The following is a 144,179-nucleotide window of genomic DNA, read 5'->3' as shown; positions in this document are numbered from 1 at the left end:
TTTTTATCAGTGTCTGCTCTGATTTCCACAGACTGGAAATGCCATTGCTTTTCTTTTTCTTTCTTTTTTGTCTTTGGCACAGGTACACAAAGCCCTTGCTGTGTGTTCATATTATACACATACCCATTTCTCAGGCTTATAATGTTCCCCTCCAGTCCCCCTTGGTTTGATCAAACGAGAGCGTCATTACAGTCATTTGGCAAAAGAGAGCTGGACAATTACTGAATCTTTGTACTCACCATCATAAGCCTCAGTCCCATACTTTCAGACCAATTATAGAAATTCAAGTGCTGACGTATTGCCAAGGTATAAAGTGATAAAAGCATTCCTATGTTTGAGGGTAGGAGAGAGAGCAATAAGTGTGTGCACGTCAAATCAAATCAAGCCCGACAGGATGCTCTCAATTGTGCATCTGTAAAAGGGTTTTAGGTGACAAGCCATATTGGACTGGGTCTAGGGTATCAGGTAGGGTGGAGGTGATATGATCCTTCACTAGTCTCTCAGAGCACTTCATGGTGACAGAAGTGAGTGCTACGGGGAGATAGTCATTTAGCTCAGTTTCCTTAGCTTTCTTGGGAACAGCAACAAAAGTGGCTTTCTTGAAGCATGTGGGGACAGCAGACTGGGATAGGGATTGATTGAATATGTCCGTAAACACACCATCCAGCTGGTCTGCGGATGCTCAAAGGACGTGGCTAGGGTTGCCGTCTGGGCTGGCAGCCTTGCGAGGATTAACACGTTTAAATGTTTTACTCACATCAGCCACGGAGAAGGAGAGCCCACAATCTTTGGTAGCGCGACGTGTCGGTGGCACTGTATTGTCCTCAATGTGTGCAAAGAAGTTTAATTTGTTTGGGAGCAATACGTCGATGTTTGCAACGGGGCTGGTTTTATTTTTGTAGTCCGTGGTTGTCTGTAGACCCTGCCACATACATCTCATGTTTGAGCCATTGAATTGCAACTCTACTTTGTCTCTATACTGATGCTTTGCTTGTTTTATTGGATTTAATAGTCACGGTGGGAACAATATCTCCAATGCACTTCCTAATAAACTCACTCACAGAGTCAGCGTCTACGTCTATGTTATTGTCTGAGGCTACCCGGAACATATCCCAGTCCACGTGATCAAAGCAATCTTGAAGCGTGGAATCCGATTGGACAGACCAGCGTCGGATAGACTTAAGCACGGGCACTTCCTGATTCAGTTTCTGCCTATAGTATGGGAGCATGGTCAAATGGTCATAGTCAGATTTGCTGAAGGAAGGGCGGTGGCGGGCCTTGTATGCATCGCGGAAGTTAGATTACCAGTGGTCTGGTGTTTTGCTCGAGGGGGTACAACTATCAATGTGCTGGTAGAATTTAGGTAGCCTTGTTCTCAAATTAGCTTTGTTAAAATCTCCAGCTACAATAAATGCAGCCTCAGGATATATGGTTTCCAGTTTGCATAGAGTCCAGTGAAGTTCTTTCAGCGCCGTTGAGGTATCTGCTTGGGGGGATGGGGATATACACGGCTGTGACTACAATCGAAGAGAATTCTCTTGGGAGATAATGCAGTCGGCATTTGATTGCAAGGAATTCTAGCTGAACAAAAGGACTTGAGTTCCTGTATGTTGTTATGATTACACCATGAGTTAATCATGAGGCATACACCCGCGTCCTTCTTCTTACCAGAGAGATGTTTGTTTCTGTCGGCGCGACGCATGAAGAAACCCGGTGGCTGAACCGACTGACAACATTTCCCGAGTGAGCCATGTTTCCGTGAAACAGAGAATGTTACGATCTCTGATGTCTCTCTGGAAGGCAACTCGTGCCCTAATTTCATCCACCTTGTTGTGTAGTGACTGGACATTAGCGAGTAATATGCTCAGAAGCAGTGGATGGTGTGCTCACCTTCTAAGTCTGACCAGGAGGCCACTCTGTCTGCCTCTCCTGCAGCGACGACGTTGTTTTGGGTCGGCCTCGGGGATTAGATACAATGTCTAGGGTGGAGGTCCGAACAATGGATCCGCTTCGGGAAAGTCGTATTCCTGGTCGTAATGTTGGTACGTTGACGTCGCTCTTATATCCAATAGTTCTTCCCGGCTGTATGCAATAACACAAGATTTTCTGTTCTAACAATGTAAGAAATAATACATTAAAAAAACAAATAACTGCATTGTTTCCACATCAACGCGTGCATGTGTGTATGTGAGAGGAAAGGAGAATAATTCAGCCTTGGTGCTTGCAAGGCGTCTTGTATACTAACCGAACGCAAGTATACACATCAAGTCACGATCAGCGCATCTCGTTTCTCACCTCTTACCCAGAATCAACAGCAGAGGGAAAGGCAAGAGGGAAAAGGATGGAAATGTTACGCTGGTGAATGAGGACCCAAACGCGACTTAACGAAACAGAGTCTTTATTCCAGTATAAGACAAAAGTAATAATCCTGGAAATATCAAGGATAAAACAAAACAGGAAAAACGTAAATCCACTCGTAGTAGCGAGGACAGACTGGAGACTCGACCATAGACTGCAGGTTGCTTCGGGAAGGCACCGACCGTAGCAGACTAAAACACCTGCTCACACGCAGCATCTGAAGAAGACAAAACACGACAGGGCGAGACAAGGACACAGAACAGCGAACATCATACAAGGATCCGACAAGGACAGAAGCGGAAAACAGAGGGAGAAATAGTGGCTCTAATCAGAGGGCAAAATAGGGGACAGGTGTGAAAAGAGTAAATGAGGCAGTTAGGAGAATGAGGAACAGCTGGGAGCAGGAACGGAACGAAAGGGAGAGAGAGCGAGAGAGGGAGGGGAAGAGAAGGATAGAAAGAGGGAAGGAACCTAATAAGACCAGCAGAGGGAAACGAAGAGAAGGGAAGCACAGAGACAAGACATGATAACCAATGACAAAACATGACAGTACCCCCCCACTCACCGAGCGCCTCCTGGCGCACTCGAGGAGGAACCCTGGCGGCAACGGAGGAAATCATCAATCAGCGAACGGTCCAGCATGTCCCGAGATGGAACCCAACTCCTCTCCTCAGGACCGTAACCCTCCCAATCCACTAAGTACTGGTGACCACGTCCCCGAGAACGCATGTCCATGATCTTTCGTACCTTGTAAATAGGTGCACCCTCGACAAGGACGGGGGGGAGACGAACGGGGCGCGAAGAAAGGGCTTGACACAGGAGACATGGAAGACAGGGTGGACGCGACGAAGATGTCGCGGAAGAAGCAGTCGCACAGCGACAGGATTGACGACCTGGGAGACACGGAACGGACCAATGAACCGCGGAGTCAACTTACGAGAAGCTGTCGTAAGGGGAAGGTTACGAGTGGAAAGCCACACTCTCTGGCCGCGACAATACCTAGGACTCTTAATCCTACGTTTATTGGCGGCTCTCACAGTCTGCGCCCTGTAACGGCAAAGTGCAGACCTCACCCTCCTCCAGGTGCGCTCACAACGTTGGACAAACGCCTGAGCGGGGGGAACGCTGGACTCGGCGAGCTGGGACGAGAACAGAGGAGGCTGGTACCCCAGACTACTCTGAAACGGAGATAGCCCGGTAGCAGACGAAGGAAGCGAGTTGTGAGCGTATTCTGCCCAGGGGAGCTGTTCTGCCCAAGACGCAGGGTTTCTAAAAGAAAGGCTGCGTAATATGCGACCAATCGTCTGATTGGCCCTTTCTGCTTGACCGTTAGACTGGGGATGAAATCCGGAAGAGAGACTGACGGAAGCACCAATCAAACGACAGAACTCCCTCAAAAACTGTGACGTGAATTGCGGGCCTCTGTCTGAAACGGCGTCTAACGGGAGACCATGAATTCTGAACACATTCTCAATGATGATTTGTGCCGTCTCCTTAGCGGAAGGAAGCTTAGCGAGGGGAATGAAATGTGCCGCCTTAGAGAACCTATCGACTACCGTACGAATCACAGTCTTCCCCGCAGACGAAGGCAGACCGGTAATGAAGTCTAAGGCGATGTGAGACCATGGTCGAGAAGGAATGGGAAGCGGTCTGAGACGACCGGCAGGAGGAGAGTTACCTGACTTAGTCTGCGCGCAGTCCGAACAAGCAGCCACGAAACGGCGCGTGTCACGCTCCTGAGTAGGCCACCAAAACCGCTGGCGGATAGAAGCAAGTGTGCCCCGAACGCCGGGGTGGCCAGCTAACTTGGCAGAGTGAGCCCACTGAAGAACAGCCAGACGAGTAGAAACAGGAACGAAAAGAAGGTTACTAGAACAAGCGCGCGGCGACGCAGTGTGAGTGAGTGCCTGCTTAACCTGTCTCTCAATTCCCCAGACAGTCAACCCGACAACACGCCCATAAGGAAGAATCCCCTCGGGATCGGTAGAAGCCACAGAAGAACTAAAGAGACGGGATAAGGCATCAGGCTTGGTGTTCTTATTACCCGGGCGATAAGAAATCACGAACTCGAAACGAGCGAAAAACAACGCCCAACAAGCTTGACGTGCATTAAGTCGTTTGGCAGAACGGATGTACTCAAGGTTCTTATGGTCAGTCCAAACGACAAAAGGAACGGTCGCCCCCTCCAACCACTGTTGCCATTCGCCTAGGGCTAAGCGGATGGCGAGCAGTTCGCGGTTACCCACATCATAGTTGCGTTCCGATGGCGACAGGCGATGAGAAAAATAAGCGCAAGGATGGACCTCATCGTCAGACTGGAAGCGCTGGGATAGAATGGCTCCCACGCCCACCTCTGAAGCGTCAACCTCGACAATGAATTGTTTAGTGACGTCAGGAGTAACAAGGATAGGACCGGACGTAAAACGCTTCTTGAGGAGATCAAAAGCTCCCTGGGCGGAACCGGACCACTTAAAGCACGTCTTGACAGAAGTAAGAGCTGTGAGAGGGGCAGCAACTTGACCGAAATTACGAATGAAACGCCGATAGAAATTAGCGAAACCTAGAAAGCGCTGCAACTCGACACGTGACCTAGGAACGGGCCAATCACTGACAGCCTGGACCTTAGCGGGATCCATCTGAATGCCTTCAGCGGAAATAACAGAACCGAGAAATGTGACAGAGGAGACATGAAAGGCGCACTTCTCAGCCTTAACGTAGAGACAATTCTCGAAAAGGCGTTGGAGTACACGTCGAACGTGCTGAACATGAATCTCGAGTGACGGTGAAAAAATCAGGATATCGTCAAGGTAGACAAAAACAAAGATGTTCAGCATGTCTCTCAGTACATCATTAACTAATGCCTGAAAAACAGCTGGAGCATTAGCGAGACCGAACGGCAGAACCCGGTACTCAAAATGCCCTAACGGAGTGTTAAACGCCGTTTTCCACTCGTCCCCCTCTCTGATGCGCACGAGATGGTAAGCGTTACGAAGGTCCAACTTAGTAAAGAACCTGGCTCCCTGCAGAATCTCGAAGGCTGACGACATAAGGGGAAGCGGATAACGATTCTTAACCGTTATGTCATTCAGCCCTCGATAATCCACGCAGGGGCGCAGAGTACCGTCCTTCTTCTTAACAAAAAAAAACCCCGCTCCGGCGGGAGAGGAAGAAGGCACTACGGTGCCGGCGTCGAGAGAAACAGACAAATAATCCTCGAGAGCCTTACGTTCGGGAGCCGACAGAGAGTATAGTCTACCCCGAGGGGGAGTGGTCCCCGGAAGGAGATCAATACTACAATCATACGACCGGTGAGGAGGAAGGGAGTTGGCTCTGGACCGACTGAAGACCGTGCGCAGATCATGATATTCCTCCGGCACTCCTGTCAAATCACCAGGTTCCTCCTGAGAAGAGGGGACAGAAGAAACAGGAGGGATAGCAGACATTAAACACTTCACATGACAAGAAACGTTCCAGGATAGGATAGAATTACTAGACCAATTAATAGAAGGATTATGACATACTAGCCAGGGATGACCCAAAACAACAGGTGTAAAAGGTGAACGAAAAATCAAAAAGGAAATGGTCTCACTGTGGTTACCAGATACTGTGAGGGTTAAAGGTAGTGTCTCATATCTGATACTGGGGAGAATACTACCATCTAAGGCGAACATGGGCGTGGGCTTCCCTAACTGTCTGAGAGGAATGTCATGTTTCCGAGCCCAAGCTTCGTCCATAAAACAACCCTCTGCTCCAGAGCCTATCAAGGCACTGCATGAAGCAGCCGAACCGGTCCAGCGTAGATGGACCGACATGGTAGTACAGGATCTTGATGGAGAGACCTGAGTAGTAGCGCTCACCAGTAGCCCTCCGCTTACTGATGAGCTCTGGCTTTTACTGGACATGAATTGACAAAATGTCCAGCAGAACCGCAATAGAGGCAAAGGCGGTTGGTGATCCTCCGTTCCCTCTCCTTAGTCGAGATGCGAATACCTCCCAGCTGCATGGGCTCAGTCTCTGAGCCGGAGGAAGGAGATGGTTGCGATGCGGAGAGGGGGAACACCGTTAACGCGAGCTCTCTTCCACGAGCTCGGTGACGAAGATCTACCCGTCGTTCTATGCGGATGGCGAGTGCAATCAAAGAGTCCACACTGGAAGGAACCTCCCGGGAGAGAATCTCATCCTTAACCTCAGCGTGGAGTCCCTCCAGAAAACAAGCGAGCAACGCCGGCTCGTTCCAGTCACTAGAGGCAGCAAGAGTGCGAAACTGTATAGAGTAATCCGTTATGGATCGATCACCTTCACATAGGGAAGCCAGGGCCCTAGAAGCCTCCCTACCAAAAACTGAACGATCAAAAACCCGTATCATCTCCTCTTTAAAGTTCAGATAATTGTTAGAACACTCAGCCCTTGCCTCCCAGATAGCTGTGCCCCACTCTCGAGCCCGACCAGTAAGGAGTGAAATGACGTAAGCAATCCGAGCTCTCTCTCTTGAGTATGTGTTGGGTTGGAGAGAGAACACAATATCACACTGGGTGAGAAAGGAGCGGCACTCAGTGGGCTGCCCAGAGTAACATGGTGGGTTATTAACCCTAGGTTCCGGAGACTCGGAAGACCAGGAAGTAGCTGGTGGCACGAGACAAAGACTCTGAAACTGTCCTGAGAGGTCGGAAACCTGAGCGGCCAGGGTCTCAACGGCATGACGAGCAGCAGACAATTCCTGCTCGTGTCTGCCGAGCATTGCTCCCTGGATCTCGACGGCAGTGTTACGAGAATCCGTAGTCGCTGGGTCCATTCTTGGTCGGATCCTTCTGTTACGCTGGTGAATGAGGACCCAAACGCGACTTAACGAAACAGAGTCTTTATTCCAGTATAAGACAAAAGTAATAATCCTGGAAATATCAAGGATAAAACAAAACAGGAAAAACGTAAATCCACTCGTAGTAGCGAGGACAGACTGGAGACTCGACCATAGACTGCAGGTTGCTTCGGGAAGGCACCGACCGTAGCAGACTAAAACACCTGCTCACACGCAGCATCTGAAGAAGACAAAACACGACAGGGCGAGACAAGGACACAGAACAGCGAACATCATACAAGGATCCGACAAGGACAGAAGCGGAAAACAGAGGGAGAAATAGTGGCTCTAATCAGAGGGCAAAATAGGGGACAGGTGTGAAAAGAGTAAATGAGGCAGTTAGGAGAATGAGGAACAGCTGGGAGCAGGAACGGAACGACAGGGAGAGAGAGAGAGACGGAGGGGAAGAGAAGGATAGAAAGAGGGAAGGAACCTAATAAGACCAGCAGAGGGAAACGAAGAGAAGGGAAGCACAGAGACAAGACATGATAACCAATGACAAAACATGACAGGAAATGTGAGAGAAGTGTAGATGGTTAGAGTCTTAGTTGTTTATTTATATCCAAAAGGAGTAGGCAAGAGAATGGTCGTGGACAGACAAAAAACATTCAAGGGTCAAAACCGGGAAGACTAGTAAAAATTGAATATAAAAGGAGCATGGGAAAAACACGCTGGTTGACTTGAAAACATACAAGACGAACTGGCACAGGCAGACAGGAAACACAGGGATAAATACACTTGGGGAAATTAAGCGACACCTGGAGGAGGTGGAGACATTCACAAGAACGGGTGAAACAGGTCAAGGCGTGACAAATATGGGGAAACAGCATTCCAGAGTATGGGACACCTAGCAAATCAAAATGACTTACGGGTCGATCAACACTCGAAAATCACTTCCTCTGTATCTCTCACCAGGGCCCCATCCAATGACCAGTGCAGGAGTAAATTGAATGAGCCCCTGACGACAGGACTGGGTTCCTGCCCAAGTTCTCTCACTCCCTGCTGAAGGTGGGAAAAGTCATGTAAAATAATGTTCCGTCTCAACACCAGCGGTGATGATGATTTAGGGAGAAGGGGGAAAATTTAAACGCATATTTCAATGCAAATGTCTGCATGCGGAACCATGGTTTATTTGCATTGTCTTTGACCTCAAATGTAACGCCTGAGCACCTTCATCTCACCTGTGCAGAGAACAGAGAAGTGACAGTGTGATGCATTTCATTAAACCCTCCATAATCCGCACATTAGTCACAACAGAAAGCATGCAATCAAAAGCTTATCTAGCTGTGTGGGAGCGATGTTGAGAGGCAGAGATTCTTCTATTAACGAGGTAACCTTATGTTTGAATTGTGCCACGTGAGGTGAGAGTCGAGCGAGGCTGCCTGGACTGGCCGGGCTCATGCTGTCAGGTCTCCCTGTGATTAAGTGTGTCGTTATTAAGAGCCATTACTGATAGAAAGTGCACTATACAGACATTGAAATGCACGGCATATGGATCCCCCAGTAGCTTTAGGCTCCCTGACCACCTGTGTTTAATATCTTAGCTGTATGTGTGCATAGTGAGGTACAGATACAACTCTATAGATTAAGATTATTTGAAGATAGCTGTGTATTCTGATTCATCCACATATGAATCTCCCACCAAAACCTGTGCACGATACACCCTTAGTAAAAAGGGTTCCAAAAGGGTTCTTCGGCTGTCCCCGTAGGATAACCTTTTTGGTTCCAGGTAGAACCCTTTTTGGTTCCATGTACAACTATTTTGTGTTCCATGTAGAACCCTCTGAGGAAAGGGTCCTACCTGGAACCAAAAAGGGTTCTTCAAAGGGTTCTCCTACGGGAGCAGCCGAAGAACCCTTTCAGGTTCTAGATAGCACTTTTTTCCCCTAAGAGTGTAGGAAAGGACAATGAGAACCGGGTCCAACATTAAGCCCATCCACACCTGTACCTCCAGTTACAAAATCCCAATATAAATCAAGCTAACAATCCATCAATAGACTGGTAAGATCTGCATCGCGACTGAATCATCATCAAAATGACAACCACACTTCCATATTGCTGTGTTTGTAGGATAAATTAAACCTTGTCTTTTGCAGTCAACATTTTCCTATTATAAAAACTATACCAGTTATGCAAAACATGCCACCCTGTTTTCCCTCAGTCTCAACGTTCATTATTTGATCTATTTCAGACAGGAACTCTGAGCACCATTCAGCATATTAAGAGGGTGAACATCCTGTTTTCTTTGCATGTTACCATATATTCCAATCAGGGGAAGAGCCCTTATCTACGAGACAGACACACAATATAGATGGGACCAAACACAAACACACACACAAACGCAGTCAAACACAGTCATGAACATTTTGTTTTTGTTGTTTTGCAATAATGTCTTTCAAATACTTTATCTAGTTCCAACATTGCCTCCTAGTGGCAACACTATTGCCAGTGTGTTTTTCTAAGACGCAGTCAACCTGTTTGGAACCGCAGTTTTTGGTTTTTGGTGGAAATGTATTGGATGAAAGAGACTCCAAGGTTAATTATGCCTTTGAAGTGGCAGTGGGGAATGGATTGATTGATTTGATTTGATGTAAGTGTTTTGACAGGATTAATTGAATTCAAGTTAAAGTTGAGATACATTAAGTGCATTTATAACATTTGTGTTTACCCAGGATAAAATAGGAAATAGAAAATCTGAAAAACATAATATAAGATAAGCACACAGTCCTAACAAGGGATGAGATGGCATCATACTGCTACGGAGGGATACTGGTAGATTTCAGCACCTTGGACAGCACTACCCTCCTTTCCTGACAATTGCATGATTCATGAGCACATTTGTCTAAAGGCTTGATATATTTCACCGTGTAGTTAAATGTTACCCCGATGGACTATTTTAACATAACAGGTGCAAACTTTGCACCAATGCAAAATCGCTCAATAAATGTGGGCCATATCATGTAAACAAAGCTAACGATTAAAATCACACATTGGTCCATACATCTTGGTTTGTAATACAGGCTTTCCTGTGGATAATCCTTGTCAGCTGCCTCAGCACTAGGAGGAAGGAGGAATAAGCAGAGACAGAAAGGGGGAATAGTGGCCACACTTTATTAAGTAATATAATGGGTAATGTGCCAGCCTCACAGTTATACAGAGGGCTGCAGTAAGCCCTGTGTCACAGACTTTAAATTCCTCCTCTGAAATAGCAATACAATCTTCTTTTGAGCATTTAGCCATATTGGAGGACAGAGAGCGTGTCTTTGCTGTACAATATTACAGCAATTGCCAAGGCTTTTTCCTGATGAAAAAAAAATAAATGAAATCGCTGGAGTTAGCCGCCAACAAAGGCAGATAGGCCTATTACACAGCACATGGCCGTGAATGTGAGCTAGATTTAACTGTGGGCCAGTGTGTTGGGTTATCGGTTTCACTCACACAGAAATAGGTCCAGTGCTTTATCTGGTCAGAAGTGCTTCATCTTGGATCTCTCAGAGAGTGTAGGTTCTGGCTGCACTGTACTGGAGCCATGTCAGAGATGGGACAGCTCAATCAGCCTGAGAAACCTGGCAGGAACCTGGAGGGTTCCGTTTCACCTTATTTGGATGCTGTGTGGAAGTCATGCTTTTCTCACTACTGATAAGCTCATTTGGGTAGTGATGGTCAAGGAAGGATCAAAGTTACACAATGTACAACATGGCCCAATGCACAATCTCTGCAAACTGTGAGAGTGTGTGCATTCATGTGTCATGTTTCACTCCCACATGCTTAAAAGCCAATGAATGTGAGATCAAACAGGGACATGAGGTTGGAAGTTTGCATCCTTCACATCCTTATGCCAATATGTACATGAATATGTATTCCAACTTTAGAATAACATAATGACAGATGGTCCGACTCATTAAGTTGAATAAAATGGGAAAACTCAATATGACAGAGATATTTTCAACTCAGTGTATAGAGATCGAGAAGTTCCCAGTCATTCCCTAGGGGATGTGACTTTTCTCAAGTGTTAGAGAGACATGTCACAGTGAAAGTGAAATCAATTCCCCAGTGTCAAAAACAAAACGGTCTCTTTCTATGGGGCTATTTGCAAATGGCTGCCTCTACTCAGCTCCTCTCCCATATCCCTCATTCATCCATTAGCATACAGGCTTTATGTTACATCTCTTCCCAGCGGCTGAAACTCAGCAACCAATGTCATCAGTGTTAAAAAAAAGTCTGTGAGACGGCGGGGACAAGGCAGGGAGACAGAAAAAAGGAATGTTCCCTTGGTGTGCCATGCACACTCAGACACCTCCAGGTCCAATTAAGGTGAGCAGAAGATCACAGCTCTGTCTTGTTCACGCTGTCTGTGTACTGCTGCACAGTGGAGGCTGGGATCATGGGGTCAACTGCACGTCTGCGTCTGCCACCGCCCGACTGTGCCGCCTGCCATGAGCAATGCATCAGGCAGGACTGTGATCTGGATGAACACGGCAATTAAAAGGCAAAAGGTAAAGCGGTTGGAGCGCTTACTAACGGACCTAAGGTGCCCTTGAGCGGCCCGGCGTGGTACTGTCTCCATGAGGACAGGCTTAGGTCGAGCCCCATTAGATAGACAGGACCCATGCAGATCTTGGCGATAAAGGATCTGACAGATAGGGCCCTCGCTGGCGCAGTGATAAATAAACATGATCTTCCCATTGTTTAGCGTGGCTGGCAGGAGTGTTTCTCCATGCGAATCCTACAAGGAACACAAGCCTCATGAATAAGCCACGAGAGCCGGGGTGACGTCTCCACAGCAGGGAGAAGTAAACATGTCTCAGTACAGCAGGGAAACACCCAGACTACACCAGGATAGTGGATGGCAGAGACAGACTCTGAACTCTAGACTCTACAGAGCATATCTTAAACCTATCATTCAGAGGATGACAGACAGGCAAACAATACATTCCGTGTTATACCCAGGCCAGTAGTATGTCTGTTAGAGGGATGGACAACCATGGAACTACACTACATGACCAAAAGTATGTGGACACCTATTTTTGTAAATGTAGTGTGTGTTGGTGCTCAGGTGTAGGTGAGTGAGCATGCATGAAGGGGTGCATTATGGCATAGCTCAGTTAAATCCCTTAACTGACTGAGATAGAGATACAAAGAGATAGAGGACCAACCCCAAATGACATCAAATCCGATCAAAGAGTTTGTGTTTGTCCCAGCAGGAGAGCTAAGTTTAGGTGCACTTTACCCTCCTTATCCGACTGTGTGGCACCAACCGACCGACACATCCTCTGGCACCCAGTGGCCCAGCAGCATGAGGAGAGTGATACCCTCTCCTGCTAACACACCTTGTCCTTGAGCTCCCACGCGGCGCTGCGCGGCGTCACACTCCAGCGAAGATAACAGTGTCAAAGTCAGCCTCTCAATAAGGTTGATTCAATTTGTCTGTTTGGCTCAAGGGAAAAGGCAGGGGGTTAAAAGCTACAGGAGAAATAGACAGGGGGGAGAGAGATTAGATTTAGGGAGTGTGTGTGTGGGTGGAAGAGAGAAGAGGATAAGGAGTTAAACAAGCACTCATCGGCTGAGATAGGAGGAAAGAGGAGGTTGAGGAGGGAAGATAAATAGTAGGGTTGAGAAAAAGGAGGACATCGATGGGGGTCCATCCTCCTCACATGGTAGAGACTTCCTTCACACCATGGGGCACTTAGACATATGGTAATGGCCTCGCTGGGGTGTAAAGCATCAGAGTATGGACAAGAGAAGCAGGGTCATAGAGCAGGGAACTCTAGTGACCTTGTGTAAAGGAGCTCTTTGTTTGCCCTGTATAGGGTTGCAAAGGAAGGGTATATTACTGGACTCTTTTGAAGTTTACCAGTAAACTACCAGAATTATTGAAACTTTCAAGGATTTTTATGTAATGTATTACAAGACTGTAACGGTTCTGTAATGACAGAAGCTGGGAGACGAGAAGCAAGTACAAGGTGTGGATTTATTAATAAATAGACATGAAACAAACAAGAACAGCGTCTGGGCAGGAGAAACATAACATCAATGCTGACTCAGGAATGAAACTGAGGAAGTGACAGATATAGGGGAGGTAAATGACGTGATGGAGTCCAGATGAGTCCCATAATTAAGCGCAGGTGAGCGTAATGATGGTGGCAGGTGTGTGTAATGATGAGTGAACTGGTGACCTCGAGCACCGGAGAGGTGGACGAGAGCAGACGTGACAGTACCCCCCCTCTAGGGGCGCCACCTGGCGTCCTGCCTGGGCGAGCCTGATGGGCCAGCTGAGGCATGGGAGCCTGACGAGCCAGCTGAGTCATCCCCGATTGCTTTGGCAGCAGCACTTGGACCCGACGTTACCAAAAAATACTAATACAAATACTCCCTGATATTTCCAATTGTAGAGTCAGCATTCTGTAACGGTTCTGTAATGACAGATGCTGGGAGACGAGAAGCAAGTACAGGGTGTGGATTTAATAATAAATATACATGAAACAAAACAAGAACAGCGTCTGGACAGGAGAAACATAACATCAATGCTGACTCAGGAATTAAAATGAGGAATTGGCAGATATAGGGGAGGTAAATGACGTGATGGAGTCCAGGTGAGTCCCATAATTAAGCGCAGGTGAACGTAATGATGGTGGCAGGTGTGCGTAATGATGAGTGAACTGGTGACCTCGGGTTCTTTTGGGTACTTCAGATTATTAAAGGTGTCTGTAATTATCTCTTATATAAAATAATCAAATAAGATGATTTCAAAAATGAAAATAGAATGACGAAGCTGTAAAACATTATCCTAAATATAAACCATCAACTAGGTGAATATCATTGGTGTTTTTAATTTGAGTGTTTGAGCATGAAATATCCATTATATATTTTTTTACACACTATTTATTTTGTTCTAAATGTTTTGGGGACAAATTGGTGGCAGTTGTGAAAATGTTTTGGGGCCAAATTGGTGGCCATTGTTGATTAGATGGTTTTTTCCTTAATTAGGCCATTTAATCTGTAGCCTTTTGGTTTATCCACTAGAAACTCATGGACAATAATATATAGTGTACTATTTTTAGTTTTGTTATTCAAGTATAAATTACCAAATATACCATAGATTGCAATAGATTACCTGTTCATTTGCAAAATTACAGAAGATTTTGGTCAAATTAATGGTAGTTTTGCAATCCTAAACTATGCTCTAGGGTTGTTGCCAACACATTTCCGGTCTTTACTCTAACTTTTGAGCGGTTTGAAAGCTAAAGGGAAACAATGGAGCTCACAGGGAGACACCATTCATTCAATTAAGCATTGTGAGTACTGCAGAGATAACTCAACACAACAGTTTTAAGATTTAAGCACAAAATGTAACCATCATCAATCTTATGCTGTATCTAACAGATTTTTTCCCCTTGATAACCCCCCCCCCCATGCTAGTAGAATGCAGTGAGCTATTTTATGGTGTCAGTGATAGAAAGTGTATATCAGTTATATGATCATAGATAGATACTGTGAAATAAAAGACAGAGAAGGGCGATGGAGCTTTTAAAAACAACAGGACCAAATCCTAGAAAATTGTAACTGATTGGAGAGCTGAATGCTTTTCCCAGCCAGCACATAACATTCAGAGAACCACATGTTTCTTGGAGCTTGGTAAGAGCATGGTTTTCCTATGGTTATTTTGCATTCAACCTTCCCACAACTTTCTGGGAATGATGCAGGATAGTTGCTTGGTTTTGGAACATTCTCAGCACATTTAAGGAACTTGGCAAAATAAAATTATTTTCTTGGTATTTCATTACTTGAAAAGAAAGTTTCCTAAAAGTTTAACCATGGTTACATTTCGTTAAGAAACAACTTTCTTCTGTGGGAATCTCAGTACTTCAGCATTAAACTTCCTCATGGTCCTATTTAAAGTCATGTTCTCAAATTGTTCTGAGAATGTTAAGGAACGTGCCATAAAAACCACAAGAAAAAGTTCAGAGAACGTTCTAAGAATGTTATTTAAAAACACATAAAGTCAGTTCTCAGCGTCAACAAAACTCTACATATCCTCTATCTTGTTAAGTGTGAACAGATGTGTTGGTCACACCAGATCTAATTGGCCACACCTGATCTTAATGAGTGCTTGTTTCCTTTGAAATGTGGTTTGTTTGAATAGACCAAAATGAACAGCTTTGTATGTGTAAAAAACATTGCATGGTAGCTTCATTATGGTGGCGCAGTGGACTAATTCCATGGTAAGACAACAGAAGATTATAGGTTTGAATCTTTCCGTGTCACAATAAAAAAATACATGTGTTTGCCTGATTAATGCCTAAGGAAAGGCATTTCCAAGTGTCAAATCTGTACCTGGAGTTTAAAAAGTTAAACCAAAATAAGCTAGCAGTGTTATTAAATGTCTTCTTCAAAAATTCAGTGAAAGTTTTCAGGAAGTTATTCAAAAATATCCAAATAACCTTTCATTTCAATTCTCAGATAGTTAATAAAACCTCCCAGGAAAAATGGCAAGGAACCAGAGTAAAACGTTCTCAGAACCTTGCTGCAACCTAAAAATAAACATTCCAAGAACAAGTGAATTGTTCACTTTTCAAAAGTTTCAGTTTTACTGGACGGGAAACGTATTGCTTCGTTCCTAGAACCAATGGGAAACTAAAAACGTACATTCCCACAACTTCAGAGGAACCAAATGTGCTAGCTGGGTGGTGTGTTGGTGTGTCTGTAGGGGGAGTTGTTGGGTGAAGTATTGGGGTCCTTATTAGTAAACTACCTCCGACGCAGATAAGAAGATATTTGGGTAGACTGCAGCATCCACCGAGAGGCTCTTGCTGCCAAGGGATTGCCTGACAGCTTGAAAGACGTTTTGGACACGAGAGTGAAAATGGTTCACTTTGTTAAAGCAAGGACCCTGAACTCTCATGTATTTTCATGTATTTTCTGCACTATGCAATGATATGGGCAGCAACCACGATACGCTTTTACAACATATAGAAGTGCACTGCTTATCAAGGGGCAAAGAATTTACACGTTGTTTGTAATTGAGAGACAAGCCTAAAGTTTTCTTGACTGACCATAATTTCCACTGACCGCTTGCATGATGACGAGTTTCTCACACGACTGGCCTATCTGCGTGATGTTTTTTCTCGCCTGAATGATCTGAATCTAGGATTACAGGGACTCTCCGCAACTATATTTAATGTGCGGGACAAAATTGAGGCCATGATTAAGAAGTTGGAGCTCTTCTCTGTGTGCATCAACAAGGACGACACATAGGTCTTTTTGTGTGCAAATGAACTCAAGCTTACGGACAATGTCAAATGTGATTCGCGAAGCACCTGAATGAGTTGGGTGCGCAATTACACAGCTACTTTCCCAAATGTATGAAACAAACAACTGGATTCATTATTCCATTCATGCCCTGCCTGCCAGATTTCTGGATTGGTTTGCGTTCAGAGTATCCTGCCTTGGCAAATCGCACTGTTAAGACACTGATGCCCTTTGCAACCACGTACCTGTGTGAGAGTGGATTCTCGGCCCTCACTAACATGAAAACTAAATACAGACACAGACTGTATGTGGAAAATGATTTAAGACTGATACTCTCCCCAATACAACCCAACATTGCAGAGTTATGTGCATCCTTTCAAGCACACCCTTCTCATTAACCTATGGTGAGTTATTCACAATTTTCAATGAACAAATAAGGTTTGCTAAAGGTTGGTTAAATAAAGAGCAAAATGATTGATTATTATTACTATATTATTATTTGTGCCCTGGTCCTATAAGAGCTCTTTATCTCTTCCCACGAACTGGGTTGTGACAAAAACTCACACTCATTCTCGTGTTTAATAAATGTATCATATAGTGTGTGTGTGTGGCAGGCTTACAATGATGGCAAATAACAACATTTGAGAGTGCGCTGACCCTGGTGCTGGAGGGGGTACGCAGCAGGAGGTTGAATGTTTGAAGGGGCACGGGACTATAAAAAGTTTGGGAACCACTGCCCTAGCACAACAAGTCACCTTTAATGAGTGCTCATTTCTGGTACAAACACTGGGTAGCCCACGCACCCACACATTCCTACCAACCCCCTCAGATTATAGCCATGTGGTGGAAAGCATGGGGTAGTGGAGACAGACTGCAATGATGAGTGGAACCACTGACTGACTGATTGATTGTATACCTGACTTTGTTGCGACAAGAGTTCTATCGTCTCACCTCCTCATCCTGTTTGAGAGACACCTTTCTGATCTGTCTGTATGTCTGTCTCTTTCTCTCTTTTTCTCTCTCTCGCTCTCTCTCTAGGAGAGAGGGAAAGAGAGTCAGGAACTGGGTTGAAAGAGAGAAAAGAAGAGGGAATAGATAGAGAGAGGAGGGGGCATCTGACAATATGTGCTCTCAGTGACCACATCCCTTCTCACCCCACAACCTATGGTAGATAGAAGACTTTCAGAAATGGCATCAAGTATTAACAAACTCCCACAGCAAAATAAAGTCCCAAATGCCACTTGGATGAGCCCATACCTCTCAATCCCATCCCTCCCACTACACTTTCCAATGCATGCTATTAGGAGGTCAACAGGTATCTATGGGACTGTGCTTTCACTCAGGCACCCCACCGGTTCCGCCATCTACGTGATAATGGCTCCAACAAGAGCAACAGGGCCAAACATGACCTACACATCACTGTCTCTGACCCAACTCACATTGCAATTAAAGCAATTTCCCCCTGCAAATGCACTCAGAGAAAATAAATTCATAGCTAATAGCTTAGCTTTGTCCTATATTTATATATATATATATATATATATATATATATATATATATATATATATATATATATATATATATATATATATATATATATATATATAATTTCTTTTTTTAATCCCAGCCCCCGTCCCCGCAGGAGGCCTTTTGCCTTTTGGTAGGCCGTCATCGTGAATAAGACTTTGTTTTTAACTGACATTGCCTAGTTAAATAAAGTGAACTAAAAAGTTACAAAAATAAATAATAATAATTAGCATTGCCACACTAGTGTGCCAAAGAATTCATTACGGACCTCTCGATCAAGACTTAATACCTTCTTCTCCATGTGTCTGAACTGCTTCATTTTCTTGACACAGATCAGACAGCTTATGTGCACAGAGCCAGTAGGGGGGAGTTTAATCTAGCAAGTATGTCTTTTTACTTGACTTCAGAGGCAGATTAACACTTGTAAAATGAACAGGGTTTATGATGCCTCCTGCTATGGTGATGGGGCCCTAAGGATAGACACTGTCTGCATGACGTTAAAATTAGTTTAATCTTGCATCTTTAACAACTTGCTTTATGTGCCACACCGCTTCCTGAGTTAATTGTTAATTTATTCACCTTATTATGACTGGTTGTTAGTTCCACAGGCAGAAAACAGTGTGTCTGCGTCTCTAAAACAGTATGAATAGTCATTTCGAAAGACTGTCAGGCATTGCCTACACTTTTGGAAAAAAAGGGTTCCAAAAAGGCTATTCAGCTGTCACCATAGGAGAACCCTTTTTGGTTCCATGTAAAAACCCTCTGTGGAACCGAAAAGGGTTCTACCTGGGACCAAAAGGGTTCTACCTGGAACCAACATTATTCTTCAAAAGGTTCTCCTATGGGAACAGCTTAAGAACCCTCTTAGGTTCTAGATAGCACCTTTTTTTCTAAGAGTGTACCACAGTTGCACACCCTAAGCAAAATGTATCCTGATTCATCAAAGACAAATAATGAAACTTAAGAGATACCTGTGGGTATTAAATATCCAATAATTCATGCAATTTGATTGAATTACAACCAACATTAAGATGACAAGGACTATTTCCCTCCCACCAGTGTAATTCTTGAAAATATTTTTTTTACATATCAATGTCAACCAAGATATATGAAGTATCAAGAGTTTGTGTTTTGAAAAACAAAGAAATACAAGAAAAGTGAACTTTGACATCATTGCATGCACAACCTAGTTTTACATGTAGGTATATGTCAGAAGTCATTTTGATATTACGCTGTTATAAAAGCTAACATTTTACTATGAGGCCTTTGATGCTTCCAAGAGGAGAGATATGGTATGGGTGCATCCCATCACGGAACACATAGAAAGAAGACCTGGGGTGGATTTGAAGCTACAGTGAGGCAACCTTCAGGCTGAATCAATGGGGTGTCTCAAGGGTAGATGGAAAAGTTTGAGTGAAGGCTTACAAGTCAATCTGAGATAGAGTGTTTCACACAAGAGACTGCTGTGAACCTTTTAAGCCGCAATACATACAGTGCCTTCAGAAAGTATTCATACCCCTTGACTTATTACACATTTTGTTGTATTAGAGCCTGAATTCAAAATGGATTAAATATTTATTTTTTTATTCACAACCATCTACACACAATACCCCATAATGACAAAGTGAAAACATGTTTTAGAATTTCATTGCAAATTTATTGAAAATAAAATACAGAAATATCTCATTTACATAAGTATTCACATCCCTGAGTCAATACCTCGTTGCATTGATTACAGCTGTGAATATTTCTAGGAGCTTTCCACACCTGGATTGTGCAACATCTCCCATTATTATTTTCTAAATTCTTCAAGCGCTGTCAAATTGGTTGTTGATCATTTCTAGCCAACTATTTTCAGGTCTTGCCAGAGATTTTCAAGTAGATTGTAACGGCGTTCTTCGTTTGTCGAAAGAAAGTCAGACCGAAATGCAGCGTGGTGGTTACTCATGTCTTTAATGAATAAAAAGCGATACATGAAATAACTAACAAATACAAAACAACAAACGGAACGTGAATCCTAATTACAGCCTATCTGGTGAACACTACACAGAGACAGGAACAATCACCCACGAAATACAAAGTGAAACCCAGGCTACCTAAATACGGTTCCCCATCAGAGACAACAAGAATCACCTGACTCTGATTGAGAACCGCCTCAGGCAGCCAAGCCTATACTAGACACACCCCTAATCAACCACAATCCCAATGCCTACAAAAAAACCAATACGACAATACAATAACCCCATGTCACACCCTGGCCTGAACAAATAATTAAAGAAAACACAAAATACTAAGACCAAGGCGTGACATAGATATAAGTTAAAACTATAACTCGGCCACTCAGGAACATTCACTGTCTTCTTGGTTGGCGACTCCAGTGTAGATTTGGCCATGTTTTTTCGGGTATCGCCCTGCTAAAAGGTAAATTAATCTCCCAGTGTCTGGTGGAAAGCAGCTTGAACCAGATTTTCCTCTAGGATTTGGCCTGTGCTTAGCTCCATTCATTTATTTTTTATCCGGAAAAGCTCGCTTGATGATTACAAACATACCCATAACATAACAGCCACCACAAATGCTTAAAAACATGGAGAGAGGTACTCAGTAATGTGTTGTATTGGATTTCCCCCAGACATAACACTTTGTATTCAGAAAAAACGTTAATTGATTTGCCACATTATTTGCAGTATTACTTTAGTGCCTTGTTGCAAACAGGATACATGTTTTGTAATATTTGTATTCTGTTCAAGCTTACTTCTTTTTACTCTGTCAATTAGGTTAGTATTGCGGAGGAACTACAATATTGTTGATCTATCCTCAGTTTTCTCCATTCACAACCATTAAACTGTTTTACTGTAACTGTTTTAAATTCACCATTGGTCTCATGGTGAAATCCCTGAGTGGTTTCCTTCCTCTCCGGCAACTGAGTTAGAAAGGACGCCTGTAGTGACTGGGTGTATTGATAAACTAGCCACATTGTAACTAAACAGTACTTGCAAAACATCAGTCTCAACGTCGACAGTGAAGAGGTGACTCTGGGATGAGAGTTGCAAAGAAAAAGCCATATCTCAGACTAGCCAATAAAAAGATAAGATTAAGATGGGCAAAAGAACACAGACACTGGACAGAGGAACTCTGTCTAGAAGGCCAGCATCCCAGAGTCGCCTCTTCACTGTTGACGCTGAAACGGGTGTTTTGCGGGTACTATTTAATGAAGCTGCCAGTTGAGAACTTGTGAGGCGTATGTTTCTCAAACTAGACACTAATGTACCTGTCCTCTTGCTCAGTTGTGCACCGGGGCCTCCCACTCCTCTTTCTATTCTGGTTAAAGCCAGTTTGCGCTGTTCTGTGAAGGGATTAGTACACAGCGTTGTGCAAGATCTTCAGTTTCTTGGCAATTTCTCGCATGGAATAGCCTTCAATTATCACAATAATAATAGACTCATGAGTTTCAGGAGAAAGTTCTTTGTTTCTGGACATTTTGAGCCTGTAATCGAACCCACAAATGCTGATGCTCCAGATACTCAACTAGTCTAAAGGCCAGTTTTATTTATTCTTTAATCAGCACCACAGTTTTCAGCTGTGCTAACATAATTGCAAAAGGGATGTCTAATGATCCATTTTAAAATTATAAACTTGCATTAGCTACCACAACGTGCCATTGGAACACAGGAGTGATGGTTGCCTCTGTATGACTATGTACTGTAGATATTCCATAGAAAATCTGCCATTTCCAGCTACAATAGTCATTTACAACATTAACAATGTCTACACTGTATTTTTGATCAATTTTATGTTATTTTAATGGACAAAAAATGTGTTTTTCTTTCAAAAACAAGGACATTTCTAAGTGACCCCAAACTTTTGAACAGTAGTCTATATATAATAATCCACGTTGACATTATGGAGTATTGTGAGAAGAATTCTCTAATTAATAAATCAATTCTGGCTATAACACAACAAAATGTGGAAAAAGTCAAGGGGTGTGAATACTTTCTGAAGGCACTGGAAGAATAATTGTGTCTTCAAATCTTATCCATCATTATGGGATCAATGGAATGGACGTGGGGCTGAACGATTTTAGGAGGAACATGACAACATGACCCTATCCTCTCTTGGGGAGAGGACCCATTCAAATGAATTTACAACTCTTCAAGGGAAAGTGTCCTTGTAGTTATTGAAAACAATGAATCCGCCATATACTCCCGTCATTGATATACAAGAGGGAAGCAAATGAAGATACCTACAGTTAGGATACCGCATGAAGATGGACTTTGAAGGCTCTTCAATGCTCGAAGACACTCAAAGCTGACTCTGTTCTGATATCAGAACAAATGTTACTACAAAAAACGAAATCAGACTGTGAGAGTAGACACTGATCATTGAATGACAGGAACAGAAGGAAGACATCTAGTCTGATGAGATCTAGTGATCTAGTGTTATGAAGTTCAAAAAGCTCAGTTAAGTGGTATGTTCACCTGAAATACCACTCAATTTATTAAAACTGAATATTATTGCACTTCCTGTTCTATTTGCACAACCCTTAAAGAGTTTCAGGCTAGGCCATGTATGTTATCTGTGGTGGGTAATTGTCTTGACAGCCAGCCGGCCTCCAAACCTCCTCAGTCCAAACTGCAGGGTTTTGCCTGAGACACTCAGCAGGACCCAGAATTCACAGGAATGAGTTCTGTTCCCCCTCCTACATTATTCATCCACCATGCTCACACTGCAATGTCATATACTACAAAATGGAAGAATTTATTTTGTTGATGCAGTACTACAATTATGTACCCTTTCTTCCTAGAATATGAAAGAATGCTTATTGTTACCACAGAGTCTTGATACAGAACTGGATTTTTTTGTGTTTTGAATTGAAGTCAATGTTCAATTATGGAGCAAACACAGGCTGGTGAAAGGAAAGCACTGGGCACAGACATCAATTCAACATCTATTCCACGTTGGTTCAGCATAATATAATTGAAATGACGTTGATTCAACGTATCTCATTTACTTCCGGCGCCGACTGAGATGGCCGCCTCGCTTCGCGTTCCTAGGAAACTATGCAGTTTTTTGTTTTTTTACGTGTTATTTCTTACATTAGTACCCCAGGTCATCTTAGGTTTCATTACATACAGTCGAGAAGAACTACTGAATATAAGATCAGCGTCAACTCACCATCAGTACGACCAAGAATATGTTTTCCGCGACGCGGATCCTGTGTTTTGCCTTACAAACAGGACAACGGAATGGATCGCATGCAGCGACCCAAGGAAACGACTCCGAAAAAGAGGGAAACGCGGCGGTGTTCTGGTCAGACTCCGAAAAAGGGCACATCGCGCACCACTTCCCAGTATTCTTCTTGCCAATGTCCAGTCTCTCGACAACAAGGTTGATGAAATCCGAGCAAGGGTGGCATTCCAGAGGGACATCAGAGACTGCAACGTTCTTTGCTTTACGGAGACATGGCTTACTGGGAAAACGCTATCCAGGGCGGTGCAGCCAACGGGTTTCTCCACGCATCGCGCGGACAGAAACAAACATCTCTCTGGTAAGAAGAGTGGGGGGCGTATGCCTCATGACTAACGGGACATGGTGTGATGAAGGAAACATACAGGAACTCAGATCCTTCTGTTCACCTGATTTAGAATTCCTCACAATCAAATGTAGACCGCATTATCTTCCAAGAGAATTCTCTTAGATTATAATCACAGCCGTATATATCCCCCCCAAGCAGACACATCGATGGCTCTGAACGAACTTTATTTAACTCTTTGCAAACTGGAAAACATTTATCCGGAGGCTGCATTCATTGTAGCTGGGGATTTTAACAAAGCCAATCTGAAAACAAGACTCCCTAAATTTTATCAGCATATCGATTGCGCAACCAGGGGTGGTAAAACCTTGGATCATTGTTACTCTAACTTCCCCGCCCCCCTTTCGGGAAAGCTGACCACGACTCCATTTTGCTGATCCCTGCCTACAGGCAGAAATTAAAACAAGAGGCTCCCACGCTGAGGTCTGTCCAACGCTGGTCAGACCAAGCTGACTCTACACTCCAAGACTGCTTCCATCACGTGGACTGGGACATGTTTCGTATTGCGTCAGATGGGAATATTGACGAATACGCTGATTCGGTGTGCGAGTTCATTAGAACGTGCGTCGAAGATGTCGTTCCCATAGCAACGATAAAAACATTCCCTAACCAGAAACCGTGGATTGATGGCAGCATTCGCGTGAAACTGAAAGCGCGAACCACTGCTTTTAATCAGGGCAAGGTGTCTGGCAACATGACTGAATACAAACAGTGCAGCTATTCCCTCCGTAAGGCTATTAAACAAGCTAAGCGTCAGTACAGAGACAAAGTGGAATCTCAATTCAATGGCTCAGACACAAGAGGCATGTGGCAGGGTCTACAGTCAATCACGGACTACAAGATGAAATCCAGCCCAGTCACGGACCAGGATGTCTTGCTCCCAGGCAGACTAAATAACTTTTTGCCCGCTTTGAGGACAATACAGTGCCACTGACACGGCCTGCAACGGAAACATGCGGTCTCTCCTTCACTGCAGCCGAGGTGAGTAAGACATTTAAACGTGTTAACCCTCGCAAGGCTGCAGGCCCAGACGGCATCCCCAGCCGCGCCCTCAGAGCATGCGCAGACCAGCTGGCCGGTGTGTTTACGGACATATTCAATCAATCCCTATACCAGTCTGCTGTTCCCACATGCTTCAAGAGGGCCACCATTGTTCCTGTTCCCAAGAAAACTAAGGTAACTGAGCTAAACGACTACCGCCCCCGTAGCACTCACTTCCGTCATCATGAAGTGCTTTGAGAGACTAGTCAAGGACCATATCACCTCCACCCTACCTGACACCTAGACCCACTCCAATTTGCTTACCGCCCAAATAGGTCCACAGACGATGCAATCTCAACCACACTGCACACTGCCCTAACCCACCTGGACAAGAGAAATACCTATGTGAGAATGCTGTTCATCGACTACAGCTCGGCATTCAACACCATAGTACCCTCCAAGCTCGTCATCAAGCTCGAGACCCTGGGTCTCGACCCCGCCCTGTGCAACTGGGTACTGGACTTCCTGACGGGCCGCCCCAGGTGGTGAGGGTAGGCAACAACATCTCCTCCCCGCTGATCCTCAACACGGGGGCCCCACAAGGGTGCGTTCTGAGCCCTCTCCTGTACTCCCTGTTCACCCACGACTGCGTGGCCACGCACGCCTCCAACTCAATCATCAAGTTTGCGGACGACACAACAGTGGTAGGCTTGATTACCAACAACGACGAGACGGCCTACAGGGAGGAGGTGAGGGCCCTCGGAGTGTGGTGTCAGGAAAATAACCTCACACTCAACGTCAACAAAACTAAGGAGATGATTGTGGACTTCAGGAAACAGCAGAGGGAACACCCCCTATCCACATCGATGGAACAGTAGTGGAGAGGGTAGCTAGTTTTAAGTTCCTCGGCATACACATCACAGACAAACTGAATTGGTCCACTCACACTGACAGCGTCGTGAAGAAGGCGCAGCAGCGCCTATTCAACCTCAGGAGGCTGAAGAAATTCGGCTTGTCACCAAAAGCACTCACATACTTCTACAGATGCACAATCGAGAGCATCCTGGCGGGCTGTATCACCGCCTGGTACGGCAACTGCTCCGCCCTCAACCGTAAGGCTCTCCAGAGGGTAGTGAGGACTGCACAACGCATCACCGGGGGCAAACTACCTGCCCTCCAGGACACCTACACCACCCGTTGTTACAGGAAGGCCATAAAGATCATCAAGGACATCAACCACCGAACCACTGCCTGTTCACCCCGCTATCATCCAGAAGGCGAGGTCAGTACAGGTGCATCAAAGCTGGGACCGAGAGACTGAAAAACAGCTTCTATCTCAAGGCCATCAGACTGTTAAACAGCCACCACTAACACTGAGTGGCTGCTGCCAACACACTGTCATTGACACTGACCCAACTCCAGCCATAATAATGGGAATTGATGGGAAATGATGTAAATATATCACTAGCCACTTTAAACAATGCTACCTTATATAATGTTACTTACCCTACATTATTAATCTCATATGCATATGTATATACTGTACTCTACATCATCGACTGCATCCTTATGTAACACATGTATCACTAGCCACTTTAACTATGCCACTTTGTTTACTTCGTCTACACACTCATCTCATATGTATATACTGTACTCGATACCATCTACTGTATGCTGCTCTGTACCATCACTCATTCATATATCCTTATGTACATGTTCCTTATCCCCTTACACTGTGTATAAGACAGTAGTTTTGGAATTGTTAGTTAGATTACTTGTTGGTTATCACTGCATTGTCGGAACTAGAAGCACAAGCATTTCGCTACACTCGCATTAACATCTGCTAACCATGTGTATGTGACAAATAAAATTTGATTTGATTTGATTTTTTGTGTGCCCAGTGGGAACGCAGCTGGATTGCCACATTTGCCAAGTGGAGCAAACCCCTAGACATGTATCTATGACTGAGTGTTTTAGCAGAAACCATCAATCCTCAAATCCACATTGAATATCCTGTTTTATATTTGCATAATGTACGAACCCCACAACCCATAGAGCTATCCAAATGTGGTTTTGTTATGTGTAAGAGGCAGTAGGATACGACAATATCTGTCAGAGAGTCTGTCTATAAACTGAGAATTGTAGGACATTATCGGTTAGGACAGATGGCTAGGTTTCATTGCACATAACAGTGGTGGTTCTCTTTCAGTGCAGACAAATGTACAGTACCAGGCAAGAGTTTTGGACAAACATACTCATTGCAGACCGTGCAAAGCTGTCATCAAGGCAAAACGTGGCTACTTTGAAGAATCTCAAATATAAAATAAATGTTGATTTGTTTAACACTTTTTTGGTTACTACATGATTCCATATGTTATTTCATAGTTTTGATGTCTTCACTATTATTTTACAATGTAGAAAATAGTGAAAATAAAGAAAAACCCTTAAATTAGTAGGTGTGTCCAAACTTTTGACTGGTACTGTATACTGTATGTCACAGGTTGGTGAAACTATTGAATAAACTGTCCCCAGGCTGCAGTACAACAATTACAGTACAACAATCCAACAGCAAGATTATCCATTGTACCAATCTGCTATACTTTTACCACACCTTACAAAAGACGGTGTCAAGGAATGGACGATTAGAATGATACTTTCTTTTCCAACACTTTGTTTTTGCATTATTTAAACCAAATTGAAAATTTTTCATTATTTATTTTAGGCTAAATTGATTTTATTGATGTATTATATTAAGTTAAAATAAGTGTTAATTCAGTATTGTTGTAATTGCCATTATTACAAATCATTTTAAAAATCGTCCTGATTAATCGGTATCGGCTTTTTTTTGGTCCTCCAATAATCGGTATCAGTATCGGCGTTGAAAAATCAATCGGTCGACCTCTAATTCCTATTAATGTATCTACACTTTTACTCAAGTATGACAATTGGGTACTTTTTCCACTACTGCTCAAACCAAGGGGGCAAAAAGTGAGGGTTAAGGGCATGACAAAGCCAACACCACTCCGTGTTGAGTATTGAAAGGGCCCTTATTGGCCCGTATAGTGTGGGGGCGTTGAGTTGACTCATCTAGGTCTCAATGGGGATTACCCAGAGTTTAGTGTAACTAAGCCTCTGTAATATTGATTTGAGTGTGTTTGTGCTCTGGTCTACTTCTCTGCGAGAACCCGTAAATCAATCCACTCCAGCCGCTAGCCACACCCACCGTCCTGTTGAGCTTCATCGTTCTGGTCGCCATTAGTTGCAACACACAACTCATCAATATTCGACACACACCTCAATACAGAGCAGCAGTCATACATGTAATTTATCCATGTGGCAACCAGCAATCTCAGTTTTCTGCAAAGAAAAGTGAATACATTCAGTTAATGCATTTCTATCGTCACCGTAACAATGACCTCTTTTCTCTGTCAGGTGGTTAGAATTCTGTGGTAGCCATGCTGGTTAATAGAACCAGCCAGGTCAGAGAAGTTGCTGCAGGTTGCTGCCAGCTTTGTGCCCTCTTGTAGGATCTGGTTGTGTGATAAACACTCCATTCTCAAATGTCTGCTGATTCATAAGCAGAGAAGCTTTTCCGTCCGTTTTTTAAGATCTTAGAGTTTGCTCCACTTAGGAGGACCTTTCACCATATTGCCTAGAACTGCTGCGTTCCCCCAGGTCTGCAAAAACTGAAACGGTAGGGGCTACAACTCGGAGAAGGTCCTTGCGGGAATTTTTTTGTAACCAAGCCTGTTTTTTTGTTTTTGTGCTTAACGCTGTTCCATCAACAGACCAGAGTTGTTAGTCATTAGAATTACCGTGTGTAAGCCCTCAGGTAATATCCCTACCAGTGTAATAGCAGTGCCAGCAGTGCATGTCTTTATCCACAGACTACTCTGTTGAAAGATGTTTGACTCTTCTCTTCCATCTCCTACTGGCAATAGAAAGAAAAAAAAGATCCTCCCTGTAACACTTCCAGCTTTCTCCGCCCATCACATGGGACCATTCATGTGGCAGCCTTATTCCTATGTATAATTCTTGGAGATGAAAATGTTATGGCTGGGGAACTTCATCTGTGTAACAACAACTCAAGCCAGCTGTTTCGGTGCATCTGGCAGAGCGGAATGGGTCACCGAGGCCCACAGATGGCAGCTTGTTTATGCATCTTCACGCTCTGGGTCTGCAGCTTCTATTTTGGGTAATTCAGAGTGCACTTTTCTGAGCATTCAGAGTGCTCCGCACTCTGTGCCTCTGAGATATTCTGTAAAAGGTTGTGTTGCCAAACCCTAGCACAGAAGAGCAGCCTCCCCTCTCCCTGCCTGTTTATGTTCCACGTTGAGGAGGGAACTTAGGGAGTTATTCCCTCTTTATCAGGTTTGTTGCTCAACACTGCAGCAGCAGTAGCCTAACCATCCATCTGTAATTTGTGAGGGGCCGCCTCTCGTGACAAAAGGGATGAATGCACTGTAATTGTTATGAATGGGCGGAATCAGAAAGGAAAACAAAGAGCGTTGGGAGAAAACAAACCCAATATGCTACATGACTAGGTTGAATTAATCTGAGGCACTTTAAAGAGCCACTAGCGCCACTGCAACCAGGAGTCACTGAGGGTCTGATTTAATGGCTAACTGTCCGTATTGCATAATCATTAGGATAGGACCGAGGGGCCCTGACGGACCCCCGTCAAATGGACAGAGCCTGTTCAACAGGTGTAAAGCCTTGTCCAACCCCTCCATTAGGAACAGCATCATGAATGGAGGAAACCTCCACAGGGAACGTGTGTCCTCCTCAGCGTAGCTGCAAAGGAGCCATGTTGTGTTGGAGATGGCTGGATGAGCAAGAGCACACGGAGCCTCTGGTGTCCTGAGCACATTCCCAGAGGAGAACGAGTGGAAGAACAGATGGAGGCGTGTAGAGATGCCATCTTTCACTACGAGAGTTTAGTGGCTGAGAGGAGAGGGCTGGGATGGGCGAGTGTAGGGGCCAGGATAGCTACATAAATTCTGAACTCCCCTGCCCACGGAAGGAGCTGGACAACCTGGTCCCTGTCTGGATTTGAATGTGTAAATCAGACTGAAAATTGGGAGTCAGTCCATGAAAAGCAACACCTGTTCACTTCTTAACTCGATTTTTCATCTTAATGTGGCTTATTTCTTTACTTTTGAACTTTCTAAAAATGCATGTCTAACAACTACTGTAGATTGCCCAAATTGAGATGCCTCGAAGTAGAGTTTCTTACGGTATTATTTGCACGTCTCTACCTAACACTAAACATTCATCAGTTAAAGCCGCCTTGTTAGATCATTATTCTCTCACATATATATCATTGTATCATGTGGCTGTGGCAACACTTGGATGAAACAGAATTCACACAATTAGTTTAACTTCCTTAAATAAAACTGAATAGACTCCCTGAGACCAAATATTTTTTGGAAACAAAATAACTGTGGCAGAGACAATTAAAGTGGGCTTTTAATTCTAACATACTTGGCTCGTAATGCGGGCTCCCGAGTCCCATAAGGCAGCACACAATTGGCCCAGCGTCATCCGGGTTTGGTCGGGGTAGGCCGTCATTGTGAATAAGAATTTGTTCTTAACCGACTTGCCTAGTTAAATAAAGGTTACATTTTTTACATTTATTTATCAAATGAAATAATGAAGGACAGACTGATTTATAGGTATGCTCATACAAAGTTACATTAAATGTGAATCTTATATACAGTACACAGTGCTTTGAACTCATACATCTTAGCTCATCCCCCTCACCATGGGGCTTGAATAACTGACTTTGCTGAAAATAGACTTCTGGAGAAATAAGAATTTGAAGCAGAGCAAACCAACAGCCACCCCAGTCACTGTCTTTTCACAGTACCTATTTGTCTCACTTGAATGCATTGTGAATGGCTGGGTACTGTTCATGCTGACTCTGAAAGATATTTCATTACTTAAATGTCCATTGTAAATGGGACATATGGAAGTTTGTTCTGGGGATAGAAAACCCTTAGATTGGTTATTTTCTATTGATATATGCAGGATGACACATCCACTTCTGATTTCTATGAATAACAAGGCTTTTTGGACTATGGGAATAACCTCAGAAGGTTCAAATGAAACACTTTGATTTATCATATGACTGATACAGGTCATATGCCCCTGAAATAAGAATAAATATGCCATGTGCAATGGCTTTGATGATCAACAAACACTGTGGGTGTGTAGAGGAGTTGACTGCATTATAAAGAGTAGGCTACATGCCCACGTTCACCTACAGATGTAGGATCTTAAATTGAGCCAGATTGCTAAAGCCACAACAACAAGATTCCTGCAGCAACGTTAAATGTGAATTATTACGTGGATTATTATTAAATTTAAATTTTTGTAAGGGTTGCTACATTTTTCATAAGGGAAAATCAAGCCTCAAATTTCAAAGTGGAAATTACAAACTTCAGAAGCCTTTTCAAACCTGAAATACACTGCAAGTTTTAAATTTCCTGCTTTGCAGTAAAATTCTGTCACGTTCTGACCTTTATTTCCTTTGTTTTGTATTTACTTAGTATGGTCAGGGCATGAGTTGGGTGGGCAGTCTATGTTTGTTTTTCTATGATTTGGGGATTTGTATGTTTCGGCCTAGTATGGTTCTCAATCAGAGGCAGGTGTCATTAGTTGTGTCTGATTGAGAATCATACTTAGGTAGCCTGGGTTGCACTGTTTGTTTGTGGGTGATTGTCTATGTTGATCGCTTGTGTCATCACAGTTCTCATTTAGCTTCACGGTCGTCATTTGGTTATTGTTTTTGTATTCAGTGTTCAGTACTTTCTGTAATTAAATAACAAGATGAACACAAACCACGCCGCGTTTTGATCCGCCTTTCCTTCAACAGAAGAATCCTGTGACAGAATCACCCACCACAACAGGACCAAGCGGCGTGGTGAAAGGCAGCGGAAGCAGGAGCAACGAAGTCTGGATTATACGACTTGGGAGGAAATAGACAGGTGGGCGGTCGACCCAGGGAGAGTGCCGGAGCCCGCCTGGGATTCGCTGGAGCAGTGCGAGGAAGGTTATAGGAGAATGGAGTTGGAGAGACGAACACGGCGGCGCGGATGGAAGCCCGAGAGTCAGCCCCAAAAAATTATTGGGAAGGGCACAGGGAGAGTGTGGCAGAGTCAGGAGTCAGACCTGAGCCAACTCCCCCTGTTTATCGTAAGGAGCCAATGAGGAAACCAGAACCAGAGCCGGTGTTGGAGGTGAGCGAAGCAGAGACTGTGAAGGAGTTAATGGGGAAATTGGAGGAGAGAGTTATGAGGGAGTTGCTGTGTTGGTGCATGAGGCACGGAATTCATCCGACGGAGCGTGTCGGGGATTTGATGGCACCTGGGTCAGCTCTCCATACTCGTCCTGAGGTGCGTGATACTCGGCTGGTGAAGATTGTGCCAGCCTCATGCCACCAGGCCTCCTGTGCACCTCCCTAGCCTTGCACGTCCTGTGCCAGCTCAGCGCTACAGTGCGCATAGCAGTGCTAACCGTGGTCGGCGTGGTACTGGTTAGGCACCGTGTTATGTGGTGGAATGCACGGTGTCCCCAGTACGCGTGCTTAGCCCGGTACGCTACATCTCAGCTCCTCACATCTGCCGGGCTAGGGTGAAGATCCAGCCAGGGCGGTTGGTGCCAGCCCTGCTCTAAAGATCTCCAGTACGCCTTCACGGTCCGGTCCATCCTGTGCCACCTCCACACACCAGCCCTCTGGTGGCAGCTCCCCGCACCAGGCTTCCTGTGCGTGTCCTCAGCCCAGTACCACCAGTGCCAGCACCATGCATCAGGCCTATAGTGCGTCCCGCCGGTCCAGCGCTGCTAGAGCCTTCCTCCTCTCCAGCGCAGCCGGAGTCTCCCGCCTTTTCGGTGCTGCCAGAGCTCCCGCCCCTCAGTCCAGAGGCGCCAGTGCCCCTCATTCCAGCGCTGCCAGAGCCTTCCTCTCCAGCATTGCCGGAACTTCCCGTCTGCCCAGCGCCATCTGAGCTACCCGTCTGCCCAGCGCCATAAGAGTCGCCAGTCTGCCCAGCGCCGCCTGAGCCACCCATCTGCCCAGTGCCGCCAGTCTGCCCAGCGCCGCCTGAGCCACCCGTCTGCCCAGCGCCGCCAGTGCCGCCAGTCTGCCCAGCACCGCCAGTCTGCAAGGAGCCGCCAGTGCCGCCAGTCTGCAAGGAGCCGCCAGTGCCGCCAGTCTGCAAGGTGCCACCAGTCTGCAAGGAGCCGCCAGTGCCGCCAGTCAGCCAGGAGCCACCAGTGTCGCCAGTCAGCAAGGAGCCACCAGTGCCACCAGTCAGCCAGGAGCCACCAGTGTCGCCAGTCAGCAAGGAGCCGCCAGTCAGCCAAGATCTGCCAGAGCCGCCAGTCAGCCCAGTGGCGCCAGAGCCCCTCTGTTCAGAGCTTCCGCCCCTCTGTCCAGAGCTTCCGCCCCTCTGTCCAGAGCTTCCGTCCCTCTGTTCCGAGCAGCCCCTCTGTCCAGTGGGGTCATTTAGAAGGGTCGCCATGGTTAGGAAGCCACGGAGGTGGACAATGAGGTGGACCAAGACTATGGTGAAGTGGGGTCCACGTCCCGCGCCAGAGCCGCCACCGCGGACAGACGACCACCCAGACCCTCCCCTATAGGTTAAGGTTTTGCGGCCGTAGTCCGCACCTTTGGGGGGGAAGGGGGTCTGACCTTTATTTCCTTTGTTTTGTATTTATTTAGTATTGTCAGGGCGTGAGTTGGGTGGGCAGTCTATGTTTGTTTTTCTATGATTTGGGGATTTGTATGTTTCGGCCTAGTATGGTTCTCAATCAGAGGCAGGTGTCATTAGTTGTCTCTGAGAATCATACTTAGGTAGCCTGGGTTGCACTGTTTGTTTGTGGGTGATTGTCTATGTTGATTGCTTGTGTCATCACAGTTCTCATTTAGCTTCACGGTCGTCATTTGTTTATTGTTTTTGTATTCAGTGTTCAGTACTTTTCTGTAATTAAATAACAAGATGAACACAAACCACGCCACGTTTTGGTCCGCCTTTCCTTCAACAGAAGAATCCCGTGACAAATTCTCCTGCAACAGGGTGACCAAATTAAGATCCCACTTCTGTAGACCATCAGGAAACAACACACTTTCTTCTCAATCTAGATTTAAACACAACCTGGTGAGTCTCTCTCTCCCCTGTAATTCCCATTAACATCCCAGTGAGTAATGAGTCTTAGCTGATTAAACATCTTTATCCCTCTCACACACTGAGTATCTAAGCCAGAGAGGGATATGCTATCTTCAGGAGGGATGAGAAACAATCACTACTAACATGCACACACACGGACATGCACATACCCGCGCGCACACACACACACACACACTCACACACACACACACACACACACACACACACACACACACACACACACACACACACACACACACACACACACACACACACACACACACACACACACACACACACACACACACACACACACACACACATACACACACACACACATACACACATACACACACACCACACAGATGGGATCATTCCCACAAGTCTTCCAAGTCTAAATCCTAAGCTAGATGAAGGATGGTGAAGGGGTTCTGGGAGGGGCTGACAGTGAAGTTTCACAAAGTCCTCAGAGGAGTTGTTCAATGCCTGCGGTATTTAATGAATTAATTAACAACATAGTCCTTTGTAAATGAAATACTATGTTCAGTGAGATCTAAAGACTTTAAACTTCGAGGACAGCAAAAACAATTGCTCTATTTTATTACGCATTCATATTTTTTCCCCCTTTCTTCTTGTCCTAAGGGCAAATCTGTTCCAATATTGTTTGTGCCAAGAAAGCCAGCACTGTCAATTTAGATTTGGCTGTGATTAAATAGCCTACAAAGTTAAATTCAATGTGACATTGCCCCTGCTGTTAAGAAGCCTAAAATTATTTTTATTTGATGGAGAAAGGAGAGAGAAGAAGAAGATAAAGTTGGGAGAGGGAGAAAATTGCCCTCACAAAAATGTTCCATAAACCAAGGCTCTTGATCATGAAGTCAGCGCTTTGCCCGATTAATAAAAACCTCCCTAATATAAATGAGTTGTTAACTTGACTGGGGTTACCATCTGTATGGACCAGTTAGGACATCTAGATGTCAGCCTTTATAAAGTATCCAACCCCTCTGCTGTCTTTTTCTTATCCTTACTGGTTTAACCACTACTTCTCATCCTCAGTCTCACACAGTATCCCCTGTTCTCTTTTTCTTCCCTTCCATTCTACATTTTCTTGGTCTAATATTCTCGCTGTTTATCTTTCCCCTCCTCTCCTCGCAGTGTTCACGGAGGAAATCTAGCAGCTCTGTTGGGGTTCTCTAGCTTGCGTAGGGAGCCTGCTGTTCCACCAGCCCTCTGCTTTACACCAGTGGAGGAGATGCACATCAAACAGCAGAAAGACAGAGCCACGGGCTGTGAGAAGATGGAAGAGGACGTGGAGGAACTGCACGACTCAACCTCTCTCCTCACCACCGGCACCAGCCTGTTTCCCAATTATCCCGCCACCTCTGCTTTGCTACGCCATATTCAGCAGATGCGGATAGAGACGTATTCAAAGGTAACCCTTTTATTATGACATTTACAGGAGACCATTGAGAAGAGAGAGGGGACTTGAGTGGCTGTTACGTTTTCCTATAGCTGTTGACATGTTGAGGTTGAGGTCGAGGATGCGGTTGAAACCCAAGTGTTTGATGTCTTAACGCGTACTTTGCACAGAGAGAAAGAAAAATAAACGAAGCCATATATTCAGGATATATTTTTCCTGGAAAGGCCAGATTGTGCAGAGGTCATGATGGGGGCAGTGTTAAGGGGATAGGGTGGTAACCAGCGGCAACAGAGGGTCAGACAAAAGTCTGTATCAAGGTGGACATGCATGCTTTGAGGGTAATGAATGTAAATGTTCAGAGTCAGACACACACAAACAGTCACACAGGGAGCCGATCATCACTGACCCTATAATAAACTCTGCGGGACAAGAGGCACCACGCACAGCTTAACTGGAGGCCAGGAGAGACAGGTGGAATGGTTAAGTAGGTGTCAGGCATGGGTCTACCTTGTTTTGTTCAGAAAATAGGGGATAAAGGTGATTTTAGTGTGTGTGTGTGTGTGTGTGTGTGTGTGTGTGTGTGTGTGTGTGTGTGTGTGTGTGTGTGTGTGTGTGTGTGTGTGTGTGTGTGTGTGTGTGTGTGTGTGTGTGTGTGTGTGTGTGTGTGTGTGTGTGTGTGTGTGTGTGTGTGTGTGTGTGTGTGTGTGTGTGTGTGTGTGTGTGTGTGTGTGTGTGTGTGTGTGCTTGGAGCCCTTAAGATTTCCAGAGCCAGCACTGTTGAACTAGGGACATCAGCAGAAAGAGAGGGGCCTTTCACACAAGGATGCTTATGAGGGTTATCCTATTTGTTCATTATTTGTTTTCCTCGTGGTACATTTCTTTGATACACAACCAATATCACAGACTGCATAAGGGAGTGAGGGGGTTGAATGGCAGATTTTCTGGGTACTCTGACTAGACAGTTTCCCAGCTCGTTTTGTAGTGAGCCTGCTGTATATAAGTCTCCTCCTGCCGTCCACGGGATGCATAAACCCATCCTCCGTCAACAGTAATAAGACTCCGAGGGGAGAGCTACACACGGAGTCATTCAAATCCCCTCTGCAAGAAGAAGTCAGCACACTCATGCAAGCAATTAGCAAACAAAAAAAACTACGCACTATTTGTCAAATGATCCATCTGAAGCCCGTAATTGCCTCAACCGGATTTACATACTGAAGGATAATAAGTACAAAATGTATTCTAATGTGACAATGAGGGACCTGACATGGGGATGAATAGGGATGAGTATTAGCGTTGTCGGGGAGAGTATTTGCATTCAGCTCAAGGCGCGTTTATAGATGTACAGCAATCAATGCTATGATGGAGACCAGAGTCCTTTTATAGAAAAGCTGCCCTCACGTCCTTACTATGGCAATAATACGGCCAGTTTATCCCTCACTTGTGACGACAATTGGCATTGCTTTTGGCAGTACTGCTGGGCAGTAGAGTTGAACGGAGAGAGCCACGTCAACTTACAAGATCGTGGTGGTTTTATGACCCTTAAATAAGGAAGTGGTAGGAGACCTAACCAATACCCACTGTAGGGCTGCCTGACACTTGAAAACAGCAGATTGGCTTGTACTCATCACAGCCTGGTGAGAGAGAAAAAAGGGAGATATAACAGTAGGAAGAGATTTTCATGCAGAGCAACAATCTGTAACAATCAGAGATGGAGAGAAATGCCGTGTTGGAGTACTATCTACAACAGTGTCTATTTTTTCTTTTGCATATACATCAGTATCTATACATATCTGGTTATTTTTTTGTCCCTGTTTTTTTTTAGTGGCATATCTGTGTATGTTTTCTCTGTAGATGGACTAACCCATTTCTTTCCTCTACACCATGGAGCTATGGTGCATCTCTAAGTTGATGTATGAGCCGGTTTTCTGCAGCATTCCTCTCCTGCGTACAGCGTGAGAAACATTCAGCACCGCAGGAGCAAGGGAATCATTACTCTTGATATCCACTGATGTGTCTTGACCTGGTTTCCGTAAATGGGTTACACACACAGTCTTTGTTTTCTCTTCAATTTGTTCACTGTTACTCTTTTAGACCAAAAAAAATACAAAAGCCTCTGCTGGAATCTCTTGTATGAGGGATTCCATCTGTGTTTGCGTGTTGCTAAGATACCAGGTTTAATTCCTTTTTTTCAAACTGTTGCTATCCATAAAGACAAGTAGCATATACAATACTAATGTTTGGGTTGGGGATTATAACTTTGTCCACTATTTTACTCCAACACCAAATATGAAAAATTCAATGTCTACTGTTATGCCATGTACTGTAGGCCCAAGTAAAATTCTCACAATGATAATGAAACTGACAAAGAACCTGAAAGATAAGCCAATAGAGACCATCAACATTTCTTGGTAAAAACAATAGCTGGTGGGGGGGGGAGTATGAGGAAGTTCACTCCTTTGGTGTTGTTAAAGAGAACTTAAACTTTCAAACAGTCTCTTGATATTAGCTTTAAGCCATCGGTGCGAGAAAAGAGATGATGCCTGCCCTATCAGTGGTATCAGAAATAGACTGGCAAGGGGCACCGTGGCAAGAGCTGACAATTACCCGTCTTTAATCCAGCCCAATTGAGTGGGACCCCCCACCTGGGCCTGTTGGGGATGACAGATGGTATGAGATATTGCAGTCATTAAAGCAAGAAAACTGTGGCAGATGACCCACCAAGACTCCATCGATCTGGGCTCCGCAGCAGGGTCTGGGTTCGACACACTGATTCTGCCCCCCCCTGACTCCCAACAAAAGTAGAACAAGGGGGCAACAAAATGAGATGAAGCAAGTGAACGTATATGGATGAAAGCTTTTGGTGTTAGCAGTAATTCTCTAGCCTGTAGCCTTACGCTTGTCTGAGGTGAGGGACTTTATGGTTCACAATTAACTGCTGCATCTAACCAGCTAAATATCTAACTTAGTTACACGGTCATGGATTTTCTGTAAAGATCCTGTCGACTTCATGTTTTAAAAGAATTCATTAGCGCTCTGCGATCGGAGGTGGTCTATTCTTGAGAGTGACAATAATAGCCTGTTTCCGATAAAGGATTTCAAATAAAGCTTTCTACACAGAACTTTTAAAGGGCTCAATCCATCCATTTTGGCCTACGGATAATTGTCTGCCATCTGTGACAGATCTAACATACTTCTCTCTCTCCTCAAACGGAGCTGTCTCCAAACACATTGGCTCTCCTTTTTTTACTGATCAGGTAAAGAAAGGCATGTGTGATGGCAAATGAATAAGCTTACATGAATAGCTTACACGCATTTTTGTTCTCAGTCAAATCTACCTCTCACGTACGTCAAAGCCATTGGCCCCATTTCATGCTAGCTGTTGTGCCATGCCAAATGTGAAGTTTAGCTGAAGCCAATCGCTCCACAGATGGTGGCTGGTAGATCAGTTGAGGACAAACTTTATTCGGTAAAACAAAGCTTTTGGTCCTAGTTTGTCCATTGATTGTGTTCTGAGCACATAGTGGTAATTGTATGCCAAGAGCTTGACTGCCAGAGAACGGAAACATATTTTGAGTCCTTGTCAGTTGTGATTTCGTTTGTAGCTTTAGCTATGGGCGCTAGGCTAGACTTTGTCCGTCAGCAACATGTGAAACATAAGAGATGAAATGGTACTACAGATATTTGTCTGCAGCACAGACATTTACTTTCCATGTTGTAGCTGCCCTGTAGCACAACAACCACATAAGAGCACACTCTCACTCCCAACAGAGTACCTCATGATTATCATTGCCAGGCTGTCAGCATACAGTCACTGATGTATCAATTCCCAAAAATTCAATGTCACTATGTATTGATCGGAAATAGTCTGGTTATAGTCTGCTGACACTGGAGAAAAATAATGGAAATAGATGAAAATCAGTCCTCCTACACGCCTCCTCAACTCCCTTTTATTTACTTCACAGGGACCTCAGCTAAAACCCCATATGTCCATTGTGCTGATGGCAGGGTATTTTAAACAATCTTCACTCATACAGTTGCAATTAGCAGCTCCAAAGGATTTCATGTTCGACCCACTGGTTGCCCTAAGTAGGCACATTCCCAACTGATCAAAACTGTCTAAAACAGCACTAAAGCTGTTTGGCCAAGATGATTTCCAAATTTAACATGCGTGTGAATGTAAACAAGCAATCACATATGCGCGTACACACACAGGGCTTGTTCGACATTGCAGCTGACATTGTAGGCGACTGCGGACTGACTGATCTATCAAACCTTGCATCGTATAGCTACTCATTATTATCTGTAAATCAGTCAGTCAGCTACAATTTACCCACAATGCATCACATATTTGAACACACACCCAAGCACAAGAGCGCATTCAGACTCACCACATACGTTTGTCTGCCATCTTCAAGTCATGCAAGGACAAGAGACAAAAACCAAGACAGCAGACACAATTATTTGTTCTACAGTATTCTATATCAGAAGTCAGACTCTCCCCACAGAAATACGTTTTCCCCTTTCTTTTCCCTTTGCTTTATCTGAACAGCCTCATTTTTTAAAACTGCCTTCCCTCAGATTACTTTCTGTGCCCTTCAATACCCCTGGCCAGCCTCAATGTTCAGAACAGATTTAGGCGCCATGGGTTGTGAGCAAATATTTCCATTTTCTGTCACAAATCCATTTGAGGTCCCGTTTCCTTCTCAGTAAAATTCCACGTGACCATTGAGTCACAGTAATCTCCTCTTATGCACTCTGGACATGCGTTGGTAGTACCCGACTCGCTAACAACCATCAGTTGGCTAATGTCCTGGTACTCAGGGCTCTATTGTCCTTCAAACCACTCTGACATCAATGCAAATGAAATCAAGAATCACATCAAACCATTCAAACACATCAAAACAGTATGTGCTTTTAAATCTCACCTAAATGTATTTGATCAATTTGAAAAGAAGTTCAGCAGTTTGCAACTGAGTGGAAAACATGGTAGTTGTGGATGTTGTTTCATAGCCTAACACAACGAAATGAACAGCGCTTTTTAAGGTGACAATTCATTCAAAACACCCATAAGCATATTAGAGCTTATGCATTTGCATAGGCCTATATATGAGACCAAGCACACCATATAGGCCAAGGCTATACTGTTGGTTCATTGATTGTGCAGAGCAGCTTACAGTGTTAGCCTACAATTATATTGAATTTGTATATGATTTTGAATAGCTTAGTAAATAGGGCTTTTTTTCTCATAATTAATTGGTTGGCATTACCTTTTGCTACAGAATATCTCACACATGCATGCACACACAAATCAAATCAAATTGTATTTGTCACATACACCTGGTTAGCAGATGTTAATGCGAGTGTAGCGATATGCTTGTGCTTCTAGTTCCGACAATGCAGTAATAACCAACGAGTGATCTAACCTAACAATCCCACAGCTACTAACTTATACACACAAGTGTAAAGGGGTAAAGAATATGTACATAAAGATATATGAATGAGTGATGGTACAGAATGGCATAGGCAAGATGTAGTAGATGGTATTGAGTACAGTATATACAGATGAGATGAGTAATGTAGGGTATGTAAACATAAAAGTGGCATTCTTTAAAGTGGCTAGTGATACATGTATTACATAAAAATGGAAAGATGCAGTAGATGATATAGAGTACAGTATATACATATACATATGAGATGAGTAATGTAGGGTATGTAAACATTATATTAAGTGGCATTGTTTAAAGTGGCTAGTGATACATTTTTTACATACATTTCCATTATTAAAGTGGCTGGAGTTGAGTCAGTATGTTGGCAGCAGCCACTCAATGTTAGTGGTGGCTGTTTAACAGTCTGATGGCCTTGAGATAGAAGCTGTTTTCCAGTCTCTCGGTCCCTGCTTTGATGCACCTGTACTGACCTCGCCTACTGGATGATAGCGGGGTGAACAGGCAGTGGCTCGGCGGGTGGTTGTTGTCCTTGATGATCTTTATGGCCTTCCTGTGACATCGGGTGGTGTAGGTGTCCTGGAGGGCAGGTAGTTTGCCCCCGGTGATGCGTTGTGCAGACCTCACTACCCTCTGGAGAGCCTTACGGTTGTGGGCGGAGCAGTTGCCGTACCAGGCGGTGATACAGCCCGACAGGATGCTCTCGATTGTGCATCTGTTGAAGTTTGTGAGTGCTTTTGGTGACAAGTCAAATTTCTTCAGCCTCCTGAGGTTGAAGAGGCGCTGCTGCGCCTTCTTCACGATGCTGTCTGTGTGGGTGGACCAATTCAGTTTGTTGTGTACACCGAGGAACTTAAAACTTACTACCCTCTCCACTACTGTCCCGTCGATGTGGATAAGAGGGTGCTCCCTCTGCTGTTTCCTGAAGTCCACAATCATCTCCTTTGTTTTGTTGATGTTGAGTGTGAGGTTCCTGACACCACACTCCGAGGGCCCTCACCTCCTCCCTGTAGGAGGTAATCAAGCCTACCACTGTAGTGTCGTCCGCAAACTTGATGATTGAGTTGGTGGCGTGCATGGCCACGCAGTCGTGGGTGAACAGGGAGTACAGGAGAGGGCTCAGAACGCACCCTTGTGGAGCCCCAGTGTTGAGGATCAGCGGGGTGGAGATGTTGTTACCTACCATCACCACATGGGGGCGGCCCTTCAGGAAGATCAGTAACCAGTTGCACAGGGCGGGGTCGAGACCCAGAGCTTGATGATGATTTTGGAGGGTACTATGGTGTTAAATGCTGAGCTGTAGTCGATGAACAGCATTCTCACATAGGGATTCCTCTTGTCTGGATGGGTTAGGGCAGTGTGGTTGCGATTGCGTCGTCTGTGGACCTATTGGGGAGGTAAGCAAATTGGAGTGGGTCTAGGGTGTCAGGTAGGGTGGAAGTGATATGGTCCTTGACTAGTCTCTCAAAGCACTTCATGATGACAGAAGTGAGTGCTACGGGGCGGTAGTCATTTAGTGTATGATAGTGTATAACAGTGTATGATTAACGTTTCCCTTCCTTACAATATATTCCATAGAAATGGCAATGTGAGGGACACCAGGAGAATTGCAGGCTTGACAAAGTAATGGGGAGAGTTGGAAATTGCCTGACACAGCTAATTAACAGCCAACCTGAGGTAATTCTTATTTTAAAATAATATGAATTCTCATAGCAAATTTAAAAAATTCTAATAGGAAGACAAAGGAGTCTCAAACTTCTCATTTAAAGAGTAGAAGAGTATTCATTAACTCAAACAAATTCAGATATTTTTGTCACTAATTGTTTTTTTGATCAATCAGATCAGCTATTTAGGCCTATCAAATAATTCATAATGGTCTGTTGTCAGAAAGTGTCATGGCATAAAATGTAATTTTAGCTTAAAAGCTAAGAGGGAGGGGAGCTACAAAAGTTGAGAGAAATAGTCTAAAAGCCAGCCTGTCAGCTATCTCCCCTCATATGACAAAGTAGTTAGAGGACAACAGACAGGCCTTTCGCTCTCCCCCAGAACGACGGCCACTGCTCGTTCCTGTAGACACTCAATATTTATAAAAAGGACACCACTTCAAACAGCACTTTCTACTGTCCTCCATCACCCAGAGCTCTTGTTTTTGTCATCCTAGAATTCTTCTATTGAAGATAAAACGTTTGCCAAAAAGCCCTGCAGTTTCTTTCTCCACCCGTTCTATTTGACATCTATGGGACGTCACTGAAACGTTGAGGAAAATCTATAATAATCGCCTGTAGTTTCTCAACACAAAACCACACGTTTCCTGAGCGGTCCTAGCAATAATTGGTTCCTCAGATGACAGAATGAAAACCCACCTCGATCCTGTTCATAGATTCTTTCCAATACCCGGACAGTGTTCAGACCTATAAGTTATTTTTATTTTTTATTCCTATTGCTTACATTTTTTTAAACAAAAAATATTTGTTTTATTGTCACATACACAGGAGCAAATGAGGGTTATGTGCCATGTTCCCAGGTAGAGACAGATTGTTCCCCTTGTCGGCTCGGGTATTTGAACCAGGGAACTTTCGCTTAATGCAGAAATTACAAATATGCTATGATAGGGTCAAGTCATTCACTAGCAACAAGTCCTACTGGGAATAAGCAGAGGGGGGGAGTAACGCCTTGACACGACACATCCCTTTAAAGCCCCCCCCATACACAAAACACTATGAAATGATCGATCCCTAGGTTGTTAGTGGGTCCATTAAATGTGTATGTAAAAACATGAAATTTAACAAAACCATTTCACATCCAATCAGTCCATTCTCCCAGTCAAATGCTGAACTAAATATGGACTTTTGTCAGTTTGTACTCATCACCAGATACATTTTTGTTCTCCATCATTGGGCAGATGCTTTCACTGACATAATGATTACCGGCACCATTTAATTCAGTTTTGAATTTGTGGAATAAATTGCTCTATTGAGGTCAGCCTGGGACACCTCATAAGAGGCAGTACAATGTGTTGTATTTCACAGGGGCATGCTGGATTAGGTAATTAATCAAACTGTCTGTGGTGTAATGAGGTTTTACCAGCCCTTTAATCCCCAGAAAATTAATCAACTGGAATTCAACAATTGTGAGCATCTTATAAAAGGTGAAGCCTTAAGCCCAGAAAACCAATGAGCACCCTTCCAGATTTCACCCCTCTCATATGACCTGTTTCCAATTGTAAAAAAAAAACACACAAAAAAACATCTCAAAACATATATAAGTACTAATTTTAATTGGCCCATGATTAAGAATGTTTACAGAGTGTTTTCAGCAACATTTGATAAACAAATGACCAGAACTACAGGTGAGGGTGAGACACTAACTCAAAATAAGGCAACGTGATTTCTCCCAACAACAAAAGCATTTCAAACAGTGGCATCTTAACAATATATCCATTACAAGAAATCATACAACATCCACCCCCAAAAAAGTGAAAAAACATTTGAAGGACATTTGAGTCTCATCATTAGTCATAGTGAAAATAATTGTGTTTATTAGACTCGGGTCTCTGCGATATCAGTATACTAAAATGAGAATTGTATTAAAAAGCCACGATAAAAAGCGTATAAAAGTACACATACCCACTCACTAGTCAGTGCAGCAAAATTTAGCAAAGAGGTTAGAATAAATCAAGTAAAAGTGTGATTGTGCATGTATGGAAAACAGAGCAGGAAGATGGGTCAGTTAGTCTCAGTACAAGGTGCTGAAGTTGCCCATGCAGTTTCTCCTGAACTGGTTGTCCTGTATGGAGACAAACATCTCCTGGGAGAGCAGGTTGTCATCTGCCTGGGTCACTCCCAGCTCCTTCAGCATGCTCATCTGGCGTCACTGCTTCTTGGCTGACGTGGCCACCAGCTCCCTCTTGATGGCATCGTTGCCCTCCGTGAACCCCGGGAGGAACGGCGTAACAAGACGAATAGGAGACTGGTTCCTTCACAGAGCAGTCGTCCACCACGATGAGCTGCACGTCCACATCCACCCGCATCTTCCCCTCACCCTTCATGTCCTCGTTCCCTTCTTCTATATCCAGTTGCTCATCTGGAAAAGAACGTGAATCCGTTCATGACAGGCTTGTTAACACGTCGCTGTGACATTCAGACCTAAAACCACCACTTCCACTTCCTTCTCCATCATGACATTCGGATTTGTCATGTATGAAAACACCACGTCTTCCTGTGAAATATTACTATATTCTGTTCAAATCAGACTGTCAGTGTATTCTAACAAAGACTGCCCTTTGGGATCAATGGTAGATAATTGCCTTGCTCTTACCTTTTCAAATCCAAATGCAAGCAGCCTCTTTTCGACGTTTAAAGCGGGGAATGGAGTGTTGAGAAATGTTTTATTAACAGCTTTTTTTTGCAAATTCCGGATGGGAAATAACAAAGGACCATAATGGACATCATCTTTTCAATAACAACGCAAATGACAATTACTACCCGGTTGTTGGCTTAGTAGTGTCTCCGCAAAAATTCATGAATGTTGCAGATGACATTTTTAAAGGGTAATCTGAAGAGAAGAGATAGCTTTGTTTATTTTTTTTAAGGTCACATTTCTGCCACTTTTGCTCATTCTCCTGTCTGGGGTAGAGGTATTTATGCCTGTGTACTGGGGTTAAACAATAAGGGACATTCCATTAGAGGACATCGGAGAGTGAGGGAGATGAAGAGAGCACTCCAGATGTATTTTAAGCCATGCCACCTTCAGCTGCACCTTTTATTCTGTAGCTGCCCTGGACTGAAGGTCAAGCGCATTTTCTCATGAAACTTCCCAGTGAAACCAACTCAGCCTTCCAGAGACAGTAAACCCATTGATGTGGGAAATACTGAGTAAGACTTGGTTAGTACCTAGTCTCGTGTGGCAATCCTGTCTTGTTGATTCTACCTAAGGAAGTCTATTGGAACTTCCGTATTGGATTATGTGCTTGAATGGGAGCGCTGGTATACAATACTCAAACAACATGTTCTCTAAGTAGAAATTATATTTCCCCTCAGAGGCATTACTGTTTTTTCCTTGTTTTGTCCATGTCTCTTTTCATACCATGTAAGAAAGTTTGAGTAGCTTGTGTGGTGTTCGTTTTGTATCTTAAGCTTGCTCGCTTGTTGCAGATCTCAATTTTCATGAAGACAAAACTCCATTCGGAACGCCACTGACGCAAAATATGTGAAAGATTTGATAAGTGTCGATGCATCACTAGTTTCCATCTAGACTCTGTTTTACGGCACCCCTTTTTTATATAATATTCCTGAGGAAAACCTCCCCAGGCTTTGGAACTAGTTCATACCTGTAGGGGTGTCTTCCTGTGCAGCCTGGCCTGGTACAGCGTCACTAGGCTTGACCAGGATCACTCCGTATCCCTCGTTGTTGTGGGTCACATTGTTCACCATGGTGATCTTGGGTTTGGTGTCCAGCTCATCAGCAAAGAGTTGGTGGGGTTGAAGGGATGGAAGAGGTTGACAGATGAGCAACAGAGAGAGGGTGGAAAGACAGGCATAAACAGTCATCACGTCGGTCTTCCTGCTTAAGTTGTCCTGGCCAAGTCCAACACACCGAGCAGAGAGACAACAGGAAGGAAAGCTCTGTGTGAGGGAGCGATAAAAAACACACTACCGTTCTAGCCTCAGGGAATATGAGATAAGACCCCAGAACTCGTCTGAAGGTAACAAGGGAAATAAGTCCATATTTGTTTTTGCGGTGTGTGTGTGCATTTTAACATCTTTCTCCACTAAATTCAATTTCGGGTTGAGGGAAGATAATGCCACTGGCTTAGAATTGAACTGAACCTAGGAAGAGATGGAGGTTGGATGTGCTAGTGCTGGGAACAGTAATATACAGATTGGTAAATGACCAGTAGAACTTCAAATCTCTCAACTTGATCAGGATCCCTTCTTTGCAGTGATGTATGCCACTTCCCACCATACTGCAGACACTGCCAGGATAGATCTCCACACCAGCTCCACTATAACAGTTATCAGCATGTAGAGACACAGCTAGGCTACTGCACGGCCTCAGACACACACAATGATTAACACGAGAGCGAGGTCTGTACTTGTAAAAAAAGGAAAAAAAGCCACCATGAAAGAGTGATGAGCGTCAATGACGTCTCACCTTAGAGCCGTAGAGGTCTCACACATGTTCATAGTCAAGTGGGCTGACGTCCGCACAATGACACCTGTCGTCTCGCACTGAAGGACACAGTTCTCCATCTCCAGCCTACCCTGACGTACACCTGGAGACAAGAGGGAAATAAGATGAAGATTGACACTAGGAGGTAAATAAAGAGACCAGCTAGATCCTAGTGTTCCGAATGCGTGTATGACCATAACCCCGTTCTCCTCCTGGAAAGTCATTGATATATGGCTGTTGCCAGATGTTAAGCAATTGCCAGCAGCTTAGGCAGAATTACTAACGCAGGACAATGGGTAGAGTTGCGGGGCAGGGTTGATGTAGAGGCAGCATCACATTGGGAAAAGGACTAAGAGGACTCACAGAGGATGCCTTTCGATAGCGTCGTGCTGGATGAACTTGACGTTGGAGACCTTCACGTCGGCTCCTGTTGACGCCACAAACGAGTCCCCTTTGTTCTTCTTCTCAATCACCACCTCATCAGGTAGGCCGAACCCTGAAAAGAAAGAAGATTTATTAGCCTAAATCAGAGCCTAAAATGTTATTTTTGGTCCACCAGCCACCAGAACAGGTAGATTTAAAAATCTACCAGCCACTCAGCTCTCCCCCCCCACCCACCCCACACAGAAAAAACAGAAGAGCATGCTTTGTAGTTTTTCTAAAACAAATAAATGACTAGTAAGAAGTAATGTGGTATATTTTATAATTCAATTTGGCCTGAGTATTTGGTTTGCGCTTAGTGGGACTAACATTTGTTTTCAACAGGAGAATGACCCAAAACACACCTCCAGGCTGTGTAAGGGCTATTTGACCAAGGAGAGTGATGGAGTGCTGCATCAGATGACCTGGCCTGCACAATCACCCGACCTCAACCCAATTGAGATGGTTTGGGATGAGTTGGACTGCAGAGTGAAGGAAAAGCAGCAAACAAGTGCTCAATATATATATATATATGGGAACTCCTTCAAGACGGATGGAAAAGCATTCCTCGTGAAGCAGGTTGAGAGTATGCTAAGAGTGTGCAAAGCTGTCATCAAGGTAAAGGGTGGCAATTTGAAGAATCTCAAACATATTTTGATTTGTTTAACACTTTTTTGGTTACTACATTATTCCATATGTATTATTTCATAGGTTTGATGTCTTCATTATTATTCTATAATGTAGAAAAACAAATACAAATAAAGATAAACCCTTGAATGAGTAGGTGTTCTAAAACGTTTGACCGGTAGTGTATGTCTGCGGCGGAGGGACAAGAGAGACAAGAGATAAGTGCTGAAAACATGTTGGCTCAATATTTAAAAAGATGGCGAACAAGCAATAGAATGATGAGCTATCAGGTTTTGGCGTAGGTACAGCCGACTAGCGCTAGCTAACATTAACTACCTAGCAATAATCTAAACTTGGAGTCACAGTATCGATAGGAACTCTGTAAAAACAATAGCGCAATACTCTATTACTGTATTGTTTACCCCTCCTCCCCCCACCAACTGTACATAGAAATAATACATTTAGATTAAATTGCATTTGCTCCATCTTTGCATGCTGACGGCTGGGACAACTGGGTCATGGCTCAATGGCCACAGTGTTGGGTCCGAACTCTCCTTCCAACCTCGCAGTGGTGTACATGACAAGTAGCGATTCAGCACAATCCCAGGCAGGCAGAATGTGATAGACAGTGTTCTGACAGCTAGGGTTCATTATTCTCTGTTCCTTGACAGATGGCCTGGAGACAGGTGTTCCACAATATGGCCAACAATTCTACAGCATTGACTAGGTTCCACACGCTGCCATTGGAAAGGCTAAAGGCTGAATATCGATTGGTAAAGTCATAGGCCCATGCACACATCCAGGAGAGGAAAACCCTATTCCCAGTGGGCTTCATGACTGGCAAAAACGTGCTGCTGCTTAGAGAATAAATATTTTTAAATGCTAAAACGGTTGCACTGATTGCAGATCAAGAATCCAGTCTGTTCTTAACAAGTGCTGACTGACTGAACCTCCTCACTAATGAATTCTAATGTCTCCTTAGGAACACGCTTTTCGGAAATTCTCGCAATACTTATTATGAAGATAGATCATATGCATTTTTTCCCCTCCATCTTTGATACAGCAATATCCAAAAAGCAATAAACGCATGTGTGTGCCCTGCTCCTCTAAATATCAAAGGCTCTTTGGTGGGAGGGAGAATTCTATTATGGTAATCCGGCAGTGGTCTAATTGAGTTGCTCTTTTCCTGTCATGGTGCAGTGCCAGGCAGCGCTGCATCATATTTCCACACCCTCTTTATCTCAGCTTTCAGGGGTTTCCTAGCACCACAGGAGGGCACGCACATAGAAACAGACGCATGTAAACAGCCCCTCCAATCTCCCCTCCCTCTATCCAACTCGGCAGGCCCACCATTTGCATAAAGAGACTGACGCGGCGCCTCTGCTCTGACCTCTCCTCGCCCGAGCTAGCCTTCTCTATGCATTAATATCATCCCTGTTCTTATGCTTACTGCGCCAGCAAGCTCTATTTTATTCCCGAGGGCTCCCTCTGTACATCCCACATCCTCTCTGCTACACGTTCATTTCACTCCATGTGCCGTAGATGTGGTTGTTTTACCTTCGACACGCATTAACACGCCACATAGTACAACCAGTACCATAACAGTATCATCTGCAGGTGAACGAACACTTGATTTCATCTGAAACACTTACACAAGTGTTCAATATGTTGATGGTGGTGGAATCTCCCATACGTGTTCAATTGGGTTGAGATCTGGTGACAGACGGCCATGGCAAATAGTTGACATCGTTTTAAGTCAGGAACCACGCCTGTGTGGAAGCACCTGCATTCAATATCCTCTGTAGCCCTCATTGAGTTGTTTCTCCATTACTCTGGCAGTTACCTGTACATACATACAGCAGTAGTGCATCCTGTCATTATAAAGGCTGCTTGCAGAAATATGAAACATTACCTTCCACTGATATGGAGTCTGGGATACTGATGGAGCTGGTGACAGTGTAGTGTCCTTGAAGGATGATGACCACGTCTCCCTCGTAGCAGGCACTCACAGCCAGCAGGGGCTCACTGTGAAACTAATATTTAAACATAGAGCAGTTCCAGTACACAGTCGGTCTATACAACACAGATCTGCTCTCATGACTAAACAAAGAAAGACACAAAAACACATGTTTTCTGCTTCTAACGTCTCAGTGGAATACAACGATAGAGCCGAGGCATTCAGGCGAACAGACACAGCTTCTACAAATCCTGGTGGAATGCCAGTGTACAGGAACTAGGGAGGTCAAATTTTTAAAAGCCCACACACCTTAGCAAACCCCAGCGTATTAGACTAATACGCAAGTGTCACATAGTTAGAGAACTTAACCATTGGGTTTCATCTCTGGTCATCTCATTAAACAGGCCATTTGAAATGGAAACCTGGGCAAACTTACATTTGACAAAATACAATATGCCTAAGAATGGATAAATGTCATGGATGTAAAAAAAAATATATATATATATATATATATAAAAATATAAAAAATGATTATATTTGTTTGCCATACATGTACTTCAAACTCTTCCCCTGAGAATTTGGGCCCTAGCTTGTCTGCCATCAGGCTCTGCAGCTGGCTGACTGTAGTGGAGACGGACACGACATGGACCATCCGGCCACCGGAGACACGAGGCCCCTTGGCCCTGTAAGCCTGCTGCCCTGAGTTAAACTTGTATCCCAGCACATACCTGCAGTGCCAGGAGAGAATACATTTATGTAGAAGAACACAATGGTACAGCATTGGACAAAGCACAATGGTTGCATCTCCACTTTCCAATAGCGTCTCAAAGTATAGGCCAGGGGGAGGCTGCTGAAGGGAGAATAATTGCCGGAACGGAGCAAATGGAATGGCATCAAACACCTGGAAAACCCATGTGTTTGATACCATTCCACTGATTCCGCTCCAGTCATTACCACGAGCCCGTTCTCCCCAATTAAGGTGGCACCAAGTGTGCGTTAGTAGTGACTATACATTCAATTGCTGTCCCTCTTTTGTATTCTAACCAGAATATGATGCATTGAACTGGACTGTAGTGTACTGTCATTCTGTGAGAAGTTTTGCTCTCAACTGGGGCAGTATAGGTCAAACATGCTAGCTCAGGGACAGAGGTGAATCCAATGGCTTTTACTCAGTCTTCCTATTTTTCCCTCTGTTAGGAGACCAACTTCATCAGTCACACAACTACTCCCTCAACACACTGCAGAGGCACTGATAGCTCCTCTCAGTCTTCCCACCCCGTGTCCCCTTGGCCAGCTACCTGAGCAGCGGGTTCTCAATGATCCGGAGTTTGCGCTTCAGAGCCTCCATCTGCTCGTACATCCTTAGGCCCTCCACCATGGACACGTTGTCCAGCTCCGACTCCGAGTCGCTGCTGATGCCGTTCCGCAGGCTAGAAAACTCCTGGAACTTCTGAGAGCATCGTGCCAAAAGAGAGTAATACTCTGTCACAAGTCCAGCAGGCACCCGATCCTCCAGAATATCATAAAACCTACAGGGTTGACAGCCACAGAGGAAGAAATACTTATTTTGTTTTCCTTAAAACACAATCGCATTATGAGGACTGCTGGGAACAAATTGTTCAGCAACATTGGAGGACAACAAGAGGTTAAGGTGGGATAACTCTAGAAGAGATGCTCAGAGCACAACATTGTTTGTTTGATGGCCATGTACGGCACTTGAAAATGTTCTTAACCATTATTTGGAGAATGAATCGAGACCCTCCTTTCTTTCTAAGGAGCCGATCGTGAATGGGTTAAAGACATTCTTTGTCTATTAAAAGCAAAATCTGCTTTTTTTTTACCTTGGTTTAACTAGGCAAGTCAGTTAAGAACAAATTCTTATTTTCAATGAAGGCCTAGCAACAGTGGGTTAACTGCCTGTTCAGCTCGGGGATTTGAACTTGCAACCTTTCGGTTACTAGCCCAACGCTCTAACCACTAGACTACCCTGCCCTACCCTTGGTATAAACTAGGAGCTGATTGGTCTAACATTAACAAGCTTGTGGATTTCTGCTGAAGCCAATAAGATATCTTTTAACCCTCTTCTCCACCCATAGAAAAAATAGGAGACGCCACAGTTCACTCACAATCCCCGGGTACATACTGCCATCTCGTGGCCAAGGAATAATCTGCACCCTCTCACAAACAGCATTGAACATATCCAGCTCTAACCATTAGACACGAAGCTTTCTCAAGTGTTCCTGAACTGCACTCATTTACAATGCTCTACAGGTCCCCAAGCCATATGGCCATTCTGATAGCGGCATTAAAATAATGGGCACAAGCTAGCCGTGTCATTGGCAGATCTGAACCAATACAGCCTAAATGAGAATGTACCAATCTAGCCCACACACACTGACTAATCCCCCCCCCCCAACCCCCACTATCACCCTTCTACACGTACAGCCTGAGGCGGGGCTCCACACATCTGACAAAGTAGTCAAAGTCATCATCCTCGTCGTCCCACTGTCTCCAGAAGACACCATGAAATTTGAACACACCCTTCTGTTATTTAGTATCACATAAGAACTAGTCCATATATTATTTTTTTGCGGTTGTAATGTGACGGGTGATGTCGGTTCTGTAGAGTAGACTCCTATACAACACACCTGTATTTATGTCAATTGTTGGGCTCATCGCAATTTTCACTGTCTTCTTAAGACTAATTTGTATTCATGTAGATTGTGCATGGGGTCATTGCATATTCTCAAATGCAACACAGAAGATAGACCGTGTGTGTGACCAATAGTAATTATAATGTAACACCAATATTAATAATACATTTTCTATTCCCTTGTTTACGGAGTGGTCGAGCAGCAGGCTAACACCAGTGATGCTACTGGTCCCTCCTCATCTACAGTTGTGACACACTCGAGCAAGCATTTTTAAAGAGGCAGGCTGCTTATGCACCCACATCAAAAAATCTCAAGACCTCACTGCAGCCCTTTCATTAAGTTGAGAGGCCGGGCTTTCTGAGGCTGATGAAGGTTGCCGTGCCTCACTACAAAGTGAGTGCTGCTAATTTCTTGGTGTTTTTGTTTGTTTATTTGATTGCTTGAGGTTGTGTTCATTTAAACCTGCACTAGGGAAACTTTTACCCCATGGCGCCAGCGTTAATGTTATTATTTTAATGTTTATGCACACAAAAAGTGCATAGTGCTGCTAATTCTATTTGTTGGTTTTCAATATAAAAATTTGGTGAAATGATTTCAGTGTGTGTGTCAGTACTTTATGAACATTTCCAGCACATTTGAACAATACCGCGATAACACTGACAACCGTGGTCACTATAACCGTGATACGAAATGTTCATACCGTTTCATCTCTAGCGGAGGTACAGGTTAGTTGAGGTAATATGTACATTCAGATAGGGGTGAAGTGACATGTCATGTCCATTGACATTATTCTGAGTGCTTTTGTTAAAAAAAATTGACATATTGCAGCTTTTAACCACTCCAAAAAAAATGTGTTTTTTCTAAAGTTCTATCAAGTGGACAGAAAGACAAGAGGGATACATTTTCACACACACAGTAAGTCAGGCACAGCAACATTGAATGGCAGTTCCACCCCATGCAAAGTCCTACAACAAGAGGCATGTATCACATTTTTCCTGTGCTTTCTAATCTGACATGGAAAGAATAACTGCGGCTTTAACAGCCCTTTGAAAGAAAAAAAACTCAGCAGTTTCATTAACAATAGGGACTTACCGGAGGTGCTCAAGTGCCAGCGCAGTCTGGTCAAAGTCCCCAGACTCATCAAACACCACTTGGAGCTCCTGCAGAGGCACTTTGTGCAGCGTGGCCTCTAAAAGGGTATTCATGGCCGCCTCTGTGAGCTCGCAGCCTCTCGTCTCAGCCTCTCCTTATAGTTCACATCCACCACCTGAGGAAAGGGGCATAAGTATGAGGTTGTGACCTTCATATGACCATTTTTCAAGGGTAAATGGTTAGGCTACCTTGTTTGACCACTTCTGCTCCACTGATCAGATCCAACCATCTGTATAACATTGGAAAAGATAGCTGTTTCACTGTTTAACCAGACCTCTGGATTCAGATTCCCTATCAAACTGTATCCAGAGTGCAAGTGTTCCAATTCATTTCATGCAGTGTACAAAGCACAGCTCCATTAGACAAGTATCTTGCTGGGAAATCTTTCAGGTCGAAGTGACTTACCTCCACTGGCACATCAAACACGTCTGTGCACCACTGTGCCTGCCAGTCAAAAGGCTCCAGAACCTTCTCCAGGTAGTCAGCTGTGAAGGCCTTCACCTGATGTTTTACAATCACCTGTGCAAAACAGCACCTGGGACAACACCTCGAGTCAGCTTTGTTTAGATTTTTCACTGGGAGCCTTGAAAGATCGATCAATATGGTTGCAGTAATCATCTTTCATCATCTTTAGCCAGTAAACCTGACAACTGAATTGATGTAAGACCATGTAAGGTTATCATACCTAGCGTGTAGTCTTGATAGGCTCTGAATCTCTCGTAATAAAGCAGTTCATTTGTCTGAAAGGTGTCAGGAAGGGATCCTACGCATTCACCACGTTACAACTGAGTACCAGCCATATCAGGGTTGAAGTACTCTGTGCCACTGTCACCGTCATCCTCATTCTGAAAAAGTCCTATGTTAGAAAATAAAGTATCAGTTAGATTGATATATCATTTACTACTTGGATGCATAGTGCAACGTGGTTTCCTTCCCTTTTGCCCTATCCTTCATGATCAATTACTGATCTGGCATGGCCTAGCAGCGGGTATTGATCAAGGGGAGACGAAATAATTCTATGGATAGGTACTGATACATTTTCTCTCTCTAATAACAGTTCTTTGAAATACAGCAAATAGAGATGAAATTAGATATACCTAGCCTTATTTGCTGTTATGAGTCAACAGTTGGTGGCATTGCATGTTTAGCTAGTTACAGTAACATTAGATAACTAGCTAAGTAAATTGACAAACGTGAACGTTAACATGCCAACATTATTAGCTAGGTTAGCTGCACAGTTGGGATGTGCAACAATAGTTACTAAACAAAACCATGTCTGACAACATCTTCTTGTCGCAAATTAAAATCTCTGGCGTCCTCTTCTAATTCAACTCCAAATCCACTTTGTCTGTCTTGTTCTGTCCACTTTCACTTGAAGTCATTGAATCTGCTGTCGTCATCATTCTATCAGCCGCCGTGTTCTTTTTGTTGTTGTTGTCATGTTTCAAAAATCAACTTACATTGCTACATCAAACATGTCTAGCAAACCAAACGCAGGTATTAACAATATTCAAACAAAGAAAAAATATAAATAAAATAATACAAAATAAACTATTTAAGTGCAATTATATTCACTCTGAAAAGATCTTATTATAATGATTCATGAAGATGTTATTCTTTTTGTTATTCACTAGGGTTAATGTTTTAGTAAGATAATTAAATTCAAATCAGAAAAAAAAATAATTTTGGTATAGAATTTTGGAATTTCTGTTTGTGTATAAAGTATTTGGCAACAGTAATTAAAAAAATTAACAATCATTTCAGTGGTTTTGTTATCATTGCAATAGTAACATATTATATCTTTCATGTAAAAAAAATATAGGCAGTGCTCATAATGGCAAATAAGTACTTTGCAAGGTTTTCCCAAAAATCTGACACAAATTTACATTCAAAGAACAAGTGAGACAGATTCTCACCTTCGTTTTCACAGAAAACGCAGATATCATCAATAGCCACAAATTTGGAAATCCTAGAATTACATGGATATATCTTATGTAAAATTTTGAAGTGCACTTCCTTAATTAACTTTGTTTGGTATACAGTATTTGTAAGGCCTTAACCATGCATTTTTCCAGACAATATCAGGAATAAGCATGTTCCAGAAAAACTTTCCTCTAGGTGTAAGTTGGTTTTGTAAATGAAGAATTTGTCTTATATATTTATTACAACAAGATCTTTCAAGTAAGCCCACGCCTTCCAATCTGAGTTTTGGATACATTTTGTGATCATTCCCAAAATTAAGATGAGTTTTCATAAATGTAGTTAAACCACTGGGAAGGGCTTTGATCACAGAAATAAACTCTCTGAAAGGTATTGGAAACTCTTTCAATGTTATAAATTGTTCATATGTGAGAATATTACCCTTGTTGTCGAAAATATCAAGAACAAAGTCAATATTCCTCTCATGCCAGCTGGGGTAGAACAATGACTTATTCCTTACAGTTATGTCTGAATTATTCTACAAAAGAGCTTTATGTGGGGAAGAATTGTGCAGGAAACATATTTTCCAGGCCATTAAAGCTTGTTGGTGAAACCTAGCCAATTTAGCAGGTAATATTTTAGGAATATAATTACATTTCAGTAAAAATTGAAGACCTCCCAATTTATTAAACACATTATTTGGAATGAAATACCATATTGAATCAGTATCGATCAAACATTTTTTCAACCAGTTTATCTTGAAGGTATTATTTATGTCAGCAAGATCCAACACTTCTAGACCGCCTTCAGCTCTTTTGTTAGAAAGGACATATTTTTTTAGTTTGTGAGACTTATTTTTCCAGATGAAGTCAAGAAAGGTCTTATTGATCTCTTTACAAGTAGCTGGATTTACACATAACGATAATGAGGGGTACAAAAAACGAGACAGTCCTTCTGCCTTAGACAGAAGTACTCTCCCAAGTATAGAAAGATCTCTTTGTAGCCAATTATGAAATATATTTTTAGTTCTCTTAATATTAGGAGAGAAATCTAAATGTTGTCTGACTAAGTGGTTTTTTGAAAGATGTATTCCTAAATATTTAACACAGTCCTCTACAGGAATGTTTTCTATTTCTTTATCATCCGAGTCAAATAAACATAAGATTTCACATTTAGAAACATTCAGCATTAATCCTGATGCAATAGAAAATGCAGTTATAGCATTAAGGGCATGTGCGACCTGGTCTTTGTTTCTTAAGAAAACAGTAGTATCATCAGCCAGTTGGGAAATTTTGACTTCTTTGTTCAAAATGGTTACGCCATACAAATGTGCATTATTCAGAATATCTGGAGATAGACACTTCTGTTGATACTAAATATTTTGGAAGTATTAAGGTTTAGTAGCACAGAACTATTTATATCATTGTAAAACATGCAAATTACTTTAATAACATTTTCACCAAATCCAAAAAGTTTAAGACCTAAAGAGAAATTCATGCGTCAAAGGCTTTACAGAAGTCCAGAAATGGGGCAACCGCATCTGAGTCAATTGCATCTGAATAATCAATAAGGTCCAAGACTAAACGAATGTTAGAGCTTATGTGCCCTTCATAAATCCTGTTTGAATCTCATTTATAATGGTATCTATTCCTTTTTTTTATCTTTCAACCAGAGCAATCAATTTGTAATAAACATTTAATAAAGTAATTGTCAATGAGAGAAGGGTCTTTATCAGGCTTTGGAATCAATGAAATAAGGCCCTGTTTCATAGTGGAGACCATTTCCCCCTTTTTAATGCAATCTTGAAACATATTGAAAATCTGGTCTTCTAGCAACTCCTAAAACTGTCTATCGAATTCAACTGTCAGGCCATCAGGGCCAGGTGATTTCCCTTTTTTCATTGAATTCAGAGGCTCTCTAATTTCTTCAATTGACACAGGTGAATCGCAAACTGAGTGAAAATCATCCTCAATTACAGGGACATAATTCTGAATGTGGCAAATGTAGCTTTCACAACCATCTTCCTGAAATTGAGAGCTGTAAAGGTTTTCATAAAAGGAATTGACAAATGATGATATTGTAATGGGATCTTTGCATAAAACATCGTTAATTTTGAGTGCAGTTATAGATTTTCTTTTGTAGTTTCTCTTTTCAAGTGGAAAGAAATAACTAGTGTTTCTTTCCCCCTCTTCAATCCATTTTGCTCTTGACCTTACAAAGGCGCCATTTGCCACATCTGTGTAAGTCTGTTCTTCTTCAGATAGATTATCTTTCTTTAGAAAACGATCAAGCTTGCTCATCATCTCCTTTTCTCTAAGGCTATTTAATTGCATCAACTCTTTGGCGCGTTTAATGGCTACCACTCTGACTTTAATGGCTACCACTCTGCTACCACTCTTGCCGCCGTGTCTCCTCTTGCTTCAAGCTGAGGCTCCGTCATCGATGAACAACCATCTTCTTCAGCCAATGTACAACTTTCAAACTAGGCACAGCAGGGGCTCGAATGTACAATACAATCCAGCACTAAAATGACGGGTGAGTTAGCTAACTGACTGTGCCGTTGCTAAGAAATGCACTTTCACATTGCTCATTTCAAAATGTCCCCGGTTTACGGAGTCTCGAACATTGAGCATTGCCGTTGGCTAAAGGTTTGGCGTGGTTCGGTTGATGTGCGTTCCCAATAGTAAACCAAATCAAATCAAATCAAATCAAATTTATTTATATAGCCCTTCGTACGTCAGCTGATATCTCAAAGTGCTGTACAGAAACCCAGCCTAAAACCCCAAACAGCAAACAATGCAGGTGTAAAAGCACGGTGGCTAGGAAAAACTCCCTAGAAAGGCCAAAACCTAGGAAGAAACCTAGAGAGGAACCGGGCTATGTGGGGTGGCCAGTCCTCTTCTGGCTGTGCCGGGTAGAGATTATAACAGAACATGACCAAGATGTTCAAATGTTCATAAATGACCAGCATGGTCAAATAATAATAAGGCAGAACAGTTGAAACTGGAGCAGCAGCACAGTCAGGTGGACTGGGGACAGCAAGGAGCCATCATGTCAGGTAGTCCTGGGGCACGGTCCTAGGGCTCAGGTCAGTTGAAACTGGAGCAGGAGCATGGCCAGGTGGACTGGGGACAGCAAGGAGTCCTCATGTCAGGTAGTCCTGGGACATGGTCCTAGGGCCCAGGCCAGTTGAAACTGGAGCAGCAGCATGGCCAGGTGGACTGGGGACAGCAAGGAGTCATCATGTCAGGTAGTCCTGGGGCATGGTTCTAGGGCTCAGGTCCTCCGAGAGAGAGAAAGAAAGAGAGAAGGAGAGAATTAGAGAACGCACACTTAGATTTACACAGGACACCGAATAGGACAGGAGAAGTACTCCAGATAAACAAACTGACCCTAGCCCCCGACACATAAACTACTGCAGCATAAATACTGGAGGCTGAGACAGGAGGGGTCAGGAGACACTGTGGCCCCATCCGAGGACACCCCGGACAGGGCCAAACAGGAAGGATATAACCCCACCCACTTTGCCAAAGCACAGCCCCCACACCACTAGAGGGAAATCTTCAACCACCAACTTACCATCCTGAGACAAGGCCGAGTATAGCCCACAAAGATCTCCGACACGGTACAACCCAGGGGGGGGGGAACCCAGACAGGCCGACCACAACAGTGAATCAACCCACCCAGGTGACGCACCCCCCCAGGGACGGCACGAGAGCCCCAGCAAGCCAGTGACTCAGCCCCGTAACAGGGCTAGAGGCAGAGAATCCCAGTGGAAAAAGGGGAACCGGCCAGGCAGAGACAGCAAGGGCGGTTCGTTGCTCCAGAGCCTTTCCGTTCACCTTCCCACTCCTGGGCCAGACTACACTCAATCATATGACCCACTGAAGAGATGAGTCTTCAGTAAAGACTTAAAGGTTGAGACCGAGTTTGCGTCTCTGACATGGGTAGGCAGACCGTTCCATAAAAATGGAGCTCTATAGGAGAAAGCCCTGCCTCGAGCTGTTTGCTTAGAAATTCTAGGGACAATTAGGAGGCCTGCGTCTTGTGACCGTAGCGTACGTATAGGTATGTACGGCAGGACCAAATCAGAGAGGTAGGTAGGAGCAAGCCCATGTAATGCTTTGTAGGTTAGCAGTAAAACCTTGAAATCAGCCCTTGCTTTGACAGGAAGCCAGTGTAGAGAGGCTAGCACTGGAGTAATATGATCAAATTTTTTGGTTCTAGTCAGGATTCTAGCAGCCGTATTTAGCACTAACTGAAGTTTATTTAGTGCTTTATCCGGGTAGCCGGAAAATAGAGCATTGCAGTAGTCTAACCTAGAAGTGACAAAAGCATGGATTAATTTTTCTGCATCATTTTTGGACAGAAAGTTTCTGATTTTTGCAATGTTACGTAGATGGAAAAAAGCTATCCTCGAAATGGTCTTGATGTGTTCTTCAAAAGAGAGATCAGGGTCCAGAGTAACGCCGAGGTCCTTCACAGTTTTATTTGAGACGACTGTACAACCATTAAGATTAATTGTCAGATTCAACAGAAGATCTCTTTGTTTCTTGGGACCTAGAACAAGCATCTCTGTTTTGTCCGAGTTTAATAGTAGAAAGTTTGCAGCCATCCACTTCCTTATGTCTGAAACACATGCTTCTAGCGAGGGCAATTTTGGTGCTTCACCATGTTTCATTGAAATGTACAGCTGTGTGTCATCCGCATAGCAGTGAAAGTTTACATTATGTTTTCGAATAACATCCCCAAGAGGTAAAATATATAGTGAAAACAATAGTGGTCCTAAAACAGAACCTTGAGGAACACCGAAATGTACAGTTGATTTGTCAGAGGACAAACCATTCACAGAGACAAACTGATATCTTTCCGACAGATAAGACCTAAACCAGGCCAGAACATGTCCGTGTAGACCAATTTGGGTTTCCAATCTCTCCAAAAGAATGTGGTGATCGATGGTATCAAAAGCAGCACTAAGGTCTAGGAGCACGAGGACAGATGCAGAGCCTCGGTCCGATGCCATCAAAATGTCATTTACCACCTTCACAAGTGCCGTCTCAGTGCTATGATGGGGTCTAAAACCAGACTGAAGCATTTCGTATACATTGTTTGTCTTCAGGAAGGCAGTGAGTTGCTGCGCAACAGCCTTCTCTAAAATCTTTGAGAATCTTTTTTTCTTATTTTTTATATATATATATATTTTTTTTTACATATGAGTGGAGATGTATCACAAATTGTAAAGAATCTTTGATAATATGTTAAATCAGAGGCATTTATAAATGAAGGAAATGCCTGGTCTTCCCTATACCAATGACCTGTTATATTGTTTATTCAGATCAGTGCATATGGGAGCCTCCGGAGGAAGGTGAGGAACGCACTTTGACTCTTTAGATGCAGAACAAAAATAATAGAGAGAGATAGAGGGAAAAGATAGAGGGGGAGAAAGAGATACTAAAATAGAGGGGAAAGAGAGATATCCTTGACCGAGATAAAAGCCTTAAAGGGATACTTTGGGGTTTTGGCAATGAGCCCCTTTATCTACTTCCCCAGAGTCAGATGAACTCGTGGATACCATTTTATTGCCTCTGTGTCCAGTACGAATGAAGTTAGAGGTAGTTTCGTGAGCCAATGCTAACTAGCGTTAGCACAATGATCGGAAGTCTATGGGTATCTACTAGCATGCTAGTTAGCAAATTCCTTCAAAATGCACATAACAATTGTATCCACAAGTTCATCTGACTCTGGGAAAGTAGATAAAGGGCTTTATTACCAAAATTCCAAAGTATCCCTTTAACATTTTTCACGGTTTAAGTGGTAGCTTACTGCTGACAGCATCCTTTTCAGTGGTAGAGTGGGAATACAGTCATTGTTTCTGGGCAGTGTTTTACACACCAAGCAGTAGTCCTGACTGAGTTAATAGTGAGTCAATGATGTCGTTTCAGAGGGACAGTGCACAGATGGGAAGGAATGAGTAAGAAAGAGCAGAATGAGAAGGGGGAAAGAGTGGGGGATGTCAAGAATAAGTCGTTAAAATGAGATGGACAGTGGTGACTGGTGACGTCCTGACCGTAGTTAGAGCAATCTGGTGTCAACCTCCTGATTCTACCTGTCCATCAGCATCTCCATCTTAATCCATCAACCTAATCAGGTACATCAAACTGGCCAGGTCACTATAAAGAACATTCATTTCAAACTGTGGATTTACATTAATTCACTATTGGAAAATGTATGTTTACACTGAGCATTATTAAAGGATTGTTTTATTGTCAAGGATGTTGCTGACTGTGGTATAAATCAGCATCTACATGATAAACATGGTGGCTATTCTGACACGTAGCTTGTCACAGGTTATTTGTCATGTTGGCTGAGCACATATAATCTGATGACTGGGTAACAACACACAGAGGACCACAGGATAACAAATGGACAACTCTGTATGACCTTGTGAACTTGTCAAGCCAGCAAGCATTTGCATTAGAAATGAAACAATGATTTCAGTCATAAATGTGTTACGTGTAAGTAGCATGTTGCGTTATTGTATAAGTACCCATCTAAGGAAAATCTGAACTATCAAAATTGCAACATCCTTTGGACCTGATTATAATGGCTCACACAAATTAAATACGAAGACCTAACTATTAGTTATAATTAAATAATATTCACATTCACAAATAGCATACTACAACTGTCAGGTTATAAAGTTAAACATATAATATGCAAAAAATAGTTGGTAAAAAAAATACCTGACTTGAATTTTTGACTATTTGAGTCCAGTGACTGTGTATGAGCCCCTTTTCACGATCTAGCTAAACTACCACTGTCAGAGCAGGGTTGAAAAAGGAAATACTGTCCTCTATTGTTATTATTTGGGATAGAATCCGAGCATGAAGGTAAGCAGCACTGTCGACCTCACTAGCTAGGTTTTTGTTCATTGACAGTATTATAGCCCTCAACCACAGACAGTCGTAAATCATTATTTGAAGTTGACCTACAAACTACACACCTAGCTGTTTACGCCTGTTTATGATGAGTTTGTGGGATATTTTCATGGGTTGTGTTTATATAGTGAAAGGCGTATGTTGCTGTGCTTTAGTGGACCCAGTGCAAAGCCTTGTCAGATGCAGTCCTAGTCCCTGAAGTTCATACTTTTTGTCCAGTAGGGGTCAGCAGATACATTTTCAAGAGACAGATTCATTGTTCAGTTCACATTTATTGTCAAATACATGACAGTATTATCAAAGATTGATTTTATTTCAAAAGGGGTAAAGTGAACTTTCTGGTGATGCAGAAAATAAATCCTCAGCAAGGAGGCAAATAGAAGCCTTTTGAGTTGAGAATTGTAAAACCCTTGTGACAATATTTGAGTATGTTAAGTGTTAATTATTGTTTTTTGAGACCTTAATGTGTAAGGAACACATGTTCTGTGGGCGTTCACAGATGGACTGTCATTTAGGCCACTTCAGCCTCCTGACAGCATGCCCACGTAGCCAACACTCAAAAAGAATCTGGATTTGAAACAACCTAATTATTTACTTATTTTTGGTAGCCCAGCGCAGGGTAAATACTGGACAGAGCACAAGCTGGGTTATTTTTACCCAGACAGTTGGGTTGTGTGAATAACTAAACTGGCTGGGTTGTTCAGATTACCCAAACATGGGTTAATTTAACCATCAGTTGGGTTATATTCACTTTCATGCTGGGTTGAGTCAGCAGCTGGGTATTTTATAATGTAATCCTTACGTTATTTTCAGGAGGCATGGCTTTCAGACAGTTATTTTGGGCCACCCATGAGAGTAAATGTAATTTCTGTTCATCTGTTCTGTTGTGTTGTATCAGATGTTAAGATAGTACACCGCAATTTATAATATAATATTAATAATATGTAGATGATTTATTACATATTGTAATAAAGTGGTAACTATCCCAACATTGGAATATATACACTTCTGTAAGCCTCATAAAAGCTTCAAAACGGTCTGAAATGTGATTTTCTTTGAAGTTATGCAATAGGAAGGGGGGGGGGTAGCGAGAGAGAAGTAGAGGGACAGAAGTTAGTGCTAACAATTTTTCATGTGCTAACAATACAACAGAACTGTCACGACTTCTACCGAAGTCGATGTCTCTCCTTGTCCGGGCGGTGCTCGGCGGTCGACGTCACCGGTCTTCTAGCCATCGCCGGTCCATTTTTCATTTTCCATTTGTCTTTTCTTGTTTTCCCACACACCTGGTTCTCATTTCCCTCATTATGTGTTGTGTATTTAACCCTCTTTTTCCCCCATGTCTTTGTGTGGTATTGTTTATTCTGTTTCATGTTATGCGCACGTTAGTCTGTTGCGCTGGGTTATGTTGTTATTTCGTGTTTATTTTGCCGTGTGCTTTTGGTTCGCCTAAATAAAAGGCTCTGTCGGCTAACCAATATCTGCTCTCCTGCACTTGACTCTCTTACAGCCATTTACACATACCTGACAAGAACAGAGGAACAGGAACAACATTTACTCTCACAGGTAGCCAAAAATAACAATATCTGAAAGCAACGCCCCTACTAAGCTATGCCTACCTTCTGATCTGACCCACTGGATCATATCTCAATAATAACACAGCATCAACAACCCAACTTTGCTATTTTCTCAAGAAAACAACCCCACTAAGTTGCCCATTGCCTGCAACCCAGAAGTTGGGTCATCCAAACACATTTTTTAGAGTGTACTCAGAGTCATCTGTCAAAATTGTACTTTTCATTGCTGCTTGCGGTTCTGTCAACGATATGACAATTGTATATATTTTGCTCTTAAGTTGTTTCATGTCAGTCACCATCAGTGGTGTAGTGCTGTGTAGTGTCATTTCCAAAGTATTCCCACAAATAACAAAAGAGACCAATGTGATTGTGTCGCAATATAATCAAGTTATGAAATGATTATTTTCAAATACAATTTGCAGTGTACAAGTCATTATCATTATGTTCCGACCCGACCATCCGTCCCGCAGCTGAATCTAGTTGCCTACCACTGGCCTGATTTATAATAAGGTAGGCCTAATTTGGTGTTTTTGAATGTTATAGAAACACCAAATTAGGCCTATATGAGCCACTATGTGTAAGCATAAACAATCTGCAATTAGGATGATGCATAGTATGTATATTCTAAAATGAAATTATACATGTCGGTTAATTGAGAAATGATGACATTAAAAAAAATACAAGATTCGCTCCGGTTCCTCAAAAAATAGCACTAGACCACTGGTTACCATGTCAGGTCAAAGCAGTCCGCTCTAGCCCCCTTGTTTATACTCTTTCGGGAAAAAAAGTCAACCTGTCTCTGTGCACTCAGTAGTACATAGATGAACGCTGCAATGGTCCTCCTGAGTTCCAGACTGAAGCTGGTCCATAAGCCAAGGTTTCTGTACATCAATGTCTCCAATGTCACTAAGTATATAAAATACTGTCATTTACCAGGCACTTGTGTCACCTTATGTGGAGAACACAAATGAATCTACACTGAACAAAAAGTGTTGGGCCCAAGATTCATGAGCTGAAATACAAGATCCCAGAAATGTCCCATACACACAAAAAGCTTATGTCTCTCAAATGAAGTCCACAAATATGTTTACATCCCTGTTAGTGAGCATGTCTCCTTTGCCAAGATAATATATCCACCTGACAGGTATGGCATATCAAGTAACTGATTAAACAGCAAGATCATTACACAGGTGCACATTGTGCTGGGGACAATAAAAGGCCACCCTAAAATGTGCAGTTTTGTCACACAACACAATGCCACGGATGACTCAAGTTGAAGGAGCATGCTGACTGCAGGAACTTCCACCAGAGCTATTGCCAGATGATTGAATGTTAATTTCTCTACCATAAGCTACCTCCAACGTTGTTTTAGAGAATTTGGTAGACCACGTGTATGGTGTCGAGTGGGCGAGCATTTTGATGATGTTAACATTGTAAACAGTGTGCCCCATGGTGGCAGTGGGGTTATGGTATGGCCAGGCATAAGCTATGGACAACGAACACAACTGCATTTTATCGATGTCAATTTAAATGCACAGAGATACTGTGACAAGATCCTGAGGCCCATTGTCGTGCCATTCACCCTCCTCCATCAGCTCATGTTTCAGCATGATAATACAGGGTCCCATGTCGTAAGGATCTGTGCACAATTCCTGGAAGCTGAAAATGTCCCAGTTCTTCCATGGCATACTCACCAGGCATGTCACACATTTAGCATGTTTGGGATGCTCTGGATCGACATGTACCACAACAAGTTCCAGTTCCTGCCAATATCCAGCAACTTCGAAACAGCCATTGAAGAGGATTTGCACAACATTCCACAGGTCACAATCAACAGCCTGATCAACTCTATGCAAAGGAAATGTCAAGCTGCAAGAGGCAAATGGTGGTCATGCCAGATACTGACTGGTTTTCTGATCCACGCTCTTACCATAGGAAGCACCAGTGACTCTGTCTTAAAAAATTGACTGGAATATGTTCCGGGATTCTTCCGATGGCATTGAGGAGTACACCACATCAGTCACTGGCTTTTTCAATAAGTGCATTGAGGAGGTCGTCCCCACAGTGACTGTACGTACATACCCCAACCAGAGGCCATGGATTACAGGCAACATTTGCACTGAGCTAAAGGGTAGAGCTGCCGCTTTCAAAAAGCGGGACTCTAACCCGGAAGCTTATAAGAAATCCCACTATGCCCTCCGACGAACCATCAAACACCAGCGCCGAGAGCTGCAAAATGACACGAGAGCTGCCAAATGACACGAGCCGACCAGACAAGCTAAATAACTTCTATGCTCGCTTTAAGGCAAGTAACACTGAAACATGCATGAGAGCATCAGCTGCTCCGGATGACTGTGTGATCACGCGATCTGCAGCCGATATAAGTAAGACCTTTAAACAGGTCAACATTCACAGGACTAGACGGATTACAAGGACATGTACTCTGAGCTTGTGCTGATTAACTGGCAAGTGTCTTCATTGACATTTTCAACCTCTCCCTGTCTGAGTCTGTAATACCAACATGTTTCAAGCAGACCACCATAGTCCCTGTTCCCAAGAACACTAAGGTAATCTGCCTAAATGACTACCGACCCGTAGCACTCAGGTCTGTAGCCATGAAATGCTTTGAAAGGCTGGTCATGGCTCACATCAACACCATTACCACAGAAACCCTGACCCACTCCAATTTGCATACTGTACCAACAGATCCACAGATGATGCAATCTCTACTGCACTCCACACTGCCCTTTCCCACCTGGACAAAAGGAACACCTATGTGAGAATGCCAGTCATTGACTACAGCTCAGTGTTCAACACCATAGTGCCCTCAAAGCTCATCACTAAGCTAAGGACCCTGGGACTAAACACCTCCCTCTGGAACTGGATCCTGGACTTCCTAACGGGCTGCCCCCAGGTGGTAAGGGTAGGTAACAACACATCCGCCATGCTGATCCTCAACACGGGGGCCCCTCAGGAGTGCGTACTCAGTCCCCTCCTGTACTCCCTGTTCAGTCATGACTGCACGGCCAGGCACGACTCCAACACCATTAAGTTTGCTGATGACATAACAGTGTTAGGCCTGATCACCAACAACGATGAGACAGCCTATAGGGAGAAGGTCAGAGACCTGACCATGTGGTGCAAGGACATCAACCTCTCCCTCAATGTGATCAAGACAAAGGAGAAGATTGTGCACTACAGGAAAAGTAGGACCGAGCACGCCCCAACTCTACCTACATATACATAATTACCTCAATTACCTTGACACGGTGCCCCTCGAACATTGATACATTGATTCTGTACTGGTCCCGACTGTATATAGCCCCGCTATTGTTATATACTGCTGCTCTTTAATTATTTGTTATTCTTATATCTTACTTTTTTAGGGATTTTCTTAAAACTGCTTTGTTGGTTAAGGGCTTGTAAGTAAACATTTCACAGTGCTACACCTGTTGTATTCCGCGCATGTGACAAATAAGATTTGATTTGATTTACCTTTATTAAGGTATCTGTGAGCAACAGATGCGTGTCTCTATTCCCAGTCATGTGAAATCCATAGAAGATTTCCTTATGAACTGTAACGGAGTAAAATCTTTGAAATTGTTGAATGTTGCGTTTATATTTTAGTTTAGTTTAGAATTAGTATTTGACACAACTTTGCAAAGCCAGCCACAATATTAATATTAATATATTACATTTTCATTTATTTTTACCTTGGAAATTCATTTTTTCTAACAGCAAATATTATGTTTAGAAAGAAATACAGAAAACCCATATGCCTTCAAATGTTGTGTATTCTAAGGAATTAACTATTCTAATTTTTATTTCACTCTCTTTATATAGTATCTGCTCAAACAGACATAAGAGATAGGAATCATATGTCCTGTTTTTTCAGTTCTCACAAGCACTGCAAAACAACCAATAAAAACGCAGCTCTCGTTTTATGTAGGCTGCAGCCTATAAAAACGGCATCTTCCTCTTCGTTTTCAGTCTTCACACGAGCCCCATGGAATGTCAGCTTTAACAACTTTAACATGCTATTGAAGTTGGCTGGTTAAGCTAATATAAAAATAAATAAAAGTAGGGACAATGCAACACGAATCTTTATTACTGGGTGCTGGAACTTCCATGGCGGTCACTTCGCATTGGAAATCGAATGAGATGCTCAACTGGTCTGTGGTTACCCAGGGAAACGCCACGGCGCTTGGTGATATGGAGATGCCTGGGAACCCACGTTCGCAATATGGACAATTCTCTCCGTCTACCTCCGTGTTCTTGGCCGTGCTCATGACGCTTCTTGTCTTCGCCACTGTGCTCGGCAACGCGCTTGTAATATTATCCTTTGCGGTGGAGAAAAGTTTGCGAACTCAAGGGAACTTTTTCTTTTTGAATTTGGCCATAGCCGATTTACTCGTCGGTGAGTGCGTAAATGTATTGTGTGAGCAAATGCATTGTGTGCCATTGTTGTAAAGGTATACATACTGTTGTGCATGATTCATAAGCTACTGCTACCCATACATATTTTCTCTCTGTACTGTTCTATCTTGCCAAAATATCTGAACGCGTTTCAAATGCGTGCTTAATAGTCGTGCGTAAAATGTGTGTTCCATCCCACCTGCAGGAGGCTTTTGTATTCCTGCGTATATCCCCTATGTCATTACCGGCGAGTGGAAACTCGGACGAGGTCTTTGCAAGATATGGCTGGTGGTGGACTATACTTTATGCACTGCATCAGTGTTCAACATCGTCCTGATCAGCTTCGACAGATTTATATCTGTCACACGAGCGGTGAGAAAACATTTACGCATGATTATCCTTTCCTGCAGCAGGTTTCATGTTCAACTGTCTGCGAGTGATATGGAAGTAATGAAATGTAAAGACATATCAAAATATCATAATTGAAAGGTTTTCTTTAGTGCACCAAGAACCTGTGTACAACCCATTTCAATAATGCCACCATTCCATTCTTTCTGTATCAGGTGAGCTACAGGTGTCAGAAAGGTGTGACCCGGGAGGCTGTTCTGAAGATGCTGAGTGTGTGGCTGGCTGCTTTCCTACTCTATGGGCCAGCGATCATTATCTGGGAATACATCGCTGGTAGTAGCGTGGTGCCCGACAAAGAGTGCCACGCAGAGTTCTACTTCAACTGGTATTTCTTGATGACGGCATCCACTGTTGAGTTTTTCACCCCCTTTGTTACTGTCATGTACTTCAACATCAGCATCTACATCAACATCAGGAGGCGGAACCAGGTGAGGGATGAGCAGCCCGTCGAGGGGCCTGGGGACTGTGAGATGGAGGCCCTCAAAGCTGGAGTTCAGCATGTATTCTTCGTCAGACCAGTGGAAGGTGAAGCCCAAAGGATCCCAGACAATGCTGCCAGGTTAGGAGGTATTCTATCTACTGCTAAAGTGTCAGCAGTAACTGGGAACAGCAACCATGAGACAAGTAAGGGCAGCACAATTCTGGACCTTCCTCCACTGCAAGTGGATGATGTGGTCCAGCATTCCAGGAGGACGCGGTTCCAGTCAGCGGAGCACTCGTTCAGTAAACAGCGCAGCCAATCTGAAGTAGCTGCCAGTCGTTTTCGTCTCTCAAAGGACAAGAAGGTTGCCAAGTCCCTGGCAGTGATTGTGTGTGTGTTTGGCCTGTGCTGGGCTCCCTACACACTGTTAATGATCATCCGTGCCGCGTGTCATGCCCAGTGTGTCCAGCACTACCTGTATGAAATCTCCTTCTGGTTACTGTGGGTCAACTCCTCCATCAACCCTGTCCTTTACCCACTGTGTCATACCAGCTTCAGAAAGGCTTTCAGAAAACTGCTTTGTACCACCAAGATTAAAATTCAGCCACAGTATATGGAACAAATGTATTAAGCATGACCAAATTGCACTGACAACTATGGCCTCGTTCTGACAGTTTTACATAATCCGTCGTCTCATGATGTTAGTGTAGGCGGACAGGTCGTACGAGTGTTGCACAACACTGGGTACAGACGGTCACCATGAATATCGTTTTGTATTTCTGTGTAGCACGTGCTTGTTTGCAGATCTTACAACGTGTATTAGTTACCTTTACAAATGTAATGTCTGTTTTACGTTGAACAATAAATACATGCAGCAGCTCATCTCCAATATGTTTATTAACCTGGCGTCCACCTTAGACTTCAGGCAACAGTGTTCAACACCTTTTTTTGCAGTATGTTAGCCTTTATATAGGCACCAAAATGCCACTAAATGACAAAGAAAAACATGTTCTCAGCTGTGATTGTTATTCCGTGGGCCATCAACGAGAGACTGTCTCCATTGAACAGTCACCTAGCAACGGATGAAGTAAAACGGAATAACAGCCGTAGTCAGGAGATAACAAATGAGGACCGATTAGCTAAGCATGAGTCACAACACAACCTTTACCATCCAAACTAAATAGTAGAAAACACCTAAAGTGTTTCTAAAAATATAACTTTCATAATAACCTTATCTTTCATGAATGGGTGACCATTTTGTAAACAAATGTCGATCCATTCACTAACGTGAATCTCCCTTTCAGTGCACCAACTCAGTATTAATTCAAAACCAGAGGCTAGTTACCTGCAGCATAACAGAAGACGGACACCAAGTTATAGGCATGTAGGGTTAATATCAATTTGTTTATTTGTGCAAACGACATGATATTTATTCTGTTTTTGCTGATTTACAAGTAGCTCATACAATAGATAGGGTTCAGAATCCAGAATACAACGAGATGAATAGAACCCAACCCCAGCAGAGATCTTTTAATCAATGTGGACATCTAAGAAATTAAGGTTAGCTGCCACTTTAGTAGCGCCAGTGACAAAGGGGTATCATACACATCAGTTCCTCCTACCACTCATTGAGATATCCAGAGCAGGTCTATGTAAAAGCATGCACCAACACACGCCGCTTAACTCTCTACAAATGGCTGTCAACCATAGAAGTAAGGCCGCAACCAGAAAAAATAAGCTCAAGCTAAATGAGTGAAGCAGTTGAGGAGAGAGCGAGAGGAGGGCAAAGGAAAATCTACAGCCGACTGCCCAGGTGTTAGTCCATGGAGGAGAAGGGGTTGTTGGGTCACAGCGTTAGGTCAATGGGATAACTCTCCCCCAGTACGACCTAGTAATGACGAGACATAAAAGCAGGCAATTTCTTTCTTTTGCATGACCATGAAATCATGATGACATACAGACAGAGGAGATGAGTAGGGTACAAAGTTTAAACATGAACTGCCACTGGCTAGATCTTCGCCTTCTGAGGGTGACGACGGACAACAGAAATGGTCAAATATGATGGAATGACAGCACACAGGAAGTGCAAGGCAACCCGCAGCCTGTACACCATGTATTCTCAAAAGCAACACCTTATGCTAAAAATGGTAACATGAAATAAAAGGGGATGATAGAAGGAAATAGAGAGAGGAGAAAAGGATAGAAAGAGAAAGAAATAGAGAGATGGAAGGCAGGTGTTGTTGGTGGGGTTGGCATTTTTCCCAATGGATGGAATACCCTGGTGTGAGTGTACATGTGTGTAAATATATATATATATATATATAGATATTTATAAGTGTAGCGAGCCCTACAGCACCAGGCCCTCATAAGCAGGCCCCTCGGCCTCCGGCGACTCTCTCTGCAGACGCAGGTGCTCCAGTGTGTTGTGGAAGTGTTTGTTGATCTGCTCAGTCTCCTCGCTGGCCTCCAGGTTTGGCAGGTCCTCTCGGATCTTCTGGATCAGCTGGTTCAGAACCTGGACCGTCACCTACAGGAGATCAAGACAGCTCATGATTTCAAATAAGAATTTCAAATAAGTTGAAATTAGTGAGAGAAAAAGTATGTATTACCTACTGTAGATATGCAGAAATATACTCAAGTTATAAGACAAAAGTTATATAATGATTTAGGGGGAAAAAAATGTCATCAGTGTCTCAAATTGTTCTGACTATGGAGCCCCTGTTCTCAGTCCCCGGAGGCCTAGTACCCTCTCTAGCTGTTAAGATAAACACCCTGTAAGACACCCCAACTGAGGCAGATGGGGTATCTGTCTGTGGAGAGTGGGTGGGTGAGCTGTAGCCTCCTGTCCTTCCCTCCTTGCTGCGCTGGTAAATAACCACCAAAGAGTGGGCGTCCCCTTGGTGTCCTAGCAAGTCCCAACACTGTTCCAATAAACTCAGAGAACACGGGAGATTGGATGGCGTCACTCCAGGCAGCTCAATGTGACCGTCTGCACTTGAAGTGCGTTGAAAAGACGTCAGGCTTTCATAATGCAAGCCTGGTTCTTAAAAAGCATGTCAGGAATGAGTGGTAGTATAGACGAGGAGGACAAAAGGGAAGAAATGTGCACATACCGCATCATTCTCTCTTTCGTAGAAACAGACATATCTGTTCAGGATCTCAATGAAGAGCTGCACTTGCAATGACGGGTCCATGCACTGGTTGGCGATTTTCAGGGCCTTCTTTAAGCACTCCATCACCCTTTTCCCGTCAAGAATCTGAGGACAAAGACGGTGGTGTAAAACTCTTTTACCACGCATTCACACACACACACACGCCACCTGTGATGAAGAGGAAGTTGAAACTCTTAATATATAGAACAAAGAGAACCTCTTACTGCATTTCCCACGCTTCAATACTCTGATTATGTGTCATTATGCGCAAGGAACCTTACAATTACCACCCTGCTTGTCATATGGGGATTTCTTTTTTACATCTCATCAGAGCAGAAGACAAAGCAAGGCAATCAATCTCAATACTTGGTTACTAGACTGTTACTGCATGTCTGTTACTATGGTGACACCATCATCTTTAGAAAGGCACTGTATTTTACACAACAATTATATATTTATCCTCCTTGTGATCACAACCCCCACCTCCTCTCCATTCTTTTCAGTGTTGCGTCCGGACCAGAAGAGGTGTGCACAGATGCTGACGGCACGACACTGGTCTGGCTTCTTGAGCAGTTTGGAGGCAGCGAGCGCACACTGTGTCCTCAGAGGCTCGTGGTTCTCCTCGCTGAAGCATTTTGTTCTCTCAAACGTGCCGATGATCAGCGTGATAGCTGCTAGTTGAGCCTTGGAGTCGCTGATCTCATCCTCATACAGGGAGAAGGCCTGGGGGGGGGGCAGTCGTATGTTATGATTCACAGAGAAAACAGATATAGAAAAAATCCTGACTGTGGACTCAGTGGATCAATGCTGCCAACACAGGGCACAAGTAAACCTAAGGCGAAGAGGGGCAGTGACCTCCTTCCTCCAATATTTAACACTCAACATTTTGTCCCTTGTACCTGTGACATAAACTCGTAGGCCACAGTCTCGTGGTTCTCAAAGCCAATCTCTCCTGCGGCCAGCGCCCCCTGTAGGAAGAGTCTGAGGGGCAGCTCAGCCAGCTCAGCCTTGATCAGAGCACTGATGGTTTGGTGGGCAAACGAGAAGATCTTCTGGCACTTCTTCTCCCATTTATCATCCTGTGGGACGTGTTCAACAAAGAGGAAACAGTTCAAATCCACCTTCCTGTTTATCATAAATCATCCTGTTCATAACTTCGTTTAAAAAAAACTATGTATACTGAACAAAAATATAAATGCAACAATTACAAAGATTTTACTGAGTTACAGTTCATAGAAGGAAATCAGTCAACTTAAATAAATAAATGATGCCCTAATCGATGGATTTCACATGACTGGGCAGGGGGCACATCCATTGTTAGGCCTGGGAGGGCATAGGCCCACCCACTTGGGAGCCAGGTCCACCCACTGGGGAGCCAGGCCCAGCCAATCAGAATGAGTTTTTCCCCACAAAAAGGCTTTATTACAGACAGAAATACTCCTCAGCATCTCCCCTCCCTGACGATCCCACAGGTGAAAAAGCAAGGTGTGGAGGTCCTGGGCTGGCATGGTAACACGTGGTCTGCGGTTGTGAAGCCGGTTGGATGTACTGCCAAATTCTCGAAAACAACGTTGGAGGCATCTTATAGTAGAGACATTAACATTCAATTATCTGGCAACAGCTCTGTTGGACATTCCTGCAGTCAGCATGCCAATTGCACACTCCCTCTAAACATCTATGGCATTGTGTGACAAAACTGCACATTTTAGAGTGACCTTTCATTTCCCCCAGCACAAGGTGCTCCTGTGTAATGCTCATGCTGTTTAATCAACTTCTTTACATCTCACACCTGTCAGGTGGATGGATTATTTTGGCAAAGGAGAAATGCTCACTAACAGGGACGTAAACAAATTTGTGCACAACACTTGAGAGACTTGTACACTTGTGTGTATGGAACATTTCTGGGATCTTCCATTTCAGCTCATGAAAAATGGGACCAACACTTTACACGTTGGGTTTATATTTTTGTTCAGAACAGTTAGGGTAAGGGTTACGTGACGTACTGATGAAGAGTTCTCTTTGTAGCGGAAGGCCAGCTGATAGGCAGCAAACACCAGCGGTGGAAGAGTGTAGCGAATCCTCTGGTTCCCCCCAGCACCAAAGTGCTTCCTGGCTGTATTCAGGATCTGAAGAACATGACGGAGCCCTCCATTAACATATGCCATGAAACACATCTCCTGAAAACACATTGATACTGTGACGGAATTCAACTGTATGGGAAGCAAAGCTTACCAGATACTGTTGGTCGGGGTCATCGGAAAGCAGCAGATGAATGAAGCGACCCACAAGGCTCTGCTCCTCGGCAAAGTCCTCTGGGTCTGGGTCCTCAGCGGGCTGGTCTGGCTGGTCCTGGATCAGTGTCGACACCAGGGACAGGATGGCATCCACCTGGAGGGAGAGAGAAAGCAGTGCTTCAGCAGTGAGATATTTACAGTGCTTTCAGAAAGTATTCACACGCCTGGACTTTTTCCACATATTGTTGTTACAGACTGAAATAAAAATGGATCAAATTGAGATTGTGTGGTATTGTGTGTAGGCCAGTGACACAATGTAAAAAGGGTACTTTTGTCTTTAAATAAAAATAATAAAAAATGAAAAGTATTCAACTCATTTGTTATGTCAAGACTGAATTAGTACAGGAGGAAAACTGTGCTTAACAAGTGACATAAGTTCCATGGACTTTTTTTTTTAAAGCAGACACTGTATATCCTTTTGAGCATAGTGAAGTTATCAATTATATTTAGATTGGGTGTATTGATACACTCAGTCGCTACACGGATACAGGCATCCTTCCTAACTCAGTTGCCGGAAAGGAAGGAAACCGCTCAGGGATTTCACAATGAGACCAATGGTGACCTTAAAACAGTTACAGTTTAATGGCTGTGATAAGAGAAAGCTGAGAATGGATCAACAACATTGTAGTTACTCCAGAATACTAACCTAACTGACAGAGTGAAAAGAAGGAAGCCTGTACAGAATACAAATATTCCAAAACATGCATCCTGTTTGTAATAAGGCACTAAAGTATAATCCTGCTAAAAATGTGGCAAAGAAATGCACTTTTGGTCCTGAATATAAAGCGTTGTGTTTGGGGGCAAATCCAACACAACACATTACTGAGTACCTCTCTTCACATGTTCAAGCATGGTGGAAGCTGCATCATGTTATGGGTATGCTTGTCATCAGGAAGGAATAGGAAGTTTTTTAGGACAAAAATAAACAATAGAGCCAAGCACAGGCAAATCCTAGAGGAAAATCTGTTTGTCTGCTTTTCAACAGACACTGGAAGAAAAATTCACCTTTAAGCAGGAAAATAACGGAAAATACATGGCCAAATCTACACTGGAGTTGCTTACCAAGAAGACATTTAATGTTCCCGAGTAGCCTAGTTACAGTTTTGCCAAATTGGCTTGAAACTCTATGGCAAGACTTGAAAATGACTGTCTAGCAATGATCAACAACCAACATGACAGAGCTTGAAGAATTATAAAATGGGCAAATATTGTTCAATCCAGGTATGCAAAGCTCTTAGATACTTACCCAAAAGCACTCACAGCTGTAATCGCTGCCAGAGGTGATTGAATACTTATCTAATAAAGAAATGTGTACTTTTTAAAATTTTATATACATTTCAAAATCATAGAATTTTACAAATTATATTACAGAGTATTGTATGGATTGTTGACAAAAAAAGGACCATTAAATAAATTAAAAATCCCACTTTGTAACATACCAAAATGTGTAAAAAGGAGTGTAAATACTTTCTGAAAGCACTGTATCATCAACAAGTTCTTGAGCAGACTGGAAAGAGCTATTAGTGGCAAAAAAAAAAAAAAACATTCGACAGACTGCAAGTATATTGTAATGGAGTTGAAGTTATATCGTGGCCAAAAAGGTATGGGTGAAGATAGTTATAAGTCAGGGGGAAAGGCTTTTAAAAAGGCCTCTTATGGCATTACTGGGAAATCAATGATCTCCTGGAGTCCCACTAAGAGCGCTCTTAGAAAAGGCTGGTGCTCTGAATCATTGTTCACATTGACCTTTTCCAAATTGAAAAGTTAGAAAAGGTTATTATGACTTTAACAGCCAACATCTTGAAGAAGAGAATTGATGAAAATAAGTAGCCAGACTGCATGGAAGTATACAATACAAAGAGCCTTTTGTTCATGCTTACCTAAAAAAAGTAAGGTGAAAAGAGGCCAACAACAAGAAAACACTTATGAGAAAGAACACAGCTCAATGTGCAAAAATATAAGTACGTGTGTGTGTACAATACCCGTCAAAAGTTTGGACACACCTACTCATTCAAGGGTTTTTCTTTATTTGTACTATTTCCTACATTGTAGAATAATAGTGAAGACATCAAAACTATGAAATAACACATATGGAATCATGTAGCGACAAAGAAAGTGTTAAACAAATAAAAAATATATTTAGATGAGATCCTTCAAAGTAGCCACCCTTTGTCTTGATGACAGCTTTGCACACTCTTGGCACTCAACCAGCTTCATGAGGTTCTTACTTGGATTGCATTTCAATTAACAGGTGTGCCTTGTTAAACGTTAATTTGTGGAATTTCTTTCCTTCTTAATGCATTTGAGCCAATCAGTAGTGTTGTGACAAGGTATGGGTGGTATACAGCAGATAGCCCGATTTGGTAAAAGACCAAGTCCATATTATGGCAAAAACAGCTCAAATCAGCAAAGAGAAATTACAGTCCATCATTACTTTAAGATGTGAAGGTCAGTCAATCTGAAAATTTGCAGCCCAAATAAATGATTCACAGGGTTCAAGTAACAGACATCTCAACATCAACCGTTCAGAGGAGACTGCGTGAAACAGGCCTCATGGTCGAACTGCTGAGTGCTAAGAAGAAGAGACTTACACTTGGGCCAAGAAACACAAGTAATGGATATTAGACAGGTGGAAATCTGTCTTTGGTCTGATGAGTCCAAATTTGAGATTTTTGGTTCCAACCGCCATGTTTTTGTGAGACGCAGAGTAGGTGAACGGATGATCTTTGCATGTGTGGCTCTCACCATGAAGCATGGAGGTGGTGGTGTGATGCTGCTTTGCTGGTCATACTGTCAAGTGATTTATTTAGAATTCAAGGCACACTTCACCAGCATGGCTACCACAGAATTCTGCAGTGATACGCCATCCCATCTGGTTTGCACTTATTTTTATTTTTTTATTTCACCTTTATTTAACCAGGTAGGCTAGTTGAGAACAAGTTCTCATTTGCAACTGCGACCTGGCCAAGATAAAAGCATAGCAGTGTGAACAGACAACACAGAGTTACACATGGAATAAACAATTAACAAGTCAATAACACAGTAGAAAAAAAAAATGGGCAGTCTATATACAATGTGTGCAAAAGGCATGAGGAGGTAGGCGAATAATACAGTTTTGCAGATTAACACTGGAGTGATAAATGATCAGGTCATGTACAGGTAGAGATATTGGTGTGCAAAAGAGCAGAAAAATAAATAAATAAAAACAGTATAAAAAACAGTATGGGAATGAGGTAGGTGAAAATGGGTGGGCTATTTTCCTATAGACTATGTACAGCTGCAGCGATCGGTTAGCTGCTCGGATAGCTGATGTTTGAAGTTGGTGAGGGAGATAAAAGTCTCCAACTTCAGCGATTTTTGCAATTCGTTCCAGTCACAGGCAGCAGAGTACTGGAACGAAAGGCGGCCAAATGATGTGTTGGCTTTAGGGATGATCAGTGAGATACACCTGCTGGAGCGCGTGCTACGGATGGGTGTTGCCATCGTGACCAGTGAACTGAGATAAGGCGGAGCTTTACCTAGCATGGACTTGTAGATGACCTGGAGCCAGTGGGTCTGGCGACGAATATGTAGTGAGGGCCAGCCGACTAGAGCATACAAGTCGCAGTGGTGGGTGGTATAAGGTGCTTTAGTGACAAAACAGATGGCACTGTGATAGACTGCATCCAGTTTGCTGAGTAGAGTGTTGGAAGCCATTTTGTAGATGACATCGCCGAAGTCGAGGATCGGTAGGATAGTCAGTTTAACTAGGGTAAGCTTGGCAGCGTGAGTGAAGGAGGCTTTGTTGCGGAATAGAAAGCCGACTCTTGATTTGATTTTCGATTGGAGATGTTTGATGTGGGTCTGGAAGGAGAGTTTGCAGTCTAGCCAGACACCTAGGTACTTATAGATGTCCACATATTCAAGGTCGGAACCATCCAGGGTGGTGATGCTAGTCGGGCATGCGGGTGCAGGCAGCGATCGGTTGAAAAGCATGCATTTGGTTTTACTCGCATTTAAGAGCAGTTGGAGGCCACGGAAGGAGTGCTGTATGGCATTGAAGCTCGTTTGGAGGTTAGATAGCACAGTGTCCAATGACGGGCTGAAAGTATATAGAATGGTGTCGTCTGCGTAGAGGTGGATCAGGGAATCGCCCGCAGCAAGAGCAACATCATTGATATACACAGAGAAAAGAGTCGGCCCGAGAATTGAACCCTGTGGCACCCCCATAGAGACTGCCAGAGGACCGGACAGCATGCCCTCCGATTTGACACACTGAACTCTGTCTGCAAAGTGGGACCATCATTTGTTTTTCAACAGGACAATGACCCAACACACACCTCCAGGTGGTGTATGGACTATTTGATCAAGAAGGAGAGTGATGGGGTGCCGCATCAGATGACCCGTCCTCCACAATCACCTGACCTCAACCCAATTAAGATGGTTTGGGATGAGTTGGACTGCAGAGAGAAGGAAAAGCAGCCATCAAGTGCTCAGCATAAGTGGGAACTCCTTGTTGGACTGCTGGAAAAACATTCCTCATGAAGCTGGTTGAGAGAATGCCAAGATTGTGCAAAGCTGTCATCAAGGCAAAGGGTGACAACTTTGAAGAATCTCAAATAAAAAAATATATTTTGATTTGTTTTACACTTTTTTCATTACTACATGTGTTATTTCATAGTTGATGTCTTGATTATTCTACAATGTACAAAAATAGTAAAAAGTAAAGAAAAACCCTGGAATGAGTAGGTGTGTCCAAACGTTTGACTGGTACTGTATGTGTGCGTTGGCGTGTGTGTGTGTGTGTGTGTCGGTGTGTGTGTGTACTGACCTGCTCCTGGGATATAATGGTGGTGTTGTAGTCCAGAGTGTTGCTCAGAACATAACAGCTCATGCTTTTGCGGGACTCATAATCAAAGTACTCGAAGAGTGGTGGGAAATGCTTGAGTTGCAGAACGGTCAGAATGTTGTTGTAGGTGTCCACTGGGATCTTCAGCAGCCTAGTCAACTCTTTCGAGACCGCGCTACTGGTTGCAATGCTTCGAAAGGGGGGGAGACAATGGCGTTGAGAATGAAAATACTGAAGAAGTAGCTATAGCAGTTTCCTTTGTCAGCTATTTATGAAAATTGGGAAATATAATAACTTCCAAACATCACATGGCTGATATATATATATATATATATATAATATATATATATATATATATATATATATATATATTGTCTAAAGAAAAAAGGGAATTACATTAAGAAATAACATACAACTTCTTACAGAGATTTGAGATCATAGATGGGGATGATAAACTTTATTTCTTTTTAAAAATTCATTACTGTTTGATGGGAAAATGTACTCTGCAACTGACTTTCTTTTGAGATTTGTAAAACCTTTCAGTCTCAAGTATGGCTGAACAAAGCACTGTAGCCTACTCTAGCACTTTGCTGAAGAATTAGGTTTTACTACCATTTTTCTACTAGCGGTTGTTTGTTCAGCAAGCTCTTAATGCAAGATCGGTGGCAGGTATATAAATATTTATTTTCTTACCTGTTTCGCATGTTATTTTGGCATTAATACATATATATATAATTGAGTTAATAAAAGAACATACAAACATGGTCCTGTTTTGTTTTCTTGAGTGAGGCAGCTCCAAAATGCAGGTGTTTCAGCTTAGCTCAGTGCTTTCTGTGGTGGTGGGGCAAGCCAGCAGAAAATAGGAGCATTGCGCCGTGATTGGCTCTGTGTTCTGTCACTCACGGGGACACTACATAAGTCCTTAGTAAGGGTAGACATCCAAGATTTCAGACCTTTGGGTCCTGCCGTAGAGTTATATTACAAGTGCCCTTCCAAGAAGGCTCAAGGTCATCGGCCACAAATAAAATGACGTCAATGACGTTATACGCACTGTAGCCTTGATTGGACTGATCATGTCAACATCTTACTTCAGTCTTTGCTAGCAGTCATTATGAATCAAGTTGACAATCTACTGGCAAATCATTTTTTATCCTTGTCATATGAAGATAAATAATTCAGATACATTTCATCTATAATTTATCAGTGCTCGGCCATAAAGATTACAGAAGTTGGAAATTGCAAATTCAACAATGAGTGGTTTGTAAGGAATCAGTGGCTAACTGCAAGCATTGCAAAGCAACCACTAGCCTGATATTCAATGGCGTGGCTGTGTGTTTATTTTCCCCTGGTTCGCACCATAAATCCAGAGAATTCCAGACTTTGATGACAAAAAAAAAAAAAATATATATATATATATATATATATTCACCAACGCCATATTGTAAACACAGTTTGTGGCCAGTGTTTGCAAACCTTTTTGTACAGATTTGACAGTGCTACTGATAGTAGTGGTGGCACTTCGCTTGCACGTGCAAATTCAGCACAAACATTCTATAATAGAATTGTGTTATTTGACATGTCAAATTAAAATCTTATTTAACGCGTCAAATAGTGTTATATGGGGCCGCCCAAGTGGTGCAGTGGTCTACAGTACTGTATTGCAGTGCAGCTGTGCCATTAGAAATCCTGGTTCGAGTCCAGGCTCTGTCGCAGACGGCCGCGACCTGGAGACTCATGGGGTGGCGCACAATTGGTCCAGCGTCGTCCAGGTTAGGGGAGGGTTTGGCCGGCAGGGATGTTCATGTCTCATCGTGCTCTAGCAACTCCTGTGGCGGGTTGGGCGCATGCACGCTGACACGATTGCCAGGTGTGCTGGCTTCCGGGTTAAGTGGGCATTGTGTCAAGAAGCAGTACGGCTTGGGGTTGGGTTGTGTTTGGAGGACGCACAGCTCTCGACCTTCGCCTCTCCAGAGTCCGTACGGGAGTTGCAGTAATGAGACAAGACTGTAACTACCAATTGAATACCACGAAATTGGGGAGAAAAAAGGGGCAATTTTTTTATACAAAATTTAAAAAGGTGTGACAATTATTTTTTCCAGATTTGATTTCTTTCATCACATTCCAAGTGGGTCAGAAGTTTACATACAGTCAATTAGTATTTGGTAGCATTGCCTTTAAATTGTTTAACTTGAGTAAAGCGTTTCGGGTAGCCTTCCACAAGCTTTCCACAAAAAGTTGGGTGTAACTGAGTCAGGTATGTAGGCCTCCTTGCACGCACACGCTTTTTCAGTTCTGCCCACACATTTTCTATAGGACTAAGGTCAGGGCTTTGTGACGGCAACACCAATATCTTGACTTTGTTGTCCTCAAACCATTTTGTTACCATTTTGGAAGGATGCGTAGGGTCATTATCTATTTGGAAGACCCTATAGTGGCCAAGCTTTCACTTCTGACTGATTCCTTGAGATGTTGCTTCAATACGTCCACATAATTCTCCCTCCTCATGATGCCATCTATTTTGTGAAGTGCACCAGTCCATCCTGCAGCAAAGCACCCCCACAACATGATGCTGCCACCCTTGTGTTTCACGGTTGGGATGGTGTTCTTCGGCTTGCAGGCCTCCCCCTTTTCCCTCCAAACATAACGATGGACATTATGGCCAAACAGTTCTATTTTTGTTTCATCAGACCAGAGGACATTTCTCCAAAAGGTACAATCTTTGTCCCCATGTGCAGTTGCAAACCATAGTGTGGCTTTATTATGGCAGTTTTGGAGCAGTGGCTCCTTCCTTGCTTTACTGTGGATATAGATACTTGTGTACCTGTTCACTCCAACATCTTCACAAAGTCATTTGCTGTTGTTCTGTGATTGGTGCGAAAAGTGCAAGTCAAAGTACATTCAACTCTAGGAGACAGAACGCGTCTCCTTCCTGAGCGGTATGACGGCTGCGTGGTCCCATGGTGTTCATACGTGCGTGCTATTGTTTGTACAGATGAACGTGGTACCTTCAGGTGTTTGGAAATTGCTCGCAAGGATGAGCCAGACTACTGGAGGTCTACAATTATCTTTCGGAGGTCTTGGCTGATTTTTTAAAATGTTCCCATGATTGTCAAGCAAAGAGGCACTGAGTTTGAAGGTAGGCCTTGAAATACATCCACACAGGTACACCTCCAATTGACTGAAATGATGTCAATTAGCCTATCAGAAGCTTCTAAAGTCATGACACCATTTTCTGGAATTTTCCAAGCTGATTAAAGGCACAGTCAAATTAGTGTATGTAAAATTCTGACCCACTGGAATTGCGATACAGTGAATTATAAGTGAAATAATCTGTCTTTAAACAATTGTTGGAAAAATTACTTGTGTCATGCACAAAGTAGATGTCCCAACCGACTTGCCAAAACTAGTCTGTTAACGAGAAATTTGTGGGGTGGTTGAAAAACGAGTTTCAATGACTCAAAGTTCAAGTAAACTTCCGATTTTAACTGTAGCTACACATCAGTCAGAGCCCTGTCTGCAGAATGCCCATTCATGAATACTCAGTGGAAAAGTGCAACTAACTTACAAAATGAGTCTGAGGAAGAGCTGACATTACAATAAGAAGTATTTTAGATCTGCGTTTATAAAACGCAGCAAGATATTTCTTATGTCTTTTATAATTTTGTCTGTGTTACGCAACCCCTGCTAATGTCATTTCATTTTAATTTCCATTAATGTATATCTTTGGCCCGATTAATTCCTCTACCAAACAAAGGAGAAGCAGAACTATCCAGATGATCAACTATGTAACACTGAGACAGGGACATGGTAGTGCTCTTACTGCTCCAGGTTGAGCTTATTGAAGATCTCCACTGTGCTCTCCAACACCTTGTCCACATAGTCCACCCGGTCAGGGTAGCACTTCATTGCCAGGTTGATGAGGGACACCTGTAGTGAGACCACATCCTCCGAAGGCATGTCCTGGCGGGACTGGAGGGAAAACATGAAATACAAAATATGTAATAACATATACTCAGTTGAATTACTTAAACATCCATCAAGGTCATGAGATTGAGTCAATGAGAGGAAAACTAGATCTCGATTTTGTGCCTGAATTTGTATTTTGAGCGAGAGATATTGATATCTGCAGGGGAGAAAGAAAAATAAGAAAATAAAAGAAGAAAGCCTTTCTCCATCACTTACCTGTATAACTGTGGCTACTTGTTGGGAGAAAATATCAAACAGTTTGATTTCAGCAGGGATTCCAGGTCCATCTTCTCGGTGAGCAAACAAAGCCAGTCTAACACAGAGAAGATAAATCACGTCAGTGTGTTTCAATACAATACCAGGGAAAATTGCAATCCTGTGTGTTGTGTACTGATTGAACTGAAATCATATGTAGCCGAGTTTACATCACCTGTCAATGAGAGCGATGATGATGTTTTTGACATTGACGTGCTGATGCAGGTCGGCACAGGAACGAAGGAATAGGTTCAGTGTCTGAAGGTGGAACTCATCAGGGAAAACCTGTTATAGAAGAGGAGAGCCAGGCCATAGACAGCAGGGCAGGGTGACTCCATTTGACCAGTCTATGTGATGAATCAGTAATAGTTCATGCGTATGCATTTCCTACTACAGACCTTGACGCAATGACAAACTGGAAACGCTATTTACCTGAATGATGCACTCCATGAGATATTCTTGAGCCAGGGAATCTCTGCAGTTTACCACCTGTTCTAGGACACCGGACAGCACAATCTGGGGAGAGAAATAACCCAAATACAATGTAACACAATGGGCATCCTCTCTAGATATAAGGGACTTAAGTATTTGTTTATTTTCTGCACGTTGTAATACATATTCAATGTAATATTTTATCCAATGCTGCTTCCCTCTTTGCCAATCATAATTTATAAAGGTAAAGTAGATATAATAGCAGAAATAAAACATCAAGAGGTGCTCAGGGTTAAGAACCTCTCTCGGAGCTTGACAAGGATCATCTTCCCTCGTCTCCACGCCCTCAGATAGACAAACGACAAAGGCTAAACCCTACATAATTCTATAGGTGCTCTGTATTCTAGAACAGTACATGATGTGTTCCTATGCTCCCCTGCATGGCAGGATTCTCTCAATTCAAGTACATTAATTAATTTGCAAGCCAATATCTGAAAAGTGGCACAAAAAAAGCATACTGATTCATATTAACTACAGTCTTCAAGTCAGTTTCAGATGAATCACACATTAGCATTCAGATTTAATGTCAAGTGTTCCATTTTACTTCTAGTACATGCAAATATGCAGCTCTAGACATTGATACATATATAGGCAGACGTAAACACAAACCTGTTTATACTTTTCCACGTTGACCCCCTCCAGCTGGCTGAGTCGAACCAGGTTGGTCCCGACCAGGATGCGCAGCTCTTGCCTCTCCTTCTCCCTCTTCTCCCTGTCTCGGCTGTGGCCCTGGTGCTGCATGCGCACCCACAGCTTATTCATCTCAGCAAAATTCAGCAACACAAAGTCAATGGAGTCGTTAATGTCTCCCGTCATCGCATCCTCCCCCCTGGAAAGACAGAGACAAGGACCAAAAGTTCTGCCTCGTTAACTGGAGCATGATATATCAAGAGGAAGTAAATAAGCCTTTTCATTAAATCAATAACTCTAAGGTCACATTTAAACCTTCTGGGATGATTGCTAAACAACGAGCTCAAATCTCTTTCAATCAGAGGACGGACACAACGTAATGAGAAGGTCTGATAAATACACTGTGAGGCCTGGATTGCGAGTGGGAATCGGCCGATGAGAATGAGTGAGGGGCAGCTCAGGAGGGGAGCCCCGTGAGGAGAAAATCTGAATTGCGTACTCTTTTTCCTCACCTCCTTCTCAAAAACCATTGGATGAGAAAACCAAAGGTTCCTCCCCTCTGACCTTCTCCTCCAAAGGGTTTCATGAAGGTGGCAAGGCAAGAGGATGCAAGGAATATGCAATTGAGACTCTCCCTTTGTTCTTACTCTAACTGCTCCCCATCGTCAGGCAAGATGTTGCGGGTGCACTGCAGCAGGTAGTTTCTGAGGAACAGGCCTCTCAGCGGGTGCTGCACCCCACGACACATCTCCACCAGGTCCTTCAGGATGTCCTTGCGCGACTGAGGGAAGGAGCGAACATACACCACCCCCACAGTGATCAGCAGGTAACTGGAAGAGAGGAGGGGAGGGGGGTCATTACTTGTTCTGTTTCCTATTCCTCTAGGGACAAGCTCCTTCATCTGATTCGCACTGCCTAAAGGAGGGCATTGTTGTCACATGTACAAGTAGGCTAGTCCAAGAGAACATGTGCAGCTTACACTTATTCACTATCTGAAATGATCATAAGAATGCTTGAGTACTCACAGTCTGGGGATGATGTTCCCTGCATATTGAACCAGCTCATAGAGGTCAGCCACCTTCCTGCCCTTGGCAAACTCATCTGTCAGGTACACCTCCAGGTAGTGGAGCTCGTCAGAGATGGCCATGTCTGCACTCAGAATTAGGGACTCATAGCACAATTGTAAACAACAACAAACATAGACTTGCCTAGAACAGTCAAATGATCTTGAGAATGAGGAGTGCATTTTTGTTTCTATGTCTAGACCAGAGATCCATAGGTTGCAGCAGGTAAAGGATACAGAGTTCGTAGTAGCTCTTTGGCGATAACATGGAGGTCCTGAGTTCGCCCAGCATGTTAGATGCATGTTTCAATGCATCCATCAGCTTGTTCTTGTCCTACAGATGGAAGTGTCAATAAAACAAGTCAAGTAACAAGTCAATGAGTATACAGTACAGTTCGTTTAATATCTGATACACTGCTCCAAAATATGCTGTAATGTAACTTGCAGCTTGGAAACACTGTCTCTCTCATACACTGATGAGGGTCAGAGAACACGATACATATTTGCTATATTGTTAACAGAAAAGAGAAGGAAATCAAACGGACCCACAAAGGAGGAAATAGGTCGATCTTACCAGGCAACGCTTCATCTGAAATGACTGGACCTTGACAGCCTGCACAGCTTCATCAAGTAGCTTTTCCTGCTCATCCTGGGGTGACTGCTGTGTGGTAGGCTGAAAGACAGCACACAGAAGCTCAGAGGAATGCCATGCATGTTACTCTGACATACTCCATCCACCATTACAGCTATAGTGGTTTACAGTTACAGGGAGCCGAGACATGACATTGATGCTCAGTAAACTGGCTATGCCCACAGGAAAATAATTCAATGATTGGTGGTACTGTACTGGCCAACATAAACATCGAGTTAGCTAATTCATAGTTATTCTAATGTCAGCCCTCTGGATGGCCTAAGATTAGAGGGTGGGTGTAATTTGTGGAACGTTCCAACAGGAATCTGTTCCAAAAACTTTGGAAAGTACATGGTTTGCAAACAAACAAACGCATACAAAGTAGCATGATCAGTTCACCTAGCTAATTAGCTGCGAAAAACGTCATTAAATAGCCCACTCCCTACAACGTTGTATGCTTTGTTTGTTGGCAACCTTGTTATGACGTTCTTGGAACAGATTCCTGTTGGAACGTTCCACAAATTATACCTACCCAGTCACCAGACTATCATCAAATGGTTCGCTACTGATTCGTATGCACTGTGTTCACACGAACCATGTTCATTTCTAGCATCACCAGAATGAATGATCAATGACTGACATCTGTTGGCTAACCTTTGTTATTGAACTAGATAGCTAACGTCAGTTGTGGTGGCCAGGTTTGTATATTTGGACCTCTCTGTAACGGATAACCAATCGAGTTTAGCTAGTTAGTTACATATGCTAACTTAAATCGATATTCTCATTGATCTGTACTAGCTACGTTAGTTAGCTAACTGGCTAACGCGTCTAGACATTTCATGAAAATACTAGCTAACAAACTGCACTCCTTTGACTTGGTGAAGTTCGTGTCTTAAAAGTAAGAGATGAAACTAATCGACCATAAGAGATGCTAGACATCAATGAATCGGGTCGATTCTTCAAAAAATGAAATATGTTGACAGTTAGTCTACAGCCTTGGCCAGCTACTAGCTAGCATGTAGCCATCTGGCTTTTAACTAGGCCGTAGCTAACTAGCACCACCCACAATTTGAGTCTGTTTTCGAGTCTCAGCCATACAGCAATAACAAAAAAACAATACTGAAAAGTAATGACTCACATAGGAGGATTGGATGGATAATAATCACAAGTATAAAGTGTAGCTATTTGTGCCTTTTCACTTACCATGATTATCAAGTTTGTATCAGCAAACTGGTAGCTAACCCTGAAATCGTCTCCCAGTCATGTGACTGCTACCAATCCACCAGCTACCCGGTTTCCACAAGTTACCACAGCCACAAAGTCAAAATAGACTATGTCGTAAAAATGTATGAAAACAACTTTTTGCTTTTATGCCTTAATTTAAGGATAGGATTAGGCATAGACTGTGGTTGAGGTTAGGATTAGGTTTATACTCAGATTTTAAGAAGATAAATTGTATACATGGGCGGGGTTTATGACTTTGTGCCTTTAATAACTAGTGAAGACCCCGCTTCCTTTTCCACAGAATCGCCCGCATTGGCTGAGCCGAAAACAAAGTGTGGGAATACGTCTCCCATTGGCTAAATTACTGTCTGCAGGAGTGTTAGCGCAAATATTTAGACGGAGATCCAATTACTACAATGTGATATAGACAAATATATTATGAGTAGAACATTTGATGCTGAATTCCTTTCGTTAATAAATATACTGTTGTTATTTTCAGCAACAAGTACGCAAACAGACGTCGATGGCTGGTAGGCGTGGTGGTGTCTGCCAATTTTGACGCGAAAGGCATGTTTTTGTGCGAATACTCGACTGGAGAAGTTTGCTTTTTACTCTCTCGATGGCAGTCACGAACATTAGTTAGTTACCGGAAATTGAAAGTTAAATGTTTACTAAACTTGCATCTAAAATGGGTATAACCTCATTTATCTCACGAGTTTCACAGTGAGTCTGTAAAACGATCATATTAGCTTGCTAGTATACTTGAGACAGGATCATATTTCAATCAACATGTACCATTGACTTTAAGTAGCTAACTAACCTGCTTGCCAACAGTTGTTATTATTCAGCTGCTTGATAAACTTCTTGATATAGTTTCCTAAACTCTGCATCTACATTACAGCCAAGCAGATGAGTACGTGCGGTTATCCTGGTTAAATGTACAGGACTCGGAATTACGACGGGTACGAGTAAAGCAGTAATTTGCCTAGAACTGGTAGCAACATCAATGAAGTTACCTCTGGACAAAGTACGTATTTTTGTTTTGCATTAGCTTTGATGACAAGGCATCTCACCTGTTAATCAAATAACCAAATGCCCTGGTGTTGCTCAGGTAACGTGCCCTATGAATACTGTTTTTGTGCTATTCCTCAGGAATATGACTTCAAATGATCCGGGTTGAACAAGAAGCAGTATCAAAGCAATCTGAAGGCCTGAGATTGAATGCATGCTTACCTAGAAGTCGGAGACCTTACTGTTCAGTTTGGGTGCATGGATGCAATCGAAGTAGCCACCCAAGTCTCGGTGAGAACTTGGAGAGTAGCCTACTCTGGCCAACACACAACTCATCTTCAAATATTTTGTCTACTACTATTTTCAGCAAGTCTTCTCTCCTGAACAAGGTACCGTCCTGAATATCATACATTTGTCAATGTAAATATGTTAATTTAATAAGATGAATCCATGTTTGTTTCAGGTATGAAGCAAGCCTTCCTGCTGCTCCGTAAAAAAAGATGTGGACCTGTCAAAACCACTCTTCACTACAGCTGCTTTGAACGCTGCATGCGAGTGAGTGTTACAGGATTTCTGTTACTGTTTATCCATAAACCATTCAACCTGATGGTTAATGAAACCTAATCACTATCCCCATGAACATCTCTCCAGATGCTTGAAGATCAAAGTGGATAGGAAGCTGTTAGCATCATCTGGTGCTAAAAAGGGAATCTTTGACAGGCTGTGCACCCAGTTCCAGAAACTGGGACAGGACATCTGCAGTAAGTCTGCTGTCAAATGATAAAGGGGTTTGACCACCATATGGTGGGAAATGGGTGAAAGCCCAGGGAGGGCCTTTGGATTTAAAAATGTACTTCCGAGCAATAACGTTCTGTTGACTAACAATACCTTCTTTTTTTTGTGACATACGCTTCCAAAAGCTGGGGTTTGAAATATTGTGCCATTTTTCATAGTGGCTATTTGTACTTTTGCCCTTGGTGTGTAGGTTTTTACTTTCCTGGGTGAAAAGAGAATGTAGGTCATTCCTCTCTTTCATTGTTGTCGTGGTTACTGCCTGGTGGGAGAGAGTGGATGTTCTATTTTAGGACTGACAACTTCAGTGAGTTGGTCTCCCAATCAGGGATGTTCCGATCACGGCATACAACATGCCTATTACAATCAATCTCAGAATGTCGTAGCTATGATCTTTAAGTATCTCTTGATTTTTCTTTTCCCCAATAGAAGAAGCCACTCCACTGAAGAATCTAGTTAAAATGGCACAGAAAAGACGAACACTCATAGAAAATATAGAACAAGGAGGAAGGTAAGTGTGACCAAATAATAACCATACCAAATTCCTGATTATGTTAAAACGGTGTTGGGGGGGAATATTTTGTGCTGTCTATCAAGGCCGACGTCTCAAAAGCAGCAGAAAGAGGACTCTGAGGAGTGCGCTACACAGGATTACAAAGAGTGGAAGCCGAAGAATCTTGGAAAATGCACTTAAAGCCAATACATAAAAGTTCATTTGATTGTCAGCTCAGCCATAAAGTGGAAATGTTTTCACAACCTCGGGCTTGTGATCAGTGAAAATGCTGTCTACAGTGCTGAGTAGTGAGGCTGGAGCTCTTGTTTTCTTTGCATGTGAACTCTTAATGAGCAGGTACACGTCTAGTAATGAAGCACATATGCGCTTACTTCAGCTTTTGGAGAAAGTTACCTGAAAGGTGTTTTTATTTGTTTTGTTTTTTATCATTGTTTATTGTTTCAACCATGCTTGTTTTATGCTATAAGCCTTACCCTTGTAAGCAAGCATGATGTGTTTGTATTCCATACAGTACTTTGCCTTTTCTGCCCCTCAGTGGCAGTGTATGAGACTTACTTTAAGAGAATTCTGCTGTGCTGGTCAATGTGTTGGATTTGTACAGTTAAGATTAACATTCTGTGGCGTTTTGGCGTTAACAATTTATGGTGGACGATAAGACAGTCTTACCAGTTGGCATTAGCAACTGTTTTTATTTAGACAGACCACAGTATGAGTTGGAAATGGTTCTAATAGTTTTTTTTTCACCATTCATTTTTCCATCTGGGATTTTAGAACTACTTCCTACGTTTTGATAACCACACATCGCTCATCAATATTTAGCATTGCGAATGAGTAAATTGCGGCGACTATATTGATGATTCCCCTCTGTGAGAATTACACAGCTATCAAAACGTCACGCCAAGGAAAGCCTACATCTAACACACAATTTAATTAGAGTTGTCATTCAAGTGGCTCAGCGGTCTAAAGCACTGCATCTCAGTGCTAGAGGCGTCACTACAGACCCTGGTTTGATTTCAGGCTGTATCACAACTGTCCGTGATTGGGAGTCCCATAGGGCGGTGCATAATTTGCAAGGCATCATCCGGGTTAGGGTTTGGCCGTCAATGGAAATAAGAATTTGTTAACTGACTTGCCTAGTTACATTTTTTTTAATTCACAATGTGAAAAAATGAATGGTGGAAAAACCATTGGAAGCATTTGTGTTTATGGGTGTTAAGGCAATTCCACTGTGCCAGACTATCGACAATAGTATAAGTCTGGCCATTTGTAGCTTCACTTATTTTAATGAATTAACATTTATAGTCATTGAGTTATTCTTGGTGAGTTCAAGTGGAGGTGGGGACACTGTCACAAAATAATGCTATATGGGAACACTACTGTCAGTCAGGTTGGGTAGCATGCAAGCAAGTAGCCCATTCAAAGCCTTCATAGAAGGAAAGATTGACAAGACAAGGTCATCTGTGTGATTTGTAAAGATTCACTTACCATATTAAATAAACCCAAAATGAAAGCCTTGTGAATAATGTGATTTGTGATTTCAACGTGATGTACATTCAGCAATGCAGTTCAAACGTATGTCAGTAAGAGTTGTCATTAAATAAACAATTACACCGAAGTAAGTAGTAGGCTACCTGCTTGAAGCGCACTGAGCCCAGGGTAATTTAGTAGGCACTAAACAGGAAGACCGCACAAAGTTGTGCACTGTACAGTATAAAAAGTGATTAGAATACTACAGTACACTTCAATGTCCATTGCAATTTGCATACCAATGCCAGACACTGTTGCCGATCACACTGTTGCCTCAAGTCCAACTAGCATAAATGGCAGGAATGCCTGCCATGGAGGTACAACTACTCAGTCTTTGACAGTCTTCTCACTGCTATACAGTGTTTATGGGATGATTCTGGCGAAACCTCTTCAGCCTGTTGGCTGCAGCAACCACATAGAAGTGTTTCTGCAAGGAAGTAGAATTAAATTTAGATCCCCCCCCAAAAAATATATATATATTATTCAGACAATTCACTGTAACACAGATGAAAGGTGTAGACCTATGATGGCAACATGTGTAACAGGCTTCAGTCCTCACCTTCCACTGTTTGTGAGCGGCCAGGTAGCGCTGGAGCTTGACTTGGGACTTGAGCCGAACCTGGTGCAATTTGGCTTTATCCTCCAGATTGTTCAGCCAGGCATGCTTCATGCAGCCAGTTGCACTGAGTCGACTGCTACAATACAGACCCAGGATAGGAGTATCAGTACACATAGGTCTACGTACAAAATGGACATTCATCAAGAGAATTGGTTGACTAATTTCACACGATGTGATATAACTTTCTAAACCGCATTAATCCTTTCTGTTTATAAACAAGAGTTTTCAATGCCGCTGCCATTATGGGGTGGAAACATTCTCTAACCCATGCCTCATCTAATGCTGGTAGCCTATCATGAAATAGCTGCTGCTAACAGCAGGGAGGTACCCATTCCCTGGAAAGAAAAGTAGCCTACATAGGGAGGCTAATGATGAACCCACCATGGCTGAAAGTGGGTGTTGGGGCGAAATAACACACGACTAAGTGCCCCGATTTAGCAATGACCAGATCATTAACGGTGACACAGCACAGAAAGAACAACAAGGAGGCTGTTGCCATCTGCAATCCGGGCTGTCGTTGTTTCCGGCCAGCTGATCACTCAGTGAACAGCCCAGTGTGGAAGCATACACACAACTCACTCAGGCCCTGGCAGTGTGGTTTGCATTTAAATGTGACTCAAATGTGCTACTTTCTATTGACCTTCTGTTTATTCAACTCATTTAGATTTCATGGCACATATTCAAATAACCCATTTAGACAAATGGCAAAATGAACCATCAACAGTCCGATTGTGATTCAGTGGCAATGAGGTGCATTCAGTTGGAATATTCCTGCCTTACATAAACAATAGGCCTTTTCATTTTACTAAATGAGATGGTGCTACAGCCATGATTGAGTGGGGAAAACAATATAAACTAGCACCAACTTCAAACATCTGCTATCTGAGCAGCTAACTGATCGCTGCAGCTGTACATAGTCTATCGGCAAATAGCCCACCCAATTTACCTACCTCATCCCCATATTGTTTATATTTATTTACTTTTCTGCTCTTTTGCACACCAGTATCTCTACCTGTACATGACCATCTGATCATTTATCACTCCAGTGTTAATCTGCAAAATTGTAATTATTCGCCTACCCCCTCATGCCTTTTGCACACAATGTATAGAGACTCTTTTTTTCTACTGTGTTATTGACTTGTTAATTGTTTACTCCATGTGTAATTCTGTGTTGTTGTCTGTTCACACGGCTATGCTTTATCTTGGCCAGGTCGCAGTTGTAAATGAGAACTTGTTCTCAACTAGCCTACCTGGTTAAATAAAGGTGAAATAAAATAAAAAAATAAACGTCTCTTTTTCAGGACCCTGTCTTTCAAAGATAATTAGTAAAAATCCAAATAACTTCACAGATCTTCATTGTAAAGGGTTTAAACACTGTTTACCATGCTTGTTCAATGAACCATAAACAATTAATGAACATGCACCTGTGGAATGGTCATTCATTATTTATTTATTTTAGAGTTTTTGTCTCACAAAGGGTGATGTTCGGATTTGCATTTGTCGTCAAAGGAATGAGCGTTACATCGAAGCCTGTACTCTGGAGCGGGATCGATTTGTAGGAGGAGGATCCGTCATGGTCTGGGGCGGTGTGTCACAGCATCATCGGACTGAGCTTGTTGTCATTGCAGGCAATCTTAACGCTGTGGATTACAGGGATGACATCCTCCCCCCTCATGTGGTACTCTTCCTGCAGGCTCATCCTGACATGACCCTCCAGCTCCTTTACAATGCCACCAGCCATACTGCTCGTTCTGACAGGAATGTCAGTGTTCTGCCATGGCCAGCGAAGAGCCCAGATCTCAATCCCATTGAGCACATCTGGGACCTGTTGGATCAGAGGGTGAGGGCTAGGGCCACTCCCCCCGAAAAAGTCCCGGAACTTGCAGGTGCCTTGGTGGAAGTGGGGTAACATCTCACAGCAAGAACTGGCAAATCTGGTGCAGTCCACGAGGAGGAGATGCACTGCAGTACTTAATGCAGCTGGTGGCCACACCAGATACTGACTGTTACTTTTGACCCCCCTTTGTTCAGGGACACATTATTCAATTTCTGTTAGTACACATGTCTGTGGAACTTGATCAGTTTTAGTCTCAGTTGTTGAATCTGATGTTCATACAAATATTTACACACGTTAAGTTTGCTGAAAATAAACACAGTTGACAGTGAGAGGACGTTTATTTTTTTGCTGAGTTTCGATGAATAGAACATGAATTGTAACGAAGATGTAGTATACATACCATTTAGTTGGAATCAGTAGTCTGTAATACATACCATTTAGTTGGAATCAGCAGTCTGGTAACAAAGTCCTTAGCTTCCTCTGTGACATTCTCAAATGCCTCTGAATCAAAATCCCAGTTGGCGTGAAGGATGTTGTTCATAGTCTCTGCATCGTTGTCCCCCAGGAATGGAGACAGTCCACTCAGACTATTAAAAGAAGGAGATATTATTGGTTAGTCACATTTTCATACAGTCCTTCTATACATTCACTCATTAGAAAGACAAAGCAGTCATCAAAGTCATGATGCTACAGAGAGCTCTGCCTCAGTGTCCTGTTGCATGGAATGAGAGTATGGGCCAGTAATGTAAATACAAAGTTTGAGAATATGAATCTTAGACCCATACTGTACCACACTTCAACACAAAGATTGTGGGCAATGGCTATGAAGGTGCAGATGTACATGCCACGTTCCAGAGAAATAGAAACAAAACAAACTCGCATGCTGATGCTTACTCTAAATAGAATAGAATAATTAAATTAGCACCATGGAGCCCTGGGTAGTGCTAGGTATTCAGGCAAGCTGGCGGCATAGTAGGACAGCCACACTTTCTTATTTTGAGCGAACCCTCCTAAATCTCCTTGGACAGCTGTCCGGTTATTAGCATTAATTGAATCGTCCGGGTCCTGAGAAAAGACAGGCGACCATTGGGATGCACACAGTTCATTCAGGGCCATGGTTGAGGCTGACAGGCAACATTGCGATGGGGCAGCAGTGGGTATGAATTTAGTAATAGCTGAACAGTCCTAGTGTGAGTGACATGAGACAAACGTGCGTTTACAGATGGGTGGCAAGCATGTTTCCAGTGGCTAGGATACCATTGGTTGACCCTTTACAACAGATCAGATCCTCATGTTACACCAGAGGAGTCTGGTGGGAGGAGCTATAGGAGGATATGCTCATTGTAATGGCTGGAATGGAATTCATGGAAGGGAGTCAAGCATGTGGTTTCCACATGTTTGATATTGTTCCATTTATTGCATTCCAGCCATTACAATGAGCCCATCCTCCTATAGCTCCTCCCACCAGCCTCCACTGTGTTACAAGGTATGACTGATGCTGCTGCTGAGCAAGAGGTGTGTGGTGAGTGTATTTGTCAAGCGGAGGTGTTTCTCTCTGTGTGTGTGGTAATACTCACAGCATATAAGTAATGACTCCTACACTCCACATGTCCGTTGGGAATGAGACAAAGTCGTAGTTGACCACCTCAGGAGCCAGAAATTCTGGAGTGCCAAAATTGACCTTTAGTTTCTCTCTGGGTCTATACCTGAGGGGAGACAAGCACATTTTAACAATGGGAACATAAAGATCTCACCTATTACAACAGAGTGTCATGGGTGGAGGCTCGGAGTTACAGAGATGGCCTACTTTTCACCAAACTGTCTACTGGGTGACTGTTACCATGACTACCTCATTGGCTACTCAATTGAGGATGATGGAAAAAGGGAGATGTCAATAGATGAGATTTGTAGATTAAAACAGCTCTCGTCACTTAATGGAGAAAATATTGAGAAACTTACTTTCTGGCCAGACCAAAGTCTATTATCTTGATCTGGTTCCCTGTGGAGTTGACACAAAGAATGTTCTCTGGCTGAGAGGAAATAAGGAGAGCATGTAAGAATCCTCACACCAGGGTGATACGTAATATAATTCAAATCCATGTCAAACTAACAAGTATTGCAATATATTCTATGTATAGTATATGATTTATACCTTGAGGTCTAAATGGAGAATGTATTGCTGATGGAGGTACTGTACCCCCTCACAGATCTGTCTCATAAACACGATGGCATCCAGCTCTGTCAGCTGGTAGTTCTCGTCAACGATCCGGTCAAACAACTCACCACCGTCCACACTGCAAAGACAGGGAGCTGGTTAGTGCTGTAAAAGTGATATTGTTCTACTGTGCAAGAAGCAAAAGAGGAAATTGAGTGGCGTAGAGTTTAATTCCACTAAAACAATGCTTTGTAGCCTGGAACAGTGTTTGCCGTACCCACATGAAATGCAGATAGGTGGTGCTATTAGAGTTGCAATTTATAAATACTGACTTCATGAGAATAATGACTTACTACTCCATAATAAGCGTAAGGTTTGTCCGTGACTCAAAGGCATCATAAAGCTGAATCAGGTTCACATGGTTAAGTTGGTTCATCACCCCTATTTCATTCTTCACTTCATCCTGTGTTACCCAGTGGGAGGAAGGAGAGAGAGAGAACAAGGAAATAAGAGAAGAGAGAGCAGGAAGTCACACAACCTCAGCAAAATGAAAATCACAATCTATCACATTACATGATTTTAGAAGAAAATAAATCTAACCACTCTGGAGGGTGCTTATGCCCATGTCAATTGTATGTATATGGCATTATTTGAACAATGTATTATGCAGACCTGGGTTCAAATCAATGATGAATATATACCCTGGATTGCTGATGCTATGTATTGGCCAGTGAGAGGCTTTGAAGCCACCGGTCAGCCATATTGGTCAAAATGACATGTATTTAAGTATTTTTGTTGTTGTAGTGGGAACAGTGACATTTGTAATCTACATTTTTTTTACTATCATTTTAAAGTAAACATGAAGGTGTCTGTAATAAAATAAATGTGGCAAAACGAACGTAGACGTTAATAAATGCATGTCTATAGCTTCCAAAATATTTTTACAATGGTGGGGGAGTGCTAAAACGGAGGCATGGTGACCCCCTATCAGTCATCTAATAATGTGGCCCCAATCAACTACTTATGAATAGCCTACTATTTAAAAGTATTTTCAAATACATCATTTCAAATTCCTAACCGACCTGGGTTAAATGCATGGGAGTGTATTTGAGTCAGTGTATTTTACTGTTTTCAAATACATGCCAATACGTTCCAAGCTTATTTCCAAATACATTCCAATATTCAAATACTTGTCTCTTACAGTAAAAAATATATATATTTGATAGTATTTGAAATACCCTAAAAAAGTACACGAACCCTGGTATTATTCCACTAAGAAACAAATGAAAATGGGATATTTCTGATATGTATGAGTACATAAGAGCAATTTGCCATGGAAATCCCGTAATTACCTCTGAACAAAATGAGTACATGACATATTGGACATAAGAAACATCGTACTTTGCTCAGTGTATGGTTGAGTGTCTCAGAGTTTTTGATTGATTAAAAATACATCATTAATGACAAATTCAATACCAGCTTTCTGTTGTACTCATTCAGTGTGTCAGTAAAGGCAAGGTCAAAAGAAAACCAAAGTTAGAAAATTAAAACAGTGCTTATAAAGAGTGTGGTGATTAGTAGGTGCAATTCGAGTCACATGTTGAAGGCGAAGGATGTGAAATTAATCTCGACGGGAGCCGTGGTGGATTTTGGTTAAGAGAAGAGACACAGGTGCATGCTGTATGTAAATATGTGCTCTTTAAAAGTGCAATAACCAGAAATCAATCCCCCATTTCCTGGTTGCTAAAATTGTAATAGTTCGCCTACTTTCAGTTTATGTGACAAAACAAGCAAGGCATAGTGTACAATCATTGTAACATCTAAACTGCTGTGAATTATATTTTCAATAACCAAAAATATTGTATTTTCAGCTGTTTGAAGCTGTTTTAGAGCCAAAATTAAAAGACGCAAAAATGAAACTTATGAATGGGAAGTATAGAAATAATATATAATAATAATAATATATAATAATAATAATAATATATGCCATTTAGCAGACGCTTTTATCCAAAGCGACTTACAGTCATGTGTGCATACATTCTACGTATGGGTGGTCCCGGGGATCGAACCCACTACCCTGGCGTTACAAGCGCCATGCTCTACCAACTGAGCTACAAAAGGACCATAGAACAGTTCTACCGCTTCTTATGCCAGGTGGACACTACATGACTTTCAAAATCCAAACATCGCTGAACCTCTCACATTAAACAACTGTCTTTCCTGTGTTTATTTGTCTTGCTTGCGCACACTAATCGATCTGGCACATATGGTGTGTCACACACTACAAGATTCTTCACTTGGTCATGATGATTCTCCATACCACCACGCTGTCTCGTGAAAACAATGACATGATGATGTGATTCAATTGTTAACATAGCTAGAATGAGCTGTGGCTCAAAGCAGCCTCCGAAAAGCTTTCAGGCAGACATTCACGCTTGCCATACAGAGCTGACATTTGTAGCCAACATTTTGAAATTAATAACATTGCTTCTGAACTTCATAGCTGTAACGATTTTACACTTTAGCTTTGGTCAAAGGCAAGTACAAATGCATACCACCCTGCGTCCCACTGCTGGCTTGCCTCTGAAGCTAAGCAGGGTCGGTCCTGTTCGGTCCTTGGATGGAATACCAGATGCTGCTGAAGTGGTGTTGGAGGGCCAGTAGGAGGCAGTCTTTCCTCTGGTCTAAACAAAAATCCCCAGGGCAGTGATTGGGGACATTGCCCTTTGTAGGGTGCCATCTTTTGGATGGGATGTTAAATGGGTGTCCTGACTCTCTGTGGTCACTAAAGATCCCATTGCACTTATTGTAAGAGTAGGGGTGTTAACCCTGGTGTCCTGGCTAAATTCCCAATCTGGCCCTCATACCATCATGTCCACCTAATCATCCCCAGCTTCCAATTGGCTCATTCATTCCCCTGTAACTATTCTTGAGGTTTTTGCTGTAAATGAGAATGTGTTCTCAGTCAACTTACCTGGTAAAATAAGGGATAATAAATAAAACACTAGTAGTACACATGGCTCCTGCAGGAGAGTACACTTTCTGGGTGATGTGATACTACTTCATCTCACTGGCTTCTTCTCTGGCGAGCGCTCATTGGCTACTGTTGATCACCATTCACAAAAAAATGTTGTTGCACTTCTCACACGACAAAAGCATTGCAGATAAAATCAAACCCGTTTGAAAATATTGGGACGTCTGGGACTGCTCAACGGTGAGATCGGTAGCCCTCAGATTGTTTCTCTGACCCGCTCGCATTAAATGAGAGTCTGTGACGGCAGCATGCCCCGAGTAGGCAACGACATTGGGATTTTGTCTCTGATCTCCAACAATTTATCTGGGATAGCTATATCGGTGTGAAAATTGTGTATTGTACACCCGGCTTTGAACTTGATGTCAATGAAAATAACAGATCAATAATTCAGATTTCTATGTGAATATGGTCAGTTCACCCCAAAAGTTAGATATTGTGACTTTAATTTCATTGCATAGTAATTTTTAATTATTTTGAGATAGAGAGAGCTTGTGTGTGTGTGTGTGTGTGTGTGTGTGTGTGTGTGTGTGTGTGTGTGTGTGTGTGTGTGTGTGTGTGTGTGTGTGTGTGTGTGTGTGTGTGTGTGTGTGTGTGTGTGTGTGTGTGTGTGTGTGTGTGTGTGTGTGTGTGTGTGTGCGTGTGTGTGTGCGTGCGTGCGTGTGTGTGATTAGCTCTTTAATCTGCTGCTAGAGAATTACTCACATTGAACCTCATAAATAAACTTAGAGAGAGGTCAGGGTGGGTGTGTAAGGTTGGAGTCAGAGAGAGGAGGGGTACAAAGACCACAGGTCTGTTGTTGTATATCCACTTACTCTCTCCCTCATTCCCTTTACTTTGATCAACTTCGCAGCGAGGATTAGGCCTGACGACAGTTCTGCGCACTTATGGACCTGCCCAAAACGTCCCCTGTGGAAACAAGGACACTTATGAGTGCATAGATACTTTACATACACTACCGTTCAAAAGCTTTTTTTCTTCTTTTTTTTGTCCATTAAAATAACATCAAATTGATAAGAAATACAGTGTAGACATTGTTAATGATGTAAATGACTATTGAAGCTGGAAATGGCAGATTTTTTATGGAATATCTACATAGGCGTACAGAGGCCCATTATCAGCAACCATCACTCCTGTGTTCCAATAGCACGTTGTGTTAGCTAATCCAAGTTTAACATTTTAAACGGCTAATTGATCATTAGAAAACCCTTTTGCAATTATGTTAGAACAGCTGAAAACTGTTGTTCTGATTAAAGAAGCAATAGTACACAGCATTGTATGAGATCTTCAGTTTCTTGGCAATTTCTCGCATGGAACAGCCTTCATTTCTCAGAACAAGAATAGACTGACGAGTTTCAGAAGAAAGTTCTTTGTTTCTGGACATTTTGAGCCTGTAATCGAACCCACAAATGCTGATACAAATCCAGATGCTCAACTAGTCTAAAGAAGGCCAGTTTTATTGCTTCTTTAATCAGCTCAAAGGTTTTCAGCTGTGCTAACATAATTGCAAAGGGGTTTTCTAATGATCAATTAGCCTTATAAAACAATAAACTTAAATTAGCTAACACAACGTGCCATTGGAACACAGGAGTTGCTGATAATGGGCCTCTGTACTCCTACGTAGATATTCCATAAAAGCATCTGCCGTTTCCAGCTACAATAGTAATTTACATAATTAACTATGTCTACACTGTATTTCTTATCAATTTGATGTTATTTTAATGGGGGGGGGGGGGTAGAAGCTTTTCTTTCAAAAACAAGGACATTTCTAAGTGACCCCAAACTTTTGAACGGTAGCATACATGTGAAAGAAACAGGTGTGAACGCAAATATTTGTTCATAGACATTTATGAACATACATCCTAGCCGCGCAAGCACAGACTCTACGTTGTATTCTCAGAATCTGTGCTTCAGGTTATGTAGAACCTTTCAAATGCTAGAAGTCAAGGCTACATACACCCCGACAAAGGCACCAAAGAGCACTGCACAGACCCACAAGCAGTCAATCTTGAGGGGTATCCTTTGCGTTGACCTCAGTCAGGGCTTTGCAGACATTCTCCAAGGACCTGTTTTACTCCTCTGGTTTCATTGGAGGTATATCATCATCCGCCACACATGGAGAGTTTACTAAGCCAACTTTTATATGTAGCGAGAGAGCGCCTCTACTCTACATGGAGATTTTTAAAAAGCTCCTATGCAAATGGCCACTCAACACCTGCCCAAAATAAAACCCTGTCCATGACAAGCATAAAATAAGCCCGTGCTTATTTGCAGACTCTGTGGGGGATTAGCCATGTCTGCGTTGCCAGTTGTTCAGCTCTGCTGCTGCTACGTACTATCTCTCTTTGCTTTGCCCATCGCCTTGTATCATGCTATACTGCACAGTCTGTCAGTCTGCTCGCCCTGTTTATCTGCTAATGCTGCACCTGGTTACCACTGCTGCAGCAAGCTGCTCCTCTTGAGTTTTCTACATCGTTGCTGTCAGTCAACATCATTGGGTAGATGCCAACCTGACAGTCTATTTATAGCAGTAGAATAACAGTTGGTAACCCTCACTTACAGTAAGTATGTTGTGTTGGGGGGGGGTAACAATAATGGGAATAATATATGCAACACCACAGTCTGTGTGTATGGTAAACACATTCTCGTTGCCCTTAAGAATTAGGACTCACCCTCCAAGAACCGCGTTAGGCTTTACAGCGTAATAAGAGCCCATCGGGACTTGCTTGGCACTCACAATGCGGTGCTCAAAGGGAGCAGGCAAGGGTGGGCAGTCATCTGGAAGAGAAGAGCACCGGAGCATGATTTATTATATGCTTGGTGGTATGGGTAATGATCTGTGAACTTATTGGAAGATTGACAGACCACGAGGAGCATATTTCATACTGCATTTCACCCAGTAACATAGCGCTGTGAAATCCATATTGTGATGAAAATGACATTGATATTACACTTCTTACCTATGACCAATAGTTGTGCATCCAGGCCTGCCGCCTGTGCAGCGGCTGTGGGGTTTTTAACAACTAAAGAGGGAGTTGGCTGAGGGATAACTGGTTTTGCAGAGTATTTCACTGTCTCAGACTCTGGTTGAGGTGGAACAGGTTTGTGCTGCTCTGTGGCCACCACCGGCTCAGGCTGGACCTGAGGGACAATCGTTGCGGACTCTGGTTTGGTGACCACATCCAGTGGGCTTGTTAGCGCACTGCTGCACGGGGTAGGTGGTGTTACAATGATAACAGGTTCCTGAGGACTGACTGCAGCCTTTGTAAAGTCCTCTTCAGGGAGAGGGTCATCCTTGGAAGGAAGAGAAACCCTTTCAGGGGCTTGCTCCAGCGGTTGCTCCTCAGTGGTGGAGATAGGTGGCTGTGATACAGTGGGCCCTGGACCTTTTGGAACCTCGGTCTCCTTGACTTTGATGTACTGACTGTCTAACTCACTGCTCACCGAAATCATGGTCACATCAGGAGTCCTAGCAACACAGTAACATTACAAAACAGTCAACGTTTGAACAATGCATAGACCTACACTTTTTCTTCATTAATGAAACAGAATATACATGTAACTATTGTAACTAATGAAACCAACCAGATTGCATTTTAGATTAGGGTGTGTTTATCAGTCACATGTACAGGGACACAGATGTAATTGCAGGGTACAGTGAAAATATTATGCAGGTCAAAATATAGATAGCCTATTTTTTTATTTCACCTTTATTTAACTAGGCAAGTCAGTTAAGAACAAATTCTTATTTTCAATGACGGCCTAGGAACAGTGGGTTAACTGCCTATTCAGGGGCAGAATGACAGATTTGTACCTTGTCAGCTCGGGGATTTGAACTTGCAACCTTGCGGTTACTAGTCCAATGCCCTAACCACTAGGTCACCCCGCCCACCCCCCCTATCACTCATATTGTTATTATGAGTAGTGAGATACTGATTCTCAGTACCCCCCATTCAAGTACCCCCCATTCTTGGAATGCCACTTAGAGTAGGCATGTAAAAATTGGCACCAGCAGAAGGACCCTTTGATGTTCTTCATCCCCTTTAGCATGTACCTCGTGTTGCTCACCCTACTCCGAGTGTGAGCCCACTGCCACTTGAAACCCTTTCATTAGAGACATGAAAAGGCAGCAGTGGGTTTTAGCTTGAGGATCATTTATTAAATCCCCCCTGTGCTTTCACATTTCTAGCTGAAAGTGTACGTCAGTGATTGCAGGTGCTTTGTTTAGATCTCTTTGATGACAATTGATGTCAACTCAACAGATCCACCTGTTACGCTTTTCATAACCCTGTTGGGAGTAATGGTACGGCTATTTGTTGACAGCAACAACAGAAAAGCACTTAATAACAAGAGAGATTGCACTTTGGATAACTGGCATTTTCTATTGGTTAAGAATCAGTGACAGCCTACCTCCTCAGCTCAGAGAGCACTTCGATGGTGACCTCCACCTGAGCTACGACCACATCAGGGGCAAAGGTCTGGACTCTGGTGGGCTCTCTGCTCTTTAAGGTGACCTCTTTTGGCTTGCGAGAGCCTTTACTACCCCAATCACTATTGGTAGATGGGAATATGGCCTCCTCGACTGCAGGGCCCTCTGTGAGAGCTTCTGATAACCTGCAGGGATCAGGCTCAGGAGGAGTTGGGACTTCCACTCCATGGTCTGCGGCCTTCGCTTCCTTTACAGGGAGCTCTACCGCCTTCTGGTCACCTGTGGGAGAACAGCAGCATATTTACCAAAAGGAATTAGCTCAAGTAATCACTCATTTGCTTATGGAATCCCCATCCACTACCATTGTAGAACAATAGTGAAGACATCAACAGTATGAAATAACACGTGGAATCATGTAGTAACCAAAAACAAAGTGTTAAACAAATCAAAATATACTTGAGATTCTTCAAAGTAGCCACCCTTAGCCTTGATGACAACTTTGCACACACTGTACAAATAATGTTTGATTGATTAATTGATCCAGGCTGTATTAGAACTGGCCATGATTGGGAGTCCCAGAGGGCGGCGCACAATTGGTCAGCGTCGTCCGGGTTTGGCCGGTGTAGGCCGTCATTGTAAATAAGAATATGTTCTTAACTGACTTGCGTAGATAAATAAAGGTTACATTTGAAAAAATGACATTAAATTGAAAACATTAACTGAAAAATATGTATCAATGCCAACAGATAACACAGAGACAAGTCCAGCTTACCTGTGGTGATTTGTAAGCCCTCTTCCTGGACCTGAGTCCCCTGGTCGCAAAGAGTGACTTTAGGCTTTACTCTGCTATCTTCTGATTTTGTTTTCTGAGGGAAGAGAACATCTTTCATATATATTGTTGCTTACTACTTCATCACAATCAGGTTTAACAATCATTCTCCCACCAATGTGGTATCATTTGAACAAGATAAACCACATATAGCAAACAGAATAAATAAAAAAGTTAAAAACGGAAATATCTTATCTAAATGTTTGTTCACATTCACTCATCACCACATTGCCAATACGTCAGGCATGGAGTATGATTGAGGCATGGTCTTTTCTAGTATTAATGATGAACTGGTATGGCATATTTGAAATGACAACACATAACTGATAACAGATGCCTACTGGGCCGACTCAGCTGGACTCTGTTATTAGTTTACACTAAGCCATGAGTAACTGGGAGATGCCAGCAGTGGATATGGCCTGGAAGTACACCGCAGGGTCATAGCATGGGAGGGCAAGAAGCAATGTTGTTGTGATCTGTGTTCGCACGGCATACCTTACTGGCTCTCATTATAGAGTCCATCTGTCTGCCTAACACTAAATGAAACTGCACTATCTCCACTAGAGGTCGACCGATTAATCAGAATGGCCGATTAATTATGGCTGAGTTCAAGTTTTCATGACAATCGGTACTCTGCGAGGAGCCTGCGTGGCAGGCTGACTACCTGTTACGCGAGTGCAGCAAGAAGCCAAGGTAAGTTGCTAGCTAGAATTAAACTTATCTTATAAAAAACAATCAATCTTAACACAATCACTAATTAACTACACATGTTTGATGATATTACTAGTTTATCTAGCTTGTCTTGCATGGCATATAATCGATGCGGTGCCTGTTCAATTCTCATCGAATCACAGCCTACTTTGCCAAACGGGTGATGATTTAACAAGCGCATTTGCGAAAAAAGCACTGTCGTTGCACCAATGTGTACCTAACAATAAACATCAATGCCTTTCTTTAAAATCAATACACAAGTATATATTTTAAACCTGCATATTTAGTTAATATTGCCAGCTAACATGAATTTCTTTTAACTAGGGAAATTGTGTCACTTCTCTTGCGTTCCGTTCAAGCAGTCAGGGTATATGCAGCAGTTTGGGCTGCCTGGCTTGTTGCGAAGTGTGTGAAGACCATTTCTTCCTAACAAAGACCGTAATTATTTTGCCAGAATTGTACATAATTATGACCTAACATTGAATATATATAATATATATTTAGACTTAGGGATGCCACCCGTTAGATGAAATACAGAAAGGTTCCATATTTCACTGAAAGAATAAACGTTTCGTTTTCGAAATGATAGTTTCCGGATTTGACCATATTAATGACCTAAGGCTCGTATTTCTGTGTGTTATTATGTTATAATTAAGTTTATGATTTGATATAGCAGTTTGCCAGCAGCTCTTCGCTGTGCTTCAAGCATTGACCTGTTTATGACTTCAAGCCTATCAACTCCCGAGATTAGGCTGGTGTAACCAATATGAAATGGCTAGCTAGTTAGCGGGGTACGCACTAATAGCGTTTCAATCGGTGACATCACTCGCTCTGAGACCTTGAAGTAGTTGTTCCCCTTGCTCTGCAAGGGCCTCTGCTTTTGTGGAGCGATGAGTAACGATGCTTCGAGGGTGGCTGTTGTCGATGTGTTCCTGGTTCGAGCCCAGGTTGGGGCGAGGAGAGGGATGGACGCTATACTGTTACACTGGCAATACTATGGTGCTTATAAGAACATCCAATAGTCAAAAGGTTAATGAAATACAAATGGTATAGAGAGAAATAGTCCTATAATTCCTATAATAACTATAACCTAAAACTTCTTACCTGGGAATATTGAAGACTTGTGTTAAAAGGAACCACCAGCTTTCATATGTTCTCATGTTCTGAGCAAGGAACTTAAACGTTAGCTTTTTTACATGGCACATATTGCACTTTTACTTTCTTCTCCAACACTTTGTTTTTGCATTTTTTTTAACCAAATTGAACATGTTTCATTATTTATTTGAGGCTAAATTGATTTTATTTTTGTATTATGTTAAGTTAAAATAAAAGTGTTCATTCAGTATTGTTGTAATTGTCATTATTACAAATTTTAAAATGAATCGGCCGATTAATCGGCAGCGGCTTTTTTTTTTGGTCCTCCAGAAATCGGTATCGGCGTTGAAAAATCATAATCGGTCGACCTCTAGTCTCCACCCCAAAAATATCTACATTTCAATCTATTAGTCAACTGTATTTTATAAAGCCCTTTATACATCAGCAGTCACAACATTTTTTTGTTTTTTTTGTTTTTTTTACAGCTACCGAGCCTCAAACCCTTAAGAGCAAGCAATGCTGAGGCAGAAGCACAGTGCTTAGTAGCCCTTGATCCTGACTCTCAGTTCCATTACATTACACATAAGAGTCATTGGACGAAGGGGTCTTCTGTAGGGGGGAATTTTTTTTCGATCAGCAACCTTATCTTTCATATAATAATTTTCAAAAAACAGAAGTCAAATTTGTACACAACTTTAATAGCGTTAGGGTTCCAACTTATCCATATTATGTTACAGGGCTTGTTTTTACGGAAAACAGACGGGAGAGTGGACTACCTGTGCTAATTAGCTATCTGCATCTTCAAACAGCTGTGTGTAACCAGAAGACAGATGCCACAAATGTGTTGTCACTGAAAAATAACGTTGGCTGCAACGGTGTTAAAACAGTGAGTGTGTGTATGTTGAAGTGATGTGACAGTAGAGGAGTTATATATCTAGAACTTTACCAAAGTAGACACTTGATTAACATTTAGATGGAGTACTGTATTTGTCTGTTTTGGCTTCCACAGCCAATTCACCCTTTAAACAGAACGTGTAAAGTCCTTGGACTAAGGACTCCAAGGAGTCCAATGTTGGGCTGTAAGAGTACTTGTGTGGCCATTAAGGCCATATTGTTTTACAAGGCGTATATTGGTGCTATGTCTGAGTGTTTAACACCTTTTCTGTCTTCGGAGTTGGTCATTTTGGGGGATTTGAATCTGGATTGGCTATCCCTGGCCTCGGATCAATTTAAGAACATATAGTGCATTGGTTTTAAACTCACTCAATTGACCTCAAAACCCACATGGCTAAATGTGAAAAACCCTGTTAACTTGATTGATTTAATTCTTACTGAACCGCATAAATGTTTGTCGAGCGGGTTATTTACATATGATATCAGTGGTCATTGTCCCATAGTATGTATTAGAGATACGAAACAGCAAAATACTAATTCTCCATTAACTAAGAACATCACTTTTTTTTATGTTTCTCCTCAATGGTTTTTCTTGACATGTTCTACTCTGATTTAGCCACTGTGTCCTGTATTCCTAACCCTGAGTTGGCTCTAGAATATGTATTCCTCTGGCAGATAAACACGCCCCTATTGAACAGTTCAAAGATAGCTCAGAAGAAAACCAAGAGTTAGATCTATCTAAGCTCATTCAGGTGAGAAATCAGGCCTGGGTCAAAGCAAGTTAAGTGGATTGGCAATCTTTCAGACAATTAAGAAACAGATACTATCTCGATTAAGAAAGCTAAGTCAACCTACTTCCTAAGCGGTGACCCTGCTGATGATCCTTCTACATTTTGGAAAACAGTAAATGCACTGAAGCATACAAATTCCTCTTCATCCCTGCCCAAACAAGGTCTGTCTGACTCTGGCACCATATCTGAGAAGAATGGGATAAGTGATGCTTTCTAGTTTTATTTGAGAGAATTGGTGGTTTAACTGACCCTGGTCGGTCAATCAACTGCGCTTCCCTTTGCCAGCCTCTAGCTGACTGGACAGTTAACCCGTCAAATTCTAGTGCATCTCTGTTTTCATTTGAACAATTTACTATCTGTGATGTGCTACCAGCCTTGTTTAAGTTTGATGTAAAACAAATCCACTGAGGCTGATATGCTTGATCCATTTTTGCTGCAGCTCTCTGCCCTCCTGAATAATTAACCCATATTTTTTACCTGCCTATTATATCTGGTACTATCCCCAAGGTTTAAAAGGCGGCCCATGTACTCCCCCTTCACAAAGGTGGAGACGCTTGTGACCTACATAATTAAAATCGCCCTATTTCTAGACTTTCTTGTCTAGCTAAACAATTAGAATCCTTAATTCTCAGCTAAGATCTTTCTTATCTTTGAAATGCATTATAAATGTACATCAGTCAGTGCTATAACCTGGTCTAAAAACTATCTCTGCTGCAACCCTAGCTATAAATGTGGTTAACTGTATGGTTAAAAGGCAACATTGTGCTGCCCTCTTCATTGACCTGTCAACGGCGTTTGATACTGTTGATCACTCACTGCTAATTCAAAGGCTTTCCTCAATTGGCCTAGACCAGGCTGCATGTAACTGGTTAACAAATTACTTGACAGATAGAACTCAATGTGTATCTACTGATGGTGTTAAATCAGGTTTCCTGGATATTACAAAAAGGTGTCCCACAGGGTTCTGGGCACTATATTGTTTACATTAACAATATTGATTTGTCTGTAAAAAAAATTGCAACCTACACTTGTATGGTGATGATACTGTTGTGTATGCTTCTCTACCAACTGAGCCACACAGGAGGATGGATGTTTTCTTGAGTGATGATTTAAGCATATGCACTTTTGATAGTGTCCATACTGATCGTGTTCCTGCTTACAAATATCTGGGCATCTGGATAGAGGAAAAGTTGTCTTTTAAAAAACTGTGATGAGTTAGTTAAGAAGCTGAGAATAAAAAATGACTTCTTCTATAGAAATAGGTCCTGGCTCTCGTTAAATATATATATATATATAAAATATAAATAAAATAGTAGAAAGCAGATTATTCAGTCGACGTTGCTATCGGTCCTCGACTATGGCAACATCACCTATATGAACGCAGCTGCCACTTCATTAAAGCCTCTAGATGCAGTTTATCATTACAGGCAACAGTTTTAGTACTCATCACTGCATTCTCTAACCAGAAAGTTGGTTGCCTCTTTGATGTCACGTAGGTTGATACATTGCTATGTTTTCATATATAAAGCCCTTTTACAAAAACTCCCACTGCAGCTAACATCATTACTAAACTTTAGACATACGAGTTACCACATCCGGTCTCCGGGATGGCTAACTCTGGAAATTCCTTTGGTCTCTACCGACTTAGGTAAATCAGCTTCTTGTGGAACAATCTTCTAAATGTACTTTGTAAGTCGCTCTGGATAAGAGCGTCTGCTAAATGACTTAAATGTAAATGTAATGTAAATGTACATTTAATATTAAAATGTACTTTATATTTCCTATTTTGGTGCCTCTAGGCCAATTCAGAAAGCTGATTGAGGGCTTATTTATTGATGAATGTGTTTGTTTTTTATGACCATGTTTTTCCTTTCTGCTTGCATTTTGAAGTGTGTATTTTCTGTCATTTCGGTAGTGCTCATCTGTAAAAGTCTCAGTGGGACTCCCCTGATCAAATAAAAAGGTTGAAATAAATAAATGAATAAATAAGAGATCGTATTGAAAGACTATTCTAATTCCTAATTATATGTTCAAACGAATAGATGACCAGCATTTGGTTCCATCTGCCTTCTAATGGTTTGTTAGTAGGCTACTGTATGTGGTAGCAAACATTAGTATTTCATGTCAAGATTATCAAGACGCCAGTGATGAGAACCTAATTTTGATATGAATCAGAAAATAGATTCTTCATACATTATATGTAATCCAGATTCTTTACCCTAAATTGTCATGAGCTGGGGGGGGGGAGGGGCATACAGTCAGTGGGAAAAAAAATCCCTCGCACTTCAGTTTCACTTTGAACTTAATGCTAGCCAACAGCCTGATTTTGACAGTAACATTACTGAAACAGCTCACATTGTTTCCCAACAGCTGAACAAACATTCTAGAGACAGTTGGTGACACAGGTCGCCTGGTTAAGTGACATTGCACAATGCTACTATAGTAGCAACACTTTGCACTGGGAATTTCAACTGACATTTTGCTGGAAAAAAAACGTTCAACTTCAATTTACACTTCCTCGTTATGTTAGGTCATGCCCTATGAAAATAGCAAAGACCACTTATTGAGAGTTAACATTTAACAAAAGATGCTGTTACAGTAGTCAAATCACGACTATATTGAAATCCTTTCCCACAAGCCCAAAGCATGAATTAGTCATTTTCAAAAGAGAAATTGTTCCCTTTATTTTACACCACATCATTTGGTGAATTAAACAGGATGAACATTGCATATCCAATGCTGCAAATGAACTAATTTGAACTCATGTTCCCATTTGAATGAGAAAGTATTTAAAAAGTGTGAGAACTACACATAATGACAGTGCACTAAGTACATAATGCACTGCATACTTTTCAAAGGTTAAATTAAGTGGGTAATGGCTCACAAAAATAACTGATTATAAAATGTTTAAACCATAACTCAAACATTGTCAAGCACCTAAGGACATCACATTTAGTTCTGAAATGGCAAAGATGTGCCAGCCCGCTTTAGCATGAGCTCACTGACCTCCTCCTCCTCTTGGATGTACAGCAGGCCCTGTTTCCTCCAGGGTACGATGCCTTTCAAGATGAACTCCACTATCTTAGAGCTTCGGAAAACTTGCCCCACGTATCCCCAGAGCTTGTCCACGGCCGAAACCGAGCTCTCTATTCCTTCAATTTTCTCCCGTTGCCATTTACCCTCCTGCTGCAGGTTCTTCAGCAGTGCCACGGTCTCCCCACACATTACCCTGACCTCCGAGAACAAGGCTGGGTCCCCTCCACCTCCACGAGAGCCCCTGTCCCCTGCCTGGGGGTCCCTGTCTTTTCTGAGCTGGGCCAGGTCCTTCTCCAGCATCCCCATGCCCTGACACACCATATCCAGCCTCCTGAGGACCTCTGTCTGGCTACAGGCTATCTGCTCCACCTTCACCTCAAGCTGATTCAGCTTGACCTCCATGCCTCCCAGACTGTTTAGCAGGCTGTTAGTTGGCTTTTTCATTGCTCCAGAAGGGGCCCCAGCATTGTCCAATTTACCCCCCTCGTACATCTTGGCAATGCAGGAGGCCAATGTCTCTGGTTTACTCATAGTTCCAAGAAATTCCACACAGAAGGGAACAAGTGTCAAGCGAGACAAAGGAAGCTGTGCTAATCCACCTTGCTCCAAGCTGAATTGGATCTATTTTAGTTCAAGCTCCCGAGGTGGTGTTGTTCCGCTCCCATACAGGCAGTCTGCCGGACCCTGTTGTCTGTATGTGCCAGAGACATGACACTACTTAAATAAACACCAACTCTTCGCTATCTTATCTTTCCACTTGTCCCCCCCCTCCCTCTCTACCTACCTCTCTGTCCCAACCTTTTTATATAGTAACCCCCCACTGCCAAAATTCCAATGGTCGCTTGACGTCACCAAAACATTTAAATTCAACCTCAGAAGATGCTGTTGACTGGTGGGCATGCAAGGAATGACCTTTTGAATATGGCCTTTCGCCAGTATTAAGAGAGAGATGTTGTGAACTTTGGAAAGGTTGTTGTTTTAAAATGTTGACCCATTGTCATGTTGCTTCCCCATTGGTATGTACAGGTTGTTTGTTTGTTTGCTGGTTGGTATATGTTTTAGTTTGTTTACTGGTGCTGATAGAGTGAAGTGAACCATTGGTGGATCTAAAGGTTCTGGTCCGCCCAGCACAGCTGCTCTGATTGGGTGACTGTCCCCCATCATCGCTCAAAGGAAAGTGACTTGACATTGGCTGACACTTCCCTTTAAAAATAAACCTCTGTAGACAGAGGAATGATGAAGTGCAAGCAGGAATCTAAGCAGTCGCCCTCTCCCTCTGGTCCATGGTAAGGGAGACTGGGGTTGGTTGCCTCATGGGTTGGTTGTCACAGTGCATCTCACTCTGAATCTAGAGGGTGCTGCGTAATAAAAAAAAAATCTAAATGTATTAATTATTTGTCTAAAATAACATGTGTAAACATAGCAAGATTCAATAACAGACAAACTGAACAAGGTCAACAGACATGTGACTAACATAAATGGAATAATGTGTCCCTGAACAAAGGGGGGGGGTCAAAATCCAAAGTAACAGTAACAGTCAGTATATGGTGTGGCCACCAGCTGAATTAAGTACTGCAGTGCATCTCCTCCTCATGGACTGCACCAGATGTGCCTGTTCTTGCTGTGAGATGTTACCCCACTCTTCCAACAAGGCACCTGCAAGTTCCAGGACATGCCTGGGGGGGTCCAAGAGGTCCCAGACGTGCTCAATGGGATTGAGATCCGGGCTCTTCGCTGGCCATGGCAGAACACTGACATTCCTGTCTTGGAGGAAATCACGCACAGAACGAGCCGTGTGGCTGGTGGAATTGTCATGCTGGAGGGTCATGTCAGGATGTGCCTGCAGGAAGGGTACCACGAGGGAGGGGCATGTCTGCAATGACAACAAGCTCAGTCCGATGATGCTGTGAGACACCGCCCCAGACTATGATGGATCCTCCACCTCCAAATCGATCCTGCTCCAGAGTACAGGTCTCGGTGTAATGCTCATTCCTTCGACGATAAACACGAATCCGACCATCACCCCTAGTGAGACAAAACTGCGACTTGTCAGTGAAGAGCACTTTTTGCCAGGTCTGTCTGGTCCAACGACGGTGGGTTTGTGCCCACAGGTGACGTTGTTGCCGGTTTTCTCTAACGAGGAGGTGTAGCAAGGATCTGACCAAAAAGCAGCGTCTTAATTTTGATACATGTTTAATAAAGAAAGAACACGAACAATACAAAACAAGAAACGTAACGCGAAAACCTAAGCAGCCTAATCTGGTGCAAACTAACACAGAGACGGGAACAATCACCCACGAAACACTCAAAGAATATGGCTGCCTAAATATGGTTCCCAATCAGAGACAACGATAAACACCTGCCTCTGATTGAGAACCACTTCAGGCAACCATACACTTTTCTAGAAAACCCCACTATACCACAATCCCAATACCGACAAAACAAACAAGACTAAACACACCACATAATAAACCCATGTCACACCCTGGCCTGACCAAAATAATAAAGAAAACACAAAATACTTAGACCAGGGCGTGACAGTGACACAATATATCCCAAGCTATTTTGTGCTGTTGCTATAAAAACCTAATTTCCCAGTAAACACAAACACCTTTGGCCAACATATCAAAATGTGTTGGGAATATGTAGTGTGGAGAGCGTTTGCAGATTGGGAAGACGTCACCGAGACATCAGAATAAAATGTTGATGCCTGGCCAACGTATAAACGATGTAGAACTCTAGAATGTAGAATGTGAGACGTCTTGCCAATTAGCAAAATGTCTGAACTGCTTCTTCCCAATGCATCATGAATATCTGTTGGGCAGAGGAGTGGGAGTGTTGGCTCTTTTTTCCCCTCCCCAATTTAATGGTACACAATTGGTAGTTACAGTCTTGTCCCATCGCTATAACTCCCGTACGGATTCAGGAGAGGCGAAGTTCGAGAGCCGTGCGTCCTCCGAAACACGATCCAACCAAGCCATACAGCTTCTTGACACAATGCCCACTTAACCCGGAAGCCAGCTGCACCAGTGTGTCGGAGGAAACACTGTACACCTGGCAATTGTGTCAGCGTGCATTGTACCCAGCCCGCCACAGGAGTCGTAAGAGCACGATGGGACAATTGTGTGCCGCCCCATGGGTCTCCCGGTTGCCTGGACTTGAACCAGGATCTCTTGTGGCACAGCCTAGTGCCTTAAACCACTGCGCCACTCGGGAGACACCAAAGACATATTTTTTATTACACACCCACACGTGTGCAAACATGCGCATACACACACAAATATACTCAAAATGTCATACGTTGTTCTTAAGGTATAAAATGTTGAATTCTGTTAGGAATATCGTTCTATAAAACAAAGCCATTTCTAAGACTGTGCTATATTGCGTAATTTCCTGTTAAAAATGAATAAGCTACTAGCAAACGTGACATCCCACCCCATACAACAACCAACCCTGCGATGGGGCTGGTTGTCACAAGTGGGCAAGGTGGGTTTGATTGCTTGTTGGAATAAGATATGAGAATAAAAATAGTCCCTATTCCACCCAAGACATTTTGTTAATGTTGAAAGGAGTCTTGTAAGATATAAGAGAGAGTAAAAACTGTGACATCCAACCCCGGTATCCCGTACTGTGTCCCCTACTGTGTCCCCTACTGTGTCCCCTACTGTGTCCGCTACTGTGTCCCCTACTGTGTCCCCTACTGTGTCCCCTACTGTGTCCCCTACTGTGTCCGCTACTGTGTCCCCTACTGTGTCCCCTACTGTGTCCCCTACTGTGTCCCCTACTGTGTCCCCTACTGTGTCCCCGACTGTGTCCTACTGTGTCCCTACTGTGTCCCCTACTGTGTCCCCTACTGTGTCCGCTACTGTGTCCCCTACTGTCCCATTGGATGGGAATGTTTTCCTGGAACATCCTGGCATTTTGTACTGCATGGGTCTTTACCCATTTTCCAGTTATTGGTAAAGTATTCAGGTATTGTAAAGAGTGTTTGTTCTTTAACCCACTATTGAAAAGACAGTTCAATGACAAATGGACCTCAATGATGAAATATCTGCTTTTCAATGATTCAACAAGCTAGACCTTACATTCGTTTAGGCTAACATACCCAGCTGTTGACAAATGAGCTCTAGAAAACAATTAAAAAGCTAAATTATCTTGGTAAATATGCGTTAAGGCCATTTCTGAGAAGACAAAAGTGTTGTCTAATAATTAAATTATCACACATTCTGGGGATATGTCTTCATCCCAGTGCTGTGAATAGTAATGCAATGATTTGATGAAATGATGGGTCCCTGTCTCCTGGTCCTGAGAGCAGAAGATAGCCCATAGAACCATCCATATGCAACTGTAACACCGCCAAATAGCGGACGGAGTCCCTTAGGCCCAGTCTAAATGGGCAGAATATAAGCTGGGTGCTTTATTTATAAAGTCCTTCCCAATGAGACTACAGGCTAGCTCTCTGCCTTGGGCCTACGCCAGGAACCATCCCACTAAAATGTAACCACATTATGCAATGGAGTGGCAATGGAAATCTCTGGTAGGATGCTGGCCCATCAAAGGAATGTGGCTCCGCTGTGGTTTTCCACAAGGGGGTTTGGCTGGGGGGGGGGGGGGGGGGGGTACGTCACAGCAGCTCTGATCAATCATAACAACTCCATTTACCACCCCATAACCCAGGGCAGGCTAGTTAGCTAGCGTCCTAGCATATCAGAAAGTAAGCGTTGGCAGTAGCATTGCTCATAAATGAATGTCTACTCCCCCAAAATGGGGCAGCCAGCTGCAATGAATAACAGGAAACAATAGATAATGAGAGGTGCGGTGACATGGGATCAGGCCAGAGATGATAATGTGACCCAATACACATGGGTCATGGAGGGTGGGCCCGTAATACCAAGACCACAACAACATTTCAAATATAGGCCGACTGTTGCCGGGAAGCAGGGCCGTGCAAAGACCTTTTGGTGGGTGTGTGTTGAAACAAAAAAAAAGGTCAACCCCGAAAAATCCGAACAATCAAGGTCATGGACTCGTTGAGCAATTATTAGGCTACTTTGGTTATTTAGTTACTGTATATAAAAACAAGAGACAGTCACATTTTAATGGCAAATTAAATGACACAAATAAATAACCCTTAGTCTGAAAAGTAATGTAATATTTCACCTATAATAACTCCGTCGTCATTTAGCACAGATCTATTACATTTATTGCTTTGCTTAACCCTTTACACTAGTGAAAACTGGTCTATATGGATAGGGGACACATTTTAATGTTTAACAAAATAACTAGAAAAAGCATGTGCATGACCATGGTAGCAATTGAAAGAGTACACTTAGGATCTTATGGGGAAGTTATCAGACCAAATGTGAGGACACAATAGATCACCTGACACAAGACTGAATCCAAACAACAAATGCTCAAAAGTTGCCCAATTCACATGAGGGATTTCGAACGACAGTCACGTTTCAAATCAAATCAAATCAAATTGTATTTGTCACATACACATGGTTAGCAGATGTTAATGCGAGTGTAGCGAAATGCTTGTGCTTCTAGTTCCGACAATGCAGTAATAACCAACAAGTAATCTAACTAACAATTCTAAAACTACTGTCTTATACACAGTGTAAGGGGATAAAGAATATGTACATAAGGATATATGTATGTACATAAGTTTAGAACGACTGTCAGTCAAAACCCATATAGCGTTGTGAAGCGGAGACCCTGAGCTCTGACGTCATGTATAGAATGTTACTGTACAGCCACTGCGTTACAATGTAGGGGCTTATCATTGACCAAACCTACCATTCCGACTACTTTAACAATGATCTGTGGGCAGTGGCTTCAAAACAACAACAACAACAAATCTACAATTTAAAAAAATAATAAATTGGGGTGGAAATTTTACTTCCACCCAAAAGGGCACTTTGGAGACTGGAAGGGCAAATGGGCATGTTCTCTGCAAAGGTAGAGCCCTATCTGTGCACATGCCTGCCGGGAGGGACCATTAGACATCAAACACACGGACAGTTTCCCTCATTTGCACAGCTGCTGTGGTACCACTAGAGCTACTTAACACGTTTACTTGTATTTAATGTCTGTAAAAGTATCTGTAACAATAGCAGTAAAATAAACATGGCTCCTGGCAGGCACCAATAAAATCACAGAGTGGGAGAACATCAGACAGAGGAAATAAAGGAAACCCAACTAACTGGAGGGTTAACCTGGGTTATTTTCCCTCTGAAATGGAAACGTGACACCAAAGCTACCTCCCTGACACAACAACATTGCAGACCTGTGAGGTCACTGGAGAGGGTATTCTGGGTTTCGTCCAGTCCTCTCCATCTAACCCTGTACCATTACAGCCCATTGTCTACCAAAAGAGAAAACATGAAAACTGTCTGACTGAACGCCTCTGCATAGTTTCCATTCCCCCGTTTACATGGGCAGTTCCATGTTACGTGACCAAATTTTGTGAGGTGGGGTGAAGAAGAATTGCGGGTGGAGGTCAGTGGGAGGTTTGCCTTGAACCCACAAAAAAAAAAAAACATTGATCTTTCCCAATTTTAAACTGAATGGAACATTCTGGGGTGCATGTTCGGCTGATAGCATTGTGTGCATGGGAAATTCTCTGGATTTGTATCTGACTGGTATACTGATTTATTAAAACAAGTCCATCATTTTCATGAAGTGTTTGATGCATCTAAGTGTGCGTGGCAAGGTTTGAGCCTAGTGGGTCTAGTTAGAGCTCTTGGCAGACCAGAGGAGTCAGTATTTTGATCTGTTTGGAGAGCTACTGATGGAAAGTCTTTTGCTGTACCTAATGCTCCTCTTTCTCTACGACCCCTGACATTAATATGATACATGTAATGTCAATCACAAGTTTAAAATACCATTGTGGTTCTGTGGGAGTAATACCACACAGCACATCAAATCAAAGTGTATTTGTCACGTGCGCCAAATACAACAGGTGTGGACCTTACAGTGAAATGCTTACTTACAGGCTCTAACCAATAGTGCAAAAAAAGGTATTATGTGAACAATAGGTAAGTAAAGAAATCAAAATAACAGTAAAAAGATAGTGAAAAATAACAGTAGTGAGGCTATATACAGTAGCGAGGCTACATACAGGCTCTGATTAGTCGAGCTGATTGAGGTAGTATGTACATTTGAAGTCGGACGTTTACATACACTTAGGTTGGATTCATTAAAACTAGTGTAGTTTTGGCAAGTCGGTCAGGACATCTACTTTGTGCATGACACAAGTAATTTTTCCAACAATTGTTTACAGACAGATTATTTCACTTATAATTCACTGTATCACAATTCCAGTGGGTCAGAATTTTACATACACTAAATTGACTGTGCCTTTAATCAGCTTTATTCCAGAAAATGATGTCATGGCTTTAAAAGCTTCTGATAGGCTAATTGACATCATTTGAGTCGATTGGAGGTGTGCATGTGATTGTATTTCAAGGACTACCAACACCATGGGACCACACAGCCGTCATACTGCTCAGGAGGGAGATGCGTTCTGTCTCCTAGAGATGAATGTACTTTGGTGCGAAAAGTGAAAATCAATCCCAGAACAACACCAAAGGACCGAGTGAAGATGCTCAAGGAAACAGGTACAAAAGTATTTATATCCACTGTAAAACGAGTCCTATATCGACATAACCTGAAAGGCCGCTCAGCAAGGAAGAAGCCACAGCTCCAAAACCGCCATAAAAAACCCAGACTATGGTTTGCAACTGCACATGGGGACAAATATTGTACTTTTTGGAGAAATGTCCTCTGGTCTGATGAAACAAAAATAGAACTGTTTGGCCATAATGACCATCATTATGTTTGGAGGAAAGGGGGAGGTTTGAAAGCTGAACACCAACCCAACTGTGAAGCACGAGGGTGGCAGCATCGTGAGGTGGGGGTGCTTTGCTGCAGCCGGGACTTGTGCACTTCACTAAATAGATGGCGTCATGAGGAGGGACAATTATGTGGATATATTGAAGCAACATTACAAGACATCAGTCAGGAAGTGAAAGCTTGTTTGCAAATGGGTCTTCCAAATGGACAATGTCCCCAAGCATACTTCCTAAGTTGTGGCACAAAGTCAAGGTACTGGAGCGGCCATCACAAAGCCCTGATCTCAATCCTATAGAACATTTTGTGGGCAGAACTGAAAAAGCGTGTGCGAGCAAGGAGGCCTACAAACCTGACTCCGTTACACCAGCTCTGTCAGGAGGAACGGGCCAAAATTCACCCAACTTATTGTGGGAAGGCTGCATGACACATTTTACCCAAATTAAACAACTTAAAGGCAATGCTACCAAATACTAATTAAGTGTGTAAACTTCTGACCCACTGAGAACATGATGAAAGAAATAAAAGCTGAAATAAATCATTATCTCTACTCTTATTCTGACATGTCACATTCTTAAAATAAAGTGGTGATCCTAACTGGCCTAAGACAGGGAATTTTTACTAGGATTTAATGTCAGGAATTGTGAAACTGAGTTTAAATGTATTTGGCTAAGGTGTATGTAAACTTCAGACTTCAACTGTACATGTAGATATGGTTAAAGTGACTATACATATGATGAACAGAGTAGCAGTAGAGTAAAATCTTAGAGAAATTTTGTAATATTTACCGTATGTAAAATACATCTCAACAAAAGTAATGTTGAAATAGGCCTAGTAATGGTTGTAGACTTCCCAAAGTTCCCATTGTTTGTTTGTATGCTCATAGTGGTGGTCGTCTCATAAACAAACTTGAACATTGTGAAAATTCTGTGCAATTTCCAGCGAGTGTTTACTGTGAACACCGAGGCTGTACCCAGTTAAAGTTAACAGTGACCAAGCATTTGATCATAATGTAGGCCTATCAGAGTGGCCTACCATCAAAAACAATGACGAAAATGCATCCCATACATTTTAACATGGAAATAGCTGTTCTCTCACACAGTCTGCAGTAGCAGCAAATGTGCAGTGTTCAATGTAGGCCTACAGACCTTTGAAAAAACAAGCAGGTCTTAATATGATACATGTCAATCACAAGTTCAAAATACCACTGTAGTTCTGTGGGAGTAATACCACAGCATATCCTAGTGAAAGGTTGATGTAATATTTACTTTACTGGGCCGGACGGTGCCTGCATTTATGGTCAGTCTCAGCAGAGAGAGAGAGCAGCAGACTGATGATCCGCCTCTCAACATCCCCTCCGCTCTCTCTTTCCTCCACTGACACTGACCAAAAAGGGACACACTTCCGGTTGATGGCAAAACTCGAGTAGCACCGCATTATTTCTGGCTCATGTTGTTACTTCTATTAACAGAAAAAGTGTAAAATTCCTATTAAAAGACCGAAGCAGCTAATAATAACAACAACGCATGCCTATCGATACACTTTCCTACTCATTGATTACTGCTGTAATGCTTGTTGTAACGTAAACTCACGTAAACTCGTACATCGCCTTGGTCTGTACAATTGCCCTTATTTTAGCACCCCAAAAATGTAATACTTCCAGATCAACTGTAATGTCAATACCATTGTAAAGCACCATTTCTCCCCTTTCAAACAGAATCAATTACATGACCTAAACGCTGCCCGTTTCTGCATAATTCAAGCAGGCAATGAGCCCCGTCGGGTCTTTTTAAAAATGGCGGATGGGGAAGTGAAACTAATGCGTGATAGTGAGAAGGAGGGATGTTGTGTGGGAAAATTCCTTTTTTCACTCGATCTGTCCAACTTATCACCTTATCGCCTCTAAAATGTAAATAAAACACTATAAAGAGTTTATATAATGTGTCATTACATACCTATTTGAAGGTTTGTGTCGATTTTGAATGGGGTTTTTAGGGCGGTGCTAAAGTGATCTTAAAACAGAGACTTTGAGAATGATGATCGCATGCAATGATGACGAAAAAAATGACTAAGTATCCCCCCAATACCCCCGTCACTGTCCATTTCTTGTTTTTAGAGGATGATAGAAGTGCTACACCTGGTGGAGAGAGATTGTAAAACAGAAATAGTTGCTTAATGTGTGCTGTACGTTAGGACATGACACGTCAAGATGTAACTGGAGGGTCAGATTGTTCAACTTTTCTCCAATACTATAGAGCCATTACCATGTCGATCAACGCTTGAATAGAAACCTAGTTCGCACCCCCGATTTTGACGTCAACACAGTCGCTACAGTCCCATTAGTTTTCTTTGTAGCCTCGTTTGAATGTTGCGGTTGTACGGAATGGGGTGAGTTTACGTTAGTGCTAAATGGAAATAGGAAGAAAGCCATTTCATGGTTTACAAAGTGTTGACAGTGCTGAGTAAGAATTTAAACATGAACTCACTTATTTAAAAAAATGGCAACGGTTCGCATACCCGGGTGCAGGGCAGCTGAATCGGTTGCACCTACAATTAACAGCCCGAGATTAATACAGAAAAAAATAGGAACACAAGGATTTATTTTAAAAAAAAATTAAAATGTAAACTTTATTTAACTAGGCAAGTCAGTGAAGAAAAAAATCTTATTTACAATGACGGCCAAACCCAGACGACGCTGCCCTATGGGACTCCCAATCACGGCCGGATGTGATGCAGCCTGGATTAGAACCAGGGACTGCAGTGCCCTTTATCAACTAGAAATGATTTGGAGATCGGACAGGTTGGTGACCACTCCTCTTGAAAATTGACTGAAGTTCAATCTCGAGTGGTGCTTCTCTTCATTGGCTGATATGTTTTCTGCGTGGAATTCCGGGGGAGCTGCGTGGCAGTCTCAGGGCTACTGCGGGAATGTTGCTAAAATAATCACTCAAGTACAGCTTCCCGGAGGATAATAGGGATTTGTGTATGTTCTTAAACCAGCTACCAGAGTTAAAGCTATGGATAACAAACAGATAGCATGCTAATACACCAGTGGTGGTTTGTACCTTTTAATAAGATGATGGAGGACAATCTTTTTTTTTATGAGCATGGCCTTATTTTTATTACAGCATATTGAATGACTGTCATGAATGTTCCATTCACCTAGCTCACTGTAACATCGATAGGCTTAGGATAGTGCATACTACTCAAATTTCCCTATACCAATCATGAGGTTGCTACAACCTAGCCTATGAATTAACATTTACATTGTAGGTGCACAGGTTGAGAGAAATTTGAGTAATCAAGGTGACAGACATTGACACATTCAATACCGCCTTGCACACTCTTTCCTGCATCTAGCTAATCTAGGTGTAATCATTAGTCCAACAGTTGAAAACAAGAGTTTCTAATAGACAAATTCAGGTATTTTTATCCCTGTTTTGATCCGTTTGCTTCCGTTTAAGAAATGTTTTCCAACAGAATTGGCAGAATGAATAAACCCCATGATCCCACACAGCCTACATCGTTGTCACCATATTAAAGTCATAGTCAACATACTGTAGCTACTAAAACTAACACATTATTAAATCCACTACAATCATGCAGTGCAGTGTTCAGGAAGCAGTTTAGCAGCTACACCGGCGGGCCCCATGGCAATAAATGTATAACACCAAAATCTTACCTTGACTTGAGAGTTCCAGTTTTGGATAGGCATAGCCAACTGTTCAACTATTGTCTTTCTCTCTCTTTGAGTCAACGACTCACCACATTGTATGCACTGAAGTGATAGCTAGCTGTAGCTTACGTGTTCACCACAAGATTCATTCTCTGATCTTTGATTGGGCAGACAACATGTCAGTTCATGCTGCAAGAGCTCTTATAGGTTGGAGGACGTCCTCCGGAAGTTGTCATAATTACTGTGTAAGTCTATGGAAGGGGGTGAGAACCTCAAGCCTCCTAGGTTTTGTATTGAAGTCAATGTACCCAGAGGAGGACGGAAACTAGCTGTCCACCGGCTACACCATGGTGCTACCCTACAGAGTGCTTTTGAGGCTACTGTAGACCTTCATTGCAAAACAGTTTATTTTAATTATTTGGTGACATGAATATATTTAGTTTAGTCTTATCTAAAAAGGGCAACTTTTTTAATGTTTCACTATTTTTATTTTATGAAATTCACTTAGGAGGATGGTCCTCCCCTTCCTCCTTAGAGGAACACACACACACACACACACACACACACACACACACACACACACACACACACACACACACACACACACACACACACACACACACACACACACACACACACACACACACAAAAACTGTCTTTTGATATGGATAGACAAATACAGACCTTCAAAAATACAACTTTTTTTTCTGCAAGAAGTCATGTTTTCGGCAAGCTTGTTGAACAAATGATCTAACCCTGAGGGCTATGCTTCATATATTATTTAATAACATAAAACAAGTTTTACTTCATAAGAAAATCTTAATTCAAGGACGTAAATGGTAATTGAGAAAAACAACGCCGTAATAACTCACTCTTCTCCCAAATGTTATTTTCCACCTGACCACCTCCAAATAACATTCCCCATGCTCCCATGCTGTGTTAAGGGCAATGATAAAAAAAACTAATGGAGTTAGATATGGTACAGTGAATGTGACTTGGTCTCACTTCACTGACCAAGCACTAATGTGATTTTGAGCACACAGTGCTGTTTGTTTGTTTGTTTCTGTTCAATGATGTTGATGCACCGTTTTCTTTGAGTGTATGATGATTTGTGATTCAATATTATGTAACCCTTATGAATATTAGAATGACACAAAAATATTCTAGAGTCTAGAAAGGAATTCATTTAGTTTTGCCTAGCATCTTTTTTTAGATGCCAATTATTAAATTAGGCAGCCTTGTGTGACCAATGGTCTGTCTTGAATCGAACTTCATCCATGAACCTGATTAAATACAATTACAAAATGAAAACTAGCTTGTAAAACCTCAACCCAAAAGCAATGAGTGCCAAGTCTCTTACCGTGAACTTTTGAATGTAGTCAGATACGCTGAAACCTCCAGTGCGTAGAAGGAGAGTTCTATAGACGGAGGTTCCCATCACTTTCTCTCTGCCCAAGGTTAGGACCTACGGTTCTCCATACCAGGGTCTCTGTGCCTTATGGAGAGGGTGAATGGGGAAGCCGGGCCCTCTGGGTACTGAAACATAGTGGAAAAGAAAGATGGGTGCTGACAAAGACAACTCTATCTTATCGCCCGGTGCCTCGTCCTGTGCTGTAGCTGGGTCCCTATCCTGTCCCCTCTCGTAGTGATATCAGCACTGCTCCAGCACCACAGCCGGCCCAGAGCAAAGAGCACTTCCTGCAGGGAGATAACAGCTGCCTGAGATTAGGCAGGGTATGCACGAAATGTGAGTGTCCTGCTTTATTAATAGGGGTTCAGATTGGCCTTTTTGTTTTGGAAGGTCTCTGTGGGGGTCCTCCTCCCACCCAGTGATGATGAGAGGATGATTCCTAGTCTGAGGTGAAGAGAGCCCGTTCTCAGATCTCTCACGAATGCCCTCTCTCTGCACCCCACTGAGGTTAATACCAGTGCACTCCATCCTGTTCACCCCTCCGTGTGTGTGTGTTTTTTGAGTGCGTGCGTGTGTGTGAACCTGTTAGGGATCTGATCCCACACAACTCTGCTTTGGGGCAACAGAAGGTGCGTCACCAACACTCAAATGCAGTGGCATCGTGTTGCTGGTCTTAACCTCAAAACCACCCAAGTCTTACACTCAGGGATAAAGAGGCCCCCTCTCAGCCTGGCAGCAACAAGGTTTTAGGTGGAATGGAAAAGTCTTCACCTCCTGGCAAGCATCCCACTGCAGTTTTTTCCTCCTCAGAACACCTTGTTTAGAAGTGCAGGATATTTTTGGAATATTGTCTACAGGCTCTGGTGTCTGCAGTGGAAGTGTCAGCTCTATGATGCAGGAAGAAGTATGCACGCCAGAGGGATGATGTCCCACTGGTCCTAAGGAGATGATGATGATGCACATTTTCATTAGGGCTGACCTGTTAATGTGTCACTGTGTATGTACACGTGCTTGAGCCACACATATGACATATCTATTATGAACAGCATGTAGGTGGTGTGCATACAATGTCATAATCCTCCTTCTGATGTGGATGATGCTTCAGTTAACTGTGCCTTTAGACATCACAGGACAGCTGGTGGGTAAGGAATCAGCATGATTCGAACTGTTGTCATTGCTGGTGTGTATAGAGTTTTACACAATCTGTCTTTCTTGGATGCCTGACATGTGTGTCTGTCTATGCTGTCGCACTTGTCTCTGACTCACTTAACGTGGAAATTGTACTCAATGTCCTGTTCTCTACGACCAAGTGTTTTTTTGTCAAAACAGCCCACTGGGTCCTCCAAGACAGATACACATGCACACGGACATGACTGTTGGTTAAATGAAAAGCTGGATGATGCTTCCGAACAAGACGTAAGAGGGACGTTTAAATCTCCCGAAACAACTTCTTGTTCACATTGTTGATCTCTTTCTGTAGTGGTCCCCTGGATGCTAAGACCTCAGAATGACTGTCTAGTAAATCATTGAAAGAGATGTTTCTACCACAGGAGGTTGGTGGCACCTTAATTGGGGAGGACGGGCTCGTGATACTGGTTGGAGCGGAATGGTATCAAACACATGGTTTGATGCCATTCCATTCACACTGTTCCTGTCATTATTATGAGCCATCCTCCCCTCGGCAGCCTCCACTGGTTTCCTTACCTTTTCCATCTAAATCCAGAGCCAGAGAAAAACACTCTGAGGAAACAAGCAACAAAGGCAAAAGATTCTCTCATCCATCAATCCATTTCATAAAAAATTGCTGGACTGACTAATGTTCTTTGAAGTAGAGTGGCTTATAATTATAATAACCACTTTTCATTTGATGTTTGTTAATTTGAAGACATTTAATTAAATTATTTCTGCCACATATGATGTCATAGCAGACTGAGAGATAATAATCACCATTTCACAAAAATTAACATTTACTGTTAATTATGTGAACTCAGCACTGGATTCTTATGTCACTGGATTGCCCTCCAGTGGTTGAAAGAGAGACTACATAGCATATTAACATTTCAATGTCAAAGAAAAGGACAAGGCACTAAATTATTTACATTTACATGCAATAATTACACATGTTACAAAGGGAGTAGGGTCTATAGGAGAGAAAGTGAAAACATTTAAATGTTGGTCTCTAGGACATGAGGGTGGTTCACAGTTTGACATTGGTTTTCCAGTAGGCAACATCCTCAAGCACACCTTACAAGCATGGATTATATGCAAACTATCATATTGGGCAGATAATAAACCGAACAGATTAGATTTTAAAATAATGTTAGGAGTATTAGCCACTGTATGTTTAATCATTTTTTTATAATAAAATTGTCCTCAAATTCCATAAAGCGAATAATATACAGTATCTCATGTTACATTGGAAAGTAGCCAGGTTCCATGCGCCAAGATCTGAACAAAGAACTCTCTCGCTGGTTAATGAGAGCATATGTGAGTCATGTGACTTGGGGAACACTCCACACGGAACAAATGGCAATTTTGTTTGAGTAACAATAGACTTTTAGTGTGCACACGTATCTCTCTCTCTCTCCCTAGACCCCTCTTCTCTCTCTCCATCTTTCTGTCTATGGGCCTGGGTGCTCAGTATTTCTCACTTCACTATTTCCTGTTAGATAGAAAGCCAGGGATCTCAGTGTTCCTGGGGGCATGTGGTAATAGGGAATGGTATTCAGGCTGGGCCAGGCATTTCATCATTAACAGCCCTGCCCAACCTGGTTTCAGCGTGTTCATTTCAGCCCCACTACCAGCCATATGCAGTAATGATACTGTCATCATGGAACTTTCTCACATTACAGTACATGATTTCTGAAATGTGCTCATCAGGTAGCGTCCTTTATCCTTATACCCTTAAGAAATCCAAATAAGGTCCGACTGCGTGAGTGATTTCCGTTAACAACCGATTCTCATTTCAATCATGTTCTACATTTCACAGAACATAGTCATGTTCTCAGAAAATGTCATTAAGAGTGAGTTTCGGAATTTGGAGCAGTGGTTGACTAATATCATGACTTTCGTTTTCAAATGGTGCTTGTAGATAGCGGATGGATGTGTATTATTTCATGTTTGAATGTATTCGAATCAGAGGCCCAATGTGAAAGCTGACACCCATCTCCTGTGATTTTGCATTGCAACAGGCAGGCTTTACTCAAGTATCTTATGTAAATGTTGGCTTTGAGAAGAAAGAAAATCCCAGGTTCACCCGGAATCCCTTCTTCATTGTGTCCAAGTCTCCTCTGACTATTTGAGGGGAATTAATACAATGTCTTAGGGCAGCCAATCCACATAATCCCCATGACATAAAACAAAATGCATCCAGGATCATTTATAGCCATATACTGCCAATGCCCTACTCTTATGAAACTGCATCTGGGTTCTATCAATTTCACAGGGAATTTAAGGGTCAAAGTTCTTTAATCCAACTCTCAAATAACCTTTTCATTACTTCACATAGATTATAATTCATTACTTTCCCCCCTATAGGAACAGCACTGTCTTTTGTTTTTACTCACATGTATTTCCCATAGGGGCATGCTGAACACGGTCTCTTTCTGGTTCACAGAATGGCCACAGTTTCTCACAAGGACTGAGGTGTCAATACAGCACACAGAACCCTTTTCCTAACCAAGAAGAAAAAGTCTCATCATTAACAGCCCTGCTTTGCATATTCAAATACCAGCAGTGTTTACTCTTTAGGTTTCACTCATTGTATGAATAACCAGGATATGATGTACGCTTGTTTCTGTACATTCATACATGTACAATGCCGTTTGGTGAAGAAAGAGGCCAGGCAGTTGAAAATGTCTCCAACAGGATTATCCTGTGAGGTTGAGATCTGTTGAGAGTTCCATGGAAACTGGGATGTGTTCCAGACGGATGAGCCTTTAATGGCAGGGCCTTTCCCCTGTGGAGGGAGGCAGAGCAGAGTTGGAGAAACTGCAGCAGCAGCTGTCTCCAGGAGAAGTGGGCAGGTTACAAACAGGTGTCTCAAGAGGCCAAGCCAATCCTTCTGCCTGCTGCAAGTTAACATATAGACATGAGGGTGGGTAATACACTATTGTACCAGTGAATGATGTGTATGTGCAGTAAATCAACAAAGTACAACACATTCTTAAATAAAAACTTATATTTGCTCATTAAGGCCCAACATCTGACAGTGGTGGTTGTGATTCGTCTCTTTTAATGACCAAAATAAGTCACATTAAAGAGGATTTGCCGTTGACATTTAAATTAAAGGTGCCCAAAGCAAATATGACATATTTAATATAATGTCACCAATAATGAAACAAAATACAAAACAATATGCATTTAAATTAAGATGGTACACAAGCATTATAAATATAAATGTGCAAGGCCTTCTCCCAAAGTCTTAAGCATGATACAAAATATATTGAACATTATGTTGCAATGGCATCTAGACTTAAACAATGTTTACTAGCACTACAAGCCAATAACATAGAAGCCAGTTACAATGCTATGATGGCCCTCCATGCTTCAACATATTTATGCCCTTTTTTAATAGAAATGTTTTGCTACCGACAGCTTTCTTGGTTGACAAGGTGATGAATCCTATACCATATCATCTAATATATATATATAAATAATATATATATATAATATATATATATATATAAATAATATATTTATATAAATTATATAAATAATAATATCTATATATATATATAATATAAAATCTGATTAAAAGATAAATATTCAGATGTCCTACCCCCTCCAATTCCATAAGCTACTCTAAAGATAAAAGTTGGTTCCAACATTTCCTCTTGAGCAGACCAGGTGCCTGCTTCTCAATGTTCCCCAACATCTCCATTTTCCCAAGGCTTTGACCAATCCGGCAGGGTGTTCATGGGTCAGAGTTCATACCCTGTTAGACACACTGTGGTGGTCATCCATGGGTTTCTCCACAGTAACAATCTTAGGTTTCACATGTCAATCCCTCAAAGCAACCATCTGGTCTGTCTATAAGATCAGTCTTTGGCCCAGGATCTTTCGGTTGATCTCGGCCAATGCCACCGAAAACACAAATGCTTTCTCATCTGAGAGGTTGGCATAGATATCAACTTCTTTCTCAAATTTTTCTGGTAAAAAAAAACACAAAAGAAAATGAATTAACAACATCCCCTGGTTCATAGAGAAAACCCATTGAGAAACATACATAATTTGCATGTGACAACAATAACCTTGGGCAATATATTAACATAATTTCTGTCTTCCACACAGGAGGAACCTGCATAATGATATTTCTCCTTATAGATCAGCCGCTAAAGCACAGGCAGAGTCAGGGACACCATGATTTATTCATGGGTGAGAGGAGAGAGCAACCCTCTCTGTAAATCATTCATCCAAACACAAATCCCCCAGCTCTGTCCCAATACTGCACTAATCACCAGCCTTATCTCCTGTGACTGGAAAATACTGAAATATTACTAAAACAGTAATACTAAAAGAGTCAGCACAAAACAATGAGGAATAACAAAGCTTAGAAAGTATCTTGGAAACGCTTAGTATATCATAACTGCACCATTGTCATTGAGTGTCACTTTTTATTATTGTTTTACCTTTCTCCTCCTCCTGCTTCTTCAGCCCAACTGTCTTTGGCCTGCCCCGCCCTCTCCGGATCTGATCCGATTGGCTGTTGGAACGGCATCGCCTTCTGTTCTCCATGTCATTGGTTGATGGAGAGTTGATCTTCTCTCTGCGAATTCTTTCAGTTCTCCTCCTCTTTGCATCCAACTTGTCTAAATAGACCAGAAAAATGTTTTAAAATTGTATGAACACTAAAAATATGCCATATGGAAATGAAAGATTAATGTAAAGTAATGAATTGCCTTCAAATATGTCAAAGTATCAAATGCATCATACATCCTAAGGACAAATTGTCTTATGCCAATGACTCCAGTTTAAATGTATGTTATGGAAATTTTGTGGGAAGGCTATATGGTATTAAACATCTTAGCCTCCAATTTCTCTCCTACCAACCCCCCTCTTCCAACAATACTGCCTTAAAATAACAACAGAATAGCTCCTCTCATATTTAACACGATTCCAACAAAAGGAAGACACTTGCATTCCCTTTTCAGTGATTCCAATGCATATCTAGCATGCTAGGTGTGCTGTTGCCTCAAAACCACTTTAAGTCATTGAATCAGTGGAGTGTTCTTATTACCAGAGCAGGAGGTAGGCCTATATTTCACTAGGAGTTTCTGTCTAGTGGCCTTTTAAAAAGCCTTCCTCTTCAGAAATTTAAATTACCACATATGCTGCTTCCTGAGTGGTGTAGGCAGTGAGTGTGCACCCGGGAGTATTGAGGTTTCAAAACAAGGACTGATTGAAAGGGCCAGATAAAATAGTGATACAAATGGACAAATATTTGGTGCCCAAAAGGGTAATGCTTTATAACTGTGTAGCAACCCACTACTAACAATATCGTATTAACATATTATTGCATCGTTTTTTTGTAACTCTGTAATAATTGCAAAGCAATAGTATTGCTATTAAATTCAATTGATTGTTTCAAAGTCTGGACTAGGCCTGAAAATATATTTTCTACATCAACCACGTGTGTATTCTCGCATAGCAGAAACAACTTCAGAATCTCCCAGGAATTCTAGCCTTATCAACAGCTTGCCCAAACAAGAACACACTTCCTCTTCAGACTGACAATATTGTCATAAAATTGTGACATAATCAATAGTCTGAGAAAACTATTGCACTCCATACTATAACATAAACATCATATACATAACTTACTACTTCACCTTTTCCAAGGCTAAATTCTCATAGTCAAGAACAGATAATATTTTTAAAGAGGTCACCGGAAAATAACACGGTCTTATATAAATATGTTCCACTAAGGAATCATGAGCGAGCAAAAAATAAATACAACTACTGGCACTTTTATCCAGGAAAAAAAAGGTTTAGTGCAACCTTAGTCTTCCTAGTCAACAATAATGTTGTATTAGTGTCTGTTCAAAGTTACAAAGGAAGTACTACAATTTTAACCTGAAAACCTGAGACAGTCTACAGAAATGACAGCGAGGAGAGGCAAATGATAAACTATGTAAGGAGAGGAAGCCAAAACCCATCATTAAAAATCACAGAGCTGAAATTCAAGACCCCTTCCTCTTCAAATGGAACCAGTCTTCTCTGCCTTCAAGATACTTATTAACTACAATACCTCAAAGTTCATTCGGTATCATAAGAAACTAATGTAATTGTATCATAAAGCGAGAGAAGATGAGAGTAATTCTACTCCATAAACTGTCTAATATGAAGTGTTTAATACAGAAAAGTTCAAAAGCATGTGTTAACATTCCATTCATAACTTCAGGCACTGCGATAGCCTATACACGATGATTTCACCCCTACCCAGATATTTATTTTTTAAGTACTAGCCTACATTTAGCATTCCAATCACTCCATCTTTTAAAATCTAAACAGCAGTATTGTATTGGTTCTCATCCTTTAAGGTTGAAAGTATATATATATTTGCAGAAATGTATGCCTATGGCATATTCCTCAAAAAACTGATTGAAATAATTGCTTATATGTTACTGCATTTTTAAACAGTCTGTTTGGAGGGAGATGCAAGGCTATGGGCAGACAGTAGCGCACGGGAAAAGCCCTCATTGGAATAAAACAGTGAACTAGTATTCTGTAAACATGCTCAGATACACAGGCAGGCTGCTGTGCCCTATATCTATTTAATCCTTACACTTTCCACATTTGACAGGATCATAGCAGCATGAGCTGGCATGTAATGGGTTATATAACAATTCTGTATTCTAATTTATTTTCCTAATCACCTTTTGGAAATGGCTTAATCAAATCCTGTTAGATATCTGTATTCTGAAAATGTCAAATTTCATGAAAGACAACATGATCTAACTCTACAAGCTAAATGTAAGATCTAACTTTTCACAGTCAGCGATGTAGGCAGCCTTATGCTACTGCAGAAGCCTACAAGAGAGAGCTGAGGGAACAAGCTTTTCAGTCAGGAATAAAATATCCCATCCCCCCACTTCTTGCAGTAGGCTACTCACTCAAGCAAATAGCCATTTAAACCAGCCACCACTGCACCACTCAAATATTATACTGATCCAACTGACAAAAAAAATCAACACCAATACATCTTAAGTGAATAACCAGGGGAGGGGGAATGTAATTGTATTAATACATGACTAAACTCAGCAAACTCATTTGCTGAGTTTAGTAATGTATTAATACAATTACACTCTGGCTACTTTATCTTCGATCTCAGGTGAATGTTTTACAGGCTCATAATAAAACAAAATACCTAAGTTAATAAACATTGAGTGTGTGAAGAGAATGTCAAAGAAACTATGATTTGTAGGCTCCTGAAGTATGTTAATTTACCTATTGCTGGTGGTGATCTCTCATTCAGTTTGGCATTTAGAAGCTTGCGACTAATGAATACATAGCCACAGGGACAAGACTTGCAAGCAACTGGAATCTAAAAACGAAACAGGATAAAACATGGTTAATATAAAAATATTCCTCCAAACTGAGGCAACTTTGTTGATGAAGTCATCTATTAGGCATAGGCTACATTCCAGAAGCTATATAAACTTTAGTATTTTTTGTTAAACAAGGGCGTAGCCAGTGTTAACCCCCCATGATAACTATATTGCCCAACAATTTTGAGATATTAGAGGACTGTCCTTTGTAATTCATGAAAAAGTCCTTAGCGCAATCTAGCTGAAACGCACCAAATATTTTGGACACGTGCCGACAACAGCGGTGACGTTAAGACGTTCTAATGAATAAAGCGTTTTCAAATCGAATGCAGACTAGTAGCCTACATTTCGTCGACACGTTATTTTTTGAAAACAAATCAATTCATCGATGCAGTTTAGAGAAATGATATCAAGAAACGATCTAAAAGCTAGATCAAAATGTCGCCGTATAAACTACGATTGATTTGTGTAATATGTTCATTTTTACAATATATCAATGTCAGCAATGCAGCTACATTTAAGACATTTCAACGCGCGATATTGTTCTGAGGCTATATATATAGCCTATGATTTGCAAAGTCAGATCACGATGATTAACCAGTTTCCGTTGGGTTACAGTATGAGTGTATCAAAATAAGGAAACGTCGAGCCACATTTGGCGAGCAATAACATTCTGACTCTTTAATCGTATCAACGTGTCATAGAAAGCACTTACTAACTATAGTTGAGCTACATTGTAACATAGTGTTTGAGATCTAATGCACATACTAATTTAGATGATTAGCCTGATTATGTGCATTAGTTTAGACTATGTTGCTCCAGATCTTGAATTCATAGGTTACCATATGGGATTTCAGCAGCCTACAGTGGCTTTAAATGCCATGCCTGGGAGGCAAAACAACATTATCACTAAGTCATAATATATCAAAATGAACCATATCTATACATTTTCTCACCTGTTGGTCGCACTCAGGGCATGATTTGGTAGCCATTTTTACTTTCTTAGCTTTGTTTACCGACATATTCTGTTTCCTTATCCGATGATTCCTTTGAAAAAAGCCTACTTCAACGCCGTAAAACTTATTTCTGCAATACATGAAGTGCAGCTGATCTTGCTCAGACGGACATAAATGATACAAAAGCAATGACCATGCGCACTGTGGTCAATGAGAGAGAGGATTCATTATGCTTTTCCTTTACTATGACATGGGGCATGCGCACCACTCAGCCTAAAAAAACAGTTGGCTACATACAGTACACTAGAAAATGTTCTGCGTAATGCTTGCATTTTTATCCTATCCACCGAGCATACGTTAACCTCTCACAGAGTCGGAAACAGTGCTCAGCTGGAACAAATCATTTAAATATACACAAGTGACTAGATGACAGAAAGGGGGCGCTGTGTTGAAGCCACTGTGCCTCCATTTTGGCACTCCCCCACCGTACAAATACATTGGGAGCTATAGAAATGTATTTATTAATCCCTACATTCGTTTTTGCTACATTTATTATATTATAGACACCTTAATGTATACTTTTAAATTATATTATGTGAGCTAAGCATTTAAAAAATGAACAAATATATAAAAGCATGTTCCAGTTAGATCATTTAGATGACTAATGTTACTTTCCCCACTACAACAACACGAATACTTAAATACATCTAATTTTGTCCTTGAAACATTTCCATTCATTCCTATGGAGGGCTGCTCCTACTGGGGAGTACCAATATGGCCGACCTGTGGCTTCAATGACTCTCAACAGCCAATATATATCATGCGCAATCCAGGGTTTATATACATCGTTGGTTGGAAGTTCATGGACTATTTGTTAAACCATGTTTAATTACAGAAATCAAATGACTAAAGCCAACTGAGATTTAATTACTGTGAATGCTAGGCCAACTTGTATTTGATTAGGGCACAAATCCTCACCCATTGTATTCTATCAAACCCATTTGTTTTCAGTGGCTGTGATTTTATTGATACAATAGACATCCAAGGTTTTAGAATATGTTGTACTTATTGTGGTAGGCCTACATTGCATGTATTATGTCTATGTGCCTGTATGATGTACATTAAAGATAGATGGCAATATAAAAACATTGTCTGAAAAGCAAAGAGGCTTAGTGTACATGGTGGCCACCATCCCCCATGCAAGGTACCACAGGCTGCCAGCAAGTTTGCTCTGTTTAATGATCAGTGAGATACAGTGGTAATAATAGTGACTAAGACAAAACATGTTTTCGATTTGAAGTCAATTCTACTGAAGTATCACAGTGTACAGTGATCATGATGAGTTAAGGTGTACAAGGTGTACGATTACAGCATTAATATTGCTTGGAAACAAATGTAAGATTCCTGTGGGATAGGCTATAGCTCAACAGTTTTTTTGCGTGACCAAGCTAAGTAGGCATGCCAAAATCTGTCTCCTATATAATTTTCTTCACTTTCCATTTCCTCTTCATCATATTCAGATATTGCAGGAAGCTCTTATGTCATAGGAAATAAATACAAATTCAACTTCACATAGACTTTGAAATAGTCATTGGATCCACTGCTGCCTGAGAGAGAGAATTTCTCCTCTCTTGTTTGACAGTTTTTGAGTTTTGTGTCAGATTAAAATTTGTGTATCATGTACTCACATCTCTGACTGTCACGCGGGACTAGGTGGGTGAGGAAGGAATCAGGCGCAGAGAGTTCCACTGGGAAAAAGTGCTCTTTTAATATGGCACAAAAAATGACAAGCCCAACAACACAGTAAATGTGACTACCCAAAAACACAGGGTGCCAAGTCCAGAAAATATTATACACCTCAACCTAAACGCACACACGTAACACAAAGACAATCCCGCACAAAACAAGGGCGGGTACACATACTTTAAATAAGGAAGCTCATTAAGCACATACAACAAGACACCGGTGAAACTAATAAGACAAAACAAACAGACAAATGAAAAAGGGATCGGTGGCGGCTAGTAGGCCGGTGATGACCTCACTCTCACATCCTTTGTGCTGCAATAGACAGGCTCTGTTCTCCCCTCCCACAGCGATTGTTGCCTTATCAGGCCCTGTCAAATAATATTCATGACAGGAAAGGTAAAGAAACAGTTGTCATTTTACAAGTTACCTCGTCACCCTAGACGTTTGATAACAAAGTCATTCATTGTTAACTACCTATTATTGGACAGTTGGTCAAATTTAGTTGATTAAAAATGCTTTGTAAGTGGTGTTAAAATAGAGAAGTCAGTAATGCCTTTGTTGACATTGATCATTCTTACACAGTTCAACCCAATGCCAGCTCAGAGGGCCTTTACAACAAGAACAGCCCTATCATTAGTGCAAGACGAATATGTCACTCAGTGCTTTAATTTCCAGTGTGCCGATGCTGAAACCAAACTTGAAACACTTGGAACCAAACCAGAGTTAAATAGTGATTTTTGTACCAAATGGAGAAAATGTATAATAACTCCACGTAATAAAGCATTTCTAATGGATTAGTAAATAGTTTATTCGTCATTTATTAATCATTACTTCCACAATTGTAAATGTTAGTAACTTAGTTATTCGCACATTTATAAACAGCTTATAACAACTCATACGACCATTCATAAACTGTTTAATATAGGTCCTTTAACATCCTCTGTTGTGTGCTTATTATTTTACCATTGATATGTTCTAGGCTATTTTGAGACCTTAAGGCGCATCAGGTACTGCTGGAATGTCTACCAATGGCATGTCCATCTTTTTTTTGTGAGAAATAACACAGGTCACTCAAAACATTTATAAACTATTTATTAACTATAAATAGTTCACACTTTAGATGAGGCCATGCAAAATGGCTAATCCATCATACATGCTTTAATATGAGTTATTGTAAAGTGCTACCATAAAAGCACTGGCGGATTTACCATTAGCAAGAAAAGGCAAATGCCTCAGGCCTCACATCATCAAGGGGCCTCATGAGCTGAGCATAATAATAATAAAACAAATATTTTAATAATTTCGGCCTTCCCATCTGGGGTGGAAGGTGGCAGAGCTACAGCGCTGTTTGTCAGAACAGAAGACATCCTGAAAATGGTCTTTCTCACGAAAACATCTATAGTGTCTGAACAGTTTGGGCTACACACCTCTATGGAAAGATGAAACTCTCACGAACCTGATGATTTTCTCTGCTTTGCTCTACAAACCCCACAAGTGTCAGCACTTGGTTTCAACCAATTGCAAATTGAAGGATAATTGGCGGGTGCACAGGGGGGGCTCAGATTGGCCTCTGCCTGGGGCCTCCAAATCACTAAGTCAGCCCCTGCCTAAAGGAATATATAACAGAGCAGCATACAGTCTTTAATATTCTTGAAATTCTTAGTTTTATAATGTTCTCTGACAAAATGCCTAGTTGATGTTTCCTGGATTTGAGTTCAGTATACTTAACACGTTGTAAATGTCTCACCAGGGTGAACCAACTATGAGTAAACGTTCAGAGTAAAATCTTCCAATTTGATCCAGCCCTGAGAAACACTGAGGACAGCAATCTGGCAATGAGAACCAAGAAGTCTGACTGATCAATGGGCCTCCATGCATAGCAAAGGAAACTGTAGTCACTAAAGTGGTCGACGCCTTCATTTGCGTAGGCAACGCCACACACATTTACATAGAAAAAAAGCCTAAACGTCCCTTGTCTGTCACGAATGTTGAATAAAATCATACTTGAACATACTCTGCCAATTGTCCGCAGGAAGGTATTATTAAATCGACTCCAAAACACAGGTCTATGTGTGTGGGAATCAAGATGCGTTTGCTCATGACCCGTCCACAAGACAGAAGTATACTAACAGGTGTTTACATGGTTTTTCTCATGTGCTAGGTAATATAAATTTCAACTTTAGTACCGGCGCTCGGTAAACGATTCACAAGCATTTCGCTACACCCGCAATAACATCTGCTAAACACGTGTATGGGACCAAAAACATTTGATTTGATTTCATGAGAAATGTAGAATTCCTTAACCTTTTCTGCAGTGTATCTGAAAAGTTGACAGTATTATTACTATATTACAATGACTGTCTAAAACATGTATCTTTAGTTTGAGAATTGTATTTCCTTTATTTGAAGAATTTAAGAAATTCATTGAGATGCAAAATTACCTTTAATTGAGGCACTCTTTTACTTCCCCTGAATCCCCATACAGGTAACTGTTTTTCCCCATACCGGTAACTGGATTTCCCCATACCGGTAACTGGACTATTTACATTGACCCCCCCCCCCCCTTTACAAATGACCTCGACGAACCTGTACCACCCGCACATTGATTCTGTACGGGTTCCCCCTGAATATAGCCTCGTTATTGTTATGTAAATGTATGTTACCTTTTTTATTTTTGACTTTAGTAAATATTTTATTAACTCTATTTATTGAACTGCATTGTTGGTTAAGGGCCTGTAAGTAAGCATTTCACCGTAAGGTCTACAGCTGCTGTATTCGGCGCATGTGACAAATAAAAATAGATTTGATTGAATGGGGCCCGAGGTTATTAGGACAGTAAGAACACAGTGCAACCATGTATCCAGTAGATGGCACTATCTGCTTGTTGACCAATCAGCTAACCTCCCATCCCATGCGCTGAGTGTAGTTTGGTTGGATTGATTGAGTAACGAGCCAAGTGAATAAGTGTGGTGCGTTTTATTTGAGAAAAAGTGTGTATGGTCAGTGTAGTATCTTGAATAGACCAACATATAATTGGAGGACACAGTATGTAATCTTTACTTGTCATTTATTAGGATTTGATTTACACCACTATCTATCATGAAGACCAATACTCAACTAACTATTTTGCTCACAGAACGGTTACCAACCTAGGACCGGTGATAGCGCCGCCTGGTTAGATGAGCCAGCATCATTTATCACCATTATCAACAGTCAGAAAACCCCCAACTTAGAAACACTTTAGCTTCATTTGATGTAGTGTGCCTGGTACAATTGGCACCAATGGAATGGTCCCAAAAGTGCAAACTCCAAATAAAAAACAAACCCACCTCAAATACTTTTTGACATATATTCACATTTTGACACGACACGGACACAGGTTTGGTATCATATTGGCAGGCAGTCCTCACTTTTGATCATAACAATTCATTTAAAGTCAGTGTTGCAGTGGCTGTCTAGTTCCATTTGCCGTCCTGTACAGTCTTAGCAGTCCAGTATTGAAGGTGTGGGAAATGGTAATTCAACCTAACTCTGGCAAATTCAAACCTTCAAGAACGTTGCATACAGAAATGTAACCTGATTGGGTGATATTACCACAGACTATCCATTATGTTGACCAGATACTCAAGTGGCTACTCTAACAATGAAAATACATGTCTTAAAAAATGGAACGCAGTCAGGATGAGGCAAGATCAGGTGAGACCATTCTAACCAATGAGAGGGAAGATACGTATCTGAAGAACAGGAATAACTCTGGTATAAAGTGTTTGTTTTTGCCGGGGTGTCACGTGTCCTACTTATGTCTGTACACTCGTAACAACCTAACAATTAAGAAACACATTTTCGATTAAATAAGCCTCGCGTCACAATCAAGCTATGCCATATTTTTGTAGACCAAATTCGACACTCACTTTGATCTCCAAACGAACACTCCTCACTTGGTTATGGCGAAAAAAACACAACTTCGCCACCTGCTGGAGAATACAGATTTCGCTCTCGGTTATCCCTCGAGCATCGCCTCTTCCTCACATACTATCGTTCTTCATTTTCAGCGGTCATTAATTTCTGTGCTTCTTCTAGCTATAACCTTCTGAGATCATGCATCGACTTCAGCACTTGGCGAATAGATCATTGATTGCACGTGTTTTTAACCAGTCTCCAGCCCTTGTGCGGACAAAGGCTTGGGAAACCTCATGTTTAGTGCAGTCCATACGACTCAAAACACAAGGACCCGTTGAACAGTATGGACAGAAGAGATTCAGTACAGCGGAGGCAACCGTGGTTTTAAGAGAGAATGGCAAGATGCGAGAAAAGAGTCTGACCATGGACACCCTCAATCCGCAAGTGAAAGCGGTGGAGTACGCTGTGAGAGGACCCATTGTCACAAAGGCTGGTGACATCGAGAGAGGCTTGCAACAGGTGACAACAACATATTTGCCTATCATTCTAACGAGCGAGGGAAAAAAAACAATAGTTGAGCTTTCTACGAGCTCATGCAACCAGCATTTACTGGCAACTAGCTATTTACACGGCCGTAACGTCGGCAACCCCCCAGCAAACAAACTAGCTAAGATTAGTCATGGATATGTGTGCTCTCGTGCTTTATATGACAAACTAGAATAGTGGACGACAGTTGGTTAAATGGCGGAGTAATGTTAGCTTACTTGCTAGTTTATATAGAATTATGTGTGTAGCGTCTTCCCTCAGTTCCGATACAATGTTGCATCATCCTCCTCGAGTCGCGATGCATCCATCCGCTTGTATGTGTGTGATAAGGAGCCAATCCTTGCTCAACCTTTGTGGTACCCCCTCGTGGACGTGGCAGTTGGCAGTGATGAGCTTTGACTGGGGGCCACTAGACAATCTACCGTCCGGGATTTTTCTTTGTTTGAATTTGGAAACGGTCCTCTGCAAACCGGAATGTTGAATACAATTATATTTGAAGTTACTCTGTCGGTTATCTGCGTAGTTGGTCCTTTTGCAGGTAGGACTTTGACTACCGACAGGAAAGTCTTAGCACAACTTTTCAAAGCACTGGTCGTCCGTTCAGATAACTATCACCTGAAGCATGCACACATTATGTAAATACTTGCATGCATACTTGCCAAACATGTACAGTGCTCATGTTTACATGGTTTTATGCCTGCTTCAAGTGATATAATTGTGAACACAACTCGGTGCTTTGAAAAGTTGGTCTAATAATACTTTCATATGGCTCAAATTCCAACCAGCAAAAGGACCAACGACGCAGACAGCCAGTAGAGTAAACTCATTTTATTATATTCAACATTTCGGCTTAAATAGGACCTGAGAGGTCCATTTCCAGAATCATACACTCTGGGAAAAAATGCTCTGACAAATGCCTTGAGGCCGATACGTAAAGCTTAATAAAGAACAGTGATCGTGGCTTCTATTTTCTTTCATGTTATTCTATTGTTACCATGCACCTGCAACAGAGATAGTTCAACTGTGCAAGTACCTTTTTGGATTCAGAATCAAACACAGAAAAATGCAAGAAGGCGCCATCTGATTCCCAGGCAATGACGAACTTTGCCAGTGAAAGCTCAACCAAAGTTACTAGTTACTAGTAACTAACCTTTAGCTCAACTGTTTTTCATGTACACCGTTGTGCTGTTTAGTGATGCCTTTACATTAATATCAGGCAAGGACCACTTGTGATCCAGACTGTTGTGTGGGGTTGTTTAGGCTAGTTTACTTTTAATGATGACTATGAGCTACAACACAGATATCCTTTTATTTACATGTAATTATATGACCTACAAGATCAGTGAACTGGAATTCATTCATTCAGACTGATGCTGTGACTGACCTATAGCCCACACTCTAGTTGAATGAAAGCCAGTCTTCAAAGTCTACTCCCACTACTCAAAATCTACTCCCACTACTCTTCTTTCACTTGAGTCTTACACTCGCTTGTTTCTCTGTCATGTTGTATAAAGTTGATTGATGTGTGCCTTGGGCAAAGGTAGTTCAACTAATAATAGCCCTGAAACAGGTGCCTTCCTAGGGGCTGGTAGGAGCACATGATCCGTGTACCACCCTGACATATACAAGACCACACTAGGGTGAGTCGCTTTGTTATGTCCCCTGCTTACTCTTGTCAAAATATGATTTAGATACTGGGCCACCGCAGGGCCATTAAAATGACATTTTAGGACTACAGCACTTAGGTTAGGCTAATACATCATGTAAAGGATGGTGTCAATTAGAGGTCGACCAATTATGATTTTTCAACGCCGATACCGATTATTGGAGGACTGAAAAAGCCGCTTCCGATTAATCTGCCAAATTTTTTATTTCTTTATTTGTAATAATGACAATTACAACAATACTGAATGAACACTTATTTTAAGTTAATATAATACATCAATACAATCAATTTAGCCTCAAGTAAATAATGAAACATGTTCAATTTGGTTTAAATAATGCAAAAACAAAGTGTTGGAGAAGAAAGTAAAAGTGCAATATGTGCTAACGTTTCAGTTCTTTGCTCAGAACATATGAAAGTTGGTGGTTCCTTTTAACATGAGTCTTCAATATTCCCAGGTAAGAAGTTTTAGGTTGTAGTTATAATAGGAATTATAGGACTATATCTCTCTATATCATTTGTATTTCCATTAACCTTTGACTATTGGATGTTCTTATAGGCACTTTAGTATAGCCAGTGTAACAGTATAGCTTCCGTCCCTCTCCTCGCTCCTCCCTGGGCTCGAACCAGGAACACATCGACAACAGCCACCCTCGAAGCAGCGTTACCCATGCAGAGCAAGGGAAACAACCACTGCAAGGCTCAGAGCGAGTGATGTTTGAAACACTATTAGCCCGTGCTAACTAGCTAGCCATTTCACTTCGGTTACACCAGCCTAATCTCGGGAGTTGATAGGCTTGAAGTCATAAACAGCGCAATGCTTGACGCACAATGAAGAGCTGCTGGCAAAACGCATAGTTTTGAATTAATGTTTACGCGCCTGCTTCTGCCTACCACCGCTCAGTCAGATACTTAGATACTTGTATGCTTGTATGTGTAACAGTATAGACTTTACGTCCGTCCCCTCGCCCCGACCTGGGCGCGAACCAGGGACGCTCTGCACACGTCAACAGTCACCCTCGAAGCATCGTTACCCATCGCTCCACAAAAGCCACGGCCCTTGCAGAGCAAGGGGAACCACTTCCTCAAGGTCTCATAGCAAGTGACGTCACTGATTGAAACGCCACTAGCGCGGACCACCGCTAACTAGCTAGTCATTTCACATATGCTCAGTCAGATTATATGCAACGCAGGACACGCTAGATAATATCTAGCAATATCATCAACCATGTGTAGTTAACTAATGATTATGATTGATTGTTTTTTATAAGATAAGTTTAATGCTAGCTAGCAACTTACCTTGGCTTACTGCATTCGCCTAACAGGCAGTCTCCTTGTGGAGTGCAACGAGAGAGAGGCAGGTTGTTATTGCGTTGGACTAGTTAACTGTAAGGTTGCAAGATTGAATCTCCCGAGCTGACAAGGTGATAATCTGTCGTTCTGCCCCTGAACGAGGCAGTTAACCCACCGTTCCTAGGCCGTCATTGAAAATAAGAATGTGTTCTTAACTGACTTGCCTAGTTAAATAAAGGTATATATTAAAATAAATCGGCACCCCAAAATACCGATTTCCGATTGTCAATATACCCCCAGTTTGCAAAATCATGCAATGTATTTGCTCTTAGACCACAACCTTGACAGGAGTAATTATTTGATCCATCACTTGCTGTGACAACTCATCTAATATACTTTTCTGTCTTGTAGGCCTAAATCTGCCTCAACAGTTACGCTGATAGAAAGAATAGCCTACTTAGATCAGCACTACACTGAACAAAATATAAATGCAATGTTTAAAGTGCTGGTCCCATGTTTCATGAGCTGAAATAATGAAACCAGAAATGTTCCATTTGCACAAAAAGCTAATTTCTCTCAAACCGTGTGCACAAATTTGTTTAAATCCCTGTTAGTGAGCATTTCATCCGTCTCAAGATAATCTATCCACCTGACAAGAAGCTGATTAAACAACATGATCATTACACAGCTGCACCTTGTGATGGGGACAATAAAAGGCCATTCTAAAATGCAGTTTTGTCACACAACACAATGCCACAGATGTCTCAAGTTGAGGGAGCATGCATTTGGCATGCAGACTGCAGGAATGACCATCAGAGCTGTTGCCAGTGAATTTAATGTTAATTTCTCTACCATAAGCCGCCTCCAATGTCATTTTAGAGAATTTGTCAGTACGTAAAACCGGCCTCACAACCGCATATCACGTGTAACCATGCCAGCCCAGGACCTCCACATCCGGCTTCTTCACCTTTGGGATTGTCTGAGACCAGACACCAGTCTGATTGTCTGGGCCTGGCTCCCTAGTGGATCGTCCTGGCTCCCAAGTAGGTGGGCCTATGCCCACCCATGGCTGCGCCCATGCCCAGTCATGTGAAATCCATAGATTAAGGTTGATTTCCTTATATGAACTGCAACTAAGCAAAATCTTTGAAATTGTTGCATTTTATATTTTTGTTGAGTATAGTTTTTCATATGTATTTGTATTGAACTATTTATTTATTTATTCATATGTGCAGAGGTATTTACAAAGTTCTCATTTTCTCTCAACGTGAATCTAAATTGTACTTTTTTTCTCTCCAGGGTCAGAAACACCCCTTCACTGAGGTCATCAAAGCCAACATTGGAGATTCGCATGCCATGGGGCAGAAGCCAATCACCTTTCTCCGTCAGGTGAGGGGCAGGGATGGGTCAGGAAAAGTGTTGTCTTGAAAAGTCATATTTACATCACCTGTCCTACCACCACAAGGTCAAATAGACTTCTAATTCCATTATCACCCTCTCTAACTGGACTGTTGATTCGGTGAT

The 144,179-nt window shown here is 42.3% G+C and overlaps 5 protein-coding genes, 1 long non-coding RNA gene and 1 pseudogene across 11 annotated transcripts in view; 3 read left to right on the top strand and 4 right to left on the bottom strand.

Moving 5' to 3' along the window:
- Positions 1-43,943: 43,943 nt before the first annotated feature.
- On the bottom strand, positions 43,944-54,413 carry LOC124032960 (annotated as a pseudogene).
- Positions 54,414-68,022: 13,609 nt separating this feature from the next.
- LOC124033158 (histamine H3 receptor-like) lies at positions 68,023-70,137 on the top strand. Its single transcript, XM_046345116.1, has 3 exons — positions 68,023-68,427; positions 68,632-68,798; positions 68,990-70,137. Exons 1-3 carry the CDS (start codon positions 68,100-68,102, stop codon positions 69,884-69,886), a joined length of 1,392 nt encoding a protein of 463 aa, XP_046201072.1. The 5' UTR covers positions 68,023-68,099; the 3' UTR covers positions 69,887-70,137.
- Positions 70,138-70,640: 503 nt separating this feature from the next.
- On the bottom strand, positions 70,641-87,968 carry LOC124033866 (vacuolar protein sorting-associated protein 35). Of its 3 annotated transcripts, none has more exons than XM_046346236.1 (17): positions 87,770-87,968; positions 86,510-86,608; positions 86,173-86,269; positions 85,898-86,021; positions 85,520-85,702; positions 84,852-85,071; positions 84,183-84,266; positions 83,926-84,035; positions 83,712-83,808; positions 83,350-83,498; positions 79,512-79,719; positions 74,640-74,795; positions 74,411-74,533; positions 73,307-73,486; positions 72,891-73,130; positions 72,369-72,512; positions 70,641-71,782 (listed from the first exon to the last, which is right to left on the bottom strand). In XM_046346236.1, the coding sequence occupies exons 1-17, from the start codon at positions 87,770-87,772 to the stop codon at positions 71,603-71,605; spliced, it is 2,397 nt and encodes a 798-aa protein (XP_046202192.1). In that variant the 5' UTR covers positions 87,773-87,968; the 3' UTR covers positions 70,641-71,602. The 3 variants fall into 3 exon arrangements, with proteins under 3 accessions (XP_046202192.1, XP_046202194.1, XP_046202195.1); XM_046346238.1 differs by having other exon boundaries at positions 86,510-86,596; XM_046346239.1 differs by having other exon boundaries at positions 86,510-86,593.
- A 152-nt stretch (positions 87,969-88,120) lies between these two features.
- LOC124033865 lies at positions 88,121-91,627 on the top strand. Of its 3 annotated transcripts, XR_006838465.1 has the most exons (6): positions 88,123-88,513; positions 88,692-88,817; positions 88,943-89,092; positions 89,265-89,356; positions 89,453-89,562; positions 90,023-91,627. It is a non-coding gene; the product is annotated as an uncharacterized LOC124033865 (long non-coding RNA). The 3 variants fall into 3 exon arrangements; XR_006838466.1 differs by having other exon boundaries at positions 88,121-88,817; positions 88,943-89,190; XR_006838464.1 differs by having other exon boundaries at positions 88,124-88,817.
- On the bottom strand, positions 90,821-124,314 carry LOC124033863 (myosin light chain kinase 3-like). Of its 2 annotated transcripts, none has more exons than XM_046346235.1 (13): positions 123,952-124,314; positions 104,478-104,571; positions 103,687-103,984; positions 102,237-102,745; positions 101,949-102,054; positions 100,092-100,185; positions 96,599-96,708; positions 96,243-96,384; positions 96,050-96,120; positions 95,668-95,796; positions 94,525-94,677; positions 92,194-92,329; positions 90,821-92,061 (listed from the first exon to the last, which is right to left on the bottom strand). In XM_046346235.1, the coding sequence occupies exons 1-13, from the start codon at positions 124,027-124,029 to the stop codon at positions 91,987-91,989; spliced, it is 1,995 nt and encodes a 664-aa protein (XP_046202191.1). In that variant the 5' UTR covers positions 124,030-124,314; the 3' UTR covers positions 90,821-91,986. The 2 variants fall into 2 exon arrangements, with proteins under 2 accessions (XP_046202191.1, XP_046202190.1); XM_046346234.1 differs by lacking the exon at positions 123,952-124,314 and adding an exon at positions 111,032-111,822.
- A 4,427-nt stretch (positions 124,315-128,741) lies between these two features.
- On the bottom strand, positions 128,742-133,878 carry LOC124033157 (UPF0547 protein C16orf87 homolog). Its single transcript, XM_046345115.1, has 4 exons — positions 133,508-133,878; positions 132,451-132,547; positions 129,633-129,812; positions 128,742-129,152 (listed from the first exon to the last, which is right to left on the bottom strand). The coding sequence occupies exons 1-4, from the start codon at positions 133,646-133,648 to the stop codon at positions 129,034-129,036; spliced, it is 537 nt and encodes a 178-aa protein (XP_046201071.1). The 5' UTR covers positions 133,649-133,878; the 3' UTR covers positions 128,742-129,033.
- A 5,299-nt stretch (positions 133,879-139,177) lies between these two features.
- The window catches only part of LOC124033862 (alanine aminotransferase 2-like), a 16,381-nt gene continuing 11,379 nt past the window's right edge, over positions 139,178-144,179 (top strand). The window contains exons 1-2 of the mRNA XM_046346233.1: positions 139,178-139,672; positions 143,955-144,044. Coding sequence (XP_046202189.1) covers positions 139,352-139,672; positions 143,955-144,044 — 411 coding nt within the window. The 5' untranslated portion in view covers positions 139,178-139,351. The remainder of the gene's footprint in view (positions 139,673-143,954; positions 144,045-144,179) is intronic.

This window comes from Oncorhynchus gorbuscha, linkage group LG04, assembly GCF_021184085.1.
Source record: "Oncorhynchus gorbuscha isolate QuinsamMale2020 ecotype Even-year linkage group LG04, OgorEven_v1.0, whole genome shotgun sequence".
Classification (NCBI taxonomy): Eukaryota; Metazoa; Chordata; class Actinopteri; order Salmoniformes; family Salmonidae; genus Oncorhynchus; species Oncorhynchus gorbuscha.
The sequence above is the reverse complement of the archived record's forward strand: the minus strand, read 5'-3'. Positions and strand labels throughout refer to the sequence as shown.

Bases quoted from the DNA above. Each gene is read 5' to 3' on its own strand.
- LOC124033866 (XM_046346236.1), bottom strand. The intron at 72,513-72,890 runs GTGGGGGTTGTG...CTTTGTCCTCAG, and splicing joins CTGAAAAGAATGGAGAGGAG to ATTCTTGACGGGAAAAGGGT. The intron at 71,783-72,368 runs GTATGTGCACAT...GATCTCCTGTAG, and splicing joins ACGAAAGAGAGAATGATGCG to GTGACGGTCCAGGTTCTGAA.
- LOC124033157 (XM_046345115.1), bottom strand. From the start codon at position 133,648: ATGTATTGCAGAAATAAGTTTTACGGCGTTGAAGTAGGCTTTTTTCAA. The intron at 132,548-133,507 runs GTGAGAAAATGT...TTTCGTTTTTAG, and splicing joins GCCCTGAGTGCGACCAACAG to ATTCCAGTTGCTTGCAAGTC. The intron at 129,153-129,632 runs GTAAAACAATAA...TTTTTTTACCAG, and splicing joins GAAGCAGGAGGAGGAGAAAG to AAAAATTTGAGAAAGAAGTT.
- LOC124033158 (XM_046345116.1), top strand. From the start codon at position 68,100: ATGCAACACGAATCTTTATTACTGGGTGCTGGAACTTCCATGGCGGTC. The intron at 68,428-68,631 runs GTGAGTGCGTAA...TCCCACCTGCAG, and splicing joins CATAGCCGATTTACTCGTCG to GAGGCTTTTGTATTCCTGCG. The intron at 68,799-68,989 runs GTGAGAAAACAT...TTTCTGTATCAG, and splicing joins TTATATCTGTCACACGAGCG to GTGAGCTACAGGTGTCAGAA.
- LOC124033863 (XM_046346234.1), bottom strand. From the start codon at position 111,592: ATGAGTAAACCAGAGACATTGGCCTCCTGCATTGCCAAGATGTACGAG. The intron at 96,385-96,598 runs GTAAGTCATTAT...CTGTCTTTGCAG, and splicing joins CTTACGCTTATTATGGAGTA to TGTGGACGGTGGTGAGTTGT. The intron at 92,330-94,524 runs GTATGTATTACA...TCTGTATTGTAG, and splicing joins CTGCTGATTCCAACTAAATG to CAGTCGACTCAGTGCAACTG.